General features: G+C 33.8%; 3 protein-coding genes across 4 annotated transcripts; 2 read left to right on the forward strand and 1 right to left on the reverse strand.

Moving 5' to 3' along the window:
* The first annotated feature begins 660 nt into the window (after positions 1-660).
* On the forward strand, positions 661-8,028 carry ERD2B (endoplasmic reticulum retention defective 2B). Its single transcript, XM_020352080.3, has 6 exons — positions 661-917; positions 2,520-2,785; positions 2,924-3,039; positions 5,926-5,999; positions 7,510-7,573; positions 7,666-8,028. The coding sequence occupies exons 1-6, from the start codon at positions 827-829 to the stop codon at positions 7,700-7,702; spliced, it is 648 nt and encodes a 215-aa protein (XP_020207669.1). The 5' UTR covers positions 661-826; the 3' UTR covers positions 7,703-8,028.
* Positions 8,029-70,909: 62,881 nt separating this feature from the next.
* LOC145957370 (uncharacterized) lies at positions 70,910-120,791 on the reverse strand. Its single transcript, XM_083073615.1, has 4 exons — positions 120,677-120,791; positions 89,369-92,808; positions 74,310-75,399; positions 70,910-73,909 (listed from the first exon to the last, which is right to left on the reverse strand). The coding sequence occupies exons 2-3, from the start codon at positions 92,330-92,332 to the stop codon at positions 74,920-74,922; spliced, it is 3,444 nt and encodes a 1,147-aa protein (XP_082929741.1). The 5' UTR covers positions 92,333-92,808; positions 120,677-120,791; the 3' UTR covers positions 70,910-73,909; positions 74,310-74,919.
* On the forward strand, positions 103,082-117,033 carry LOC109805620 (F-box/FBD/LRR-repeat protein At2g04230). Of its 2 annotated transcripts, XM_083072610.1 has the most exons (5): positions 103,082-103,939; positions 107,933-108,079; positions 112,524-112,667; positions 112,747-113,046; positions 116,531-117,033. In XM_083072610.1, exons 1-4 carry the CDS (start codon positions 103,139-103,141, stop codon positions 113,026-113,028), a joined length of 1,374 nt encoding a protein of 457 aa, XP_082928736.1. In that variant the 5' UTR covers positions 103,082-103,138; the 3' UTR covers positions 113,029-113,046; positions 116,531-117,033. The 2 variants fall into 2 exon arrangements, with proteins under 2 accessions (XP_082928736.1, XP_020223370.1); XM_020367781.3 differs by lacking the exon at positions 107,933-108,079 and having other exon boundaries at positions 103,084-103,939.
* Positions 120,792-121,896: the final 1,105 nt, after the last annotated feature.

A 121,896-nucleotide genomic window follows, 5' to 3' on the forward strand; every position in this document is an offset into this window, starting at 1 on the left:
ATCACTCTAATGATCGAAGAGGAAAAAAAATTACCATAATTAGAAGTATAAACAGCTGAATTCGATTGTTATTGAAACCACATTCGTAACTTTTTCTATCTATACTGATATATAAAAGGGATACACTTTTTGGTAACCACCTTGGTCTCCACTTTTTTGGACCATTATACTCTTTTATTTTAAAAAATTAGAAAAAATATTCTTAATCAAATTTAAAATCTTGAAACTAATAAATTTATACTAATATATAAAAGGATTACACTTTCAATAATTATTTTTAATTTTTATTTTTATATAAACCATTTTATCTTTTATTTATTTTTTAATAATTACTTTTTATGAATAATTTCTCATTTTTATTTATTTATTTATTTTTTCAATAGGCACGAAGTGCCTTTTTCTTGCTAGTCTTTATAAAAACAATTAAAAAAAATCAAGGGTTGCACGGCTAATATTTTCCTTAATTTTTTATTATTATTTATCACATGATAGTTATTTTTAATAAATAAATAACATGCATAAGCGTAGGTAAATATTAATTTTTTTTCTTGACACCACTAAATATTAATTAATTATCAAAAACTATCGACATGGATTTTAAGCGTAGCTCCTTAATAACGTTATTTGCACGGAAAATAGAAAAGGAAAAAAAAAAAAAAAAAAAAAGAAAAGCAAAGAGAGTAAGAGTGAAGCCACCCCCAGCCCCAGCCCGACATGTTCTGAAGTCTTCTCTGCTTGTATGCAACGGCCACAGCACTGCGCGTGAAACCGATTGTTGCAGGCTCAAGATCCGGGTCGACCCGTCGCAGATCCGATCCAAGCAAACATGAATATTTTCAGGTTAGCTGCGGACATGACCCATTTGGCCAGCGTCCTCGTCCTCCTCCTCAAGATCCACACCATCAAGTCCTGCGCCGGTTCGTTCCTTTTCTCTCTCTTTTCCTTTCCCATCCCAACGCCTCCTCGATTTCCCATATCATGCTTATTGCTCAATGTTCCCTCTTCTTCTTGTGTCGATTTTGGTTGAACGGAAATGCTCCGAAACCCCGTTGTTTGGGCAAGGAGTGTGGATTTGAGATGATATTTCTAATCCTTTTCAATGACTAGGATTGCGACATTGTGTGTGTGTGAAATTGTTTGGTACTTGCCCTTTTGGTTGTAATGTTGGATATGGATAGTATGCGCTGAGTTTTAGGTTCAAGCTATGATGTCATTGTTATAAAATCAAAAAAGGAGGTTTTTGTTTGTGACCTTAGAGTTGTCACTTTATTGTATGGAGGCTTTGGCTTGTCTTCCACAATGTGGGGAACCAAGGTTCGAATCTCTGTTGAGAGATGTGTTCACGTTTAGTGTCTGATGATTTCTCGAATAGAATTGTCTTCAAATGAAGGTGCCTAAGGGGACCCGAAAAATAATATGGGGATTTGGGCGTTGCTTTCAAAGTCCATTGTTAGGATTTTGGTGTCGGAAGCAGCATTTCTTGTTGATACAATAGGCTTCGATTTACTGGTTCCATGCCTGTTAGATTTTTTTTTTTTTTGGTGTTTTTTATGATTGGAGGAGCCTGTAGTGCCCCTTTTTTATTCTTTATTTATTTTTTTATTTTTTTATCTGGATGATATCTTTCCATTCAATGTGAAGAACTATTATACATGTTCTATTATGAGTGAGGAATCATCTTGGATCTTGACCCCTTTATGTGAAACTAAGGTTGGGAATTAGTGGTAATGATGCTTGTTGCCTTCTTCTAAAATAGATACAATACAACCTATCATTTCTGAATTTTGAGGAAAGAAGTTTGTTTTATGTCTAAACAAATGTCACTTATCAACAGACAGCGATGTGAACCAGTTCGTTAATCTCAAAGTAGGATTCTAAAAGTTTGAGTATCTTTCGGAAATAGGACTTTTTATATATAGTCAGACTAACCTTTTGCTTTGTCAATTACGCCTTGAGAAAGAAATGGCAAGTTTCAGAGTTCTATATTGGTAAAGTTTGTGAAATGAGACCAGTATATAGGTAATAATTATATGTATGTAGTTATAGTCATACACAAATAAAGGGAACTGTAAGAGTTATGCAAGTGATGCAGGATAAAGGTGGTCAAGCATAACTATGTGTTTGGCTGCTGCTTAAGTTATTGTAATTGAGTATTTCTCTTGCTACTGTGACTCAAGTACTGTCTGTGTTTCTGCTGTGCTAATGAACAATTAATAGGCTAAACCGAAGTCTGACATGTAATTATAAAATACAAATTTTGTGCTGCATCAATATGCATGTGTTTTTCCCTCCTATGTTTGTGTCTTTCTACATAAGGGAAGAACAAAGCTATTTTATCCTATGAAGGAAAAGGCAGTAAAGTAAGCAAGACTTATTCATTAAAGCAGTATACACCCACGTAGCTGTGATTTTTCATTTTTCATATTTTGGCCATTGATTGACTGTGGCTTAGTTTTTAAAATACATTTCATATATCTTTTGGACCCTGACTTTGGTTGCATCTTATATTTTGTGTGCAGGTGTCTCATTGAAGACTCAAGAACTTTATGCAGTTGTTTTTGCTGCTCGCTATTTGGATATCTTTACTAATTATGTATCTCTCTATAATACCGTTATGAAGTTGATATTCTTGGGAAGCTCATTTTCTATTGTATGGTACATGAGGTACCACAAGGTTGTTCGTAGATCATACGACAAAGACCAAGATACCTTTCGGCATTACTTTCTTGTATTGCCCTGCTTACTATTGGCCCTATTAATCAATGAGAAATTCACATTTAAGGAGGTTAGTATGCATCAGCTGTTATTTGTGGTATATACTATAGTAACTGTTGTGTAAACATTTACATGTCCTTCTGACTGTTTTTAAAAGTTGATTGTGTAACTTTCACTTACTTTCTGAAAATACTTATGCATGGAATAGGTGATGTGGACATTTTCCCTGTATTTGGAAGCTGTTGCTATACTTCCTCAACTAGTACTTTTACAGAGAACTAGAAATATTGACAATTTGACTGGACAATATGTCTTTCTTCTTGGGTAAGATATTGTTCTTTATCTGATTCTAAAAATTATTATATATTTCCATGATTCCTGTGGTTCATGTTATTGCATTTGTGTTGGAAACGGAATTAGCAGCTGTTATGTTCTAAGGTTATTTCACTTTATGATGAATGACCAAAATACTAGAATTTATTATCTTTGTTGATATCTATTCCTGCATGGTATGAGCTTAGTAGTGGTTTTGTTACGAACCAAGAATTAGGAATGTGAAATAAAAGACAAATATTATTGAATTAGATGCAAAGAACAAGGAATACGGGAGAAATCTCTTCTCCTAGGGTTTTCCCATCACAAAGTGCTAAAGCTCAATTTACAAAAATGATACTCGATAGATGATCCCCTTCCCCCTAGCATCCTCTTATTTATTTAACCCCGTAACTAACTAATCGGGATCCTAATTGTCTAACTCACCCTCCCTTTGCCATAGTCCTAATAATAACACCCCTCCTAAACAACAAACCTTGTCCTCAAGGTTCGAATTTAATAACTAGAATAGAAACAAATGAAAATGTATTTTGCATAGTAGTCAATAGCGGTTGTCGCGGCTGCAATCGCGGCGCGTCGGAGCGGAGCGGCTTCGTGCCGCTTCAAAAAGTTTGTTGCGGAGCGCTTTGAAGGAGCGGAGCGGCCGCGAAAGCGGCAGAGCGTGGCGCGGTTGGGCGACGAATCTTCTCTTCTTTTTCCGGCGGATCTCCGCCGATCTATCTTCTTCTCCGACGAATCTCCGTCGATTTGTCTTCTCTGGCGGATCTCCGTTGATTCGTCTTCTCTGACAGGGGCTCTGTCTTCTCCGATGGTGGCTTTGTCTTCTTCAGCATCTACAGACTTGTCTTCTACTAAGAGGGAAGGGCTGAAGGCTGCGGCGACAGCTTGACTCTCAGGATTAGAAGGGTGGAAAAATAATTAGGGTTGGAAAAGTTGGGCTAAATGGGTAAAAAAATAATTAGGGTTGGAAAAGTTGGGCCAAATGGGCCAAGTTTTATTTTTTCTTCTGATTTGATTAAGGGCCTTTTACTTCACTATTTTTTTTTAGAAAGTAACTTCTCTTTATTATTAATTATTATTATAATTCAGATAATATTTTAAGTAATAAAATATTAAATATAAGACCTTAAATATTTTGTTTTCTTAATTCCTTTTTATTTAGTTTAACTATTATAAATTTTTATTATTAAAAATATTTAATATATAAATTAAGTTATGTTTCTATTTTTATATATATATTATTAATTATTTAATATATATAAATTAATATTAAAATAGCGGCTATCCCACTCCGCGTTATCCCGCTATCCCTTTTTTAGGGTTGACCGCTCCGCTCCGCTATCCGGGATTAACTACTATGGTATTTTGATTGGGACCACAAAAAAGTCAAAGCCACCTACAACTAATAACAAAGGTCCCATTGTATGTCTTCCTCGTTGGTAGTCTCACTCTGCTTCTAGTTGGTTGTCTTGCTCCACACCTGGATCTGCCTTGCCACCACTGGTTACTTTTTCCCCTTACTCATGCAGTAGGCTATGCAATCCAATTGGTGATGAACCCACCCTAGTTATCACACTCAAACCAGAATGTGGATGATAAGCAAAATTGGGCCCTTGGGTATGGATCCATGGTGACCTCCTGAAGGTCGCAACTTCTCATCTTGGGCCAATAATATTGCTTTCGTCTTATCTTTCAGGTCATGGGTTCTGACCCGAGATTTAGTTTCTTGCCTCCAAGCCCCAAGAAGAAACCCAACAATTGCTCTTCCATCACTGACATTGGCCATGCCACCCAAAGTTTGACTTTTTCCACGTGCTCATTTGCCTCAGTCTGGCCAACTGTTAATACACGTTCCCTTAACTTCTCTCACCAAACATCGTATCATAGTGCCACAACAAATTCTTCCCAAGGTAACTCCAATGTCGTTTTCTTTAAAAAACGAAACTAGTGGATTGTGATCCCGTCCAAGCTAATAAAAGCAACCATTCTGTAAAGGTTTGATTCCCTGAGCCTTGAAGGATTTCTCTGCCTTGGCAATCCAGCATAAGGGTCCTTTCCATCAAAGGTGGGCAACTTGATGTTTTTCCTTTCCAAGAATGTGTCAGGTGCCCCCTGCATTGTGACCCTTTGCCTTCCTTCAGAGCAAAAATAATGTGACATATTTGTAATTATTTGTGAAACAAGAAAATAAAAGCAAAAATTATTTCCTCAAACCAAACACACCCTTGGGGGCTGTTTGGTTTGAGAAAATGTTCAGTTTTAGTTACAAAAAGGCCACCTTATTATAACTTTGCTTATTGCTTTCGAAAAAGTTTTTTATAGGAAACAGTGAAAACAAATGAAAACAAAAAACATTTTCTCAAATCAAATGGCCCCTTGGCTTTTCTTGGTTTTCTTCATCTCTTCTCCTTTCTGAACCGTTTTCAACTTTCACTGCCAATTTCTATGAATTCTAATACAGTTCCCCATTTTTTATTCATTCTAGCCACTAAGAGTAAAGCATACGAGGGTTGGGGCTGCTGGGACATCAAATAAACGTAGTCTGTACATTAAATTGTTAACTTTTACAAGCTTTTAATTTGCATTTTGTATGATTCTATATCTAAGAAACTAATTAAGAACTCCATTCAAAATGGTTTTTGTTACTTTCAATTCAACTGTTTGAGGGCTAAACGATTCAGGTTCCACAAATCTTTTGTCATTTGTTTCAGTAGTTCATTTCATTTGTATATAATTTCCCTGTAATTTGCTCATGATGTGATGTATGTGCATTTGAATAAATTCTTATGAGCTTGTTCAACTGATTTGCAATCTTTTTTGCTTGAAGTCTGAGTCATTGAATCAATGTTTATAATATTTTTATCTGGCTAAATGCAGTGGATACAGAGCATTATACATTCTCAACTGGATCTATCGCTACTTTACTGAGCCCCACTTTGTCCATTGGATAAGTATGATTCTCGCTTAGTCTGTTTTATGGTTACTATTATTTTTTGCTTCTACACTTATTATAATTACTAGGAAGAGAGAGACACTCCATATCTCTATATATTTATTTAAAATAAAAAATAAAAATAATAGAAGTTACAAAATAGTGGGTAGTTTGTAATAGGAGAGCGGGTGAACTGATTTGAGAGTAGCTATGAGGAGAAAATTGTCTGAATAAAATGTGTATACAAAATACTATATCGTCTTTATTAATTGTTATAGATTAAGTTACCACACTCTCTGCATTATTCAATACTATGGCATGGATTGTGGTAACTTTTTCATTGCATATTCTCATTTTCATAGTATTTGAAATTATTTGAGATGCATTTATAGTGTTCTAAGATGTTACTTTCCTCGTTCAAACAACCATAGAATAAACCTGGTTGTGCAAGCCTTTTAAAATATTCACCAAATCCATCTTCTATTTACTGCATGGAATTCATTACTGAAGCAGTTTTACTTTGTTCATTTCCATCTAAAAATCATATTTCCTTTATGTGCATGCATGTTTGGTATTATAAATTACAATTTTCATGAAGTGAGTTTCTGTTGCTCCACATCTTTGAAATATTGATTTGGTGCATCCCATTATTGCTTCTGATGTTAAAGTAGCAGCTTCAATGAGAAAGATAATGTTAAATATAGATATTTCTGTTTTCTGATTCATCAAATAGGTATCAATAATAACGTGTCTTGCTGTTCTAATGTGGAGTACTTCCTACTATTTAGCTGGTACTCGTAAGCTAAATTTAGCTGGTACTCGTAAGCTAATATACTCTGATAGAATATCAATCAGCACTGGTTTTGATATTACTATTTCTTTTCTTTTAAAAGAAAAGAAATTGGAAGCTTAGGTTATTGATCATTTACTTGTACCAACCATAAACAAGAAAGTGATAAAGTTAAGGTATTTTTGTTTACTTTTCCCTTGTTGGAAAATGGTAGTGGTTTCTCATTAGACAGCACAATTGTTCAATATTCATTACAAAGGACCTTGGGTCCATTTGTTTAAACTTTTTTTTTTGTTAAAAAAAATGTAATAAAATAAGCAGTTTTTCTTACTTTTTTGATACATTTGTCTAAGCTGCTTATTTTTCTAAAGAAAAACAGTTTTCTTCCTTTTTGTTTTTTTAAGAAACAACTCTTATCTATTTCTTAAAATACTTTTTAAAAAGCATGTTTTTATAATTTGTTATTTAAATTTTAAACAAACTGGTCCCTTTTCACTTGAAATTAAACATGTAAAAGTATTAGTCGCCATAGGCCTAGGTCTAAGCCTAATTGCTTGGCATGACTTGTTGCCACCCAAGACATGAGGAAAACGTTGTCTTTATAACACGTGATTGTTGTTCAGGCAAAGCAATAAACAGCCTCTTCTTTCCCCCACAATAAAAGCACAATAGGTTACTAAAAAATTACACTATATTCTGAAAATGTCTTCCTAAATCCTTTTATTATGTTTTCTTGCAGCATGGATTTCTGGCCTTGTTCAAACACTGCTCTATGCTGATTTCTTCTATTACTATTTCCAAAGGTAAATTGACCCACTTTTTAGTTCCATTTATTTATTATGTTAGCAATCTTTGTTCATCTAAATTTTGAGCATTAAAAAATTGTGCCATGCAGCTGGAAGAACAACCAAAAGCTTCATTTGCCAGCATGATGTAATCCTGCTGTTCCTGAAAAGCAGGACCTATGTGAACATTTAACAGTGAGAGCAGAGAGGATCCACAAAGTTGTCTGGACACAGTGGTTTCTGATTTACAATTGCATATTTGTTCGTTTTGCCACCCCAAATGCTACTGTACTAATTACTAGGAAGATTATAGACAAAAAAAAAAAAACATTGTCTGTGATTGTAATCTGCAATTTCAACTTGAAAAAGTATTGAGATCCAGATTGTGACACAATGCTTATTTCGATCTTTTCCTCTTCCCTCTCTTCATTCAACTTGGGTAGTGTTAATAAAGATTTCTTGCTTAGATCAAATCTTGTCACTCTGCTTTCTTGGTAAAGATAGTATTGGTAATTGTGGTGGAGGATTTTAAACAGGTGCAGCTTTATGTGTAAATAATTGTTTGAAATTATTCGAGAATTTGGCACTTGTTTGAAATTTAGAAACCATAATCATATCGAACAACATTTCCTAAGGACACATCGAACTTGATGGATCATACAGCTAGAAGCTAAAACTAGCACAAAGAGAGTAACATTAATACGACTTAGATATGTTTCTATTTCGTATAATATACCTCATTTATGATTCTAGTCTTTATAATTTTTTTTACGGGATTAATTTTAATAAAATTTTATTTTATGATTTTAGTCCTTAAAGATGCTTTTTTTTAATAAAGATTTTATAAAACATTTTAGCCTTCATCTAAAATTGTAAACTTAATGGCAAAATTTATAAGAAATTTATTTGTTATAATTTAAGAAACATTAAGTTTGTCCTCAAAATAAAAAAAATAAAAACATCAAGTTTGTTCACTGATGTATGGTTGTCACATACATCATTAATGAATAGTGATGGGGACTGAAATAAAATTTTATAGCAATTAAAAGGCCGAAATATATTGTCTTTTATTTTATAATACAAATTTATTTTGTTCTTTTAACTTTAAAATTTGAGTTAATATTAACTTTTGAAAATGGTGAATATTTTTTTTAAGACAATTTTAAAACTTATTCTATTAAATTTACCTACATGAAAATAATGAAACACAGTTAATGTAAGGGAAAAAAAAGTCATAAATATGATGAAACTGAATAACACAAGCAATTGGAAAAAAAATCTTATGTTTAGCTTAATTAAAAGAAAAAAGTTTGTCTTAAATTAGTCAAAAGAGTATTTAAAATAATGTTATATTAAACACAAATAACTATTTCACAAGAAAGTATTTTTGGAAGTTTATTTTTTTACAAGAACGAATTTAAGGATTCTTTTTAATGTCTATTTTAATTTATATTTATTATATTTATTTAAATTAAATTTTAATATTTTAAAATAAATTATAAATATTTAAAAATAATCTTACATCACAAGATAAATTATTTATTATAAATATACAATATGAATTATTTCTTTAAAAATATCTATTTATATAAATTTTAAATATAATATAATTTATATATTTAAATATAATACTTATTTGTATATATACTTCATTATAAATTATAATAATAACTAAATAACTATTAAATAAGTATATTATAGGACTATAAACATTTATTTATTTTTTATATAAAAACATATTTGATTTTGTAAATAACTAAAGAAGAGGGATCCTTTTACTCAAAAAGTAAGTCTACCTAGACTTACTTCGTTCAATAACTCATGTTCTATATCAAATTTCAACGATCCAATTGTTCAATTTAAAGTTTTTAATGCATAGATCAAATTTGAAAATTTTTAGAAAATTTGAAAATTATTTAATACTTCATTTTATTAATTCAAATTGACAGATAATCATAAAATTATTTTATACATTAATGTGAATTAATGAAACGAAGTATCAAATAATTTTCAAATTTTCAAAAAATTTGCAGATTTGATCTATGCATTAAGAACTTTAAATTGAACGGTTGTATTGTTAAAATTTGATGTAAGACATGAGTTATTGAACGAAATAAGTCTAATTAGACTTATTCCTAAAGTAAAATATCCCTCCTCATAACTAAATATTAACAATTTTTTTCCATTTTTCTTTTAAGGGAATGAATGTCTTGTAAAGCCTCACCGGGGTAATTGTGTTATATTTTCTGGAAAAATGAAATGCCCCTTATGATAGTTTCAAATTTCGACAACCAACAAACATATGAATCAACTGAAAAAAAAAATTATAATTTACGACAAAAATTCTGGAATGTATGATGTACTATACTGTTTGGAATACTTTTAGGAGCACAAAAAATTAAAGATCCGGTATTAAATCTTACGAATGTTGAGTTTTGAGTCCAGTATGTACGAATTTGACATGTAAATATAATGATAATAATAATAATAATAATAATAATAATAATAATAATAATAATAATAATAATAATAATAATAATAATAATAATGAAATGTAAGTAAAATAATTCATGATTACTTGACAATCACCGATGAGAAAAAAAAAAAAAAAAGAAGAGGCAGCTTCCATTTCGGCTACTTAAGGTTAAAAGTTATTTTAAAAAAATACTACGAAAAGGTCACCACATCTCATTAATATTTCAACAGTTTGCCAATCTTGGTATTCGAAAATTTAGCATTGATCAGTTCTTTTAATCATAGTGCAAATGAATATATTTTTATCTAAATTAGCCTTAATATAATCCTTTTATCGTAGTGCCAATGAATTTTGTGCAAGCCTTGAATCAGGATAAAAGTTAGAATAAAATACAATGAGTTGGGAAGGATGACTTTCAAGAATTTTTTACTTTTTGTGTGATCTCGATATATTCTGTTTTATAAATATTATAAGATGATTCACAACCCTTAATTATTTAATTAAGATTGATTCTAAAATTCATAATACAATTATTTAGAAAGAATAATAACCGTTGAGATTATTATTCTATATAACAGAGAAAAGAATAATGAAAGATTTCTTATTTAACATTTCCCCTCAAATTGATATAGCTTATCAAGAAGCATCAATTTGCTAAGTAAAAATTGATGACAAGATTGAGAATAAACTTTGATAAAAAAATCAGGAAATTGAAGTTATGAAGTAACATAAGGAAGAGTGATGATATCATTGTCGCAACTCGAAAATTTCCGATCTTGCGATCTATGGTTTAGACATCTTTTTGAAAATCTCGTCAATTTAAGAATGTTTAGAGACCAGACTAATCTTTAATTAATGATTTTGAAAAATGTGTTCATGGAGTCGCCACCAATGTTTTACTCAAAACATTGAAAAAAGAAAAGGTTTTTTAAAAGTTCAATAATGGCCTTGATAACCAGAATTGGGTTCGGGGTCGTTTACGTGTAGGGAAGGTATTAAGCACCCCTACAATGCCCTTAATCAGTACCCTTATGATGAAGTTAGCATAATAAGAATTAATAAGTTAAATATTTAATCCCTTTATTAATGGTTATTTACATGCTTGAAATTTAAATTACGATTGATCCTAAAATGTCTACATGGTTGTTTTTATTATAACGATATTTAAAATGAGGGAATAGAGAAAAGAGAAGAGAATTGACTGAAATACCTCTTAAACGAGCTTTACTGAATCTTCAAATATGGGGATCTATTAGGTGCTTTTTGGCTACCTTTCACACTACAATATGCCTCACAAAAATCTCAAGAAATACAAGAGGGAGGAGAGAAAGAGAATTTTCGAGCTATATGGAGTTCTCAATGAATTTTTCCCTAGCCTTGAGAACAATGCATGAGTCTGCTATTTATAGACATCAGAAGTGACCAGAATGGCCTGTTCCAGAACCGGAACGGCCCATTCTGGACCCCTTCGTTATGTGTTAATTTTATATCTAGAATGGTCCGTTCTCAAACCAGAACGGCCCGTTCCAAAGTTGAGTTTAACACATAACTGCATATGCTGAAATGACCATACTAAACTAGGGGTTTAGGCCTTTTTAATAACTTGGAACGGCCTGTTCCAGTTTAGGAACGACCCGTTTCGATTTTGGAACAGCGCGTTCTGGGCTACTAAAATCAGCTTATTTGGGCTTCAAGCTTCCTTGTTGTCATATGGTGTTGCCTCCATACTTTGGGAGCTTCTCCTCTTTATAGTAGACGTCCATTTCATTGCTTTTGTTGGTTCGGATGAAATTGGGTGTCTACAACTGCCCCTCTTTACTTGTCCTTTACAATAGCTATGTGTTGCTTTTCCAAAGGCAAGTAAAGACGTAGACATTTCGTCCGGGTCTTCTCTTTGTCACTTTGGTGCTAGCACTTCTGCGTTGTTTCCCTTGGATAGGTGTATTTGCTCGTATCCTCGCCCTTTAGAGCAGTTGAGTGTTGGTTGTATACTCTATTAGGTAACATGGCTGAAAAATTGAATACCTGATCTTCAGTCTTCGAGTAGATGCTCCATTGTTTCTCTTGTGATAGTGCGTTCTTTTATTTGTAGCTTGTTAAAGAGGGAGTATTTTCGTAACTCAACCTCTCCAAGCTAGACTAACATTTAGGGCTTCAATCGGCCCAATGCTAGTTTTGGGGTTTAACAACCCTTATCGATCTTGTACTAATTTTGGGGATTTAGCAACCCTTTCTGATCTTGATGTTGAGTATTGTTATGCTTGGCCTCTCTAGGCCACTTGCTGATGTTTTGAGTATTGTTTTGTCGGCCTCTCTAGGCTGGTTGCTGATGTTTTGAGTATTGTTGTGTCGGCCTCTCCAGGTCGGTTGCTGATGTTTTGAGTATTGTTGTGCTGGCCTCTCCAGGCTGGTTGTTGATGTTTTGAGTATTTTTGTGTCGACCTCTCCAGGTTAGTTGCTGATGTTTTGAGTACTGTTGTGTCGGCCTCTCCAGGCCGGTTGTTGATGTTTTGAATACTATTGTGCCGACCTCTCCAGGCCGGTTGCTGATGTTTTGAGTGTTATTGTGCCAGTCTTTCTAGGCCGGTTGCTGATGTTTTGAGTATTGTTGTGTCGGCCTCTCCAGGTTGGTTGTTGATTTTTGAGTATTGTTGTGTCGACCTCTATAGGCTAGTTGCTGATTCTTATGATCTGATTGCCTCTTTTCTTTGGCGAGGATGTCTGATGAAGACAATGATTGCTAGTAGGTGGTGCCCTTGTGATGGTGGTCAAAGGAGTAGATGGGTGACAAGGATTTTGGTGTTGCCCTTGCCAGGTGAGTATTGTGATGCCTCTCCAGGCGTGATGCAGAGTTCTTTCGGTTTGTTGATGACTGATTGTTTGATTGTTTGATTGTTGATGCCCCTAATTTGCACTAGGCTTCTTGACATGATCTTGGCTCTTAAGGCATTGTCTAACTATTGGTCCTTTTTTACGAGTGCTTTAGCCTCTTGATTCCTCTCACAAATGATAGGTAGACACACATAGAGAATGCAAGAATGTACAAGAAAATGCAAGGCAGAAATGGATTAGATTTTTTTAATTTTTTTAAAGTGAAGTTATACCCTTTTGTGCGCACTTGTGCCCTATGCATGCTATGCAATGATGCCTTTGTGCTAATGCTTAAATGCAGATTGATTTTAATTTCAATAAATTAATCTATGCACATTAATTATTGGCGTGGATTGATAGCCTTTAGCCGTGTCGAGTTCATTCCAAGTGTTGCCTCTTGAACCTGAGGTTTGTGTAGTTCGGCCCTCTCGCATGTACCGTATATGATATGTTAGCCCTTAGATCAAGTGTACCTAGACTCTATTCTAGGACACCTCCAACTTCTCCTTGTGAGTTTTTACTGTGCATATTCCGTGTATCTCTCAAATTTATCTTAATGCCATATAGGTCAAGAGGAAAGAGAATAAGGGGATATATACATATATTTTTTGCAGAAGTTTTGTTAGAAAATATTTTTTTCAAAAATGGTTTTTAGAAGAATGGTTGGCCGAGGTAGGCTAGTGGTTTAGGTCGATGAACAAGCACGTTCAAAGTGAGGAAATCATTTTCCGCGTTAGCTCATTATTTCCTTCAAAGTTAAGCGGTGACTTAGGATTGCGTATTGATTAAATGATCTTCCCGAGATGCCTTTCGGTTTTTAGCTCAGGATGCTGCTTTGTCCTAACTTTTGCCTAGGTTAATTGAGATGTGTTCCCTAGCTAGTGGACATTTTTTTTTTGATCCTCACTTTTGCCTAGGCTACCCTTTTTGTTTATGAGTCTCCTAGCGAACCTTGCCCTAATTTTATGTTGCCCTCTCAGCGGGTTTCTTGTCGGGCTTTTGTCTTTGCAGCATTTGTGATCATCTTTCATTCCTTCATTAAAGGGGGATACCCCTTGCACTGATTTCATTTAGACTTTTATCCACAAATCATGCCGAATTTGATTGATCTTTATGTGTTCCTTATCGCGTATTAAGCCATTGTTTCTAATGACGTCCTTATTTCAAATGTACTTGTTCATTTAAGGTTCGTTAACGAGGCTTAGATTAGATAAAATGGAGAAGAGAAATGAAGTAGAAAAAATGTATGACATTAAAATAGAATTTTCAATTTACACCTGCCCATTTAATGTTGCTCGAGGGCCCGGGCATACCCCGAGTTCGTGATTCATACATAGAGAAGTAGAAGGAGGTTGCTCCTTAGAGAAGCCTAGGTGGTCTGACTATAGAGCTAATCCTCCACTTGCTTGGATGTGGCACTTTAGAAGATCTCGTATAGAGGGAAGTCCTTTGGCTTGTTCTCTCATGAAGGCGTTATCAACCCATATATTGAGCCTTTCCTAAGAAGTAAGAATGGGTAGAAGCGATGATAGAGCTTTCCATGGAGTCTTGCTTCTCAAGAGGAACATTCAAGTTGTAACTCGATATTCAGCTCTAACAAACATTGCTTTTTTTTTTTCCTTTAAATTTTTTTTTGCCTAGAACGCCCTTTGCGGGTTTTCATTCTAGTAGCTTCTTAACAAGCAATGCTTCTCTCTTGTTGAAATCATCTTTTAAGAAAGCTCTATTCACTTTGCCTTAGTGTTTGAGGGATTCGTCCTCCTTAGGTTCTCTTTATTAGCTTGCAACTCGTTAGGAGTGTGGATCAGTCCATTCCTAGTCATTTTTCCTATTCCGCTTGGATTTCACGGTTGCACGACACAACTTTATCCTCTTAGGGCAAGAGTTGGCGTCTTGATGATCGTGGAGTTCTTTACCCTAAACTCTTTATGCATGGCTTACTTCCATTACTTCTGACTAATGCACATAGGTTAATTTCCCTTTTTATGCTCATTTATTCTTTTACAAGGATGGATATGTTCTAAATGAATGTAATGCATAATGCAAAGAAAGTTGAGAATAATAAATATTAGTCTCATTGATTTGTTTATCAATGAATGCTCAAATAGATTTTGACAGTATTAAGCGAGAGTCTATATTAGATTCTAAGAAAACCTACTTCAACAAACATATCAAAGCAAGGGCCCAACCATAGTATTTTTAAAGATCGATTTGGGCTTTTCTTTTTAGGCTTTTCTTTAGAGCTCAGATACTGTCGTATATTAGAGCATCCACTTTTCTTAACTTTTTATACATACCGCAACCTAATCCTCCTTAACTAATAAAGTAAAATGAATGGAATTAATGAGCTAATCTAGAATGCATGTCATTTTTTTGCCTAATCTTTATCATGTTTCTAATATCTAAAGGGGAATGATTCATGGTAAAGATGAGATTTCTTTTATTCATTTTTTAAAAAAAAAGGAAACTACCTATATAATATTAATGGAATAATGACCTAAGAATGTACAAAGGGGTATAAAATTTTATTATTTTTTTTACTTCTTTATTATCTGTTTGCTTGTTTTAAAATTTCAATCCACTCTTATTAGAAGAAATAATACAAACAAATGCACACACACATGCTGAATCAACGTACACCAACGAACGATCATGCTTAAATCCTTGGTCTGTGGTCCCTGTCAAGAAAAGTGCGTTGTATAGGACAGTTCTAATTATCCTCACTTTGGTCTTTAAAGGTTCCCAAGGTACCCCCATTATAGGGACTCAGTACCTTTGTCGCCGTCACCTAGCAAAGTCTAAGTGTAACACCCCAATTTTCACAGATTATATGAAGGCCCAAAGCCCATTAAGGGTGATTTAGTAACCCAGAAGAGGTTGTTCCGAAACTGGAACGGGCTGTTCCAAACTACTAAAAAGGCTTATAAAACTCTAGTTGGGAATGGGCTATTCTCAACTGGAATGGGGCGTTCCAAATTATCAAAAAGGCTTGTAATCCTAGTTGGGAACAAGTCGTTCTAGTTTAAGAACGGGTCGTTCCAAACATGGCCGTTGTGGGTTAAAATGCAACCCTAGAATGTGCTGTTCTGGTTTTAGAATGGGTCGTTCTGGATGTAAATTTTACACATGACGAATGAGTCCAGAACGGGCCGTTTCAGATTTGAAAGGGGTCGTTCCGACCACTCTTGATGCCTATAAATAGCACGCTCTGGCACTCCCAAAAGCACACTTTTCACTTATGACTTCTTTTCCTTCTACACTCTTTGAAGACCTAGGGGAACTCAGAAGAGGAGATCAACCAGATCCTACTTTAGTTTCAGTTACTGCTTATCGAGGTACGGGAAAAAAGGGAATTATTTGTATGCAAAGTTACATGAGAGAATTGGGTAGGGAAGGAATCCCATAGGATTATGGGTAATTTTATAATTATTTCTGTTTGAGGAATTGATGATCCCATTGGATTTTGCATGTATTGAGGATTAGGAATATGCAATTAATTTGTAAAAATGATGATTTGGGAGAGAGAACGAAATTGTAGAAAAGTGTCTGTGAGTTAGGTTTTGGAAAAATTGGGGGTTTTACTAATTGAGTTAAAATTCTATTAAATTAGTGATTCAATTGAGTGTTATATTAATTTATAAATGTTATTGTTATATCATATTGTAAAAATTGATGATCTAGAGGTGGATTCATGGTGAATTGCTCTAGAGGTATGTGAACCACTATTTTATGTGGACTTATCTATTTTGTGTATATGATATGGAATTGAGTTATGGAATGCAGTGAGATGTCTTGGCACAAATGTATACATTATATCTACCATTTTAGTATTGAATTGATAACATGATGTTGCGAATGGTATATTATGACTTAATTGTTCAATTAATTATGATGTGAGTATGTTGACATGAAATGAAATATTGTGTGGATTGTGAATGTGATGTGAGTGTGATTCCTTATGCTTATGTCGGGGGTGGCACAACCTTTGGCAAGAGATGCTACAGGTGTGACCTTGGCATAGTGTAGGATGTGTGAATATTCATGCTTATGTCGGGGGTGGCACAATCTTGGGAAAGAGATGCTATAGGCGTGACCTTGACATAGTGTGGGATGTGTGATAACTCATGCTTATGTCGGGGGTGGCACGACCTTGGGCAAGAGATGCTACAAGCGTGACCTTGGCATAATATTAATTGCAAGATTGTTGATGGATTGGTATGATTGTGAATTGTTATGTGAATATGATGCATGATTGTTAGAATTAGGATATATATAGAAACGATTGTGAATATTTCATTAAGTAATGAGGTATGATGAGATTATGTTGTGTTTTTCCTTGTGTGCTTTACATATAGATGTTTTCTTTTCTCACCTTATAATTTGTGGATGTTTTAGGTGAGGAAGATCCGGTTATGAGTGACATCCAGAATGCCAACAATTGAGTTGTGGGTGTGCTCTGATATTATGACATCGGGGCAGAGGATTTCTAGGATATGGACTTACATATGTATTTGGAGTTGTACTTATTATTTTGAAAATATTTTTTAACCTCTTAGGTTTTATTTTCCAAGTTTCATTTTAGACTATTTTGGATATTGAAAAACATTTACGAAAGTTTTTATGTGAACCCTTTTACCAATGTTTAAAAAAAATTATTTCCTTCGTTTATTTACATTATTACAATATATGTGTCGGGGTAGTAAGGGTGTCACATTTAGTGGTATCAGAGCAGGTCGATCCAATCGACCGTGAGTTATGAGTCTACTATGCTTGTTTGGTAGATAAATGATGGAATGAATTGATTGTTGAACTTATTAATATGCTAGTGTGATGATTGATTATGTTTGTTGTTTAATTATGTGTATTGTTTTCTCAAAATTTGGCTGATGGATATGATATAGCTTAGATGATGCTATTTATGATTGCTTATTTGTTTTGATATTTCTTGCTTACGTAAGAAGTAATGGTTGGGTGGTATCGCTCGTGTTGCGAGCATATGTGCAAGTAGTAGTGGACAAAGCATCGTGCTAACCATCTAGAAACTATTAGAAGCTTGGATTGGGTTGAGATATTGATCTGTTGAAAGCATTAAGAGTCTATGGTTAGTGGAGTTTCTGAAATCTATAGCTATAGTGATTGAATCCAAGGATGTTGTATGTTGAGGATTGGAGTTTTGGTATTCTTGATGAGAGATTGAAATGTTGGTAATTCCCTTGAGTGTTGGTGCTTGCATGTTAACCTTTTATTGTTTAGGTAGCATGTAAGTTTTATTTCAGTTTCTAAGTCTTTTGTGCTGAATATGTGAGTTGTTTTGGTGGGAAGCTTGGATATGAGTTTGAGGTGTTAAGGAGTGACTTTGGAAGGGTTGAGGTATTTTCGTGGCCTTAGATGTTGATACACTATTGTTGTCTAGTGTAGAGGTTGTTTTCGCTACAATTTTGTTGTGCCAGTATGAGTACCGTATTAACAAAATTAGATTTTGTAGTTTTCAAGAAAGTTGAAGCCTTGGACGTTATCTTTCCAATGGAACTGGAATCAGGTAAAACAGAAGTCTAGAACTCCTGTTATAGCTGCTTTGGTGATCAGAGCTCTAGTTGTAAGCGTTGAATATATCTATTGTGGTTTTTGAATTTTTAGCTAAGAAGATGATCTTGTTAAAATCTCATGTCTTCATAAGATTTGTAGCTCATTCTCTTAGCTTTCTTTTGAGATGGGTTTGAGATCATTTGGATGAGTATAATTCTTTATGTATCATTTTCTTTGACAATTGTTGAAGGGAGATGTATGCTGCAATAATGTTTTTGGCTTGATTAGGCAATGCAATGATAAAAACTGATTTGGTTATTATGTTTTGGAAAGGTTGTTTAAGGTTGTATGATGCTATGTGGTAAATTTGGTTCATGTACATGCTATATGGAGTAAACGGTGATTGATTCGTACATGCTTAGAGATTGTATATATGAAGATTTAGAGTAGGTATTCTAATATGATTTGATATGCATGTATGTTGAGATGTGGATATATGACCTTAGAGATCAATTAGTGAATGTTTGAGTGTTTAGTGAGATTGACCTTAGGATGTGATATCATCATATCGGAGTTGAGGGTGAAAATATATCCAAGATAACTTTACGCTAAGTTATCTATGTTTGATTCTTTATTGTATGAGGTGAGTTTTCTAGGCCTTTTAATTTCTAGTAGAGGTATAATGTAGATCTACCTAAGGTAGAAGTTGTGCTTAAGTGGGAGATACCAAAAGTCAATTAGTGAGATTAGGAGTTTTCTTGGGATAGTTTATAGGAGATTTATTGAGGAAATTTCTAAGATAGCTTTACCTTTGACTAGGTTGACTAGGAAGAGTGTTGTCTTTGTGTGGCATATAGTACGTGTGAGAGTAGTTTCCAAACTCTTAAGGAAAGATTAGGTAGTGTTAATATTACCGGATTTTAGTAAGTCTTATGTGGTAAATAGTGATGCTTCTAAGATGGGTTTGGATGGAGTGTTGATGCAAGAAGGAAATGTAGTAACTTATGTTTCTAGGCAATTGAAAATTCATTAGAGGAATTACCTTACCCATTGTCGCCACCGGCCCGAAACGGGCTTTCGGCATTCGCGAAGGATGGTTGGACTCTTTTATTTGTTTAAAAATATGGATTGCTAGAATGACTTATTCTCAAACTGAGACCTTGTCAAACGAGCAATTTTATTAAAAGGCTCACCAATCCATGTTAATCCCAAGCGGGACCCTCCATGGATTAGCGGTTTTCATAAAAAGGAAGGGTTCATGGAGTCGCCACCAATGTTTTACTCAAAACATTGGAAAAAGAAGTTTAAGGCAATCGATTCAAAAATCGACTTCGGCCATGACAACCAGAGTCGGGTAAGGGAGTCGGTTACGCGTGGGGAAGGTGTTAGCACCCCACAGCGCCCCTTTCGGGTTCCCTATGACAGATTATTTCTAAAAATAATAGTGCGAAATTACTAAATTACCCCTATTTATTCTAAACAATTATAACTTAACTATCTACATGATGACAGTTAAATATACACACAGAAAGCAGTAAAAGGAAGGACTTAAGAAGAAACCTTTGAAGCGTGCTTTTATATTCAAGTAAAACTGGGAAGCTTTTTGGCGTTCCCTCGCTCTACAAGCCCGCTCGCTCCCTCCTAGAAAATTTTAACTATGGAAATCCGGAGGATTTCCCTTCGACTCAGTTCGAGACTCAAGCAAAAGCTCAGAACTCGAGAACTTTGTCGGATCAACTCTCCCAGTGATTTCTAGGCAGAGCACTGCTCAAAAAAACCCAGAATACTCAAGAAGAGGGTTAAAACTCAGTGTCAAAGTGTCAAATGACGTCCAATTGACGTCATATTTATAGGGATGAGGCGCAGTACGGCCTCTGGGGGTCAATACGGCTCGTATTGAGTTTTTGAACTACAATACGGCCGTATTGAATTCAGTATGGCCGTATTGAAGTTCAAAAAACCTCAATACGACCGTATTGAGTTCAGTGCGGCCGTAGTGAAGTTCAGAAACTTCAATCCGGCCGTATTGAGTTCAGTGCGACCGTATTGTAGTTCAAAATGTTCAATACGGCCGTACTGAACTTTTGGGAGGCCGTATTGGGCTTCATTCCCTCCACTTCCTTATTTTGAGCTTATTACAAGACCTCTAGACCTACAGAGAATCCTCCTAGGGCCTTCCATGAGTCCTTCTGGCTGACTTTCCTTCAGTCCTCAAGAGTCTTCAAGCTTTATTTCCGACCCGGACAATTTTAGGGGTCTACAGCTGCCCCCCCTTTACTTAGTCGGACGGCCTTTTGGTGTACCGGCTGACAAGTAAAGGAGTTGACCCAATTGTCCAGGTGATGTGCCAACCTTCTGACTTGTAGCGTCTTCCGGTGGAAAATTGTTGAGTAGCCTCTCCAGGTTGTTGCATACCTCGGCGCTTCTGACAACCTCGGTAGCTAAGTTTACCCTCTCCAGGGTCAACTTCACTCGACGCCCGAGCCGGAAGTTGAACACCAACGTGCCTCTGACGACGCTGATGGTTGAGTACTGTCTCTCCAGACCTTGAGTACCGTCTCTCCAGACTTTGAGTACCGTCTCTCCAGACCTTGAGTACCGTCTCTCCAGACTCTGAGTACCGTCTCTCCAGACTCTGAGTACCGTCTCTCCAGACTCTGAGTACCGTCTCTCCAGACTCTGAGTACCGTCTCTCCAGACTCTGAGTACCGTCTCTCCAGACTCTGAGTACCGTCTCTCCAGACTTTGAGTACCGTCTCTCCAGACTCTGAGTACCGTCTCTCTAGACTCTGAGTACCGTCTCTCCAGACTTTGAGTACCGTCTCTCCAGACTTTCAGTACCGTCTCTCCAGACTTTGAGTACCGCCTCTCCAGACTCTGAGTACCGTCTCTCCAGACTCTGAGTACCGTCTCTCCAGACTCTGAGTACCGTCTCTCCAGACTCTGAGTACCGTCTCTCCAGACTCTGAGTACCGTCTCTCCAGACTCTGAGTACCGTCTCTCCAGACTCTGAGTACCGTCTCTCCAGACTCTGAGTACCGTCTCTCCAGACTCTGAGTACCGTCTCTCCAGACTCTGAGTACCGTCTCTCCAGACTCTGAGTATCGTCTCTCCAGACTCTGAGTACCGTCTCTCCAGACTCTGAGTACCGTCTCTCCAGACTCTGAGTACCGTCTCTCCAGACTCTGAGTACCGTCTCTCCAGACTCTGAGTACCGTCTCTCCAGACTCTGAGTACCGTCTCTCCAGACTCTGAGTACCGTCTCTCCAGACTCTGAGTACCGTCTCTCCAGACTCTGAGTACCGTCTCTCCAGACTCTGAGTACCGTCTCTCCAGACTTTGAGTACCGTCTCTCCAGACTTTGAGTACCGTCTCTCCAGGCTTTGAGTACCGTCTCTCCAGGCTTTGAGTACCGTCTCTCCAGACTTTGAGTACCGTCTCTCCAGACTTTGCTTCGGTTGTCTCTGACGACCTAGGCAACTGAGTTTGCCCTTTCCAGGGTCTGCGTCCGTGTCTTCTGATCACTTCGGCAATGCGAGTTTACCCTCTCCAGGGATCTGAGATGATTTTTTGTCTCCACAGTCCACTATGCTGCTTCGATGGTTTTTCTGATTTTGTGCCACTGAGGGCTGGATAACGCAGGGATCCATCTAGGGGATGTGCAGTCATTCATAGGTTCTTGTGCCCCAACTTGCATTTGCATAGTTGGTACCCATGGGGAATTTCTGACTCCTTGGGGTGTAGACACAGATGCTCTTCTTGAATTGAGCGATGCCTTATGTTTGGCTGACGTCCTTTGACGTTGGTGGAGTATCCCGGTTATCCTTATTCGGGTATCTCTTTTGGATTTTCTGATTTTTGCTGCCTCTGTGTAGGCTGTTATCCGCTGGGGATTCTGGATGTTGATTTTGATTGGCCTCTTCTGTTAGGTAGATCATCTTGATGCTTGACGTTTGGCTGAGAGCCGAATTCCACTTGGGGAATGTTTTATTGATCTTTTGTGATTTTGCTTTTTTGAAAGGGTGCCTCTTGGTAGGCGACAGGGGATTTGAAGTTCTTATGTATCCCAGAGTATTATTTAGAAAGCCTCTTCAGGCTTAGCTTCACTGCTTGAGTTGGAAAGCTATCTCCCACTGAGGAAGTTTAAATCCTTTCGACTTGGATATTCTGTTTGGATGATCAGACCTCCTTTGGGGAATCTTGCTGATCGTATTCTGATAGCTTTCACTGGGGAATTTGGCCCGTGAGTGCAAGCTTGAAATATCTCTGGGGAGTATTATTTCGGCGAGCCTCTCCAGGCTCAATTATTTTGATGAGGGAGTATTATTTCGGCAAGCCTCTCCAGGCTCAGTTATTTTGAGAGAGAGTATTATTTCGGCAAGCCTCTCCAGGCTCGGTTATTCTGTGAGAGAGTATTATTTCGGCAAGCCTCTCCAGGCTCAATTATTCTGTATGATGCGGAATCTTTGTCTTTTTTGTCGAATTTTGACTTTTTCTGTATTTTTGCCTTTTTTGTCGTTTTTCGGCTTTTGTTGACTGCTGTCATACACAAGCAATTTTTCTATTTTTTTATTTTATGCGATTGCCTCATGATAAGGTCTTTGAATGTGCAACTAATGTGTGTGTGATGCACAAATGCAAGTTTTATTATTTAATGTTTTTTAGAAAAATGAATGGCTCTCCCTATCCTCCTTTTCTTGGAGGAATTTCTGTCATCGACGAGAGGGAATATTTTTGTGAGCCTTTTATGCAGGAGATTATGGATTTTATAGGAACCCCTCCAATTTTCTTTATTGACTGATTATTAAAGGAATTTCGTACAATTTTTATGAAATACCAATTTTAGAGGCATAATCACATGGTCAAGAGAGAAGAGAAAATGAATAGATATTTTATTGATATTCACAAGTGTTTTTACAGAAAGATATACAGAAGGAATTTCTGAAGAATGGCTGGCCAGGGTAGGCTATATACATTGGGCTTAACAATTATATCTGTAATTGTTGCTCTTTACATTCCCCTAGTTGCTTCGGGTGAGATGCCTGAGCCAGGAGTGTAGATGCTGCAAGACGCTTGCTTCTAGAAGATAATCACTTGAGCCGCCTTTCGGTTTTCGATTCAAGTGATCGTTGCTTGCTTTGTTTTTGCATCTTATTCTTTTGCCCCTAATTTTTGTCTAGGACGTATCCTAGCGGGGATAAATTCGCCTTTGTTTTGCCTAGTACCCTTGTACTGGCGGGCTTTTTATTTTGCCCTAACTTTTGCCTAGGACGCCCTTTTTGGGTTTTCATCCTAGCGGGCCTATGCAAGCAACGTCTTCAAGCATAGTACTTCTTTACCACGTCAGCGTTGACTGGGTATCGAAGTTCTTCTCCATCCATGTCTGCGAGGATCAATGCTCCTCTTGAGAAGGCTCGTTTTACCACGTATGGTCCTCCGTGATTTGGGGCACACTTTCCGATTTTGTCCTTTTGAGTTGGTAGCAATTTCTTCATTACCAACTCTCCCTCATGGTAGACTCGAGGGTGGACTTTCTTGTCAAAAACCTTTTTGGTCTTCCTCTGATAGGCTTGACCATGGCATATGGCGTTCAGCCGTTTTTCTTCAATGAGGTTCAACTGGTCATACCGGCTTTGAACCCATTCTGCTTCGGAAAGTTTTGCTTCCATGATTACCCTTAGGGAAGGTATTTCGACTTCGACGGGTAGAACTGCCTCCATCCCATAGACGAGGGAGAATGGAGTAGCTCCTGTAGATGTGCGTACAGAAGTCCTATAACCATGGAGAGCGAAGGGTAACATCTCGTGCCAGTCTTTAAATGAGACAACCATCTTTTGCACTATTTTCTTGATGTTCTTATTGGTTGCCTTGACTGCCCCATTCATCTTTGGCCGATATGGGGAAGAGTTATGGTGTTGGATCTTGAATTCTTGGCACAGTTCTTCCACCATTTTGTTGTTCAGATTAGATCCATTATCAGTGATGATTTATTTCTCCATGCTTCCACTAGATTATTCTAAAATCATTTGGGACAAGAGAGAAAAGAAGGGAAAGATATTTTTGTTCTGAAGTTTGTGTTTTAGAGGGGATTTATTTTTTCAAAAATGGTTTTTGTAAGAATGGATGGCCAAGGTAGGCTTATGTGTTTAGGCTTGTTTGATTAAACACTTATGAAGTTAAGAAAATCTTTGTTTATTGACGTTGTGATTTGACAACTTAGATAGCTTCCCTTGAACCTTTCTTGAATTCGGCTCGGGGTACCATCATGGATTTCTTTTGTTTTTTGATTGTCCTTATTTTTGCCTAAAACACCCTTTTGTGGCGTTTTAGCGGACTTTTGTTTTTATTCATTTTTGCAACCCTAACTTTTGCCTAGGTCACCCTTTCGTGGGATTCCTAGCGGGTCTTTTGCTCTTATTTTTGCGCAGCCCCCTTTTTGGGTTTCCTGCCGAGCTTCTTTTATTTTAAAGGATTTCTTTTTATCCATGATGGCACTTGTCGAGGCCAAGGGAAGGTGCTCCAAGTTGTCACACACACTTCCACATAAAAAATGATGTGGGTTTATTATTATTAAGATGATTTTAACCTCATTCATGTTTATTCAAACAGGTTTAAAAATAATATGGTTTAGAATTTTATTATAAGCAAGAAAAGAAGCAAAAAGAATGATTTCATTATAATCATAGCGGAAACATGTGTCCTTATTTCATCACTGATATGGGTCCCAATGTTGACCTTTTTTATCTCTCGGCCTGGCCCCAAATTCACAGTCTCTAATTTCTCTTGACACGGTCGGAGTAGACGAGCTTCTTGATCTAGCAGTCTTTGCAGATCCGGAGAGATGGTCTCCTCATCACTGTCCAACTCAACCCATTCACTTTCGGATCCCGGTCAGAGCGAACAATTACAGACATAATTATTTTATTGGTTCTGTTTAGGTTTAGAATTATTAATGTTAATGAGGAAAGAGAGAAAAGAACAAAAGAGAGAATAATGTGTGAAAAATGCCTCTTTATTGATATGTATTAAAACTGTACAAAAACCCTTATTTACATGAAAAGGTTATCATGATCTCGGGTACTGATCATGAGTCCCTAAAAGAGAAATATGAAGGGGCCCTATCGTGGCTTGTTCTTCTCTCTAATCCTGCTTTGGCCGAGGATTCTTGCTCACGTCGGGCGCTGTTGAATCAAAAGTGATCCACCCAGCATCGATAAGGTTTTGGACCTTATATTTGAGAGCTCTACAGTTCTCCGTTGAATGCCCCGATGCCCCCGAATGGTATAGACATTTGTCTTGCGGTTTGTACCAATAGGGATGAGGTGGATCAATCTTCTTTAGTGGAACGTAAGCTAGGAGACGTGCTTCCACTAGCTTCGGCAGGAGGTCGCTATATGTGGTCGGAAGTTTATCAAACTTCTTCACAGAGTTGTATTGCGACTTTCCTGACTTCGAAGTGGAGGAAGACGAGGAAATGGTTATGGCGCTGACTCCTCTCTCCTTCTTCTTCCCAAAGGTCTTCTTAGCTTTAAATGATTGGGAAGGTTTAGCTAGCTTCCCACTTTTCAGCTCTTGTTCCACTTTTCCTCCAACATGATGGGACTCATGGTCACTGTGGTGAGACCCATGTACATTATGATGACGCATGAGCTCCATCATTTGCGCCATTTGTTCTTTGAGCTGCGAGAGCTCGGCTGTAAGCTTCTCATTTTGGTCCTCCAGCGCTTCCATCTTCTTGATTTTCTGCGCGCGTGTGAGGACAGAGAGATGACCAGCCACTTTCTAAAAATGAATATTTAATCTAATTAATTTATGGAATGAATACGCTCTTGACATGAGCTTGATAACCCTCCATTTTTAAGGCGCTGCCTTTTTAAAACGGAGTGTTACCACCCTCCTTGACTTATGATCTCTCCTCAACGGAGAATCTCGATAATTATGGGTCTCTTTTACTCATGTCAAGAGGTATTGGTGAACCTAAAATGCATGGTTTATGAGGATGCATGATGTCTTATTGGTAATGATGCACATGCTCCTCACTTTTATTATATTTTCACACATGGTCTTTCTTCTCATGTCATGGTATTTTCATGCATGGGGATTATTCTTTAGACCTTATCACGAGGTTTATTATTAATGCACAAACAATATCACATAAACCTATACACAAACAATTCACTCATCCACGAACAGTCACGAGCGAATCACGAGGTAGGGGTATCCTGCAAAAAAGTGCATATTCAAGGTGGTTCTAACTGTTCTCACCGGTCTGAGGCCCCCAAGGTGCCCCCATTATAGGGACCCAATTCCTCTTGTCGTAAGTCGATGGAAAGTTCCAACGCACTGTCGGACTCGAGTTCATGGTTATCACCTTGAGTGATGTTTTCCTACAACGGTCTACGGGCACCTATAGACCCATTCGACAACCGGCCGTACTAACATCCACTCCCTATGGCTTACCACTCATGCCCCCGGGTATAGAGGGAACTGTTGTGTGCAAAGGTTCGTGTGCAGTTTGTATTTCAAACAATTGCGGAAAATTAAACAAACAACAGTTATTAAAGCCAAATAGATAAACATGTTATCATACAAGTGAAGGGTAACGAAGTAATTTTAAACTATTATTTTAAAATAATCCATCACTAAATGGGACTGACTCTCGAGGCTTCCCCAGTGAAGTCGCCATCTGTCGCCACCGGCCCGAAACGGGCTTTCGGCATTCGCGAAGGATGGTTGGACTCTTTTATTTGTTTAAAAATATGGATTGCTAGAATGACTTATTCTCAAACTGAGACCTTGTCAAACGAGCAATTTTATTAAAAGGCTCACCAATCCATGTTAATCCCAAGCGGGACCCTCCATGGATTAGCGGTTTTCATAAAAAGGAAGGGTTCATGGAGTCGCCACCAATGTTTTACTCAAAACATTGGAAAAAGAAGTTTAAGGCAATCGATTCAAAAATTGACTTCGGCCATGACAACCAGAGTCGGGTAAGGGAGTCGGTTACGCGTGGGGAAGGTGTTAGCACCCCACAGCGCCCCTTTCGAGTTCCCTATGACAGATTATTTCTAAAAATAATAGTGCGAAATTACTAAATTACCCCTATTTATTCTAAACAATTATAACTTAACTATCTACATGATGACAGTTAAATATACACACAGAAAGCAGTAAAAGGAAGGACTTAAGAAGAAACCTTTGAAGCGTGCTTTTATATTCAAGTAAAACTGGGAAGCTTTTTGGCGTTCCCTCGCTCTACAAGCCCGCTCGCTCCCTCCTAGAAAATTTTAACTATGGAAATCCGGAGGATTTCCCTTCGACTCAGTTCGAGACTCAAGCAAAAGCTCAGAACTCGAGAACTTTGTCGGATCAACTCTCCGAGTGATTTCTAGGCAGAGCACTGCTCAAAAAAACCCAGAATACTCAAGAAGAGGGTTAAAACTCAGTGTCAAAGTGTCAAATGACGTCCAATTGACGTCATATTTATAGGGATGAGGCGCAGTACGGCCTCTGGGGGTCAATACGGCCCGTATTGAGTTTTTGAACTACAATACGGCCGTATTGAATTCAGTACGGCCGTATTGAAGTTCAAAAAACCTCAATACGGCCGTATTGAGTTCAGTGCGGCCGTAGTGAAGTTCAGAAACTTCAATCCGGCCGTATTGAGTTCAGTGCGGCCGTATTGTAGTTCAAAATGTTCAATACGGCCGTACTGAACTTTTGGGAGGCCGTATTGGGCTTCATTCCCTCCACTTCCTTATTTTGAGCTTATTACAAGACCTCTAGACCTACAGAGAATCCTCCTAGGGCCTTCCATGAGTCCTTCTGGCAGACTTTCCTTCAGTCCTCAAGAGTCTTCAAGCTTTATTTCCGACCCGGACAATTTTAGGGGTCTACACCCATGACTTTAAGTTAGCAGTTATAATATTTATACTAAGATTTGGAGACACTACCTATATGATTCTAAGCTTGAGGTATTTAGTGATCATAAGAGCCTTAAATATCTTTTAACCAAAGGAGTTGAATAAGAGACAAAGGAGATAGTTGGAATTCCTTAAGGACTAGGATTTTAATTTTAGTTGTTATCCGAGTAAAGCCAATGTGGTGGTGTATGTTTTAAGTAAGAAACCTCTACATTTATCTTCCCTTATGATTAGAGAAATGAATCTTTCGGCTTAAATTAGGGATTTAAGTTTGAATGTGAGATTACTCCTAGTAGTGTGAAACTAGGTATGACTCGAGTAACGAGTGGATTGTTGAAGGAAAATGGAGAAACATAATTAGTTGATTCATTTTGGTGACAAGACATGAGGCTATAGGACAAGGTAATGGATAGAAACTTACCTTGGGTGTAGATGGAATGGTGAAATTAGAGATCTGGTATGTGTACCTAGTGAGCTTACACTTAGGTGCTTGATCTTTGGAGAGGGTCATAGAAGTAAAGCTAATATTGTGGCAGATGCCTTGATTAGGATGACCATTCACCTATCATCTTTGGTGATTTAAAGGTTGGATTTGATTGAAGAGTTTAGAGGCTTAAGCTTGGTGTGTGAGCTCACCCTTAAGAGCATTGTATTGAGTATGTTGAAAGTGACTAGTGAATTAATGGATGAGATTAGCCTAGGAGTTAGATCTTTTCTTAGTGAACCAAGTGCAAAGGATTGGTAGGGGTATAAATAACCCTTTACGAGTGGAAGTTGATGGTATTTTGGGGTTCAAGGATAGAATCTATGTGCCTAATAATCCTGAATTAAGGAAGATGATCTTAGAAGAAGGACATAAGAGTACTCTTAGCATTCATTTAGGAGCTACTAAGATGTATCAGAGTGGCCTAAGGTGAAGAGAGGAGTAAAGGAATTTGTGTACTCATGTGTAGTATGCCAGAAGTCTAAGGTAGAACACTAGAAGTCTTTAAGATCTTTACAGCCTTTAGACGTCCCATTTTGGAAGTGAGATAGTGTTTAGATAGACTTTGGTTGTAGGTTTGCCTATAGATACTTAAGAAATTTGATTCTTTTTGGGTTTTAGTAGATAGACTCATCAAGTTTGCTTATCTTATCCTTATTGATATTAGATATTCCTTGGAAAATTGATAGAGTTGTACATCAATAAGGTAGTGAGGTTACATGGGAATTAGAAAGCAAGATGCGAGGAGCCTACCCATGTCTGTTTTCAGGAAAATTTCGGGGATGAAATTTCAAAAAGGAGGGGAGAATTGTAATACCCCGATTTTCACAGATTATATGAAGACCCAAAGCCCATTAAAGGTGATTTAGTAGCCCAGAATGGGCCGTTTCCAAACTGGAACGAGCCGTTCCAAACTACTAAAAAGGCTTATAAAACTCTAGTTGGGAACGGGTCGTTCCCAACTGGAATGGAGCGTTCCAAATTATCAAAAAGGCCTGTAACCCTAGTTGGAAACGGGTTGTTCTGGTTTAAAAATAGGTCGTTCCAAACATGGCCGTTTTAGGTTAAAGTGCAACCCCAGAACGGTCCGTTCTGGCTTTAGAAAGGGTTGTTCTGGATGCGAATTTTACACATGATGAATGAGTCCAGAACGGGCCGTTCTGGATTCGAAACGAGCCGTTCCGGCCACTCTTGATGCCTATAAATAGCACGCTCTGCACTCTCAAAAACACATTTTTTACTTCTGATTTCTTTTCCTTCTACACTCTTTAAAGACCAAGGGGAACCTAGAGGAGAAGATCAACCAGATCCTGCTTAAGTTTCAGCTACTGCTTATCGAGGTATGAGGGAAAAGAGAATTATTTGTATGCAAAGTTACATGAGGGAATTGGGTAGGGGAGAAATCCCGTAGGATTATGGGTAATTTTATAATTATTTCTGTTTGAGGAATTGATGATCCCATTAAATTTTGCATGTATTGAGGATTAAGAATATGCAATTAATTTGTAAAAATGATGATCTGGGAGAGAAAACAAAATTATAGAAAAGTGCTTGTGAGTTAGGTTTTGAAAAATTGGGGGTTTTACTAATTGAGTTAAAATTCTATTAAATTGGTGATTCAATTGAGTGTTATATTAATTTGTAAATGTTATTGTTATATCATATGGTAAAAATTGATGATCTAGAGGTGGACTCATGGTGAATTGCTCGAGAGGTATGTGAACCACTATTTTGTGTGGAGTTATCTATTTTGTGTATATGATATGGAATTGAGTTACGGAACACGGTGAGATGTCTTTGTTAAGTCAAACGAAAACAAAGCACTTCCCAACGAGGTTTTGAATGAGACAAATATAATACATATTGTTGTTACTAACAAAAAGTGTTGTAGTGTTTCAGATATGTATAAGAGCAGGAAAAGCCAAAATATGAAGCAAGGTCAAGCAAAACAAGGATCCGACAAAACAAACATATGCATCAGACGACACAAAATGACAGGTGAAAGCGTCACATATATAGACAAGTCAAGAAGCATCAAACGGAAGTCAACAAGACTCAAGCGAAAGTTGGTCAATACTCAGGAGAAAGTCAAGACTTGAGATGCACAAAGACTACTAGACACAAACGAAGACTACCATGAAAGCATATGAATAATCAAGTCTCAAAGGACAAATCAAGGCATCGTCTACAACCACACAAAAACAAGGACTCTAAATTGAATGCACGAAAATAGAAGAAGAAAGAAACGAGAAAATCAAGCGTAGAAGTAAAAACATGTGTGTGTCAGAAAAACTACATCACTTTTTCAGTTAAGGACAACATTCTACAGGCTACGTGACTAGGAAAGGACAAAATGGTTCCTAGGTCTCTACTATATTCAGACATAGCTGCTAACATGACAAGAAGACTTCACGCAGGATCTATCACAAGAAGCAACATTTAATGCAATAACTCAAGCATTAAATAAGCAGAATGAATTGATCATGCACGACTATGTTTGCCTCAACGGACACTTGCAAAAGGGAGCTCCGCCTCAATGGATATATTCAAAGATTAAGCAACGGGCAGATTCTACAAGACTATATATATCACTGTCTCAAACCTTGAAGGGTTGGCTTTTTTTTTGCATTAACAAAAAGTAATATCAAGCCCAAGAAGATTTCAAACCAGAGATAGAGCTTGTAGAGTCAAATTTACCTTAATGTAATCCTCTCTGTAAAATAAGGAGTTCCAAATGTGTACATCTTAGGAACAAAACCTTAGTGAATGTAGAAATCTACGCATCCTCTCCTTGTGAGTAACCCATACACTGAAACCAAACATGTCTATCATATGTAAAGCCTGAAGAGGCTAGGAAAAGAATACTTGTAAAGCCTGGAAGGGCTTGTCAAAGAATACTCACTAAGAGCTAGAAGTGGCTAAACAAAGAATACTAGCGCTGGTGAGTGAAGCTAGCCAACCAGGAGTGGTCGATAATACTTGGACTAGGAGTGGTTCTGACCTGGACGGTCCATAATACTCATTGCTAGCCTGAAAAGGCTGATAAGAAAATACTAGCGTTGGTAAGGGAAGCCAACGGGATAGGAGTGGTCGACAATACTTCTGTATTGAATTGCATATTTAGTGGAACCTTTCAGTTGAAGGAGACTGGACATAGCTCAATTTGAGTGAACCGGTATAAAATCATCTGTACTATTTATCTGTATTTTGGACGTGAACTAATTAACGAATCACTTATAAAATTTCATCCAACATTTTTTTTAAAACCAATTTTTAGACGCAGGCGCAAATTTTGTTCAGCTTATTTATCAAACTGAAAGTTTCGTCTATTGCATATTTTCAAAATGCAACTATCTTTAAATGGAAGATATGCACTGTTAATTTATCACTTTAAGAAACATCTTCCTAAAGCAGACAACAAAACTTGCAGATGCAAACATCTTGAGCTAAGAAAACCTTGTATAGTCGTCCAACATTTTTAAAACCTTGATCAGACGAATCAAGTTATCTTTGCGAAAAGTTTATAAAACTTCTCCTTGTTCACACAAACACATATTCAACCCCCCCTTCTATGTGTTTTTCATGTCTAACTTCAATTGGTATTAAAGCTTAACCCCTTGGATTTAGCATCTAATAATGAAGGGGTACAGAACGATCCATGGAAGAACAAGGATAGAGAAAAGCTGAAGAGTGAGAAAAATGAACAACTGGTATAGGTAAAAAAGGTATCATTTTATTTAATTAAATGAAGCAATTTCTATGCTACATTAGAATGGATAACGTCTGATATACTAGAATATTCATATGCATTTACCGTTCAATGCAGTAAAAACAAACATAGTAAATAATTGCATCTGAATATCCCTAAGGATGCTGCAAGAAATTATAGTGTCTGAGACTCCTCGTTAGATGAAGTACGAAAACTACTTCTCTTATGTCTAAAAATTTAGTTCGTCACATTGTCATTAATGAACGCAGATCAGTCAGAGAAAAACATTCTTCGCATTTAAAAGATAAAATACTTAAATTGATAAATGACAAAACCATCATTTGAGGGTTCGGGTTGAAAAGACAGACCTTTTACCCTAAAATTAAATGCGAGCCTCACGACACTCTGCACAAAAAAAGGGAGGCGCCACGTCATATAAACAATAATAGATAATTAAAATAAAAAAACTGTGTCAAGAGACTACATCTCTCTTGCGCTCATTATCGTATCATCTACGCTTTAAATTTTTGAAACCCTGAACTCTCGAGCTCTCTCTCTCCTTCTCAAAACCTAACCCTCTTCTTGGAAATCCTTCCCACACACTACAATGGACACTCAAGCTGAAGGAGTCGCAGCTGTCATCATTCTTGATGAAATGCGTGAAGCCACCACCTGCACCCATACCTTCTCTATGGAGGAAAAACCAGTCATTTACCTGGAACACCACTTCAACATTAAGCAGATAAAGGAATGGGGAATACCCATTTATGAAAACTTGGCTGACTATGGGATCCTTGACTACTTCAACATTAAGGAGGTCGTATACCTCGGTCTGATAAAACTATTCTATGAATCCTTGAGGGCATCTACAAGAATTGTTGAGGGAACCATGCTTGGAGTAAAGGTCAGAGTCTGTCCCGCTTCTATCGTACAAGCCATTGGGTGTGAAAGAACGAGTCTTCTCTATCACAAGGAATGGATGTCTGATGCCGGTGGACTAACCAACATCACTAAGATCATTCACAAGGAGGGAGAATAGGGACCCATTATTTACAGCAAACTCGACGACAAAGCCAAAATCTTTCAGCAAATTTTAAGCAAATCAATTCTTCATAAAGTGGGAGCCAAGGATAGCATCTCTGACATGCATAAATTCTACCTATTTCAAATGATGACTGGGGGAGGCTTCAATCTACGACAAATTCTTTATCATCATTAGAGAGGGTGCTTGAAGGATTGCAAGGACTTTGTGGTTCATACCATGCTCCTCAACAAAATCCTCTAGGACCACAATGTCTATCACACACTCTTCTCTCTTGAAGACGGTGAGAAGCAGAAGATATTGGCGATGGGACGAGACAAGAGACTACAACCCATTGTCTTTGGAAAGGATAACCCGGGGAGGATGCCTATTAGCTACAAAATTACTGAGCCCTCAGTAACCTTAAAAGTCAAGGAGGAGATCGGAGAAGGACAAGTTGTGACGCGCTCAACAAGAAAGCGCCATCACCCTTCATCTCTAAAAGAAAATGAAACTCTGGTGTTTGCTACACAACCAGCAAAGAGGAGGATAATCCTGCGATCAGACGAAAAATCTAGTCTGATGCTGAAGACAACTAACCCATTTGGAAGGCTTTGAAAAGAACGGCTCCTCCACCACTTGTCGCACCACCTCAGCCTAAAAGAAAAAGGATTATAAGGCTTGCATCAAAGATGGTCGTACCTGAAAGTTTAGCATGCACCCCTCCACCTGTGGCTGAAAAGGTGGTCATTGCTAAACTAGCAACTGAAGTGACCTTCTCTTCAGCTCAAACAAGAACTCAAAAGGACGCTTCTTCCTCCCCCATCATCCCCTAATTATAATCTCATTACAGACCTCTCCTGTAAATACCTTGGCCCTAAGGAAAGGAAGTTTTCTATCAGGATCGATTATAGGATCTTGCCTCCATGGCCCCTCTCCTCTTCATCATTCTCCCTCAAAGAACCAACTAATCCACTACTTCTAGAAGGGATGCCTCCAAATACTAATGAATATTCACTTATTTATCTTGGTGCATCAAACCCTGAAGGAAAAGCGGAGTTGCTTCAATCTACCCGTCTCACCACCAACAGGAACGTCATGAAGAGGAACAGAATTGGTCTGCTCTCAAAGCCACGATCATACATCATTGACAAAATGATCATTGTTATTTGTGCTCGGTATCCCGTCAACTGGGCCGGATGCTATGTTTTGCAAACACCCACTACGCACGCCCTAGGATACTACAGACCAGTGTACTCTTGGCTTGAGGAAGCCTCAATCATACTAGACGCCTCAAGGAACCCTCTGCCCGATTCACAAAGAAACACTCACAAGTATGAACCCATCTTGTCCAACAAGCCAACATATGGACCAGAGTACTATTACATGGAGCAGCCTCCCCCTCCAGCTCCATTCTCTATTCTTGTTCGTCCACCTACTTTTGGACTTAAGCAAGAATCTCACTCATCCTCTCTGTCCTCTTCCCAGCCTGCAGAAGATCTACCTAAACATCCTCCGTCTATGTATTTTCTGTTGAAGCACTTCCCTCCACTTACTGTCACTGGCCCTTACAGTCAAATAGTTAAAGACTCATCTCCGCCATGCCTAAATGCTCTTCCTATGCCAGAATATGAGTATGAGGAAGGAGTGTACGAGTGCACACCATACTGCCCAGATGTACCCTTCTCTCGTTTGAGGCCTATCTAGCTCTTTCGCTCGGTGCCATAACTACTCTTCCTCCACCAACCTTCAAGAGGAAAATCTATCTAGGAGGGGTGATCAAGTCCAAACTCGCATGGATTCCACCACAAGGGACTCCTCAACTCATCCGTCCTCTCCATCAACAATCCTCATCCTCCACCCAACCAAGAATGCCTCCATCCCGTCTACCAAAGCTAGAATTATTTAATTCTCCTGATAAATTTTTTCCTATACATATAGGTCACTATCGCTCCCTCTCTATGCCGGACCTTGCAACAATTGGCCATCTGCGCCTATGTATAGATAGACCCTTACATTTGTACATACCTCCCTCTCTATACACTCTAGCAGAAACACAAATTTATATCTATCCTGACTGTATCTGCCTTCGTCTTCCTCCAATTGATCAAAATAAGATGAAGGAACCTGCACTACATCTGGGACCAATGCCCAAGCCATCAAAGGTTGAGGTTCACCACTATAAAGGAGTAAACTTGGACTAGCAACAAGACTCGATCGGAGCACTACAATACACTAAAGATGACGCTGAAAAGTTCTATCAGAACTTCATGCACAAGTTCGATCAAGAGGCAAGTTCGTCTAGTTTCTCAGACGAAGAAAAGGCCAAGAATCTCATGGTGCGTGGGTATCGCTGGATGACCCCATGCAAACTGATGCACTTCAACGACACATTTACTGCCTTTATTCATAGATGACATGGGCCTGATCTTGACGCTCTCAGCAAAAGATACCTCATTCATTATGCGCTATTCAATCTCGATTTATATAAGAATGAATGGAAGGCGGTCACAGACACATGGCATAAGGTAGAGTATAAATGGTGCACGAACATTCCACCCTGGAAACTAGGTATGCCTATGCCTTGAGATGCTCCCTCCGAAGTTGCACAATCTGGATCCCAAACGACTAAGCCTACCGCTATTGAACCAATCTCTGCGTCTACTCCTCTGGAGGTACTTCCATCTACTTCTGAACCAGCACAACAATACATCTCAATTGAGGATTTCAACAAGTTCAGAACAGACCTGGAAAACAAATTTGACAGCCTGTTCAACTTGATTACCTCCAAGCTTTCCAAAGATCCACCTCCTTCTAGATGATCATATTGAGGAAGATACGACAGCCCATGCAAGATTTGTCATATTAGGAAGAGAAAAACAATATGTACTTCTGTTTGAACATTCATTTTGTACACACTTATCATTCCATTCAATACACAATTCCTTTTTCTTCACATTTCAAATTTCTTGTCCTAAGTATCTTATTGTTTTATTAAATTGGTTTTTCACATTTTATTTTGTCCATTCTTTTTGATTATGACAAAGGGGGAGAAATAAAAAAAAATTAATCAAATATGAATCAAATACACTTCTAAGGAATAATCAAGTAAAGGGGAGAGCATATACTAAGGGGGAGAGTTGTAATACATTGAATAATATGCAGCTTGCGAATTGCTTTGATTTAGAAGATTTAATTTTATCTGAAATAATTAATTTGATCAATTATATTTGTCATCATCAAAAAGGAAAAGATTGTTAAGTCAAATGAAAATAAAGCACTTCCCAGCAAGGTTTTGAATGAGACAAATATAATATATATTGTTATTACTAACAAAAAAGTGTAGTAGTGTTTCAGATATGTATAAGAGCAGGAAAAACCAAAATATGAAGCAAGGTCAAGCAAAACAAGGATCCGAGAAAACAAACATATGCATCAGACGACACAAGATGATAGACAGAAGCATCACATATGCATCAAACAAAAGTCAACAAGAATCAGACGAAAGTTGATCAATACTCAGGAGAAAGTTAAGACTTGAGATGCACAAAGACTACCAGACACAGACAAAGATTACCATGAAATCATATGAAGAATCAAGTCTCAAAGGACAAATCAAGGCATTGTCTACAACCACACAAAAATAAGGACTCTAAATTGAATGCACGAAAATAGAAGAAGAAAGAAACGAGAAAATCAAGCACAGAAGTAATTAAAAGCATGCGTGTTTCAGAAAAAGTACATCACTTTTTCAGTTAAGGACAACATTCTACAAGCTACATGACCAGGAAAGGACAAAAAGGTTCCTAGGTCTATGCTATATTTAGACACAACTGCTAACAAGACAAGAAGACTTCACGCAGGATCTATCACAGGAAACAACATTTAATGCAATAACTCAAGCATTAAATAAGAAGAATGAATTGATCATGCACGACTACGTTTGCCTCAACGAACACCTACAAAAGGGAGCTCCGCTTCAACGGATATATTCAAAGATCAAGCAACGGGACGATTCTACAAGACTATATATATCACTGCCTCAAACCTTGAAGTGTTGGCTTTTTTTTACATTAACAAAAAGTAATATCAAGCCTAAGCAGATGTCAAACCAGAGTTAGAGCTTGTAGAGTCAAATGTACCTTAGTGTAATCCTCTCTATAAACTAAGGAGTTCCAAATGTGTACATCTTAGGAACAAAACCTTAGTGAGTGTAGAAATCTATGTATCCTCTCCTTTAGAGTCACACATACACTCAAACCAAACACGTCTATCATATGTAAAGCCTGAAGAGGCTAGGAAAAGAATACTTGTAAAGCCCGGAGGGACTTGTCAAAGAATACTCACTAAGAGCCAGAAGTTGTTGAACCAAGAATACTAGCGCTGGTGAGTGAAGCTGGCGGGCCAAGAATTGGTCGAGAATACTCACTAAGATCCATAAGTGGCTGAACAAAGAATACTAGCGCTGGTGAGTGAAGTTAGTTGGCCAGGAGTGGTCGAGAATACTTGGGGAACCAAAAGTGGTTTAAGAATACTAGAGTTGGTGAGTGAAGCTAGCCAACCAGGAGTGGTTGAGAATACTCGTGACCAGGAGTGGTCGATAATACTTGGACCAGGAGTGGTTTGGACCTGGACAGTCCATAATACTTATTGCTAGGATGAAGAGGCTGATAAGAAAATACTAGTGTTGGTAAGGGAAGCCAACGGGTCAGGAGTGGTCGACAATACTTCTGTATTGAATTGCATATCTAGTGAAACCCTTCAGTTGAAGGAGACTGGACGTAGTTCAATTTGAGTGAACCAATATAAAAACATATGCACTATTTATTTGTATTTTGGACGTGAATTAACTGAAGAATCACTTATAAAATTTCATCCAACATTTTTATTAAAACTAACTTTTAGACGCACACACAAATTTTGTTCAACTTATTTATCAAACTGGAAGTTTCGTCTATTGCTTATTTTCAAAACGTAACTATCTTTAAATGGAAGATACACACTGTTAATTTATCACTTTAAGAAACATCTTCCTGAAGCAGATGACAAAACTTGCAGGTGCAAACATCTTGAGCTAAGCAAACCTTGCATAGTCATCCAACATTTTTCAAACCTTGATTAGACGAATCAAGTTATCTTTGCAAAAAGTTTATAAAACATCTCCTTGTTCACACAAACACATATTCAACCCCACATTCTATGTGTTTTTCATGTCTAACTTCAGTCTTGGCACAAATGTATACATTATATCTACCGTTTTAGTATTGAATTGATAACATGATGTTGCGAGTGGTATATTATGACTTAATTGTTTAATTAATTATGATGTGAGTTTGTTGACATGAAATGAGATGTTGTGTGGATTGTGAATGTGATGTGAGTGTGATTCCTTATACTTATGTCGGGGGTGGCACAACCTTGGCCAAGAGATGACCTTGGAATAGTGTGGGGTGTGTGATTCCTCATGCTTATGTCGGGGGTGGCACGACCTTGGGCAAGAGATGCTACAGGCATGACCTTGGCATAGTGTGGGATGTGTGAGGTAATTAACACTTATGTCGGGGGTGGCACGACCTTGGGCAAGAGATGCTACAAGCGTGACCTTGGCATAGTGTGGGATGTGTGATTCCTCACACTTATGTCGGGGGTGGCACGACCTTGGGCAAGAGATGCTACAGGCGTGACCTTGGCATAATGTTAATTGCAAGATTTGTTATGGATTGGTATGGTTGTGAATTGTGATGTGAATATGATGCATGATTGATAAAATTAGGGTATATATATATATATAGAGAGAGAGAGATAGAGAGAAACGGTTGTGAATATTTCATTAAGTAATGAGGTATGATGAGATTATGTTGTGTTTTTCCTTGTGTGTTTTACATATAGATGTTTTCTTTTCTCACCGTACAATTTATGGATGTTTTAGGTGAGGATGATCCAGTTATGAGTGGCATCCAGAATGCCAACAGTTGAGTTGTGGGTGTGCTCTGATATTGTGATATCGGGGCAGAGGATTTCTAGGAGATGGACTTACATATGTATTTGTAGTTGTACTTATTATTTTGAAAACATTTTGTAACCTCTTAGGTTTTTATTTTCCAAGTTTCATTTTCAACTATTTTGGATATTGAAGAACATTTATGAAGGTTTTTATGTGAACACTTTTACCAATGTTGAAAAAAAAAATTTATTTCCTTCATTTATTTACATTGTTACAATATATGTGATGGGGTAGTAAGGGTGTCACACTAAGGTGTGTCGTAGTATTTCAGGCTAGAGTAACCGGTTATTACCTTGAGTGTGATTTTCGACAAGGCTCGCAGGCTCCAAGGCCAAACTTGGGTCAGTCGTACATCAACCACTCCCTATGTTTAATACCCTCATGCCCTCGAGTGTAAGGGGACTATTGTGTGCTAAGCTTTGTGTACAATTGTTATTCAAACAGGTGCAGAATGTAAACAAACAAATAGATATTAAAGCCAAATAAATAAAACAAACAAAGTAAGGGGAGAACATATTAAAATTATTATTCTTATTTTATTAACTTCATCATTTATATGGGCCTGGCCCTCTTTAAACGTCCTCAGTTGAGTCGCCATCTGTCGCAACCCGAAAATTTCTGATCTTGCGACCTATGGTTTAGACATCCTTTTGAAAATATCATCAATTAAAGAATGCTCGGAGACCAGACTAATCCTTAATTAATGGTTTTGAAAAATGAGTTCATGGAATCGCCACCAATGTTTTACTCAAAACATTAGAAAAAGAAAAGGTTTTCTAAAAGTTCAATAATGGCCTTGATAACCAGAATTGGGTTCGGGGGTCGGTTACGTGTAGGGAAGGCCCAAAGCCCATTAAGGCCCAAAGCCCATTAAGGGTGATTTAGTTGCCCAGAACGGGCCGTTCCAACGTACTAAAAAGGCTTATAAACTCTAGTTGGGAATGGGGCGTTCCAAATTACAAAAAAGGCTTGTAACCCTAGTTGGGAACGACCTGTTCTGGTTTAAGAACGGACCGTTCCAAACATGGCCGTTATGGGTTAAATTGTAACCCTAGAATGGGTCGTTCTAGATCCGAAATTTTACACATGATGAATGAGTCCAAAACGGGCAGTTTTGAATTTAAAACGGGTCATTCCAACCACTCTTGATGCTTATAAATAGCATGCTCTGGCATTCCCAAATGCACACTTTTCAGTTCTGACTTATTTTCCTTCTACATTCTCTGAAGACCGAGGGGAACCTAGAGGAGGAGACCAACCAGATTGTGCCTTAGTTTCAGCTACTACTTATCAAGGTGCGGGGGAAAAGAGAATTATTTGTATGCAAAGTTACATGAGGGAATTGGGTAGAGGATGAAGCCCGTAGGATTATGGGTAATTTTATAATTATTTTTGTTTGAGGAATTGATGATCCCATTAGATTTTGCATGTATTGAGGATTAGGAATATGTAATTAATTTGTAAAAATGATGATCTGAGAGAGAGAACGAAATTGTAGAAAAGTGCCTAAGTTAAGTTTTGGAAAAATTGGAAGTTTTACTTATTGAGTTAAGATTCTATTAAATTGGTAATTTGATTGAGTGTTATATTAATTTATAAATGTTATTGTTATATTATATGGTAAAAATTGATGATCTAGAGGTGGATTCATGGTAAACTGCTTAAGAGGTATGTGAACCACTATTTTGTGTGGACTTGTACATTTTGTGTATGTGATGTGGAATTGAGTTATGGAATACGGTGTGATGTCTTGGCACAAATGCATATATTATATCTACCGTTTTAAGTATTAAATTGATAATATGATGTGGCGAATGGGATATTATGACTTAATTGTTCAATTAATTGACATGAAATGAGATGTTGAGTTGAATGTGAATATGATTGTGGTTCCTCACACTAATGACCAGGGTAGCACGACCCTTGGGTAAGTGATGCTACAAGGATGGCGTGACCTTGGCATAGAGTGGGATGTGTGAGGCAATTAACACATCACTTAAGTCAGATGTTGTGTAGCCTTGGCATAGTGTTAATTGTAAGATTTGTGTGGATTATGAATGTGAATATGATTATGGTTCCTCACACTAATGACCAGGGATGGCACGATCCTTAGGTAAGTGATGCTACAAGGACGACGTGACCTTGGCATAGTGTGGGATGTCTGAGGCAATTAACACGTATCACTTATGTTAGATGTGGTGTAGCCTTGGCATAGTGTTAATTGCAAGATTTGTGATGGATTGGTGTAATTGTGAATTGTTATGTGAAGTTGATGCATGATTGATAGAATTAGGACATATACAGAGGGTTGTAAATATTTCATTAAGTGATGAGTTATGATGAGATTATGTTGTAAATATTATCCAATAAACCATACAAACCAAAAGTTGGGTGCTTTATGAAGAGAACTAAAGTAGAAAGAGTCTTAAAGAAAGAAGGCTTATCTACCTTGGACACCACCAAGGAAGTAGCACAAGAAGTGGGACTAAGTGAAGTCCAATTCTTCTTCACTAATTCTTGAAAGTTGAGATTCTTTTTCCTGAAAAGGGATTTGTTTTTGAATCTCCACTTCATGACTAGTGGTAACATGAGATAAAGAGTTAAGGTCTTGATGAATAAAGAGAGTCTTTTTTAAATCATTTTCAATGGTAAAATGGCTTTCTTTAAGCATAAGCCTTTTGGAAGAAATATTATCCTCCTTACTCTTCTCTAAGAGTATTGTTTGCTGTTTTTCTTTTTCTAACCACTCTTCAACTCTCTCTATACTTTTCTTCTTTTTTTCTTTCTTTATTTGTATTTTCTTTTCTTTTTCCTCTCTTCTAAGTTCTTCCTCTCTTTTTGTATTTTCTTCCTCATGCATACTCTTAGGGATTCTAACCCCTTTGCCTATTTGAGACCTAGTTGGAACAACCCTAGGTTTGGATCCACTAGTTTCTACATTGTAAGTAAATTTCTTATTTCCTTATCATTCTTTGCATTTTCTTTTTCTCTTTTTCTAATTTTTTCTTCTCTTTTTATATTTTCCTCTTCTTTTATTCTTATGTACTCTTTCAACTCTCTAAGTTCATCTCTAACGCTAGGCCTAGTACTGCAAGAATTATGACCATGTACACTAGAATGATCACTCATCTTTGATCAAAAAACGTTTTCACAAATATGTTTTAAAAAGGTTGGCAAAAAGGTTTTCACAAAGAGTGAGTGATGAAAAGATTTTCACAAAAAGTTTTTAAGGTGTAAGATTGGTGTAAAAAGGCTTAAGTTTACAAAGTGAACTATCAAAGGAGGTGGACTACTAAGAATCACTTAAAAATCAAGCCTCTTCAAGTAGAAATCACTAAACCCTTTGACACTTTTCTTTCAAAACAATTTTTGCACAAGAATTAGGTGTGTGTGTGCATGGCCCCCTAGTAGGCAACTTGTAGCCTTCTAAAAAAAACAAGTAAGAATAAAGAACCTAAGCAATTATACTACCAAAGCTTTAAAACATGCAAAGAAAATAACTTAAAGCATGTGCTAGTCGGATTCCCTATGGTGGGAGCTTGAAGTAACCTTGGTGGTATTCAAGCCACTCCCACAAGCACTACTTCGAGTTACCCTAAAACTAAGAGGTTTAAAAATGACCAATTACAAACCAAAATGAATGAAAAACAAAGGCCAGAACATAAGAGGCCGAAAATTGACTAAGAAGAAACAATTGGAAAAGGAAAAATTTCAAGTCTTCAAGTCTTCAATTCTCCACCCCTTCACTATGAACACCCAAGGTTAGCCTTTCAATGGTATATGCACTCTTTGATTTGGTGTAATCCTCCAAAGCACCTTGAACACAATTCGGACAGCCCCTCCTCTCAATCGACCAAGAGAGTGTGTGGTGTTTAGAAGCTTTCCTCACCTAGGTGAAGAAACAAAAACCCAAGAGTACAAGAGGCCAAGGAAGAAAAACTAAAAAGGCACAATTAAAAAGGCTAAACTTAAGTGGAGATTGATGAGACAAACTTAAGAATAGAAGGAAGACTCAAAAACTAAAATTAAGGCACATTAAGAAAGGCAAGCACACAAAAGAATAACTCCTAGAGTGGCACTAGAATAGAATTTATCAAGTATGCTTAAAAGAAAGTAATGCACTGAACATGTTTGATTAAATGTCTCATTTGGCCATTAAGCTTGTCCAATAGTCCAAGAATAACTCCAAGTGTCAAGGTATGAAAATTGGTCCAAAAATCCACAAGTCTAGCAAAGGTTCCCTTTTTCTTTTGTATTTGATTCTTTTGTTCCTTTCTAAGCTTGGATTTGCCTCGGTTTTAGGGTCAAGGGTCCAGCCACAATCTTTTTTTTTAATGTTTATACTCTTCCTTTGCTTGGGTTTTACACTTGTGTCTGTTGGTTTGGTTAGCAACTTTTTGGAGTATTCTCTTAGTAACTTACAATAGCTCAATGAGACAAGATTTGAGTGTTTTTCTTAGGTTTTTAATAGCTCACGTCCAGCAGCAAAAATAGGCATGTAGAAGTCATTTTCACACTCAAATCATCAAACAACATGTAGGCATACAAGTGCACTAGGAATTACTCAAAGATGGCCGAAAATTTCAAAGCAAAAATGTGCAAAAAATGTAATCACACATGATATTTTAGTGATATGGAACATGCTAGAACTAATTAGCATGCATGATTGACTCTCTAAAGCACATTAAAGTTCACGGCCATTATATCAAACATGTGGCATGCATGTCATATTTTACTCATTTCAAGGATGAAGCATGAATGTTTTGCATGCTTTTCAAGGTAGTGCAAAAGAAACAAGCTTATGACAAAACCGGATGGATTATAAAATAAAAAAACATCAGTATACCATGCAGCCCAAAATTTTCCAGCAACTCAAATTTAAAGAAAAAATGATAGAAACTTAATCAAAGAAGCCTAAAGCACCAAGATGATTCACAAGAACTTATGGCATGAATCAATACACAAGACAAGACACATGGACCATGAGAATATAACATGAATATGATCTATTTAGCACAACTTCAAGACAAGCAAGAAGACACCATGACATGACCAAATTTTTAAGAAACAAAACTAGACTAGAAATTACCCTTGAAGAACCATTGGCTCTAGATACCACATGATGGCATCCCTCCTTGCATGGATTGAGTTAGGAGCATCAAAGAGGGAAGACCAGACTCCTTGGATCATGGAACTCAAGGTTTCTAACCTTGGTGATGGAGATGGGCGAATGGTGTTTATGGAGGCTAGGTGTTTGATGAAATGCTAAGGTGGTACTCTAGGGTTTTGGCTCACTTCATTGATGGATGAAGGCCACTCCTAAAGGTGAGAACACTCATGGTGAAGATGAGAAGGATAGGTTGCCGAAATGACCAAGGGGACTAAGGAAAGAATATTAAAGCTCAAAGGTTCTCTTAATATCATAAATTCCAAAGTATTTACAAGGAGGCTAGCCTATGGTATTTATAGAAGGGAGGATGCATTTAGGATTACATTTGAGAGTGCATGGCCAAGTAATGCAATCTGAATGCACGTCAAATGAAACTTAAATTAACCCTAGATGCTACTTGGTGGCCAAGGATGGAATCTTTGGGTTTGGTTAAGCTACATCTAGGTGCATGATAATGTGACACCCTTACTACCCCCAACACATATATAAATAAATCTTGTAAATAAACTAAAGAATAAAATATTCAACGTTGGTAAAAGGATTCACATAAAACCTTCATAAATAACCAAAATAATTAAAAATGAAATTTAGAAAGTAAAACTTGAGAGTTTACAAATTGCTTTCAAAAGAGAAGTTATAACTCTAAATACATATAAAAATTTATCCTAGAATTCTCTGCCCCGATGTCACAATATCAGAGCACACCCACAACTCAACGGTTAACATTCTAGATGCCACTCATAGCTGGATCTTCCTCACCTAAAACATCCACAAATTGTACGGTGAGAAAAGAAAACATTTATATATAAAGCACACAAAGAAATTCACATCATTTCATCATAACCTGGAATGTTATTTACAAGCATTTCTATAGATATATCATCATTCTATCAATCATTCATCTTCACATCTCAATTCACAATTACACCAATCCATCACAATCCACACAAATCTTACAATTAACCCTATGTCAAGGTCACGCCTGTAGCATCTCTTGCTCGAGGTCGTGCCACCCCCGACATAAGCATTAATTGCCTCACACATCCCACCCTATGCCAAGGTCACACCTGTAGCATCTCTTGCCCAAGGTCGTGCCACCCCCGACATAAGCATGAGAAATCACACATCCTACATTGTGCCAAGGTCACGCCTGCAACATCTCTTGCTCGAGGTCGTGCCACCCCCGACATAAGCATGAGGAATCACCCATCCCATACTATGCCAAGGTCATGCCTGTAGCATTTCTTGCCTAAGGTCGTGCCACCCCTGGTCACAAGTGTGAGGAACCACAATCACATTCTCATTCACATCCATATCCATATCCACATCCACATCCACATCCACATCTCAATTCCACAATACATACACAATCCACACAAAATAGTGGTTCACATACCCCTCAAGTAATTCACCATGAATCCTCATCTAGATCATCAATTTTATCAAATAATATAACAATAACATTCATAAATTAGTATAATAATCAATAGAATTAGAAATTTATTATAATCTTAACCCAAACAATAAAACCCCCAATTTTTCCAAAACCTCACTCATAAGTGTAGACACCCAATTTCGTCCGGGAGCATACAAACAAGAGAATGAACCTCTGTTACGAAGGGAAAGAGCTCCCGAAGCATGCAAACATCAAGATAGGACATCAAAAGGCCCAAAGGCCCAAATTAATTATTTTTAGAGGCCCAGAACGGGCCGTTCCAAAAACGGAACGGGCCGTTCCCAAGTCCAGAACGGGTCGTTCTCGAATTGGAACGGGCCGTTCCAAGGATCCTAAAAAGCCTATAATTTGTAGGCTGGAACGGGCCGTTCCAACTGGAATGGGCCGTTCCAATCTCCTAAAAAAGGGCTTTTAACCTTAACTGGAACGGGTCGTTCCGAAACTGGAACGGGCAGTTCCAAGTTATAAAAATGGCTAAAAACTCTTTATTGGAACGGGCCGTTCTGGTATATGAAAAGGGGCCCAAAATTTGTACCCAGAACGGGCCGTTCTCATTTCAGAACGGGTCGTTCTGGGGTACAAAAATAAGGCTCAACGGCCAGATCCAGAACGGGCCGTTCCGATTTTGGAACGGGCCGTTCTGGACCCTTTCTGAAGTCTATAAATAGACTGCTGGGGCTCATTTCTCAGGACCTCAAAAATTTCGTCCAGACTCTTTAGAGCACGAAATTTCTCTCTTTTTCTCTCTCTCTCTCTTTTGTATTTCTTGAGATTTTGTGAGGCATTGTAGTGTGAAAGGTTGCCACAAAGCACCTAAAACCTCCATAGTTGAAGATCTAATAAAGCTTGTTACGAGGTATTACTCATCAATCTCTTGTTCTATCTTTCTCTTCTTTTATTTTATTTATTACTATAATAAAAGCAATTATGTAGATATCTTAGGGGTTCACCGTGTAATTTAATTTTCATGTAAATAATCATTAATAAAGGGGATTAAATATTTAAAATATTAATTTTTATTATGTTATCTTCATTGTAGGGTACCAATTTAGGGCGTTGTAGAGGTGCTTAATACCTTTCCTACACGTAACCGGCTCTCGAACCCAATTCTGGTTATCAAGGCCATTATTGGACTTTTAAAAATCTTTTCTTTTTCCAATGTTTTGAGTAAAACATTGGTGGCAACTCCATGAACTTATTTTCAAAACCATTGATTAAGGATTAGTCTGGCGTCCGGGCATTTCTTAATCGATGATATTTTCAAAAGGATGTCTAAACCATAGGTCGCGAGATCGAAAACATCTGGGTTGCGACAACAGGCACTTTTCTACAATTTCGTTCTCTCTTCCAGATCATCATTTGTACAAATTATTAGCATATTTCTAATCCTTAATACATATACAGTCTAATGGAATCATTAATTCCTTAAACATAAATAATCCAATTTTTTCCAAAACCTAACTTACAGGCACTTTTCTATAATTTCGTTCTCGCATCATTTTTACAAATAAATCATATATTCGTAGTCTTAAATATATACAGAATCACATAAGACCAATAATTCTCCAAACAGAAATAATTATAAAATTACTCATAATCTTAAGGGCTCTTCCTCTACCCAATTCCCTCATGTAACTCTACATATAAATAATTCCTTTTTCTCCCGTACTTAGATAAATAGTAGCTGAAACTAAGGATCTGGTTGATCTCCTCCGTTGGGTTCCTCTCGGTCTTCAGAGAGTGCAGAAGAAGAGAAGAGAGAAAATAAGAAAAGAAATCAGAAAATGAGAGGTGTGCCTTTTAGGAGTGGCAGAGAGCGCAATTTATAGGCATCAGGCTTCGCCGGAACGGCCCGTTCCAAATTCGGAATGGCCCGTTGTGGACCCTTAAATCATGGGTAAAAATCACATCCAGAACGGCCCGTTCTCAAACCAGAACGGCCTGTTCTGGGGTGCATTTAATACTCACAACAGTCATATTTTGGAACGGCCCGTTCTCAACTAAGAATCGTAGGCAAATTTAATGGTTTGGAACGGCCTGTTCCAAATCCGGAACGGCCCGTTCCGGGCTACCAAAAGTAGGTCTATTTATTAATTTGGAACGGCCCGTTCCGAGCTACTAAACCACCTTAATTGGCTCTTGGCCCAGTGAAAATTAGGTTGTTATATAAATAAGACCATGCAACCTAGGTGTCCTCCACTTGGGCCTAAGCATTGCCAAGTCCAAAAATAAATCCAATGCCACCAAAAAACATGTCTAGGCCTAGTTTCCAACCTTAATAAAATACCCTAGCTGTAAAATAAAATCTTATAATCTAAGACACCCCATAATACAAGGGTAAAATGGGAAATACAAGTAAAAAAATAAATCTTATGATTAAGACACCCCAAAATACAAGAGTAAAATAGGAAATACAAGAAAAATAAATCCTATGTCTAAGGTACCCAAAATACAAGGGTAAAATAAGATATTAAAGACAAGGGAAAAAATAGGAATAAATCCTATATTAATAAAAATTTAGGAGCTAAGGCCTAAAAGTAGTATCACTCCTCTTATGATTTTCAAAACTAACTCATTCCTCTTGCCTCCTTCAATATATCACCTCTTGGTCTTTTTGGCCTTAGTGTGATTCCATCAGATAGGCCCACATATCCTTTGCAGTAGAGAAGGAGAACACATAATATTGACCATGAACGGATTAATGGAAGCAAGAATCCAAGTGATAATTTGGGGATCTTTCGTTTGCCAAGAAGCAATGGCATCGACCTCAATGGGTACAACGGAGGTTCCATCCATATGACCCCATAGGCCCTTTCCTTTGACAAACATCTTGAATTGAAATTCCCAAGTAGCATAATTTTTGTCAGTGAAGCGGATGCAAAAATTATATGTTGCTAGTGGACAACGAAACCCCAAACCATGAACAAGGAGGAGTCTAACACGAAACCTCAAACCATAATGGTACACAATCAACTCCAGAAACAATAAACCCAAACCAGAAAGCAAGTTGAGAGCCAAAAATTAAAAAAAAAAAAAAAAAGTTGATTGAAAGATATCTCAAGTTAAGAGACTCGTGATACCATATCAAGAACTTTTGGCTTGTTTCCTGATCTCGATATATTTTGTTCTATAAATATTACAAGATGATTCACAACTCTTAATTGCTAATCAAGGTTGATTCCTAAATTAATGATACAAATATTTTGAAAGAATAATAATTTTTGATATTATTTATAATATTCAACCCATATGATAGAAAATAGAATAATGAAAGATTCTATGTTCAACAATGATTAGTCTACACTCTCTAACTTTTGGATTGAAATGCCTCTTTTTGTTTCTTATTTATAGGAGCACATTCTATATTATTTGGTAAAATTTAGTATTTGGCCATTATCAATTTATGGAAAATTCTATTATGTATTTGCTTCATTTCAATAATTTCAAAAGGTAAATGATTATTTTGCGTGTGGAAATAGGAGTTGAAGATAGAAACATAGAGTATTGAACAAACAAATATATAATTCAATAGTATTTTTGGAAGTTTTTATTTAATAAGAATATTTTTAGGGACTTTTTTTAATGAGAGTTTATAGGTAGTCATTTAACTTATCTAATTTAGTTTTTATCTGTCATATTTACTTATAAATTAAATTTTAGTATTTTTAAAATAAATCAATAATTGAAAAAATAAAAATTATTTATCATAAATCTAAAATATAATTTATTTTTTTAAAATACTTATTTATATAAATATTAAATATAATTTATATATTCAAATATAATATTAATTTTATATATAATTTATTTTAAGTTTTAGTTATATATATTAATCATTCAACTTTTGTATAACAAAGGCTAAAATATTAGTTCATCAATTAATTTGATGCAAACTTATTAAACAAGTTGAAAAATTGATAACCAAACAAACTAAGGAAAATAAAATTTAAGAAACTCTTTTTTTTCATTGGATAGGATTAGATTTCAATTTATACATTAAAAATTAATTCAATCCAAACTAAATCAGAATCGTGGCACTTAAAATTGTTCAATAATTAGCAATGTTTAAAAATTGGATTGTCATCGAACTAGTCAAGGAATTAATTTAAAGTTCAATGATTTAATTGTGGTTAAACCGTGTTCAAATTAAAATTAATAAAATAATAATAATATTTAAATAATAAATAAAATAATATTATGTAAACAAAATATCAATAATTTATAATATTAATATTAATATAAAATACCATTTTATATATTTTTTATTTTTAAAGTGCATGTAACAGTTTAAATATAATATTTAAATTTAAATTTAAATAAAATATAACAATATATATTAACAGTGTTACATTTAGAGTAGAAAATTCTCAAATTAATATGATACAAAATATAAAATATAAAATATCATGATATAAAATATAAATTAATATAAATGACTAAATTATATCTTTATAAGAAATTATTAAAAATAATAAATAATGTAATTTATTCTAATTTATAACTTTTATTAAATATATTTATTGATTTATCATAAAAAAAAATATTTTAAATAATTATAGAAAAATATTCTTTTGGAAAAGTCTAGTTCAACTCGATTATTTATACCAATTCTTGACCGGTTTTTGACATATTCTTTTAAACCTCGGTTTTTTGGTCTTCCGAATTAGTAGACTGACCGGTTCTCGATTCGACTGTCAAATTTTGACAACATAGATAATTAGTTACATGTTCATATAAAAAAAACTATGAACTAGAAATTTATTATTTGTTGTATATTTTATTTTGTTGAGAGATTGTACAATTATTCTCAACTTATAACATGTTAAATTACTCTTTTGATCTCTTATTTTATGTAATTTATTTATTTGGTCCCTTTATTATTAAAAGGTTCAATTTAATCTTTTAATTTTCTAAAATGATGCAATGTGGTCTTTTACATTCAATTGAGGCTAATGGCATTAACTTATTGTACATGTTATGCAATAAAATAAATGACACATATCATAACATGGGTAACATCTTGATTTTCATAATAAAAGTAATAATAAGGTTGTTTAATTATCCTATTTATTTTATTGGATTGGTTAATTTAATTAATTGGACTTGTAAAATAAATAAAGATTGTCTTCGAATAATGAAAAGAGATAGGCAAAGGGTTGTATTATGTGTTGATGGGCTAAGTTGCGGTTAGACTCTAGAAGCCCAACTTAATAACCTAAGTAAGTTACAATATAAGTAAAGGGTTGAGGTTACCTACCAATTTTGTGTTTTTGGTTTCTTACACTCAAAAAGAACTTATAGAGGGAACATTAAAAGATAACATTGAGGAATAGTGCTCAGAGGCATAAGACAACACATTTTGCATCAAATATCATCGTGTGAGGTAAGAGGGAGAGTGAGATTATTTCCTTATATGCCATGTATATTGTGGGTAGTGAAGTGATACTTAAACTTCTTTAGAATTTCTATTGTATGATTAGATGGGTTAAAAATACACCAAAATGAGTGTTGATAACATGATTTTTGCATTTAGTTTTATAATTGTGTTTATTGATTGATTGATTGTGTTAATATGAGTTTTTGCCACTTTTTTGTTTTTTAGGGTTCATATAAGTTGAATTGGGAATTTTGTACAATTTGTTTGGTTTAAGAGTTATTGCAAATGAGTTTGATGTTCGGAAGTGTTTGAAACCTTTTAGTAGGCCTTTTTGGTGTTGAATAAATGGTGATTGGGCAGTTGGTGGCCATAGGATGCCTCCAATTTGCAAAAATTGAGTTTTTGCAGAATTGTAGATTTCATAAATCACATTAGAGACAAAATCATGGAGTTGGGCAAGATAATTCCCAAGAGTATTCCCTACACTATGTTCTCTAGGCATCAGGTGTCAAAAATGTCTTGTCGAGCACAATAATGACAAAATTAGGTTGAATGACCTTCATAAAAATTGTAGCTTTGTATGCTATCTAACCAATGGCTGTGGAATCACTAAAAAAATGTCTCAAAAATATATATAAATTAGTGTGTAAAGGTCAAGTTGTTAGAGTTAAGTGACAATGTTACGATTTTTGTAATTTCTAAGTGTAGTAGATTATAAAATCAATACTTGAGGTCAACATAGAAGTTATAAATAATTTTCTTAGATTTCTAATGAAAATAAAGTTATGTAATTGATATCTAACAACATTAACTTAGCCCATCTACAATAACTTATTGTACATGTGGTACAATAAAAAAAATGACATGTATCACTATGTGTAACAAAAGTTTAATGGTGTGAGTCTTGATTCTCGATTTGACATAAAATACCACATTGTCTTGCTTTAAAAAACTAAGAGACCAAATTGGACATTTTAATAATATAACCAATAAATTAAATAAATTGAGGGATAAAAAAGTAATTTAGCTTTTGAATTTATATTTTTCAATTGCGTTGAGAGTTATATATAGAATGTGATCTATAGTATACGAACAAAATATGTATTTTATACCATAAAATCTATTTATTTTTTCAATTTATATTATTTTTAAAAGGGTGTTCATCAATCTAGATAACTTGCACCTAACCCAACTCAACCTTATTCTTTTGGTTCATATTTTTTTAGTATTTAGGTCAAACTTGTTTTTGTATGGATTTTAATTTTTAAACTCAACTCAACCTATTCATATAACACATTTTTAAATTTAAATTTATTATTATTATTATTATTATTATTATTATATGTACATACATATAATAATATATTTTAAATTAAAAAAAAATACAAAAGTGATTAATGTCTTAATCCCACCTTAGACCACCTCTTCGTCCCACATAACAAACATATAAAGGGAAAAAAAACTTATTCTATTTCTCTTTCCAATCTCAAATTGGGTTCACGAAAATTTCATTCTCTATTTTGCCACCTCCCACTGTAGTTGAGAAAAACATTCACATACAATAATCAACACCAACCAAGCTAACAATTTTATCACCCTATGCTCTTTACAACACCCTTCTTTCTTTTTTCTAGGTACAACTTAATTTTTCTATTAAGTCAATTATACAACTAGTGTAATATGTTATTTCATTGATAAAAGAATTCACAATTTTCTATTGTTGAGCTCTATCCTAATTTTTTTATTATTAATTCAATAGTGCAATTGTGTGCAATCTATTGTTGTTCATTTGATAAAAAAAAACCGTATGCAATTTTCCATTATTGAGATTTACCCTAATATTGACATCTTTATTTAGTACAAGGGTAACTTATCATTGATAAATCAATATCTAAACAAAAGCTAAATCAATTTAGAGCAAACTTCTTTTTCGGGTTTTTATAATTATATACTACTAATAATAATTATAATTTAAAATAGACCTTTCATTGCAACAAGTAGAATCTCTCATTGTTTTAAGCAACTATGTGTTATAGTGTGACAATTATAGTGATATTTTTTTTACCAAAAGAATGTTATATATTTGTTGAGGTTATTTGCAATTCACATATAATTTGGCCATGTTGATTTATATATATTTTTGTTTTCATTATTCTTACATTTTTCTTTTTATATTGTTGTATAGGTTTAAAAGACTACAAATGGAAATAAAAGTGGAGTTGGGAGTGTCAATGCCTCAACTCCAATTCCTACTCAACCTATTCCAACTCAAGTTTCATCACAACAAAAGCAACAACAAGAAACTCCATTTGGACAAGCATAGGTAAAAGAAAAGAAAACTTGCGAGACCTTTATCTAATGTTTTGCACATTTTGATAAGGTAGAAAATAATGTTTTTTTTCATAAGTATTGTGACAAATCATAAAAGACAAATATGAAAAATCTAACTCTAACATACATATGAATACATATATGAAAAAGGCCAAATAAAAAGACTGATAAGAAACAAAAGATAATTTTTATTGGAAAGGAATATGAGGGTGAACTTAATACTACCAGTATGAAACTTGTTAAATATTCAATCAAGAGTGGACTCAAATAAAACTTGCTAGGATGATAATTATAGATGAACTTCTTTTAAAAAAAATTTAAAGTGAAGGATTTAGGAAGTTGTTGGAAGAGATTCAACCTAAATTTAAAGTTTCTTGTGTTACTATTCCTATATATTATATACAAGTGTTTAATGATGAAAAAGATAAGTCAAGGTGACAAACAAATGATTTCACTTACCATTGATACATGGACATCGATCTAAAATGTGAAATACATGTGAGTGACAACTTGTTATATTTATAAGGGTTGGTATTTGAGTAAGAAAATATTGAAATTTTGTTTGGTTGATAATCACAAAGGTAAAACCAAAAGGATAACATTAGAGAATTGGTTAAAATAATTAGAGATTTAAAAAAATTTGTACTGTAACAATGGATAAAACAAGTGCTAACAACTTGTCCATTTAATATTTAACTAGAGACTAAGTGTTTGGAATGATCATATTTTATTCAATGGATATTATTTATATTGTTTAATATGTTTGACGTGACACCCTTACTACCCCAACACATATATTGTAACAATGTAAATAAGCTAAAGAATAAAATTTTCAACGTTGGTAAAAGGGTTCACATAAAACCTTCATAATTGTTCTTCAATATCCAAAATAATTGAAAATAAAAATTGGAAAATAAACATAAGAGTTTACAAATTTTCAAAAGAAAAGGGACACCTCTAAATACATAAAAATTCATATCCTAGACTTCTCTGCCCTGATGTCACAATATCAGAGCACACCCACAATTCAATTGTTGGCATTCTAGATGCCACTCAAAGCTGGGTCTTACTCACCTAAAACATCCACAAATTGTACAATGAGAAAAGAAAATATTTATATGTAAAGTACACAAGGAAAATCCAACACATCATTTCATCATAACTCATTTCTTTACAACCATCTCTATATATTCTAATTCTAACAATCATGCATCAACTTCACATCACAAATTCACAGTCATATAAATCCATTACAATTTTTGCAATTAACACTATCATTTTCACATTCATAATCCACACAAATCTTACAATTAACACTATGCCAAGGCCACGCCACAACTAACATAAGTGATACAGGTTAATTGCCTCACTCATCCCACACTATGTCAGGGGCACGCCGTCCTTGTAGCATCACTTACCCAAGTGATGGAATAACACTAAGGCCAAGAAGTCCAAGAGGTGATGTATTGAAGGAAGCAAAAGGAATGGGTTAGTGTTGAAAAACCATAGGAGGAGTGAGGCCACTTTTGGACCTTAGCTCCTAAGTTCTTATTAGCATAGCATTTATTTTTATTCCTATTTTGCCCTTATCTTGTATTTCCAATTTTACCCTTGTATTTTGGGGTGTTTAGGACTTATAATTTATTTTCCCTTGTATTTCCCATTTTACCCTTGTATTATGGGGTGCTCTAGATAATTAGGGTTTTTAATTTTGGGTTAGGGTGTTAATTAGAGGGTGACGCATGTTTTTGGTGTTATTAGGTCTATTTTTGGTGTTAGAAAGGCTTAGGCCCAAGTGGAGGGCAAAGGTTGCATGGTTTTATCATGCACCTAGATATAGCCAATCTAAACCCAAAGATTCCATCCTTGGCCACCAAGTTGCATCTAGGGTTCATTTGCATTTCATTTGGAGTGCATTTGCCTACTCCAAATGCAACCCTAGATGCTTCCCCTCCTATAAATACCCAATGCTCCACACCTTGTAAATACTTTGGAATTTATGATATTAAGAGAGCCTTTGTGCCTTAATATTCTTCCTTAGTCCCCTTGGTCATTTCGGCCACCTATCCTTCTCATCTTCACCGTGAGTGTTCTCACCTTTAGGAGTGGCCTTCATCCATCAATGAAGTGAGCTAAAACCCTAGAGTACCACCTTAGCATTTCATCAAACACCTAGCCTCCATAAACACCATTCACCCATCTCCATCTCCAAGGCTAGAAACCTTGAGTTCCATGATCCAAGGAGTCCGGTCATCCCTCTTTCATGCTCTTTACTCAATCCATGCAAGGAGGGTTGCCATCACCAAGGGTCGTCTCATCCCTGGTCATATGTGTGAGGAACCACAATCACATTCACAATCCACACAAATCTTACAATTAACCCTATGCCAAGGCCACGCCACATCTGACATAAGTGATACGTGTTAATTGCCTCACTCATCCCACACTATGTCAGGGGCACGCCATCCCTGTAACATCACTTACCCAAGGGTCATCTCATTCCTGGTCATATGTGTGAGGAACCACAATCATATCACATCAACGTCTCATTTCATGTCAACATACTCATGTCATTTTATCAATTCAATATTAAAATAGTATATATAATGTATGCATTTGTACGAAGGCAGAACACCACATTTCATATCTAGATCATCAATTTTACCAAATAATGTAACAATAATATTTATAAATTAATATAAAACCTAATAGAATTATCAATTTAGTATAATATTAACTCAAATAGTAAAATCCCCCAATTTTTCCAAAACCTAACTCACAAATACTTTTCTACAATTTCGTTATCTCTCCCAGATCATCATTTTTGCAAATTAAATATATATTTCTGATCCTCAATACATACAGAATCTAATGGGATCATCAATTCCTCGAAAAGAAAATTATAAAATTACCCATAATTCTAAGAGACTCTTTCTCTACCCAATTCCCTTATGTCACTCTACATACAAATAATCCCCTTTTCCCCCGTACCTCGATAAGCAGTAGCTGAAACTAGAGCAAGATCTGGTTGGTCTCCTCCTCTGGGTTCCCCTCAGTCTTCAGAGAATGTACAAGGAAAAGGAGTCAGAACTGAAAGGTGTTCTTTTTGAGAGTGCCAGAGCGCTCTATTTATAGGCATCAGGAGTGGCCGGAACGACCCGTTTCATATCCAGAATGGTCCGTTCTGGACACTTCTTCATGTGTAAAATTTCACATCCAGAACGGTCCATTCTCAAACCAAAACGGCCCGTTCTAGGGTTGCATTTAACCCATAACGTCCATATTTGGAACGACCCGTTCTTAAACCAGAATGACTCGCTTCCAACTAGGGTTACAAGCCTTTTTTGGTAATTTGGAACGACCCGTTCTAAGATATTAAATCACCCTTGTTTTAGTAGTTTGGAACGGCCCGTTCTAGGCTACTAAATCACCCCTATTAGGCTTTGGGCCCTCGTACAATCTGTGAAAATCGAGTTGTTACATTTGATGGAAATATAAAAATAGAGTTTGTATATAAGAAGCAATTAGCATTTAAAAAGAAAAAAATCTAACTTAAAAAAGTTTAATACAATTTTAAAAGGTCCAAAACAATTGATCCAATCTAATCCAACACATTCATGATCAAGTTAGTTCAAGTTTAATTTGAATTTGACAAAAAAATTATACAAACTCAATCTAACTTATAAAATTTTGATATAACTGGATAACGAGTTTAGTCAAACCCAACCTACCCAACCTAAACTAATTTGTGAATATCCCTAATTTGTAAACCCTTGATTTAGGGACAAATTCAACTTTTGACCCTATTGACAAATTAGCAACCATGTTAGATACTAATTTATGCGGTTGTGAAGTCATTTATTACTAACTTTATTGTTAAGTGATAACTTAAGCTTTCACTGTACTACACAAAAAACTAGATTTTGGCTATAGGTTTTGTTAAACAATAATGGACGTTTAAACTAGTACTAAACCATCTATTGATGGTTCACAAACTAATATAAAATATGTCACTACAAATCCATATAATGTCGTTTCTAAGTAACTTACAAAATAAAAACCAACATATAAGCAATAAAATCCTTACGATTTTTGAATTGCTACTACATGATAAAATACTTGTAATTTTAGAATCACCATTAAGTAATAGAATACCATTCGATCAAAAAAACTTGTAAAAATTAATAAAATTTTCATATGTGATTAAATATAAAGCTAAACTTCCACTACAAGGAAAATGACTTATGCCTACACACAAAAAATGTCACTAAAAATCTAAATTCCATAGGTAAAGGTATCATGGACTTTGACCTACAGACATTGCAATTGTCAACTTTGAGGGGGCATATAGCTACAACTAATAGCCTATCACTATAAGTTTTACCTACAGACATAATTTTACCTACAACTACATTTAACTGTCACTATAAGAGCTACCTACAATTTACAATATGCGTGGGTAAAAGTCATTGACTTAAATTTACACTCCCTACTATAGGTAAACACCATTAAATTGTACTTACATGTATGACTGTAGGTAAAAGTCATTAACTTTCATTGATCTTTCTTTACAAGCACACATCACATAATTTAGTAATACAAACATTGAATCTAACAAATCATAAACAAAAATAAAATTCTTTGACCATGGTATATAAATATTAATAAATTTTAAGAATCATGAAATTACATGACAGTATAATCAGTTACAAGACCTATAAAATTCACATCTTCATACAACAATACATTTAGTTATGAAAGAAAAAGATGTTAAAGTTCAATTAAATATGTCAACACCACTGATAATAAATTGGTATAGGTAACAATTCTTCATTGCGGTAGCCATGGCCATGAATGTATCTTCCACATTTGTAGCATTTTCATATTGTGTCCATGAGAGATATGTCATTTTGATTTATGAATATTTATAATGGTAAAAAAAAACATGTCAAACTCTTATCTTTAGAAAATTTATGGAACCACTATGATGTACATTTATGGACTCATCTCCCATATTCAACTACTCTAATATCATTTGATGAAATTTCTAGTAGCAACACACAATAAAAGAATTTCATATCTTTAGAGAAAAAGGATTAAACCCTTACCATACCATATATTTATTAAACTTGATTCCTGATAGAGATAAAATCTATCACAGCTGTCAACTTAATGGCATGATATCAATACCAAGTTCTACAACAATATACACAACACAAGTACATTATAAGCCCTTAATTTAGAAAAAAAACATGTAAAATGTGTAACGCCTAGTCGTATTAATATTAATCTCAATAATATACATATATATATATATAATATTTATAGATAGAAAACACATGTATAGTAATAATATTATACATAATAACATACTAAAAACATATTTACCACTACGTGCGTAGTTACTTACTTTTATATATATTACATATTATTAAAAATATTTACAATACGTGCCTATTTACATACCATAGTTTCTTTTTTTACTTCTATTATAATATTTACATGGGTGGTTGAAACAAATTTACAATTGGATTCACATGGTTAGCGGGCAGTAAAAATAAAGTGACTATTATTAGGCCGTCGATCACTTAAAAATATTTACAATACGTGCCTATTTACATACCATAGTTTCTTTTTTTACTTCTATTATAATATTTACATGGGTGGTTGAAACAAATTTACAATTGGATTCACATGGTTAGCGGGCGGTAAAAATAAAGTGACTATTATTAGGCCGTCGATCACTGAGGAAAAAGCTCCTGGAATGTTGGGCGCATCCATCTATATATATATATATATATATATATATATATATATATATATATATATATATATATATATATATATATATATATATATATATATATTTTTTATATATATAAATTAATACAAATTTTAAACAAGAAATATAAGGAGTGAGAACAATTTTCAAAGAAATATTTATAATCACTTAACATGCGTAGCAATAGTTAATACTAGAAAATATACATATATAAAAATTTGAATTACACTTGCAGTGACTAGTCAGGATAAATGAACATTATAATATCAACCAACAAAAAGATTTTTAATCTTAACTCCTTACTTATTTAAATCCCCAAGGTCAAATCTCCAGCTACAAATAATTCAAATTTTATCTTCTATGACTATAGAATAATATTTATCTTTAAATACTTGAAGAAATAACAACAAAACGAGTCAAAGATATTTTAACAAAATTATATTATAGTTGATCATAAAAACAATCACACTAAATAAATTTGAGTATTTATCATTATTTAAGCTTTAAATAAATAACATTCACGTAAATGAAATACATTAAAGAGCACCAATCAAGTAAATGACAATGATAATCATTATGAAATAATTAAACAATATAAAATATGAACATCTTAATAATTATTATGAATAAAAATAATCATAGGTTAAGCAAATAAATGAGGTTAGAGACACCTCACTAGATAAATACACATAGAAAATAACATAAATAAATAAATATAGTAGTAGATAAAATTTTAAAGAGATAAAGTTCTCTTCCCCCTTATCTTAAGAGAAGTAAAATTACTATGTTTTCCACTGGTTCTTCCTTCACGTTTTGTTCTCGTTCAATTCTTTTTCCTCGTTCTTTTTGTAAGTGATTGTGTTATTTTTAGGTGGCTTCATGTGCTATTTATAGATAGCACCATGCGTAATCTGCTGTACTACACCACGTAATACCACCACGTAATCCACTTCCGTGCTTTTTATCTCTGATATTCATCAGCCACGTAACCTACTCTAGTATCTCTAGCATTTATTCATCTACTGCACATGCTTAATCTTGCACCACGTAATCTTATTGTACCACGTAATTTTGTACTACGAAATCACGTAATCAAAAGCTTGCACCTTACATCACATGGTCTTATCCATTTATTTATTAATTTCTTTCATACAATATCTACTACTACATACTCCTCCACTTATTATATATTGTGTACGTGTAGTGAGTTGCAGTATGAGAAGTTTTATATAAAAAATTTATTTAATTACTTATTAAAATGTAGATGTTATTATATACATTATAATAGATGGTTTTATATATAATTATAATGTTATAAATATTTATAATATTATTGGATATCATATATATATATATATGTGTGTGTGTATTTAAATATGATTACTTACATTAAAATTTATATATATTTATTTATATATACATGGTGATTAAAAATTATTCTAAAAATGTGAATTATAACTATTTCTATAAAAAAAATACAACCAATTTTATTTATTTTAAATAAGGTAACTAAAATTTAAAAGAAATATTATTTTAAGAATATATATATATATAATATAAAATTGAGAATGTTGTATCACAAATTTAGAATATTACAATTCTCCCTTACTTACAGGAATTTTGTCCTCGAAATTTTTATTGCTTAAAAATAAATAAGGATAATTTTCCCTAATTTTTTCTTCCAATTCCCACGTAGCATCTCCAGTAACATCATTCCAGATGATCTTTACCAGTGAAATCTGTTTGCCTGTCAACTGCTTGATCCTCCTGTCTGCGATCTGTACAGGCATTGTTTCAAATGCAAGATTATCCTTTAATTGTACTGTATCAGGCATTATTACATGAGATGGATCAGAAATATATTTTCTTAACTGAGACACATGAAAAATATTGTGAAGATTAGAAAGAAAAGGGGGTAAAGAAATTTGGTACGTAACAGAACCTATTTTTCTGAGGATTTGGTAAGGACCAATAAATCGAGGTGTGAGTTTCTTTGATTTCATTATCCTACCAATACCGTTATTGGTGTAACTTTCAAAAATACATGATCACCTTCCTGAAATTCAAGAGGTCGTCTTCTTTTATCAGCATAACTTTTCTGTCTGCTTTGAGTCGTTCTCAATTTTTCCTGAATCACTTTGATCTTTTCCGTGGTTTGTTGCACCAATTCAGGACCCAAGATTAAATTTTCTCTTGTCTCAAACCAACACAAAGGAGTTTTTCACCTTCTCCTATATAAAGCTTCATAAGGTGCCATACCTATGCTAGAATGAAAACTGTTGTTATACGTGAATTTAATCAAAGGCAAATATTGATCCCAACTACCCGAATCCTCTAGCACACAAGCTCTCAATAAATCTTCTAAGGATTGTATGGTCCTTTCTGATTGTCCATCTGTTTGAGGATGATATGCAGAGCTAAGGCAAAGCTTAGTTCCCAATGCCTGATATAAACTTCCCCAAAATTTAGAAGTAAATCTAGGATCTCTATCAGATATTATGCTAGATGGTACACCATGCAGCCATACGATCTCTCTTATATACAGTTCAGTCAATTTTTCTAGTGAATACCTAATGTTGATGGGTAAGAAATGAGCAGATTTTGTTAGTCTATCCACAATATCCCATATGGAATCAAACTTATGTGTTGTTCGTGTGGTAAACCAACTACAAAATCCATTGCTATACTGTCCCATTTCCATTCAGGTATATCTAAGGGTTGCAACATCCCTGCTGGCTTTTGATATTCTATCTTGGCCTTTTGACAAATCAAACATGTAGCTACATATTGTGCTACCTCCTTCTTCATTTTAGGCCACTAAAACATTCTTTTGAGATCCTGATGCATTTTTGTTGCCCTAGGGTGTATGCTCAACTTGCTCTTATGTGCCTCACCTAAAATTATTTTCTTAATTTCATAATCATTAGGCACACATATCCTATCATTAAATCTCAAACCTCCCTTTTGATCTATATTAAACTTTTCACCACCCTTTTGTCCCAACAATCTCTTTTTCTTCTGAATAAATTTATCAACTACCTGAGCCTCACTGATTTATCCATGTAAGTCACTAGTAATCTGAACTGCATACAATTGTATTCTATCTTGACTTATTATAGTTGATAAACTCATATCTCTAAATTTTTCTATCAAATTCATCTCATGAATCATTAATGAAGAGATATGTAAAGATTTTCTACTCAGTGCATCAGCCACAACATTGGCTTTCCCTGGATGGTAATGTAATTCAAAATCATAATCTTTCAAAAATTTCATCCACCTTCTTTGTCTCATATTCAGTTCCTTTTGATCAAACAAATATTTTAAACTCTTATGATCACTAAAAACTTCAAACTTACCACCATACACATAATGTCTCCATATCTTGAGTGCAAAAACAATGGCAGCTAGTTCTAGATCATGGGTTGGGTAATTTTTTTCATGAGCTCTCAGTTGTCTAGAAGCATATGCTACTACCCTCATATCTTGCATAAAAACACACCCTAATCCCATTTTTGAGGCATCACAAAATATGACAAATTGTCCATTAGGATTGGGTAAGGCTAAGACTAGTGCAGTGGTTAATCTTTTCTTAAGCTCTTGAAAACTATTCTCACATTTTTCTGTCCACTCAAAGAGTTGCCCTTTCTTAGTGAGTTGAGTTAAAGGCATGGTTATCTTAGAAAATCCCTCAATGAATCTCCTATAATATCCTGCCAAATCCAAAAAACTACGGATTTCTGTCACTATTTTTGGAGGTTCCCATAACAGAACTGCTTCTACTTTAGACGGATCCACAAACACTCCGTCTTTGGAAATCACATGTCCTAAAAATTTAACCTCCTCTAACCAAAATTCACAGTTAGAAAGTTTGGCATACAATTGTTTATCTTTCAGGATTTGAAGAATAGTTTGAAGGTGTTCTTCATGCTCCTCATGAGTTCGAGAATATATGAGGATATCATCTATAAAGACCACCACAAAATGGTCTAAATACGGACAAAAAATCCTATTCATATAATCCATGAACACTGTAGGTGCATTGGTTACTCCAAAAGGCATCACTTGATATTCATAATGACCATACCTCGTTCTAAATGCAGTTTTCTGTATGTCTTCTACTTTCACTTTGATTTGATGGTATCCTGATCTTAAATCTATCTTAAAAAACACAGTGGCTCCTCTCAATTGATCCATCAAATCATCTATCCTAGGAAGAGGGTATTTATTCTTTATGGTAAACTTATTTAATTGACGATAGTCTACACACAACCTAAAACTTCCATCTTTCTTTTTAACTAACAAAACAGGAGCCCCCTAAGGTGATACACTAGGGCGTATGAATTGTTTTTCAAGCAACTCCTCTAATTGTTTCTTCAACTCAACTAATTCAAAAGGTGACATCCTATAAGGTGCCATTGAAATTGGTCCAGTTCCAAGCATTAAATCAATCAAAAATTCAATCTCTCTGTCAGGTGGCAAACCAGGAAAATCATCAGGGAAAACTTCAGGAAAATTTTGAACAACAACTATGTTTTTCAAGTCGACTTCCTCTTTAGCTTCCATAGAGGACAAGATTAAATATCCTTGAACTTTACCCCCATAAAACTTGCTTATTGGTTTAGATAATGAAATCAATAGGTCCTTAGAATCAAAAAACCTTACAGACTTTTTGGCACAATTGAAAAAGACATGGTTGGAAGATAACCAGTCCATACCTAAGATCACATCCAGCTGTGATAAAGGTAGGCGGATCAAATTTACAAGAAATTTTTAATCACCAATAAAAATAGGGCAATCTAAACAAACTTTATTGGCAATTATAGATTCATTTGTAGGGGTTGAAACAATTAGGTTAGTCTCTAAAGAAGAAACTGACAATTGAAGGTGTTGAACGCAATCACTGGAGATAAAAGAATGAGTTGCGCTTGAATCATACAATACATTTAAAGTTTTTCCTTTAATGAAACATTTACCTTGTATTAGATCGTTGTTTTGAGCCGCTTCAGTTCGGTCATGGTATAAACTCTCCCAGTTGTAGGAGGTCTCGGTTTGGGTCCAGAAGTATTCGTGTGCGCCTTTGGTTGTCCACACTCAGAAAACACATGACCAGGCTTTCCACACTTGAAACAAACAGGTCCTTTGAGATGACAGTCTTTAGTATAATGACCCTGTCCACACTTAAGACACTTAGCTTGACTATTCAGGGGTCTACTGGAATTTCCTGCAAATTGAGAAGATTGGGGTTTTCATTGTGGTATATCATAAGGTTTTCCTTCATTATTCCTTTTCTTATTAAATTGAGGGCCAAAAGATTTTGGTCTATTATCCTTATTATGATCAAAACCTTCCAGAAATCGGCACTTGTGTATTAATGTGGAAAAATTAGAGATTTCTAATATCCCTACTGCCTTTCTTAATTCTAGTCTAAGTCCATCCTCAAATTTAGTACATTTTATCCTCTCATCAGGGTGATAAAAGAAAGAAGAATATTTTCCCAATTCCTCAAACTTAGAAGCATACTCTCCTACTGTCATATTACCCTATTTTAATTGCATAAATTTTATTTCTTTAGCCCTCCTAACATCATTAGGAAAATATTTTTCAAAAAATTTTGCTTTAAACACTTCCCATGTAATAATTATTTCTCCTCCTTCTAATAACCTTCTAGTACTATCCCACCAATATTCTGCTTCTCCTACTAACATAAACACTGCATAGTTTACTTTTTGGTTATCAGGATAGTTCATGGCTCGAAATATCTTTTCTATTTCTTTAATCCATAATTTAGCTTTTTCAGGATTATATCCTCCGTCAAAATGGGAAGGTTTGTTTCTTCTAAATTCAACCAATCCTTGCGACTCTCTCATTCCTTCTGGTCGTTGATTCCTTAACAAGGCTGCACCCATGTCCTTAACAGCTTGCATAGCCTCAGTCAGTTCTGTATTTCTTCTTCCTGCCATCTGAAATTTTTACAAGTTAGTTTATCATCCTAGAAACATGGTTAACACATTTCCCAAGTTACATGGAACGTTGCTATGATACCATTAAATTGTAACGCCTAGTCGTATTAATATTAATCTCAATAATATACGCGTATATATATATAATATTTATAGATAGAAAACACATGTAAAGTAATAATATTATACATAATAACATACTAAAAACATATTTACCACTACGTGCATAGTTACTTACTTTTATATATATTACATATTATTAAAACTATTTACAATACGTGCTTATTTACATACCATAGTTTCTTTTTCTACTTCTATTATAATATTTACATGGGTGGTTGAAACAAATTTACAATTGGACTTACATGGTTAGCGGGCGGTAAAAAGAAAGTGACTATTATTGGGCCGTTGATCACCGTAGGGACTTCTTGGTTTGAAGAGAAGGTAAAAGTCGACACCGCCACTCCATTAAATGTAACTGCATTTGCTTCTGCATCTACACTCCATGTAGTTCCAGAAAATACTGCAGATATCACTGAGGGAAAAGGTCCTGGAATGTTGGGCGCATCCATCTATATATATATATATATATATATATATATATATATATATATATATATATATATATATATATATATATATATATATATATATATATATATATATATATATATATATAAATAATACAAATTTTAAACAAGAAATATAAGGAGTGAGAATAATTTTCAAAGAAATATTTATAATCACTTAACATGCGTAGCAATAGTTAATACTAGAAAATATACATATATAAAAATTTGAATTACATTTGCAGTGACTAGTCAGGATAAATGAGCATTATAATATCAACCAGCAAAAAGATTTTTAATCTTAACTCCTTACTCATTTAAATCCCCAAGGTCAAACCTCCAGCTACAAATAATTCAAATTTTATCTTCTATGACCATAGAATAATATTTATCTTTAAATACTTGAAGAAATAACAACAAAACAAGTCAAAGATATTTTAACAAAATTATATTATAGTTGATCATAAAAACAATCACACTAAATAAATTTGAGTATTTATCATTATTTAAGCTTTAAATAAATAACATTCATGTAAATGAAATATATTAAAGAGCACCAATCAAGTAAATGACAATGATAATCATTATGAAATAATTAAACAATATAAAATATGAACATCTTAATAATTATTATGGATAAAAATAATCATAGGTTAAGCAAATAAATGAGGTTAGAGACACCTCACTAGATAAATACACATAAAAAATAACATAAATAAATAAACATAGTAGTAGATAAAATTTTAAAGAGATAAAGTTCTCTTCCCCCTTACCTTAAGAGAAGTAAAATTACTACGTTTTCCACTCGTTCTTCCTTCATGTTTTGTTCTCGTTCAATTCTTTTTCCCGTTCTTTTTGTAAGTGATTGTGTTATTTTTAGGTGGCTTCATGTGCTATTTATAGATAGCACCATGCGTAATCTTCTGTACTACACCACGTAATACCACCACATAATACGACCACGTAATCCACTTCTGTGCTTTTTATCTCTAATATTCATCAGCCACGTAACCTACTCTAGTATCTCTAGCATTTATTCATCTACTACACATGCTTAATCTTGCACCACGTAATCTTATTGTACCACGTAATTTTGTACTACGAAATCACGTAATCAAAAGCTTGCACCTTACATCACATGGTCTTATCCATTTATTTAGTAATTTCTTTCATACAATATCTACTGCTACACACTCCTCCACTTATTATATATTGTGTACGTGTAGTGAGTTGCAGTATGAGAAGTTTTATATAAAAAATTTATTTAATTACTTATTAAAATATAGATGTTATTATATACATTATAATAGATGGTTTTATATATAATTATAATGTTATAAATATTTATAATATTATTGGATATCATATATATATCTGTGTGTGTGTGTGTAGTGGGGCCGAGGCACTTCGTGCTCTATATGTGTATTATCTTAAAATTTAAAATAACTCATATATGGAATGAATTCATTTGTTGGCATATAATTATATAAATAATTACACAATATGATGTTTTACTATCATAAAATTTTCTTAATAGGAAGACCAAATAAAGATTTTACTTTAGGATGATTTTTAGGTTCCTTGCAATTTATGATAGAAATTAAATGTCATTCTGCTATTACTTTTAGTTAACATTAATATAACTAAAACATATATCAGAATTAATAAATAATTAAATTGAATAATGTCATACCTTTCAATAATAAATTTCAATTCTTTATATAATACATCATCCATAATTTCTTTGACTTTAAAATGCTACAAAAATAAATAATACAATGTCATGTATCAATATGAGATATTTAAAATTTCATGTAATTTATTTTATTTTATGAAAGAAATAACCATAACCTAAAAAATAGAGATATTTTGTTTTGCATGAAAGTTGTCAATATAATAGGTATTACTCAATCTTGCATTTTCAAGTGTCTTAATATTAAGAAAAATATGAGTTAGAATTGATTTAAATGAAGAAATATTAAAATTATATTTTTATATCTATTAAATTGACACATAAAAAATATTTTCACAACCATATTATTATATTACCTTTCTAATTTTTTAGATAACAATTATTTTTTCACCATTTTCCAAATTTTTGTTAATACAACAGAGTTAGACACTACAAAATAAATATGTGATATTAAAAACATAACTTTTGAAACTAACATAATTTCATGAAAAAAAAATGATTAAAGTTGAGAAACATATTTAATTTAGTAAACCCAATTTTATTGAGAAAAAAAAAAAGAATAAATTTAAGATACACATTTAAGTTCAATCAAACATAGTGATATATTATTTGGGTAACATAAATCAAATTTTATGATTCATGGTTGAATTGTAACATTTTTTAATTTATAATATCTACTGAAATTATATTAGATATTTATAAATATATTTGTTTTTAAATATATTAAAATAATAAGTTTTCAAATAAAATTTTATAATATTAAATCTATAACTTAGAAAATAAAAATCAAAATAAGAAACAAACATATTTTAAATATGGACATTTAAAAAATTGATTAAACATAAAATGAAAGAAAAATACATTTAAATTTACTATTGACAAAACTTGTAATGAATTCAATGCAAAGGATGTCCTCCAAATATAGTTAAATTTATTTATGTCTTTGTAAATTTTAAAACTTTTAAAAGTAATTTTTACTATTACTTTTAAATCGAATAACTTGTAGACATGTTACATGTCAATTTTGTGTAACTAATAGCATTGATGTGATGTCATCATTGAGAAAAGAAAAATAAAATTACACTCCTTTTATTCTAATTTTTAGCATATCTAATTGTAGATGATGTAAAAAAAAAATAGAACATACTTTTTGTTTGATGGACTTGTGAGTCTTAAGTCATTTCTTCATCCTCATGTAAGTCATGATCATCAAGGGTGTACTAATCGTCATAACCACAGTCATGCTTCTTAATGGTGTCCTTATCGGGGTCAGAGTATTATTCTTCTACACCATGTGTCACTATATCCAACATTAAAGAAGATGACTTAAAATATAATACAACTTGTTTGCAAATGTGATTCATACCAGGATAGAGTGGGGATGAGTTTGGAATAAAGCGGAAGTTGAGAATTGATTGGGATGAGAAAAATGTAGAGAGAGAGAATGGAAAAAATTGTACAAAAGAGGTAGAGAAAATTTCTAAGAGCGAGAATATAAAAATGGATAAAATTATAGATATATTGTGTAGTTATTATTTTAAAAGAAAGTAATCATTAATAAGGGTAAAATCTTAAGTTATAGAAGTTATAAGAGAATACTAACCTAGAAACTGTGAATGGGAAAGCATAAGATCAAAGGTACTAATGGCCTTCATCGATCAAAACACAATATGGAAGACATTGATGTATATCATTGGCAATGAGTCATGGAACCAGGATTCAAGCGGGTAAGTCAATTTCAACAACGCGTTTTAACTTTTTTTAGGACAAAAAATGTTTTATTTCTTGCTTGAAAGTATAGGGAGTGATGTTGTCAGAAGAATCATGTGCAACCTAGTTAGATACGATAATTGTGTGATTTGGTGATAGCGTTGAATGAAATTTTGGTGAGAGAAAAAAAAACACTATCTTACAAAATGTTGGATTGGGACTCATAATAGAGTGATAATGGATTTGGTTTATAATTTTTTTGAAAAAAACATACTTAACAACGACTATTTGTGTCATTATTATTTTGAAAAAAAGTAACACCATATCGTTATTATTTTGAAAGAAAGTAACCATCATATGGTTATTATTTTGAAAGAAAGTAACCACCTTACGGTTATTATTTTGAAAGAAAGTAACCATCAACATCTATAATAATAAGGGGTAAAATTGGATAAAACAAAGTGGAGACCAAATATTTATAAGTTTTAAAATATTTTTTTTTAATTTTAAAACTATTAAAAATTAAATAAAATTCAAAATTCAAAATTAGGCATATTTTAAATTCAAATTTTTAATAAAATACGATTATATATTTAAAATTTTAAATCTATTAAGATAATAAGTTTAAAAATGAATTTTTATAATTTAAAAGGAAAAAAATGAATTTGGAAAATAGAGATATCTTAAATTTGAATTTTTAAAAAGTTGAATAAATTTAAATTTACTGTAAAAATAATGCAAAAAAATCATGGTAAAAAATGACTAAATTTACATAATTTAATGTAGAATTTTTTTTAATGAGCGTGAGAAAATAAAATTGAGAAAAGAGAATCAACCTGAAAAAACGTGGCTGAGGAATCTGAGCGAAAGTGAGAAAGTCTCAATCCTTAGACGCAATTGCGAAACTGCCAATCCTTGAAATCCTTCCCATGCTGTTAGCCCATCTATTCGTTCTCATTCTATGTCTAAACCAACGAACAATGATGGTCATAATGTATACAATTGGTGAAATGTTTATTGTGAGTAATTTAAGTGGATTGAAAAATGAAAAAAAAAAAGTAGAAAGGTTTGAAGGAAATGGGTCTAAGAGGATTGAAGGGAAAACAGATAGACAAAGACGATAACAGGATATGATAGAGAGAATAAGAAGAAGAAGAAGAAAGGTGTGAGGGGTTTGTTGCGAGAAGAAAATAATGAAATAAAGTGGCTGGTGGGAGAGGAAAAATTTCCTTTCTCTCGAATCTCGACTGCCATGAGAAAGGATGTACCATGAAATGGAGGATATATTATGATATGAAGTCACTTTAACAAAAAAGAGAGGAAGCAAGAAAGAGAGGAATGTGAAAGTGCGAACAATGAGTGCAATTACTTAGATAATATGTGGTTAAAAGAAATAAGAGTGAGTAGTTACTTAAATAAAATGACATAATTACTTGTATTAATTATTTAATATGTAATATTATTAAGGATAAAAAGGTCATAGTAAAAGTGGAGACCAAATGGTAGTTATAAACGTTTGTATCCCCTTTATATAATGTTATAGATATATATTTATTTATATATACATGGTGATTAAAATATTATTCTAAAAATGTGAATTATAACTATTTCTATAAAAAAAATGCAACCAATTTTATTTATTTTAAATAAGGTAACTAAAATTTAAAAGAAATATTATTTTAAGAATATATATATATATATAATATAAAATTGAGAATGTTGTATCACAAATTTAGAATATTACAAAATGAGTCCATAGAGTTACCTTTTCAATGCATGAGAAATTGAGTTAGATCTGATTGTTTATCCAAGTCAACATTTTTTCCCTGCCATCAACATCATATATATAAGTTTACAAATAATAATCATATAAGTTTACACAAAAAAAAATTATTATTATTTTTCTCATTTATGGTAGTTAATTATGAGATTTTGTCCATTGCACTCATAACCTACCAAAATTTTTTAGCAAATAAAAATATACAATACCACATCTAATATTAAAAAATTAGACAAATTTATCTAACTTAAGCACTAAAGTAAGTTCAATTTCACATGAATTGGGTATTATTATTACTACATTCCTTGAACTCTACAATAACTATAACCACTTCAAATATTAGTTTCTTTTTCAATATAGAATATAACTACAAAGACTCCATGCCACTGAAAAAAAAATAAGTATAATCTACAAAAAGAAAAATTGAAAATGAGCATAATTAAAATATATTACAAAAAACTTGAAATTTGCAAAGTTGCAAAGGCCTTAATCAAATAATAGGACAAATAAACCAAAATAAAATGCATAAAAAATGTATAAATGAAACAATAACCAAAGCTGATACATGCACAATTATTTCCATCCAACTTAACACATAATTAAATTATGTAATCACCTTATGACGGACAATGGATAAAGGACATGAGCGACATGCCAATGACCACGACGGTGGTGACTGCATATAGGGTTGTAATTGTAGTAGGATTTATGTGGTGTGTAATGGCTTCCAAGTGCAAAGAAGAAGAAGAAAAATTGTTAGGGTTTAAGCAATCAAAAGTGTCAATTTTTACAAGGAGAGTAGACACTCAAAGTTACAAGTCATTATAAACTATAAAAAAATCAAAAGTACAAAACTTGCATCGAAAACGTGCTATTGGTGATAAAGGAAAAAAGTGGAAGTATTTTACTTTAAGAGTCGGTTACGGAAAATGAAAGCACATGATGGAAAAATAAGAAGATCAATGCAAAATGGACTAAGAAACTAATGAAATATTACTAATATCATATAGATTAATATTAAACCACCTTTAAACTACCAACAATTGTAAAACTGTGTTAAAACTTTAAACCCAATGTCATTTATAAAATCGACGACAATATTACAACTTAGGGACGATTTCTAATATTCGCCATTATTCAACCGCCCCTAAATTCCACTATTATTATAGTGCCAGTATTGTTGTTGCCCCTCAAGTTTAGAGGATGTTGGGGGCTTAGGCTTTTGCTTGGTAGGAACAATTGACATTGTATTGACTTAGCTACAAGGAAAAGACATAGGTTAACATTCATATCTACATACTTTTGTTGGCTAATATCAATCATTCTTTCATCACATTGTTTTGCATCATGTTCCAAAACATGACACATTTGGAAGTATTAGGAGCATAAAAATTATGTCATTTACAACACTTTTTGTTTCTTTATGCCTCTAAAGGTGGTGTCTTCTACCCATCAAGTAGTTTGGTTTGTTAAACCTTCAAGAGGTAATCAAAGATTTACTTAACCTTAGAAATGTTGAACATGTGTTGTTTTTTACTTTCTACCTTCTTCTGTGACACACTACCTTGAGTTTAATTATTTATAAAGCATTGCAAAAATTATTAACAAAAATGGTATTTTCTTAAAACCAAAAATATGTCACAAGTAGAAAATGTCACATAACAAAACATCATAATATTAGTCTTATAAAACTTAATTGAATCAAAATATATTTTGGCACTCAAAGGCCATTCCAAAATACACTACAAAAAAACGCGTTAATAATGGCAGTTGTAATTGTAAATAATGACATTTATGACCGTCAATATATACATGTGTGGCGGTTCCGTGTAGCGCCATAATTTATGCCGCCACAGAGTAAAAAACGACGGTTACAAGGATTCGAGCGCCATTAATAATGCAACGGTTTATACGTGTAAATAATGACAGTCTAAAATGTCGTAAATTACACAATAAAAATAATTATATAGGTTAATAATGACAATTTCGAGCGCCATTATTTCCATAATAATATGGCGTGATCAAACTGCCATTATTATAACAATTTGTACATAAAAGTATGACACTTCTAACTGTCGTAATTTTCAAATAAATATTTTTTTTCATCATAATTATTTATAAAAATTGAATTTTTAATTAAATATTTTAAATATTAAAAACACCTGTATATTTAAAATGTCATAATTGTGTGAAATCGAAGTAATCAACAACTCTTAAAAAATTCAACCAACCAAGTTCATCCAATATATTTCAACTTGTAATAACAAAATACAAAACATAAAGTTGATTCATTCATTACTTGTACTAGGGAAAATATAAATAGTTATATCAAACAGAGTCAAAGTACTTCATAAGTTTTAGATTCATTACATAAACTAAAGTAGCATTTTCTAATATACTAATGTGCCTAACTAGCCTTTCTTTGGCTACCCTCATTATCACCATTGCTTCCTCTTGATGATCCTCTTATGTTGTTTGGTGATGGAGCACCACTTCCAACATCTGATGCCTGAAATAAATAAAAATAATTTTATATCAATTAATTTCAATCCATTAGGCAAGTTATGAACATCCTTAACCTTCACCTTTAATTTCTTAGAAACTCCATGCTCATCTACAAAATACTAGGATTCGTATCCTTACATGAGATGGCAGAATTTAGCTATAAATGACCATGAGGCTCTTATTAAGGCCTAGTTTAGACAAAATGAATCAAACTTCTCTTGCAAGCTCAAACCAACTTATACATCTAAGCTTCTAAGAAGTTAGATGAGGGTATACAAATTGAATTGCATAAGTTGATTTTAACTTGCGAGAGAATTTTACCTTCTTATTTTTTGTCGCCTACAAGTACTTACTGAGAAGTTTAACCAAACAAATATATACAAGGTAACTAATGGTTTTAGAACCTGTCAATTTCAAGAAGGCATCACTAGCATAAACAATAGGCATGTCCGGTAACCGCAGATTAGTTCTGCAAAGAAACTCAACTCAATAACAAACAGCCAACAAATTAAGCCTCTCCAAAAAGCAGAAAGCATGAGATAAGAAAAGAAATAACAAAAACCAGACATTTCCAAAAACTCACAATACAAAGCTTTGTTTGATTCTACCAAGAGAAATAATCAAGGAAGTGCTTAAAAGACCCACGTCAGGAGTGTTGCACCTCTTACTGCACACCAATCTACCCGTGACCTCACTGTAATGGGTCAGCACAGAAAAGACATTGTCCATGGCAGTAGCCGCACTCCGCTTCTCCTCCTCATTCGCCTCACACGACTTTTCTCTCTCCACCTCTGCATCTCACAAATAAAGCCATCCAATATAAAATGCATTCAACATTTAACCCTTTTCTTTTTTAATTCATTTATCTCCAGTCCCGAATAAGATAAGCTTCTTCACAAACACTTACGAAAGAAAAAAAATTAAAGAAGTTAATAAAGAGCTTTTTGAAATTAACTTGTATAAAATAATTTCAATTTGTGAAGATGTTTCATTTATAATTGAAAGATTGTTTATTTATGGTGCACCTCTGACATCACGTTCTTCGAGCACTTGGTCGAAGGAAGAAAGGCGATTGAGTTCGGATAAGGAGTCGGCGCAGACTTCCTTGCGGCAGCAGCGGAAGGCGAAGTCGCGGACGGGGGAGGAGGCGTGGTGGCAGAGGAGGGGGACCTGGACGGCGAGGAAGTGGACGACGGCGCCGGAGAGGTGGCCGAAGACGGGGGAGACGCGGAAGAGCATCCAAAAGGGCGTGCCGTCTTTGCGGTAATTGAGCAAAACGAGTTGCACGATTCGTTCGGCTCTGACGGCTTCGCGGATTTGGAGGAGGGAGGCGCGGGAGGTGTGGGGGCCCTGGAAAAGGGCGACGGTGCGGCCGAGGACCTCGCGGTGCGTGTAGCCGGTGAGCTTGAGGAAGTCAGGGCTGGCGAAGACGATGGGGTGGCCGGGAGAGATAAACGAAGGGTTTTGAGATTTTTGTAGGGCCGGGAGAGAGAACTCAAGCAATTAGGTTTCTTTTTGGAAATGTACCAGAGACAGAAAGGGAAGTGAATGATTTTCAGATTTTTTTGGGTAGAAATTTGAGAGGGAAAAAATTAATTTACTCTAATTTTTTCTATTTTAAAGAGGAAAAAAAAAGAATTTAAGCGGGAAAATAAAAATTTTAATTAGAAGAGGTCATAAACCTCTATAGATTAAGTAGATAAAATTGCACTTTTCAACACATTTTGCAATGTTAAACCAAATTGTTAAATTTTTAATAATTTATAGAAATTTTTAAAAATCTCTACAAAATAACCTCCCTTATTTAGCATTTTTTTAGTGCAATCAGCTATTATTTGCGAGGAATATTAATATTCTTCCAACAAAGTATTAATACTTCTAATTAATTAAGATTCAATTTAATTTATAGTTTTAAGTTTTTAAAATTTCTTAATGAATTTTTTAAATAATTAATAAAATGAATATCTACTTAATAAATAATAATAGACAAAAAATGGGAATTCAAATTTCGAAATTCATTAAGTTAAATCTGAGAGAAAATAAAGTTTAGTTTAGAGGCAAATAATAATGACATCTTTAAAAATAGAACAATGTCATATTTTACATACATTTTTGTCGTTAAAATACTGACAGTTATAAATGCCATATTTTGAATGAAAATAATGGCAGTTTTATAACTGTCGTATTATAAAGTAAATAATGGCAGTTTCTTGAAACTGCCATATTAAAACCGCCATATTTAATTAGTTTTTTTGTAGTGATAATATGAATTCTAAATATTCTATAAATCATATAAAGAAAGAACCAAATTCTTTAGACTTCTCACAATTTATTAGAGCATACCAAATTAAAGGAGAAACATAACATTAATTAAGACTTTGAGTCATAAGTATCATCTTCCGAGACATTAAATGTATGTCACATTTAACTAAAAAAAGACATAAAATAGAAAGGAATAGATATATTGTACATTATGCTCGAGTATAGGAGAAAAATAACTAGAACTCACTGACGCAAAAGAAATAAAACATTCATATGTATCATTTATCAATTCCAAGCACATGCAAATGATGTGATGCTTTTTTCTTAGTCTTTTATCTCTTGTGCACGAGGTACCAAGTCAAAACATTTGAAAGGTAGACTAAGAATACATGCAGTCAATGACCCATTCTCACAAAGTATACAACTACCACTGACACACTTAACTAGTAAGATATCCTCTAGTGACTTTTCAAGGTCACCCAACTATAGTAGTATGTTTTGGCTTATATGGGATCAACATGGACCTTTAGAAATTCCTCGCTAATTTAATTTAACCAATTTTAGGTTTAACAACCCTATATGTCATCCATTAACTATGTTCCTTAAGCATTTTCTTAAAAACAACATTTCATCATGAATGGTTGCATGATCACATATGGATGTACATGGTATCATAAAGTCTCACATCGAGGATCCTACCTTTATAGGCTAGACCAACATTTAAAACATTTCATAATATACCATAACATTCTTATACTCTTGTTTATCAATATACTTAACATACTTATACATATCATTTAACATCAATTCAAATTGTACATACAACACTATTAACAAGTCACATGTTTGTTAGGTCAAAACATAAACTAGAGAATCATGCTTAGCGTCAAATAAATAAAGGGCATGGTTTGGTCTTTAATAATTCCATGCTTAGCTCCAAACACCTCTCACTTAGCTTTAAGAGAATAGAGAGCAAGGGTTTCTCTCTATAGCTCCCACACTTAGTGCACAACACATCTCACATAGTGTAAACTCACCATGACACTTTGGAACTATCAAGCTTAGCGAGGCCTTAGTCTTACTTAGTGTCAAACTTGATGTGATTCTTGTCCTTGGCAAAATATCATTCTTACTTAGAAATGAAATCATTGTGACTCTATATATGGCTTTCACGCTTAGCACCAAAGGAACAAAGAACAAGTATTACTCGCTAAAGCTCTCACTCTTAGCACCAAAGGGACTCGCAAATTAGTTTTTTCCTAATCTAGCAATTTTCATTTATTTGGGGTCTTCCAAACCCTTAACTCATCCAAACATTTATGAATAAATACTAATGACCAAAAATCAATTACTTAATGTTTCTACTCAATTGAATAAGAAAAATACAATTATATGAAGAAATTTAAGAGTCAAACACATACCCTTATAACTTTAATTTAACACACATCTCAAAATCGGTCTAAGAGCATGCAACATAATAAGTAACCTTCATACCAAATTATCAAATTACAAATAATGACAACCAATACCTTTTGGGTATTCTCAACCCTTCCAACCATACAAAAAGCAAGTAAGAAGAAATTTATGGTACAAAATAACAAAAAAAAACGTGATCAAAGTCACAATTGCATAAGGTTTAAGGTATAAGTATCAAAATGGGTTCAACCCAACAAGTTGACCTATATAACCCACTCAAATGAGTAGGGTTGGGTTGGCCTATTGGCTTGACTTATATTTTCCTTGATCTTTTACCTATTGACATTGATTTATAGTATTTTATTTGTCGTTTATTTGTTTATTAAAACTTATTTATGATTGTATATTTATTTTATTGTTGATGACAAAATTATTTCTGATTATATTGTGGACTTATTCTAATGTTGTTGTTGATAGACTTATCAAATAAATTAAATAAAAATAATTTATATCTATTTTAAAGCTTAGTGGGTCAACCTAATCCAACCCACAAGTCTGTCACAATTTGGATTGAAATTTTCAACCCAATGAAAAAGGGTTCAACCCAACTTAAACCCATTTTTCAACGGGTAAATGGAAGGTTAGGTTGATTTGAGTTGGGTTAGTTTGTTTGACATCTTTAGTTTAAGGTCAAACTTTCTACCCGCATCCCTTATTAAGCTCATAAGTGAGACAATTCACCTCCTCTTTATCTAGAAATAATTAATTATATAATAACAATACAAACAAGCAATAACAATAATGTTTTTCAACGTTCTTCACTCCTTAGGTTACAATTCTACTAAAAGGGTTTTCAATATAGCATGCAAAAATGAAAAGAAACTAGGTTTAGACTTATGAGGTTTCTTTAAATAATGTTTCTTGGACATATAAGGACCAAAACTAAAAAGCTTCTTAAAATAAATTGGATTATGAAAACTCTTTATTTTTTCAAAAGCATTTTAATTATAAAAACCTATTTATTATTATAGCCCCAATATTCCCAAATATTTATTTATTTTAAAACCTATTTATTTATTAACTTATTTTAGAAAAATTGGAACATTACACCTTCTACTTTGAAGGTTTTAAGGTTGGGCATGTGTACAACTTTTCTTTCAATAGTATAGCTATCATATCTTCATTAGAGGAGTTTCCCTACTTCTCAATTATCATGGACACGACTTATGTTCCTCTTGTGCCATTTTTGGATGTATTCCTTCTCTCAAATGAATTGCTCCACCTTAATTGCTTTAGCTAATAAGTGGGAGAGATTAACATAGTTATATATGATTAATTTTTTCTTCAACCATTGGTGTATGTTTTGCCTAACTATATTAGCATACTCAACTATTGGAAACTAAACACTGCATTTTCTTCTTATACACTTGAATTTCCCCAAGTATTAAGTGATAGACTTATTCACCTATCCGAGGTTCACCAAAACAACAATTGTTACATTTGGTTAAGGATAGTAAAATCAATTGTGGAAACATCTCTTCATATAAGCTTAAATCTTGATTGAATTAGATGGTAAGGACGAATACTAAGTAAAAGTCGTTCAATGTAAGTAAAAGGAAATAACTATTGTCGATAAAAAATCAATTTGGTTACATTGAATAATGAAATAATTGATGAATTTTGCAGTAAATTTCACATCTCCATCTAAAAAGTTGGCAAAGTATGGTACTTTATAAAACAAATAAGTCACCGTATCTACTCATTTAGTACAGTAGGTATCCATTGGCTTCAATTGGACCCAAAAATGTTTTATTTTATAGCATCCTTTATCATATTCGTGCCAAATAACTAGGATGTAAAATGACTAGACTTTGCCCATGTCAATGGTGGATGATTGTATGTTAGAGTCATACACGATAATTTGAATCCTTTGAGGATCATATGTAGACAAATAATTTGGTTGCCTTCCAACTATTTGTTAGGCATATCAATATCACTATCTTGGGTCGACCTCACGAATTGTTTTGGCATTCTTAATTAGTCATAGGGTGAATTTAGGGGAAATGGCTTGATGTTTTAAATTTACAAGAGGTAGGTAATGACTTATAGAGCATTCACGGTAATCTAACAATCTATAACATTCCAAATTAGAACTAAGGTAATTAGGTGAACTTCCTTGTGAGCTAGGCAATAATTAGAATGTTTTCTATTAATTCAACTGATTCCTCTATATAAAGTTAAAATCTTTTGCCGTAGGACTTGTTGTTGATTATATTTTTTTTTATCTATCTTTAAATCTTATTTTGTACCACATACTTCAAAATGTTCCAAAGTTGCTAGGAAATGTAGTACATGATATCTTGAACTCCCATCTCCATTTGTTTATGGATGTAAAATGGAATGATATATATTTTCAATACTCAAGTTTTTATACCATCTCATTTTCCCATTCTTTATATTACATCAATTTAACTTTTCTCCCTCCACCTCCTCTTCCCCTTTTCCTCTATTGTCTCATCCATGCCTCCCTTTCCTTTATAGTAGGGATGTCTTACAACATGACAAAATCAATTTAAGCACTCATCACACCATTCTCTTTGTAAATAAAAATCAAATTAAATTAAAAGTTACCAATAACATCCATACTTAAATGTGGTGAGAGAAAACAAATATCGACTATCTCCATGATAAATTGTACAAGAACTTGTGAAAAATAAAATGAAAATTAAAAACTCTTTGACCAAGGGTTTTCATACTAGCCTTAGTAAAAGAATATCAAAAAATATTTTTCACAAGAAAGTGAAATTAATGTGTGTCATAGGCGAATGAATTAAAAAGTGTTAGAAGGAAAGAAAGGAAAAGAAATGACTAAGAAAATGATTGAAAATGTGTAAGTCGAGAGTGTGAAAGAGAAAGAAGAAGGAAGGGGATGAGGTGACAAATAAAGGTATCAAAGTAAGCCAAATTAGCTCACATGGGTTGGCTCACCATGGGTTGAGGCTTTAAATAAATTTGCCCAACATGACTCACTTTTGGTGAGTCAAAAAATTTCCAACTTGGCTCAACCAACCACTGGTTGGTGGGTTAGGTGAGTTAGCTCACCAGATTTTTTAAAATAAAAAATTATTAAAAATTAAAAATTTATATCTGTTTACATTTTTGAAAAAAGAGACACAATTTATCTATTAAATCGTTCATTGATTCAAATACAAATATAAAATAAAATATCATTCAAATGACATTTTTATTTTTAATTATATTTTAATTCTTGGTGGGATAAGTGAGTTAATTCAGCTGGAACTTATTTGGTTCATGGGTTAAGTGAGTAGAGTTGAAAGTGAGCTAAAATCAATGTAAATTTTTTATTTCTATCATGGCTTGACTTGAACTTGTGGTGACTTGGGTTAGCCCACTGAGGTATGTCTCACTTTTACACCTCTAGTGAAATAGAAAGGGGTAGGTGAGAAGGAAAAGGTAGTAGATGAAGAAGGAGGTGAGACAAGGAGGGGGGGGGAGGAGAGACAACATTCCAAGTTGATACTACAAGAAAAATGATAAATTGCGACGGACAAATTGCGACGGTTATCTAGAAACCGTCGTCGCTTTGATATTGCGACCCTTCATACGACAGTTTTTCAAAACCGTCGCAAAATTGTTCAACATTGCGACGGTTTATCGTAAACCGTCGCAAATTTTGTTTAACATTGCGACAGTTTATCATAAACTGTCGCAAAATTTGTTTAACATTGCGACGGTTTATGATAAACCGTCGCAAGTTTAACATTGCGACAGTTAATCATAAACCGTCGCAAATTTAACATTGCGACAGTTAGTCATAAACTGTCGCAAAATTTTCAGCATTTTTTTTATTAGAATTTAAAAGTTTTTTTTTTTGAAGTATTATGTATATTATCTTAATGAACTTATATTTTATTAACAATTTTATATATACTTTCTTTAACATGAGGTACACGATTTTTTTTTCTTTATATAATTTCAAAATCGTGACTAGAATATAAATTTATCTTTCAACAAACTTATGAATTTATCTTGTATGTAAGATGTGTTAGAGTATATAAATAAGTATAATTATCATTTTATAACTTAATTTTTGAGTTATCACATCACATATTATTGAATAATTTACAATGTTAAATTTTATAAATTTTATTTTAAATGTCCATCTTTTTAACACTATTAAAAATATAAAAATAAATATGTTAAATTTTATAAAAATCCAGTTTAATTTATTTATGATATAAATATGTTTTTAATATCTAATATATATTTTTAGATGATAATTTATTTTAAAATATATCTTATAATAACAATTCTAAATGGAACATAAATCTTCTGATTTTTCTTATTTTGATTTTTTTAATCAATATATACAATTTTACTATTTTGATTTTTTCAATCAACGTATACAATAAATAAAAAACACAAAAGATAAACATGCATGGTAAAAATTTTATTTTATCAAAAAACTTTTTATTTTAATATATTACATTATATATGTGAATATTAAGACATATATATATATATATACATATATATATTATAATTAAACTTTTTTAAAAAATTAATTCATTATTAAGAAATTTTTTTATTACATGAGAATTAATTTCTTTCAAAAATTTGATAGATATAAAATAAATAAACATTTTTTCTGAATCTATATTTTTATTTTATTAGAATATAATTTTTATTTTTTAAAATATATTATTTTTTTAGATAAAAAATTATGTATATGTCAAATAGTAGTGGGGCAAGTGCCCACTATTCCAAACGTACATCCGTCCCTGTATATATATATATATATATATGAGGGGGTTTATAATTACATCAGTGTAAATTTTACTAAGTGTTACACCACTCAATAACTTTATATTAAATGTGAATTTTGTAAATTTAACCGTTAAATTGAAAATCTTTTACTGTTATATCATATATACAAAATGTTATATTAATCGAAGATGATTTCTTATAAAAACAAATTTAAATCTGTCGAAAAATTTATATTTTCGATGAGAAAATTTTTGTAGGAAAAGCTATATTATTGATGGAATATTTCAGAAAAATTTATATTTGTCGAAAATGTAAGAACTGGTTTTAAATTTGATATGAAAATATTATGATATAATTAGATAAGATTTTAAGTTAGTATTTTATTAATGGTTGATAATTAAAAAATAAAACAAGGATAAATACATTTTTTGAATTTTATATGTTTGATTTAAGATAACTTACAAAATAACTCTTGGTAAAGTTATTCCGCTCAATAACTCATCGTGTGTGTTGAATTTCATCGATCCAATTAATTGTTAATTTAAAAATTATTAAATTTTACTAATAATTAATATAAAAAAATTAATTAGTTTTGGAATAAATTATTTTCTAATTAACAATATAATTGAAACATTAATTATTTTAAATTATTTAACTAAAATCTTATTGAAAATTTACTATATGATCTTAATATTTTGTATAACTAATATCTGGTTTTAAATTTGATATGAGAATATTATATATAATTAGATAAGATTTTAAGTTAGTATTTTATTAATAGTTGATAATTAGAAAATAAAATAAGGATAAATACATTTTTTTTAATTTTATATGTTTGATTTAAGTAAATAAATATATTAAATTAATTAATAATTTATTTAAAATATTAAAATTTAATTTATAAGTATGTAATAAATAAATACTTATTATTTTATAAATTATATTATCATTATAAATTAAAAAATTTAAATAATTTAAATTATAATTTTAAATCGAAATAAGTAGATTTTAATTATAAAAGTAAGTACATATAAATAAAGAATAACTAAATATATTATTATTATTATTATTATTATTATTTGTAATATAAAATTATTATATATTATTATTATAGTACAAATATGAGATTGTATATTTGAGGATGACTTAAATGAATTAATTTGTACAAGTTATACTGACAACATACATATACATTTCGGTAACTTACTCATCAGAACTTCACAGTTAAGCGTGCTTGACCTGGAGTAGTACAGGGATGGGTGACCTTCTGGGAAGTTTCCCAGAAATTGCACAAGTAAGGATAAAACATGCTAAACAGTGAAATATCATGAAATAAAATCCTTGAAAGGCCAAATATGAGGATTGTTACATTAATAAATTTATTAAAATAAAAAAAAATTATAATTTCTGACGGGTAAAAAAAGGGTTGTAATATTAATTTAGAGGCAGTTGGTGCGACAGTTGATGAAAGGGTCGCAATGTTAATATAGAGGCACTTGGTGCGACAGTTGATGAAACGGTCGCAATTCCAATTTTGCGACGGTTTGTGCAACGGTTCTGATAACCGTCGCAAAATTGCCTGGTGACGGACGATTCTGCGACGGTTCCCAAACCGTCGCAATGTTGTCTTTGCGGCAGTTCTAACCGTCGCAATGTAGGCCATATAACCGTCGCAAAATCGTCATTTTCTTGTATATCATTAGGAGAATAGAAAGAAAATTTTGATATCGAAGATAAGACATATTTATATAGGAACTAGATGAATCTAATGATTAATAAAAAGTCGTGCACTTTAAATTACCTATAAAAGTTGTTCATAGTAGAATCCTTTTAATTTTATTATATGTATAAATAAATAAATGAATATATCTATATTGTTAATAAAGAAAATTAACTCATTTGGTGTCCACATTTTTTGGAACAATTTTGTCCCTAAAATTACTTTTTTTTTTTAAAAAAAAACATTTTCTTTTCAAAAACTGCCCTTATAATTACAATTACCTGAGGGATGCTCGAGGGAAGGGAAGGAATTGAAGGGAATAGGTAAGAATTAATTTCCTAGAAAATATGTAAGAAATAAAGTGAATTTATAGTTAACTGATAAAGTGGGATTAATTCAATAAGAAATAAAGAAAAATTGATATTTTATAATTATTTTTTATATATAATTAGATGTTTATGCATAAATAAATAATATATACAATTAAAATTTTGTCTCCTTCTTTATATTCACATATAAAAATTGATTATAATATATATATATATAATAGCATATAATTGGTTATGATAATTAACATAATTGATAATTTTTGTTTTTTTTTTGTTCGTTCCTGGAGTATCCACCGCCGGTAGCAGTGACTAATCTCCTCGCTACGTTGGAGGCACCTCAAAGGGTGGGATAGCTGGCCCCAAGATTTAACGCGGCTGCATACACAAGGCAGGATTCGAACCCCTGACCTTGCTTAAGCGTGGATCGATCAACCCCTACCGCTGAACCACACGCTTGGGATTTGTAAACCCTAAATTCTTTTGTCTATGATTCTTAAATTTATTAAGTTGACATAATTGATTATGCTACCTTATAAAAGAGAGATTGTATATTATTTAATATAATATAGTAGCATATTCAAATATGATTAGTAATATAATGCATTACCTACCTAACATAATGCATTATGTTGAGGGTTATACTTGTCTTTCAAGTTAGTTCCAAGACAATCCCCATCATAGAAGGTAAATTTTAATTACCCATTTCCAATTATACACAAATTCACTCTCCTAAGCATGAATTATTTTTTTAAAATACCCTTTAATCCACCTCTCTCCCCTCAAAAACCTCTAAATCAACCTTCCTATACAAGGTGTAAAAGTTGTTTACACTCTCTTATTATTAATTGTTATTTTATTTTATTTTATTTTAAAAATGCATGAAGAGTCTTTAATATACTAATTATTATAATATTTTATGTATTTATGTCAAAATCATAAAAGAAGTATAATATTTATAAAAGATAATCAATGAGATTTATTAAATTAATCTATTAAGTTAATGTTCAATGTATTTACCTCAAAATTATAATAATATAAAAATAACTTTATATCAACAATATTTATTGAAGTTTAATTTTGTATACATGTATTTAGAGTGTGTTTGAAAATTGATGCTTGTAAAACTTCAAAGAAAATTATCTTTGTTTCTTTCACTGAATTATTTTTTACACATATAAATTTATGATAAATAATTTATATTATGAGAAAAAATATTTTAATTATTGATAATTTATTTTATAATATTAAAATTTAATTTATAAATTATATGATAAATAAAAAGTATATTAAATAAGTAGTTAAATGAATGTCCCACGAAGGTGGTACAACTGATAAGTTCCTATACTCTTATTAATTAGGGCATGTAATTAAATGTGACTTCACTTGTCTTTTATGTTCTTCATGCGAACTTGAGTTAAAAATGTGGTAAGCGATCTGTAGTCTCACTAAAAATCTTCAAAAAGAGTGATAGTTACCTTAAGCCTTATATGTAACGACCCATCCTAGGCCGTCACATCAATAACCAACCAAAATAAAATAATATAAAATAAAGAAAATAGAGCAAAAGCCAGCTACGCTAGAGTGTAAATATACAATAACATATAAATTGTTTCCAAAATATATAATATAATCTTCTATAGCAGAGTCATCATCCTTAGTAAAGTTATACAGTAATCCAAAAAGATAATATAATTACAATGTCATGAAAACATCAAAATAAGACACCCTAGGTGCTGGTCAAGCTCTAAACCTAGCCACTTCTCAAAGCAGCTATCCAAAAGACTCCTTGTTATCCCAAAGCCTCATACCTGATTTGCTCCCCCACATAGTGAGATCATCACAGTCCACATCATGGAAATATAAGGGTTAGCACATATAAAACCAATCATAGTACATCATAATAAAATATCATTAAACAAATATTTATCCACAGTATTTATCCAGACCAACAAGTCATTTTCAAGCTAAATATAGACCAACCCAAAATATAATGTATACACGTCCATGCCAATGTATACATATTTTATGATAATAAAATAATCCATAACCAATGTATACAATCCATACCATATGTATACATATTCCATATCCAAAACAAAGTCACACCACTGTATAATCCATGATGTAACCAACACATCCAAACCAAATGTTGGCCTCAACACCATCCAAACCAAGTGTTGATACGGTGAAACATGTCAGCAACCCATGTCCCACGCCTAACCTCTCATGGAAAATATACAGTTGGATTACGTCGTCACGTAACCCTGGTGGGGCCACCTCATCCATCGGTATGACTCGGCCTAGACCCATACTGGTAGCAAATAGAATACTTAGAGGAGTACTTCAGAATCCACCTAACATCTGAAGTGGTTTATTATATAACCTTTGGAAAAGTTCCACATTGGAATCCTCACCATGGGATTCCCAAATTCCATATTTTTCCAAAGATTATATCCTAATCTCACCAAGAGATCTAATCCATACCATAATCTTACTCCTTTAAGTCCTATTTACTTTTCCAAACCACATACACATAGCATATTCCATAATTAAACATAACCATAACCATGCCAATTTGTCAATATAATAATAATATAAATAATTAAATATCCAAAACAACCATCAATTGATCCAAATTATATTATGTGAAATGAAAATCTCCACATAAAATAGCATATTAAAATTATATTATTCCTATCATGCTCATATGCACTAGATTAATTTTATAAGCACTACCCTTACTTGGATAAACCTGAACTGAAACTCGGGCAGAACCTTCTCCTCTTTCTTGCTTAAACAAGAACCAAACTCGGGCAGAATCTCCACCTCTCTCCTTAAACAAGGATCGAAACTCGGGCAGAATCTCCACCTCTCCCTCCTCTTTTCTCTCCCCTGGCAGAACCTCCTCTACTGGATTCCTCTTTCTCTCTCCTCTTTTCTTTTCTCCTCCCCTCTTTTTCTTTCTCTCTCTCTCCTCTTTCTCTCTCTAGGATTCTCTTCTCTCCAGTTATATTTTTTTTCACCCCCCTGCCTCCTATTTATAGGCAACCAGAGTCACCCGGAACGGCCCGTATTGAATTCGGAACGGCCCGTTCCGAATCTTTCAAATGTACGCAAATTTTTAAACTGGAACGGCCCATTCCAAAATCGGAACGGCCGTTCCCAAAAAGCAGAACGGCCCGTTCTAAAATCAGAACGGCCCGTTCCGAAACTCATCCAGAACGGCCCGTTCTCCTTCCGGAACGGCCCGTTCTCCCTCCAGAATGGCCCGTTCCAAAGTCAGAACGGCCCGTTCTCCCAGTTGGAACGGCCCGTTCTGGACCCGTTCCCAACCTAAAATTTAGTGTCTTTTTATTGCTTGGAACGGCCCGTTCCAATTTTGGAACAGCCCGTTCCAAGTTACCCATTTACCCCTCAAACTTTAATAAATTTTGCGAAAATGCCATTAATAGAAATTACAAAAATACCCCCTTTAGAAAAATGAATATTACAATTCTCCCCAACAACAAAAATTTTCGTCCTCGAAAATTCACTTACTTAAAAAGAGATATGGGTATTGATCCTTCATCTTGTCTTCCAATTCCCAAGTGGCTTCATTAGTAAACTCATCCCAAATAACCTTCACCAAATTGATAGTTTTACCTCGCAATTGTTTAACTTTCTTATCTGCCACTGAAACTGGCTGTTTCTCAAAAGTTAGATTCTCTTTAATTTGCACTGCCTCTGATTCCAAGACATGACTCGGATCGTGAATATACTTCCTCAGTTGTGAAACATGGAACACATCATGCAGATTAGAAAGGAATAGAGGTAATGCAATCTGATATGCCATTGGTCCAATCCTCTTGAGAATTTGATACGGCCCCATAAACTTAGGGTTCAACTTCTTAGCTTTGATAGCTCTTCCCACACCTGTGGTAGGAGTTACCTTCAAAAATACATGTTCTCCCTCTGGAAACTCCAAAGGTTTCCTCCTCTTGTCTGCATAAGACTTTTGCCGACTCTGAGCAGCTTTCATTCTTTCCTGAATTTGTTTCACCTTTTCAGTAGTCTGTAAGATGATCTCTGGTCCCACCATCACTGATTCTCCCTCTTTAAACCAACACAAAGGTGTTCGACATTTTCTCCCATACAGAGCCTCAAAAGGTGCCATTCCTATACTTGCGTGGAAACTGTTATTATAAGTAAACTCAACCAAAGGCAACATCTCTTCCCAATTCCCTAGATGATCCAAAATACAAGCCCTCAACAAGTCTTCCAAAGATTGGATAGTCCTCTCAGACTGCCCATCAGTCTGTGGATGATAAGAAGAACTGAGTCTTAACTTAGTCCCTAACGCCTGATGCAAACTTTGCCAAAATCGAGAAGTAAAACGAGGATCCCTATCAGATATGATACTGAAGGGCACACCATGTAATCTAACAATCTTCTTAATATACAATTGAGTTAACTTTTCCAAGGACCACTTTATATTCACTGGAAGGAAATGAGCACACTTAGTTAATCTATCCACGATCACCCAAATAGAATCACAATTCTTAGCAGATCTTGGTAATCCAACAACAAAATCCACGGTTATACTATCCCATTTCCATTCTGGCACTTCCATCATTTGTAACAAACCTCCTGGTTTTTGATGTTCTACTTTAGCTTTCTGACACACAATGCAAGATGCAACATACTCGACTATCACCCTCTTCATACCATTCCACCAGAACATTTTCTTCAAATCTTGATACATTTTTGTCATACCCGGATGTACACTCAACTTACTTTTATGACCTTTCTCAAGTATCAACTTCTTTAACTCCTCATCTTGTGGAATACAAATTCTACCCTTGTACCTCAAGATTCCATCCATATCTTGTTCAAATCCTTCAGCTTTCTCAGAACCCAACAACTCTCTAACCTTATTCAATCTCGTATCCTGAACTTGTTTTTGTTTCACCATTTCCAAGAATTCACTAGTTATGGTAGTCATACCACAACTAATAAAATCTGGGGCAATCACAACATTAAGATTCATATCCCTGAATTTCTCTACCAACTCCATCTTTCTAACCATCATATAAGACATATGAAGAGATTTTCTACTCAAAGCATCTGCTACCACATTTGCTTTACCTGGATGGTACATTAACTGAAAGTCATAATCTTTCAAAAACTCAATCCACCTCCTTTGCCTCATATTTAACTCTTTCTGATCAAACAAATATTTTAGACTCTTATGGTCACTGAACACATCAAATTTTGCTCCATAGAGATAATGTCTCCAAATTTTTAAAGCAAAAACCACCGCAGCCAACTCTAGATCATGCGTAGGATAATTCCGTTCATGAGTCTTTAACTGCCTAGATGCATGCTGTCTATCTTGCATAAGAACACATCCTAAACCTTGATGAGATGCATCACAATAAACCTCAAAAGATTTATTAGGATCTGGCAGAATCAATACTGGAGACGACGTTAACTTTTCTTTTAACTCTTGAAAACTCCTTTCACACTCCTTCGTCCATATAAAAGGATGATCCTTCCTGGTCAGTTGTGTCAAAGGCATAACTATTTTAGAAAATCCTTCTATAAATCTTCTATAATAGCCAGCCAATCCCACAAAACCTCTAACTTCAGTAACTGATTTCGGATGCTCCCACCTCAAAACCGCTTCCACCTTAGTAGGATCAACTACAATTCCTTGTGCAGAAATCACATGACCCAAGAACTTAACTTCAGATAACCAAAACTCACATTTTGACAACTTTGCAAATAATTGTTTCTCCTTCAATACTTGCAAAACTATCCTCAGATGTTCTCTATGTTCCTCCATAGATCTAGAATAAACCAGAATATCATCAATAAACACCACCACAAACTTATCCAGAAAGGGTCTGAAAATCCTGTTCATATAATCCATGAAAATAGCTAGAGCATTCGTCACTCCAAAAGGCATGACAACATACTCATAATGGCCATACCGAGTCCTGAAAGCAGTCTTTGGTATGTCCTCCTCCTTTACCCGAATCTGGTGATACCCAGATCTCAAATCAATCTTGGAGAAAATAGTAGCTCCCCTTAACTGATCCATCAAATCATCTATTCTTGGCAATGGATATTTATTTTTGATTGTCAATTTATTTAACTGCCTGTAATCCACACATAACCTCACGCCACCATCCTTCTTCTTTACCAATAACACGGGTGCTCCCCACGGAGAGACACTAGGTCTGATCATCTGTTTCTCGAAAAGTTCTTCAACCTGCTTCTTCAATTCAGATAGCTCTGCTGGTTCCATTCTATAAGGAGAAATAGACACTGGTCCCGCCCCTGGTATAAGATCAATACTAAATTCCAACTCTCGCTTTGGTGGTAATCCCGGAACATCATCCGGAAAAATCTCTGGAAATTCTCTAACAACATCAATACTATTCAACAAATTTTCATTCTCTATACTAATAAAAGATAAGATCATAAACCCAAGAGCTCCACCCTTTAACAACCCATCCACTTGTCCACTAGAAATAAATCTCTCCTGTTCAACAGTAGGAAAGATTAATCTCTTTTCTGAACAATCTATCAAAATCCTATTGGCAGAAAGCCAATACATCCCTAAAATCACATCCAACTCAGATAGAGATAAACAAAACAAATTCACTTTATAACAACGCCCTTCCACCTCCACTGGACATTTCAAACAAACCTCAGAAGTCAAAACAGACCCTGAAGCTGGGGTAGAAACAACTAGATCCACACACAAAGAATTCACAACCAAATTTAACCTTGCCACGCACTCATAAGAAATAAAAGAATGTGAAGCACCAGAATCAAATAAAATAGAAATATCATTACCATCAGCTTTGCCCTTTCCCTTTACCAGATCGGATGACGTTTCAGCTTCAGCACCTGTCAAAGCAAAAACACGACCTGCTGTAGTAGGCCGATCCACTTTCTGGTTCTCTCTAGCTGGAATATTTTTGACATTGAAATCTTCAGCCATGTGACCCACCTTGCCACATTTAAAACACGTATAGTTCTTTGTAGGACAATCCTTCATCATATGTGGGCCTCCACAGATATAACATCTAATACTCTGAACATCTCTTGTGGTAGTAGTCCCCATCGGTTTCTTATTAGCATTTCCAATTTGAAACTGAGATGGTCTCTTTTGAGGATGTTTCCCCCTCCCAAATCCAGATGATCCCTCTAGACCCTTTGCCACTCTATTTCCTCCTTCAAATCTCTCAACTGTTTTTGCCTTTTCAACTAGAACTGGGAACTCCATAATTTCCATAGGGACAATAGTCTTTTTCAGCTCAAATCTTAGACCCTCACTAAACTTCCTGCATCTCCAGGCTTCAGTGATAGCTTGAGAATAATACCTAGCCAAGTGTTCAAACTTGACCACATACTCTTGTACTGACATATTTCCTTGTTGCAGTCTCAAAAATTCAGCTTCCTTAGCATATCTGGCACTATCTGGAAAATATTTCTCTAGGAATACCTTTTTGAAATTTTCCCAATTTATCGACTCCCCTCTAGCTTCCATCATAGCTTGAGCACCTTTCCACCAGAAACTAGCCTCACCCACCAACATATAAACAACATAAACTAGCTTCCTCTCCTCGGGGCATTGCATCACCATGAAGATTTTCTCCATCTCTTCAATCCATTGATCAGCAATTTCAGGTCCATCAACACCTGTAAATTGAGGAGGATTCCCTTTTCTGAACTCTGACAAGCCCCTATATTCATTAGGTACTTCAGTCCTAGCTGCTTCAGCTGCAGCCCGGTTGGTCTCCATCTGAGCCAACAAAGTATTCTGTTGTCCAATAGCAGCAGCAATTAGCTCCATAGCCTGAGCAATCTGCCGCTCATCTACACCTGAAGAAGGATGAGAATGGTTTCCCCTACCAACCATCCTAATAAAGATAAAAGATCAAGGAACCCATGAGTTTACACTAAAACACATAAGAAATTCTTTCAAAAAAATCTATTTCCACTCAACAGAAACATAATAAGACCATTTCCCACAAACCCTAAAGAGACTCGACCAGCTCTGATACCAAAATTGTAACGACCCACCCTAGGTCGTCACATCAATAACCAACCAAAATAAAATAATATAAAATAAAGAAAATAGAGCAAAAGCCAGCTACGCTAGAGTGTAAATATACAATAACATATAAATTGTTTCCAAAATATATAATATAATCTTCTATAGCAGAGTCATCATCCTTAGTAAAGTTATACAGTAATCCAAAAAGATAATATAATTACAATGTCATGAAAACATCAAAATAAGACACCCTAGGTGCTGGTCAAGCTCTAAACCTAGCCACTTCTCAAAGCAGCTATCCAAAAGACTCCTTGTTATCCCAAAGCCTCATACCTGATCTGCTCCCCCACATAGTGAGATCATCACAGTCCACATCATGGAAATATAAAGGTTAGCACATATAAAACCAATCATAGTACATCATAATAAAATATCATTAAACAAATATTTATCCACAGTATTTATCCAGACCAACAAGTCATTTTCAAGCTAAATATAGACCAACCCAAAATATAATGTATACACGTCCATGCCAATGTATACATACTTTATGATAATAAAATAATCCATAACCAATGTATACAATCCATACCATATGTATACATATTCCATATCCAAAACAAAGTCACACCACTGTATAATCCATGATGTAACCAACACATCCAAACCAAATGTTGGCCTCAACACCATCCAAACCAAGTGTTGATACGGTGAAACATGTCAGCAACCCATGTCCCACGCCTAACCTCTCATGGAAAATATACAGTTGGATTACGTCGTCACGTAACCCTAGTGGGGCCACCTCATCCATCGGTATGACTCGGCCTAGACCCATACCGGTAGCAAATAGAATACTTAGAGGAGTACTTCAGAATCCACCTAACATCTGAAGTGATTTATTATATAACCTTTGGAAAAGTTCCACATTGGAATCCTCACCATGGGATTCCCAAATTCCATATTTTTCCAAAGATTATATCCTAATCTCACCAAGAGATCTAATCCATACCATAACCTTACTCCTTTAAGTCCTATTTACTTTTCCAAACCACATACACATAGCATATTCCATAATTAAACATAACCATAACCATGCCAATTTGTCAATATAATAATAATATAAATAATTAAATATCCAAAACAACCATCAATTGATCCAAATTATATTATGTGAAATGAAAATCTCCACATAAAATAGCATATTAAAATTATACTATTCCTATCATGCTCATATGCACTAGATTAATTTTATAAGCACTACCCTTACTTGGATAAACCTGAACTGAAACTCGGGCAGAACCTTCTCCTCTTTCTTGCTTAAACAAGAACTGAACTCGGGCAGAATCTCCACCTCTCTCCTTAAACAAGGATCGAAACTTGGGCAGAATCTCCACCTCTCCCTCCTCTTTTCTCTCCCCTGGCAGAGCCTCCTCTACTGGATTCCTCTTTCTCTCTCCTCTTTTCTTTTCTCCTCCCCTCTTTTTCTTTCTCTCTCTCTCCTCTTTCTCTCTCTAGGATTCTCTTCTCTCCAGTTATATTTTTTTTCACCCCCCTGCCTCCTATTTATAGGCAACCAGAGTCACCCGGAACGGCCCGTATTGAATTCGGAACGGCCCGTTTCGAATCTTTCAAATGTACGCAAATTTTTAAACTGGAACGGCCCGTTCCAAAATCGGAACGGACGTTCCCAAAAAGCAGAACGACCCGTTCTAAAATCAGAACGGCCCGTTCCGAGACTCATCCAGAACGACCCGTTCTCCTTCCGGAACGGCCCGTTCTCCCTCCAGAATGGCCCGTTCCAAAGTCAGAACGACCCGTTCTCCCAGTTGGAACGGCCCGTTCTGGACCCGTTCCCAACTTAAAATTTAGTGTCTTTTTATTGCTTGGAACGGCCCGTTCCAATTTTGGAACAGCCCGTTCCAAGTTACCCATTTACCCCTCAAACTTTAATAAAATTTACGAAAATGCCATTAATAGAAATTACAAAAATACCCCCTTTAAAAAAATGAATATTACATTATAAGCCTTATATAGGATTGTCTCTTGTCCTCTAAACTTTTATGTACAAAAGAAAAGTAGCTAAATGAAATCCTAAAAATACTATTGAAAATAATTGTTCATATTTAATATATATGAGTGAATATCCAATGAACTCAACTTAAATTATTGAAAATCATAAGTTATTTAAAGCATTATTAATAGTTAGTGAGAAAGAGGTACCTTGTATCTCGATATATAAAAAATGGAAAGAATAAAAAAAATGATTAATAAAAAGTGTGCAATTAACTTTAAAAATAATAAAAAAAATATTGAGAAAATTAGTTAAAGAATAAAAAAGTCTAAAAGAATGTGGACATAGCACATGATATCCATTTATTAATGTTATTAATAATTAGTGAAAAAGAAACACTTTGTATCTGGATGTATAAAATGAAAAAAATAAAATGTACAATTAATTTTAAAATAATAAAAATGTTAAACAAATTAATTAAAAAATAAAAAAATCAAAAGAATATAAACACAACACACACGATGTCTCTTTTGTTAATGTTATAAATTATATATATATATATATATATATATATATATATATATATATATTGTATAAACTTCACTTTAAATTAATTAAAATAAATTATTATATAGAACGGTTATGTGCAATAAAATTATATTTTTAAAGTTTTAATTTAGTTGTATTTTTATGGACTTTGACTCTGATACCTTGAGCAAACTAAAACAGTCAATGTAAGAATATCTATATTATATTATTACTAGAAGGAAAGAGACACCTTGTCTCTTTAAATATTTTTAAAATAAAATAAAAAAATATAATAGTTTAAGAATTTATTTAAAATTAATTGATAGTAATTATTACATTTATTTATTTTTTAATAAAATAAGTGTATAATTTGTTCACAAATTGTGAAATTATATAAATATAAATTACATCGGTATAATTTAAATATTATATACATGTTTAAATTGTATTTATACTTTTAATTAACTATTATATGAGTTCTTTCATGTTCATGTTAACTAAAATTAATAACAAAATGACATTTATTTTTTTTATAAATTGTAAGGAAGCTAAAAATCGTTCTAAAGTAGAATTATTATTTAATTTTTTTATTAAGAAAATTTTATAATTGCAAACCATCATGTTCTACATAAAATATATATATATATATATATATATATATATATATATATATATTACTTTAATCCATACTTACAAATATAATTATGTAGAGTGTAAACTTTTTAATATATTTTAAACATTATTATATATAAAATAAAATAATATAAAGTAAAAAAAATGACAAATATTTTTAGTTTTACGATATTACAATGCAATTAATATGCACTTCATCAATGAATAATTATCAAAATAATTATATAAATAGTGTAAAATTATTTATACCAATATATATCAATTAATGAATTAGTTTCATGGATAAGTTATTTTAAATCTTAAGATAAAATACATATAGAGGCACGAAGTGCCCCGGCCTCGCTAGTATTATTAAGGGTAAAATGATCATAGTAAAAGTGAAAACCAAATGGTAGTTATAAGCGTTTGTATCGCCTTTATATAATGTTATAGATTATGCCTAAATATATTAATAATAAAATGAACAATAATTAATGAAATAAAAGATTATTGATTTTTAAAATAAAAAATATTAATGTCTATTCTTAAGATTAATTTTAAATAATTAAATATTTTCTATTAAACTAAAATCATATAATTTTAAATATTAAAAATTATTTAATCTATATCTATTCTATAAAAAGGGAATAAATTGATATATACATTTTTAAATCATTTTAATTTTATAATTATTTCTAAATTTTCTTCTACTATTTTTTATTTTATTTTTTAAATCTCTACTTTTATCTTTTTATTTTTATAAAAAAAATAAAGAAGCACAAAATATTTTTTTTCTTTTAATAATAATATTTTTCCATCTTTACATTTCACTAAACAGTTATATCCTTAATGATCTATCTATTTTATGAATGTTTTTATCTTTATATTTAATGAGACTATTATATTCTTAATAATTACTTTTAATATTTAAACACACTTTTTCTACATGCACAAAAAAATTGTGGCTATGTTAAGTCTCAATTTTACCTCTTTTTGGATGAGACTTATTGAACAAATTCCACTCATCCTTTGAACCATTGCAATATAATTGTTCTCTTTTTGGTTCATTTTGTGTGCAGATATAACTAACCCAAATTCAGCTAACAATACCTTAATACACCTCATTTTTTGTGCAGGTATTGAGCTAGTGACTTGAGGATTGAAGACTCTTAGGATTGGAAACTTAAGAAGCTAAGGAGCAGAGAAGAGGTTCTACGCCGGGCTCAATATAACCTGCGCTGGGCGTGACAAAAACAGAGTATTTCATCTCTGCCAGTTATATTGCGCTGGGCGCAAAAGGAATTAAGCCGGGCGCAAAAGGAATTAAGCCGGGCGCAAAAGGAATTGCGCCGGGCTTGTGTTGAGACAGAGAGTGCTTGACTTCTCTGGAAGAACTTGCGCCGGGCGCGAAGAATTGTGCGCCGGGCGCGGAACCCTAATCTGATCTCCCAGGCTCGTATTTGAAGCTATTTTCGGGGATCTTTCTCTCCATTCTCACATTGGGCGTCTCCAGGAGCTGCGGAAGGGATTCCCAGGGCTTGGGATCGTCCGTGTGCGGATCTTTCCTTCGGTTCTTCATCCTCCTTTCATCTCTATTTTGTATTTGCCCTCTTTGTTGAGTGGTTTCACCCATTTTGTGGGGTTAGATGTAACCAACGTACTCTATTGTAATCTTTACGATTTTAATGATATATATACATGTTGTTTTATTCTTTGTTGTGTTTGTTTCTATTCTTAATGCTTGCTTTGGATTGATCACCCTTTGCATGATTTAAGGTTCCATGGGTATTGGAAAATAACCTTTGAAACTAGTTCTGAAACATATGCCTAGTGGTGATTGTATCTAGGGATAGAGCTTGACCCATTAGTAGTCTTAAACCCTAGCCCGTAATGCGGGTGTAGATATTGGGTACTCAAGGGATTGATATTCAATATCCGCACCTAGGCTCTTTCTCTAAGGGATTAGGTTTGAGTAAACTTATGGGTTGACTAAGCAATGAATTCAACAAGAGATTAAGGATACATTAGTGTTACGTTTGGTGAAATCTGACCCCCACAACCTCACAATACCACAATACCATTCCTTACCTTTTCCACTCAAAAAACAATATTTATTTACAGCTTTCATTCCAATAGTCACAACTTTGCATTCACTGCACAAACTATGAAATTGGAATTATTCTTTAGTCACGAATAGTCAATAAATGCTTATATTACCTTCTAATCCCTGTGGATACGATATTTTTACTACTTGAACGGCCGGTATACTTGCCGTGTTTGAGACCGTTGATAGAATTAAACGAATTTACAAATATTAACAAAAGTGTTTCAACGGAAATCTCAACAAGTTTTTGGTGCCGTTGCCGGGGATTAGAATGGCGATTTAGTATTTATAGCTATTTGTGACTTATTCTTTTACTTTTATTTTCATTTTATGGTAGCAATGAATTGTTGAAGCTGACCTGGGCGCTCTAGTCCTCTACTTTCTCTTGTATGCTAGGTACTATGAACAAGATTGACCAATCCCTCTGAGCAATTGTTGAGCAATCATGAGATTGAGCACAAAGCAAGGAGGAACAAGAGCAACAGGAGGAGAAGGAGAGTAGAGCACTTCAAGTTGGCCACCGTCAGGCTCGGGACAGTAAACAAGCGCTTCCTGGGAGGCAACCCAGAGATCTGAACTGTGTTTTAGATTTTTGTTGCATGTTGTTCTGTGTTATAAGTGTTGTTTTGTATTATGTGTTGTGTTTTGTGTTATATGTTTTGTGGTATATGTTGTTTGTGTTATGTGTTAGTTGTTAGAATCATGTTTGAATGGGTAAATATAGGGTACATTTTGTTTGGAATGTGAGGAATGAGGCAATTCTGTGTCTAGGTGGAAATAAGGCCTGATCCTAATTTAAAACCTGGGCAAATTGACCTTTTAAAGTGACTACGCGCCGGGCGTGACTCTTTTGCGCCCGGCCTAATACTCAATTTTTGGTCTCTGGAACCACCACGCCGGGCGCGTTTAACGCACGCCCGGCGCGATATCAGATTTTGAAACCTCGTTGATTTTTACTGATATTAAGCCCGGCGCATCTGTGTTAAGCCCGGCGCACCACATTCCTGACAGCCCATATTTATCTGTTTTCAATCATATTTCTTTATGTTCTGTTGTATGTTGTATGTTTGTGTGCTTTATGTTGCATTGTTATAGTTCATTTCCGTGTGCATGCATGTTGTGCTTAATTTTGGTCTAAGGATATTCTCCATTTTTGCTATATTTGCTTGGTCATCACTGTGTATAATTTTTGTGCTCACCATGTTCTTTCATGAGTACACTCTGCAATCACTTCTGGTTACCAGGACTTTCAGGCGTATACTGGTTGGCCTGGGGACCAGGCTCCTAAGTTTGGGGGAGTGGAGCTGCTGAGGTTGATGGAGTTGATGATGGTGGAGCAGCTCTTGGAGATGATGATGACCAGACCCCATAGATGGAAGCAGATGGAGCCTACCTTAGTTTACCTTTGTCTATTGCAATTTATTCTTCTGTCTTTTATTTTCAGTATTTAACTGTTTTTATATATAGTCTTTTTGACGATTACTTTGTTGGTTCTTTTGTGAATAGTCTGCCTTAGCATGGTTTTTAATCTTGTTGATACTTGTTTTGCTTGTGGTCGATTCTGGATTATAGTTTGCTTGATGTCTATGTTGTGTGTACCTTAGACATTTTCAAGTCACATTAGATCTTTAGTTCATGACTAGTTGCATACGGGTTTCAATGTTGATCATAGAACTGAGCTGAGTTCGATAATTTATGGATGCATAGCCGGGTGAGGTTTGAGCCTAAAACACTTATGAGTGAACTACGCTTAAGTTGCATGATAGACTTTGCTTGAGTTTCCCTGGTGGTTTGCTTATGTTGTGCACTTATATGATCAAGGCATTCATACTCCTCTATTTTGTAACCATCTAAGCCAAAAGGCCATCTCCACTCTTCACTTGACCCATACCTTTCTAAGCCTAAACACCACACCTTCCACTTGTCCCAAACCATGAAAAATTAACCATAACCCTTGCTTTGGTTAAGAGAGCAAACTGATGACATCAAATAAGTTTGGGGGAGTTGAAGAATGGGGAATTTTGGGAAGAAGAAAGTATGTGGTCAGCCATTACAAAACAAAAAAAAAAAAAAAAGAAGAGAAAAACAAAGCAAAACAAAAACAAAAATATTAAGATGCAAAAATATAAATATGCATCTCATAAAGGCTAATGGCTTGGATCAGGTAAAGGGCATGTGCCAAATTGTTGTAATGGGGTATGGAGAGGGACATCATTGTAAAATCTTATTTGCTCTCTTAAGCTATAGCACCTTCAATCCTTGAAAAACCATAAAACTGCTACCGCTTGACCCTGCTTGACCCAGATTGCCCTAATAAAGACCTTGTGATAAGTGTCTGCATTTGTTTTACCACTGGTTTCATTTGGAAACGAAGAGCAAAGTTGAATTATGTGGCGTGAGTAGTAGATTAGAGAGAAACACTCATCCTGATACACTAGTGTGCATAGAGAGAAACATTTTCCTAGTGAGGATGCATACACAGATAGTCATTACTCTTCTTAGCTCTTTGATCTCTTTTGAAACCTTTGTTTGCACCTTGTCATGTTCTATTGCAATAATTGTGATTGGAAATTCATCTGAGGTTCATGCTTGCGAAAAGAAGATACAAGTAAACTAAGATGTAGAAATTGACTCACTTGCATTGCTTGTTATCTGCTAGATTAATTACCTTTTGCTTGAGGACAAGCAAGGTTCTAAGTTTGGGGGAGTTGTTAAGTCTCAATTTTACCTCTTTTTGGATGAGACTTATTGAACAAATTCCACTCATCCTTTGAACCATTGCAATATAATTGTTCTCTTTTTGGTTCATTTTGTGTGCAGATATAACTAACCCAAATTCAGCTAACAATACCTTAATACACCTCATTTTTTGTGCAGGTATTGAGCTAGTGACTTGAGGATTGAAGACTCTTAGGATTGGAAACCTAAGAAGCTAAGGAGCAGAGAAGAGGTTCTGCGCCGGGCTCAATATAACCTGCGCTGGGCGTGACAAAAACAGAGTATTTCATCTCTGCCAGTTATATTGCGCCGGGCGCAAAAGGAATTAAGCCGGGCGCAAAAGGAATTAAGCCGGGCGCAAAAGGAATTGCGCCGGGCTTGTGTTGAGACAGAGAGTGCTTGACTTCTCTGGAAGAACTTGCGCCGGGCGCGAAGAATTGTGCGCCGGGCGCGGAACCCTAATCTGATCTCCCAGGCTCGTATTTGAAGCCATTTTCGGGGATCTTTCTCTCCATTCTCACATTGGGCGTCTCCAGGAGCTGCGGAAGGGATTCCCAGGGCTTGGGATCGTCCGTGTGCGGATCTTTCCTTCGGTTCTTCATCCTCCTTTCATCTCTATTTTGTATTTGCCCTCTTTGTTGAGTGGTTTCACCCATTTTGTGGGGTTAGATGTAACCAACATACTCTATTGTAATCTTTACGATTTTAATGATATATATACATGTTGTTTTATTCTTTGTTGTGTTTGTTTCTATTCTTAATGCTTGCTTTGGATTGATCACCCTTTGCATGATTTAAGGTTCCATGGGTATTGGAAAATAACCTTTGAAACTAGTTCTGAAACATATGCCTAGTGGTGATTGTATCTAGGGATAGAGCTTGACCCATTAGTAGTCTTAAACCCTAGCCCGTAATGCGGGTGTAGATATTGGGTACTCAAGGGATTGATATTCAATATCCGCACCTAGGCTCTTTCTCTAAGGGATTAGATTTGAGTAAACTTATGGGTTGACTAAGCAATGAATTCAACAAGAGATTAAGGATACATTAGTGTTACGTTTGGTGAAATCTGACCCCCACAACCTCACAATACCACAATACCATTCCTTACCTTTTCCACTCACAAAACAATATTTATTTACAGCTTTCATTCCAATAGTCACAACTTTGCATTCACTGCACAAACTATGAAATTGGAATTATTCTTTAGTCACGAATAGTCAATAAATGCTTATATTACCTTCTAATCCCTGTGGATACGATATTTTTACTACTTGAACGGGCGGTATACTTGCCGTGTTTGAGACCGTTGATAGAATTAAACGAATTTACAAATATTAACAAAAGTGTTTCAACGGAAATCTCAACAGGCTACACACAATTTTTTTATTTATATAAATGTAAACCCTAAATTCTTTTGTCTATGATTCTTAAATTTATTAAGTTAATAATTATTAGATTTAGTACAATAAAATTATCTTAGTATTAATAAAAAAATATTTTTTAATATAAATTTTGAACTAATTTATCTTATAATTATTTCTAAGTTACTCTCTCTTTTATTTATTAATTATATATTCTAATGTTATTCGGTTTATAAATCTTTCACTATTTATATAATTATTTATTATTTTTATTTTTAAGGTTAAAATATTTTTTTATTTCCTATAATTTTATTTAATTTTTAGTTTTTATTTTAAAATAAATATTTTTTGTTTCAATATTTATCATTTTTAATCTTTTTTAGTCTTTATAATTTAAGAAATATCTTTTTAGTTCATATACTTGCAACATTTTAATTTCCTATTATTAATGTTTTTTTTTATAATATTATCTCGTTTGTCTTTGACATGATAAAGGTATTATATGTTGATTTATTTTGTTAAGTTACTTAAACTCAAGTCCCTTAACATTATCGTGTGTTTTTGTACTCTCATTTAAGATGCCTATTATTGACACACAATTCTTTTACTCTCACAAGATTGAAAATTATATCATGTCAACAAAAAATAAATAATGTTACAAAAATAAATTAGTGATAGAAACTAAATACATTAAAAAATTGTAAATACCAATATTAAGAAAACTTATCTTAAACTATAAAGACTAAATTCATAGGTTGTGGAATAATCTTCAAATCTTTGTAAATTATTTTTAAAATTAATAATAAATAATAAAATTTATACAATAATAAGTGATAATTAAAAATATATAACATTATTTATGATGCGAAAGAATTCTGAAGAGAAAAATCTATACAAATGAATTAAAAGTGATTATAATAGAGTAAAACAGTAAAAAAAATACATATAAAAAAGTCTATCACAGTTATAGATTTTTTAAACAAAATATCAACATGCACGAATTGCCTAAGAGAAGAAAGTAACATTGAAAATGAAAATTACCAAATTGTATAGTGTTTGAATCAAATTTTGGTATTTTATACAAAATAAATTATGTTAAGATTAGTCGTTACTTCTTGTAATAAATATTTTGTAGTTATATTATAATTTAAAAAAAAATAAGAGTAACGACAGAGCCTCGAGATTTCGGAAATGTAAAAAGAAAAACGCGAAATAAGCAAAGAAAGCTGACATCACAATTCACACCGCTCGAGTGTCACTATAAGTACCCAAACCAACCCTTCAGAGTTAAGACACAAAAACAAGATAGATAATTACCGTGACCACCTTCCATGGCGGAATCTTCTGAACCACCCTTGCCGCGGCGCAGACCACCACCCTCCGACGAAGACAGAATCAGCCACCTCCCCGATGTGCTCCTCCTCCAAATCCTCTCCCTGCTCCCCACCAAGCAGGCCGTCATCACCGGCATTCTCTCCAAGCGGTGGCGCCCGCTGTGGCCTGCCGTCTCGCTCCTCGACTTCGACGACGAGTGCTCGCCGGAGCCCCGCCACGGTGACGCCGGTTTCGCGGAGTTCGTCTACTCGGTGCTGCTCCTCCAGGACGCGCCCACGATCGAGCGGTTCCGCCTCCGGTGCCGCAGCCCGAACAGCTGCGTGGGCCACATCCCCACGTGGCTGTGTCACGTGACCCGGCGCAGGGTGGAGCACGTGGAGCTCTCGCTCTCGCTCTCGCGCTACGTGGCGCTCCCGCGGCAGCTCTTCAACTGCGACACCATTTCGGTGATGAAGCTGAACGGCGTGTACTTCAACGTGTTGGCTTTGTTTTCGGTGCGTTTGCCTCTGCTGAGGGTTTTGCACGTGGGGGATAGGGTTCTGTTTGGGTGCCATGACTACGTGGTGAAGCTTCTCGCAGGGTGCCCCATGCTTGAGGACTTGGTGCTTGAATCCACCTATGTAGACGCTTGTGGAACTGATCTTTGCTTTGACGGGAATTTCTTGCTTAATTTGAACCACTTGTCGCGCGCTAAAATTGGGTTTTCTTGGAAGGAGGGGTGCCTCAAGTCCATGCTTCTTGTTTTTCAAGCGCTATGTAATGTTAGGTGCCTCTCGCTTTCACATAACACTGTTGAGGTACTGCACTTCTTTGTCCTACCTTTAATTAAATACCAAGGAGTGGTGTTTATATATGTGGGTGTTTATGGTTTGAATTGAATTCAATATTGATGTTAATTGTTTCTTGCCTGAAAGAACATGATGTTGCATTGAATTTGGTGTTTCTTCTTTTATGAGATGTGTTGTGAAAATTATGAACTAGTTACTGGAGCTCTGGAAAAATTGTTATGTGTGGCAATAGGAATTGCTGTTTCTTGCTCGAAATAACATGGTAGTTTGTTTTGGATGTGGTATGTAATTTAGTTTTAATAGTGAAAAAAAGGGCATGATGTTATGAAGCAGAACACATGAACTAGGAGAGAGAGAAATCACAAGAAGGAGGAGGATAAGTACACACAACTGTTTTGTAGAGTTGCAGGGGACTACACATAGAAAGATAAGGATGTATGGATGTACATGCTAAAAAAACTCAGAGTTACATGTTATACTGATTTGAGGGTTGAAAAATCAGACAGGGAAAGGACAAACAGGAATTGAAGTGATGCAAAACAATGTTACAATGCAAGCTGTGCTCTTTCAAAATGAATTCTAATTCTTAAGTTAGTTTTTGGATACCTAAAAGTCCCTATATTGGTGCTGTTGAGGATGAAGTTATGTTTCAAAGAAGTTAAAATGAGAAAAAATATGGCTCCCTATACAATCATTTGGATGTAGCCATTTATCGAGGTTCTCCATGTCTCAATAGTGAAGTTGATAAGAACCTTGAGATAACTATACCAGAAAAGGTAGCCATCGTAGTTGGAGAGTCCAAGACCTCATAAACCTGCCACTATAATCCCATACTTCCAATGTGAGACTTGAGTTCCATATTTTGCAATTGGAACCTAACATTTCACCATGCTCTGCAGTTCTGGTGCCATGTGGGTTGGTTAGCAGCAGTCCTGGGTAAACATTTCAATTCTAGTGCCTTCACATGGGCTGGTTGTTTGTGTTGAAAATCTATTTTGAATATTTTGTATTTATTGTATAGCAATTTTACAGGGAAGTCATATCTGATTTATCAGAACAAAATCTCTTATTATTATTATTGTATTTATTGTAAATAGCCTATATAAATAAGCTCTGGAGTCATTCAAACACATGGTTTCAGCATCTTATGCCTATGTTTCTCCCTTTCGCTATGGTATCAAAGCCAGATAGAGGAACCTCTAGAAACTGTGCCAACCTGGTGGACCCATTGTCCCCAATGGCAAATATTTTTTTTGCAACCGTGCTTTAATCTGGTTTGCTACGTAAAAAGGTCTGTTCTGTTGACTTTTTGTGTCCTCTTATTTCTGATCCTGGCTTGCTCTAAGTCTACTGATATTTCTAAGAAAGAAGCCCTTCTCTCCAATTTGGTCCTCTCTATTGAGAATTGGATGATTCCAATTATGCCACTTGGGCCTATGACATCATGCTATGGATCAGTGATCAAGGGTATAAGGATCACCTCACCGATACCATTGATTTTGAGGCAACAGTTGATTGTGGAAAATGGGAGAAAATTAATGCCCAGCTACGTAGTATCATGAAGTCTACCCTCCATCTGTCTATCAAACCAATTTTCTGACCTCATGTCAACTGCGAATTTGTTTGATCCAAGGGTTAAGTGCTCTACACCAATTACACAGTCCTCTAACTCTAAGGCAAGTGTCACAACTTGATGACTCTCATAGCCGCATAGAAGTTTGATGGCACTATGTCATCCTATCTTGGTAGAGTTCATGCTTACCCTTCATGACTTAATGAGCTGTTACCCTTCGCCATCTCTAATCTAGCTAAAACTAAGAAGGAACTTGAAAATCACAACACCTTCTTCATGCTCTTTGTGCTTAATGGCTTGCCTCTAGAGTATTCTGCTACCCGTGAGTGACCATATTTTGCACGACCAATTCTGGGGTCACCCATGGTCAGTGACGGACCTTGAGAAATTTTTTTTGGAGGGACCAAATCAAAATCATATACCATGTAATTTAACTCTAATAATTTTGATAATATAATTTCTTAATATGTTATTTAATATTATTATGAAAATAATAATTACCGTATTAATTTATTTTTATGATATTAAAATATATTTTTTACTTTATTAATATTTTTTAAAACAAATTTTAGAGCCTTATCTATTACTTAATCAAAACAATTGAAAATAAATAATTTTTTGTAAAAAAAATCTGTAGTTACTTTGTAAAAAAAATTAACAAGAAAACATGAAATTTTATTATACAAAACAAAAATTGTATCAAACAAATTGAGAAAAATATCTATAATTTTTTTTTTGTAAAAAAATAACCAGAAATCATTATGTTTATTATACAAAACAAAAAGTTGTATGAGAATACGAAGAAATTTTTTATGAATTTTTCGACAAATTTAAGGAAACGGTCACATTTTTTCAAAGTTACATAATTTACCAAAAAATTCTGTAGAAAAGTAGTAAGAAAATATATATAATAAATTAAAAAATCTGTTTGAGACACCAACAAGAAAAAAAAGTGGGTTCAAATCTTATAGCCTATATACCAGAATAGAGATCTAAAAGTTATAGAAAATTTTGTTTGAAAATGCAAAATAAAAGTTTTATTTTATAAAGTTAGTTAATTAATGAAATAAATATTAAATAACGTATAAAAAGTGTTATTAAATCAGTCTTAAGAACTTAGAATGCAATATCAACATAAAATTGTCTATATAAATAATAATTATGATAAAGAAAATGACTAATGATTATCCTTTTTATGCTCTTTCCATGATTGAAAAATTGCAAATTAAATTTCTCTGCATCTTGACTTGGTGACACCTATGCTCGTGCCTCCTAGAGCAATAATCTGGGTTGCTCTCAGGGAGGCACTGCTCAGTGCTCACTCCAAGAATTGTCCCAAGTGTGATCATTGCCATCGTCTATGGCATACCATTGATAATTTCTGGAAATTACTTCCCTCTATGCCTTGCCAACATCCCTTAAATGACTCCAACTGACATACTTCATCCAGCTAATCAACCTCGTGCCACTATAAGTTGATTTTCTCCAATGGTGTGAGAATTGTCAGAATCCAAGTTCTACTGCATCAATTGCACACACTAGTAATTCAGTTATTTACATATTTTAGTCTCCTTCTTTGTCCCTAGGTTCTTGACTTTGGTGCCTCTAGCCCATATTTGGTAGTATATATTTTTTCTCTCCCCTATTTATCTAGTATTACATCAGCTAATGGTTCCCATATCAAATCTAAAGGGATTGACACTACCCATCCCCTCCCTTTCTTGACGTACTTGGTTGTCCTTTTAATTTACTCTCTAACAATCGCTTAACTTAATCTGATAACTGTTTGATTACTTTTATTAAAGACATTGTAAAATTGTGGGATTGGATGATTGGCATTGGATGTGAGTCTCATGGCCTTTATTATCTCTCCGCCACACCTTAAGCATGCTATGCTTTGGATTCCCCTCTTACCATATCTGTTCAGTTGGAATGTCCTTGTAATTTGTGAATTCATTTGGTTGATGTAGCTTCTCAAGGAGCTTCAGTTACGAGACTATGCAGATGGAACTAATATGTGATAATCAAGTAGCTTTGCATATTGCTTTTTACCTGATCTTTCATTTGAGAACCAAGCACTGAGGTAGATTGTCATTTCACCAAGGAATACATTTCATTCAAAAATGACACCACAAATTACTCTCTCTGAGTTTCCCCACATTCTACAATTCTAACATGGTATCATAGAGCTTCTCTCAATCCTCACCAATTGTCATGGATTATTTGCAAAGTTCATTTTCTCTCGATCCTCAACAGTCCACTATTCTCTGCAAAATTCAATCTCTACATCCACACCAATTAACTAAAAGGAATGCTTATTTCTATGCATATTGCTTGAAGCACATCTACAATCAAACAATATTGTCAAATGCTTTCAATCGAACCTTGATATTGCCAATTACAGTCTGGGTAATTTATCCATATTATAGGACTATTACTCTGGATTGGTTAACATGTGGGTCAGACACTCAACCATTCTATATGCTGATGTTCCTAAGGACTTGCTGCCATTCAAAATGTCTTTGAGGTTGGTAAGTCGGATCAATTCCTTGTGGAACTCAGATCAGAGTTTGAAGGTACACAAGCTACTCTATTGAGTTTGAAGTTACACAAACTGAATATCAGGGAATAATCAGCCTTAGTATCAGGAAATAAACTTTCTTATAAATGCTGTCTTTAAACAGAAAGTAGGAAAATACAAAAGATTCTAATGATGAAATTGCGAAATTCTGAGTGATTCCCATACATCAAATTCCATGATCCTGATTGCTTTCCTTAAATATTAACATGATTGGAGGGACAAAGTCAGCATTTAGCTAGGTAGTCTGAAATCCTTTTTGGGAATCTATGAAGCCCGGATACTTAGTACAACATGGGTACAATACGACACATACAGAGATACAACAATTTTTTGAAATTTAGGAGACGATACATCCTATATACGTTACTAAAAAATTATAGGAAATTTTATTTAGATGCGGAATATTGGTAAAGAAATACACATTTTTCATTTCTCATTAATTCATAATTGTGATGATCACAATTCACGAAAGATATTTATGATCATAACAAAAGAAACATATAGAATACAGTTTCTTCTCATACCATAACCAATTTTACTTCACTATATAATAAAAGCTTCTTTGGTAGAACTTAAAACAAATATTACTCAAAATCATCATTACTAAATTATTGTCTAATGATATTTGTATCACTCTCCTCTCCCCCTTACCATCTTTTAGAAGCATAGCTTCTAAGTCTAGTTTATCCAAAGACAATTGTGTCAATTCAAGAAGTCTAGCACCATTAGCAAGTGGATGATGCATATCTCTACTAATGTGCCACAATCTTGCCTCTCCTTTATATACCCTTCATCATAGACAAAAGTTGAAGGTTCAAATACACAAACCAAATATTCTACCCATTTTGGATCTATTTTGTTTTTCTTCAAAGAATGAATAGGCGAGTGTGTACTCTAACTCCTTTCAAGCATGAGAAAGAATATGGTTGCACAAGAAGCTTAAGACAAGCTTTTTGGATACTTCTCAGATACGTATCCAAGAAGTATCTAAGAAAAAAGTTTAAAAAATAAATGAAAAAGGATTGGATACTTTTTGGATACGTATCCAGAAGTATCTGTGGAGTATTGGTATCTGACACGAGTACGACATCGATACTTTTCCATTTTTGAAGTATTTGGGCTTCATAGTTGGGAATAGAGGTGGCTCACTCCAGGCAAAATGCTAGGTCGAAATATCGAATATAGAACACTCACAACATATTTTATGTCTAATGTTAGGTTGTTACCCAAAAGTAACACGCTTTAGGCTTGAGTACATGAGTTGAATGGCACAAGGTTGTTAAAATCTATATTCTACCTACGATTGGGAGGAGGTGGGGATGAAAGATTGCAACTCATGGTCACTTGGATAGTTGGATCGTAAGATCCTTTATCCTTACCTAATACTAATATATAATAGATATAGTTAAAAAACTACATAGATAAAGAAAATAACCTATAAATCACAACATTAAACAACTTCATAATCATAATAATAAGTCATAACAACACAAGATCCAAATTTTAAATAGGCAAATACTCAAATACATAAAATAATGATAATAATGACTCATAATCGAAAATAAAAAGTTCATGAATCTTAGGACTTGTAACTCATAACATAAAACAACATAAATTCATATGAAATCTTTCACTCTAGTCATTTAGGAGAGCAAAGGCAAAGGCAAGCACTGCATGAATTTGGAAACAAGAAACAAAGGTCATATTAGAGGAAGAAAATAACAATAAATAAAGGTCGGAGGAAGAGAAGTTGAGATTTGAAAACAAAACTAACAACAAAATCGAATGAGGAAGAGAATGTACCTGCAAAAGAGGCAAAGATGTTGAGATAGGTTGTCTTGGGTCGCACTTTCAACCAAACAACAGATTGGACAGAGGTGTTCACAAAATCTCGATTTTACTACGATCTCACTGGAGGTAATGACACACATTCTAGCATGGAAATAAGTTTTGGATAGTATAATTGCAGGATCTTATGATTAAGATAACGATTTAAACAACACTAGAATGACATTGTGTGATCCATGTTGTCAACCTTACCTAGTGGGATAAGGCTTTTGTTGTTGTTGTTGAGGAGATTCAATCTAGGAAAGGTATTTTCATATCTCAACAAAAAAAATCTCAAATTTGCTCCATGAGACAGGTAGGACAGTTTTTGAACTTGGTAATACTCCTATAGATTTGGGCCAAAACTTGGGTATTGAAGATGAAGGTGCAATGGTAGATAAGGATATGTATTAGCATTTGGTTGGGAGATTAACTTTCCCAACAGTAGACCCGACATTACATGTGTTGCAAGTTTGGGTAGTCAATTTATGCATAACCTAAGAGGTGTTCATTTATAGGCAGCTCATAGAATTTTGCAGTACCTCAAGGGAACTCCTAAAAGGAATTTTATTTGAAAGGAATGGGAATGTAGCTCTTGAGGATTAGACTGATGCTTATTATGTAGGGTCAATTATTAACTTGAGATTCACTAGATGGCAGTCTACTTTTCTCACAGGAAATCTTGTTATTTGGAGGGGTTAAAAACATAATGTAGTGGCTTGTTCTAGTGTTGAAACTGAGTTTTGGACTTATGAGGCTCTATTTGTGATAATAAGTCAGCAACTTAGTCAGATTCATGTTCAACAAGATCAAACTAAACACATCGAGGTGGACATACATTTTATCATAGAAAGCTCAATTGTGGCATGATATTTACTCCATATGTACCCTCACAAGGACTTGCGTACATTTTCTATGAAAGGACTGAGTTATCTTAATTTTTCTCTCGTTAATTGAATTTGTCATTTATTATTAATGTATTGCTCTTGCCTATAGATTGAAGCATACTATTGGGTGAAACTCTTGCTAGGGGTGGCTTTTTGTGGGCTGGGCTTAGAGAACTTAACCCCTGCTAGCCCACGGGTTAATGATGAGTTGGGTTGGCTAGCCCATCAGGTTCTTTTTTTTGGTTAAACCTAAAAAGTAAAAAAAATAATACCATACATTTTGTTTAGAAATATTATATAAGATTCTTGATAACAGTTTTGTTAAATGGCGGTTATGGCGACGGCAGCCGCATTTCTTATGGCCGTTTGGCCTCTGTATGGCGTGGGTCTGCCATTTTGCATATGGCGGCCATTATGGCGGTAACGGCATGTCGGTTTATAGCGGTCATGGCGCCTATTTTGGACTTTTTTTTTTTTCATTTTTCCGGGTTTGGGCCCGGTTTTTTTTCCGGGTTTGGGCTTTCCATTTTTTCCATTTTCTTGAATAGGTTCGCAGCGAAACCCTAACCCTAATATTTTGAAACATTGCCTCCTCCGTGCAATGTCAATGACGAGCCTCCTCCGATGAGTTTTGCTGCTATCGCTGCCTACGATGCGGCCACCACCGCGCGTGCGATTCTGTTCTGCTTCTTCTCCCTCCGCGTGTGATTCTCTCCTCCCTCCGCAAGCGATTATGCTCTGCTCCTTCTCCCTCTGTGCGCAATTTTGTGCCTTCTCCCTTTGTGTTTTGCTATTTTTTTTACATTGTTTTTTTTTATGGCTATTTAATCCTTTTGTTGGTTAGGAATTTATGTTTTTTTATGATGACTATCACTAGATTATGAATGCCATGAATTTTAGATTGTTATATTGTTGGTTTTAATATATGTGTTTGTTATTTTTTTGTTTTTGCATCATATTTTATATATATATATATATATATATATATATATATATATATATATATATATTATTTTTTTGTTCACCATGATGTCCGCCATAGACTGCTATGGCAGTATGCCATTTAAAGGTCCTTGCCGCCATCCGCCATATAACCTTACTGACAACCTTGCTTGATAATATTATGTGCTATTTTTTTGGTTAAACCTAAAAGGTAAAAAAATAAAAACCTGGACATTTTGTTTAGAAATATTATATAAGATTCATGATAATATTATGTGCTACAAGTTGCAAAGGTAATCATTGAGGCTTTAAAGTTGTGATAATAAATAAGACTGATTTTTTTTTCTCTGAATCAAGTTTTTGTTATTATAAAAAAAAAAATCTATTTTCCATTTTTATTATTTATTTGGTGACCAGCCAACTCTGGCCTGCTTTGGGCAGATTGATGGCATAAAAACAGGCCTGCATTGCCGCCCCTAACTCTCACTCAAGCTAATTCAGAAAAATTCTCCTCATTTCTCATTTCTCTCAGTGTTGCTAAATTTTCTATTGATTTTGAGAAATTGAAACAGAAGTTATGCTTTGTTCAGTTAAAATTCTACACGAGCCAAATATAAGAAGACCTGTGCCAACTATTATTGATTTCCTTATTCAAGTTACTTGTCAGTTTAATTTTGGTTTTAACTTCCTAACTGAATGTAATGATTTTTAGGGAAGAGTGCAGTTTTATTTTTTAACTTTCTTTGTTTTTGATTATTTTCCTCCCATAACTTCTTCATGCAGTGTCTGAAGGATACTTCTGCCAGTGATATTCCAGTGTTTGACAATTTAATCCAGCTGGAAATTTCATTTGGAAACTATTCATGGGATTTGTTAGCAAACTTGCTTCAACGTTCCCACAAGCTTGAAGTTCTTAGGATTTATAAGGTTTGCTTAGTTGAAAAGTGAATATTATTTTGTCTGTTATTGACTTGGAGTTGAGAAGATTTGGTATATGTAATTGCAGGAACCACAAAAATATGCAAAGGGACAAGAGTTCAGATGGAACCATCCACCACTTGTTCCTGAATGCCTTTTGTTACATCTCAAAACGTTCTGCTTTAAAGAATATCAAGGAATGGAAACTGAGCTGGATTTTGTAGGTTATATTATGCAAAATGCCAGAGTGTTAGAGGCAATCACAATCCACATATCAATTTCCCTACGTTCAGAGGAAAAACTCCAAATTCGCAGACATTTATCCATACTTCAAAGGAACTATGAAACTTGTCAAATTGTATTCCATTGAATCTCATGTCTTAAAAAGGTATATTTTTCTTTCTTTCTTGCTTTCTTGCTTTCTTTTATATGTGCAGATGATAAAGTTTGAAAATTTTATGAATTTGAAAGCTTTTGTTTTGATCTTTGTTTAGTAGGCCATGCGAGTTATTTCAGAAAAAATTATATTTAAGTTGAAAGCTTTATTCAATTGTATCTGTTTTTATCTCCTTAATTCGGAATCAAGTGATAAAAGTGTCACCACCTTGTGCTCGAATCCAACTTTCTTTTAGAAAAATTGGGTAGCAAAAATTAAACTCGTGACCACTTGGTTGTTGAGGCTCTAATACTTTGTATCGGACTAACTCCCCTGAAAGCTTAAATTATCATGTCAAGGCCTGATTTATTTATATTTAAATTAGAATATTATTTATAATATCTAGATTATCTTATAATATCTCTGGGTATGCTGTGGAGTTAGTTGATCATCTGGTTGATGAGGCAATAATAGGGTCGTCTTTTGAATTCATTATATTTTTTTGAATCTTATCTAACTTGGGTTAGTAGTTGTATTGTATTAGTGGGCTTAGATTGGAAAGTGTAGTTACTCACCTTTGATGGAAGCAAAAGGGGAACTGGTTCAAAGGATAGTAGTTTGAGGGTAATGGTCAATTATTGAAATTAGAAAGCAGATGTAAAAAAGGTTCAATAATCAAGAACCACACCCTTTGTGGTGGAGAAGAAATAAGAATGATGAAGCAAAATTAACAAGAGAAGCCAAGATTGAAAAAGTTAAATTAACAAGAGAAGCCAAGATTGAAAAAGTTACTATGGACGAAGAAGTTGATCCATCAATAAAATGGGAGAAATGTTAGGAAAACAAAGTGAAGAATGTTGGATGTTGCAAGGAAAACAAAGTGAAGATTGTTTTCTAAATAACCCAATAAGAAAGAAGTCAAAGATTCGATCATAGTGTGTGTAGCACTGAAGGCATCGGAATATTGGGATTTGAACTTGCGGGATGCCTTTATCATTAACATGGTTCCACCTATGGATGACAACATGATAATGGGGCATAGGCAAAAGGAATGTACAAAAGGAAAATATTAGGGGTGTAAACAAGACGGGTTGGGTTTAGACTATTTTAATACCCAATCCAATTAAATTTAATCGGGTTGAGCTGGGGTTTGTGAACATTTTTGAATTGACCCAACCCAACCCTATTTGACTATAATCAGGTTAAGTCAAGTCAAGTTATCAAGTTGAGCAATTAAAAAGTAAATATATTTTAAAAAATTAGAACAAATAAAAATAAAAACAAAAGAAAAGATACTTAATTCAAATTTTTAGTTCAAGAAATTATGAATATCCCGAACAAGCAAATATTATGTTACTAATTTTTTTTTTGAATTACATAACAAGTGTAATTTAATTATTCTTCTTGCTCTGTCTTCAATTTTGTCAATTAACTCATTCTTACAATATTTGGTGGAAAAAAGTATAATTGAATATATGCAAATGAGTGTATTATGTGTTATGTGTATTATTTTTAATTCAATTTAATAATTTATTATATGTTGGGTTGGTTTGGATTCACTAGGTAGCAAACTCTTGTCTTATTACCCAACCCAGTTATAATCAGGTAACGTAAAAATTACCCAATCCAACCCGATGACCCAACCCAAGTCACAAAAATGTAATTGGGTTGGTTTAGGTAGGTCATGTTCGTAGATGAGTCATTACCTGCTTACACCCCTAACAGATATTAGGGTCTAAAGTAAATGGTGAGGCAACACATTTGTTGACACAAGGACTATATGTATGATGAATGTGTTTGCCTAACTAACAAGACTCACTAAAGAGATGTAACAATAGAAAGACTAGGCACCAAAAGGCGTGACTTCTCCACACTAGGGTGTTCAAGACACTATTGTGCTAGAGTTGGGGAGGAATGTGAGACACCGGCAATGGAAGTTAGTACAATCCTCCAAACTCATGTCTTGTTTCAGTCTTCCATCTAGTACGTTGGTGCTGAATAAGAATAGAGTTATTTAAAAACAAAACAAAATAGTTAAGGGTGTGGATGAGTTTACTAATCATAATTAAATTAATAGGACAATGAAAGACAAATAAGATAAAATTTAGGGAAAGGCTAGGAAGTAGATTTGTTTGTCTGAGACTGCAGATGGGGATCTGAGAGCCATTTGCAAGAGTTAGAGAATTTGAAAAAGACAATGAAAGAAAATTGTTTGGTTACCAATCATATGATCAAAGACACCAAAGTCAATGATTTATGGTCCAAGAGAAGATTGGGAAATAAAGGCTATAGAAGTATCAGGCCGAGCCACATTAGTAATAGGTGATGTATGTGGGTTGGATGCTCGAAGTTGAAGAAATTCATTATACTCACTAGTGGAGATAGTAACGTATGCGGTTAGGGCAAGAGAGGTAACTTGGGCCACAATCACTAACTTTGATTAGTCTTAAACCTTGGTGCAACATTCAACTTAATGAAAGTGGTTTCAATAATAGCAATGAGGACGACAGTGGCCACCACAACCCTTACTTAGAGTGGAAGAATTGCCAAGAGAAATGGAGTGCACAAAAACATGTGAAGTGAAGAGACGTAACAATTGTTCATGGACCATGTCATAGGTAGGCACCTTTGGAATTGATAAAATCTATTTGTTGACAACAATATCAGGTGAGAGATCGACAAGAGCCAACACCATAAAGAACTGGGTGCATTGTTTGTGAAACATCTTTGCATCACTGGTAAAGGTTATCATTGTGGCATAATCAACAATTAAATGGTCGAGCTTACAAAGATAGGTCTACTTTTTCTAACTTTGTTTTCATTGAAGTGGTGACATCACTGAAGAGACGATGGACATTGTTGAATACATTTTTTTGGGTTTGGTTCACTCCTCATAATAGGTAGGGAAGACCTAATAATGGGGTTGAAGATTCATTAGAGAACCATAAGACATTGCATAAGGAGGCATTTACTTGTTGCCAACAAAATGATCTTGGAGGGGAATATCATTGGCTTGGGTGGTCGACACGTCCTTTGCCTTGGAACCACAACTGAGCAACGGTGGCCCAAGTGTTGTAGTTGGCTGTATTGATTAATTTTTCACAAGGAATTAGTGAGACAATGGTAAAGGTCATGACGTAGCTGGAATTGAATAAGGTACTGTTAGCAGCCATGGAAAACTACGACAACCCATGGAGCTCTGCAGTGGTTTGCAATACTGTTCATGCGAAAAAATAAGATGTTGCTGAGAGAAAAACCTAAATTTTTTATACCATAAAGGATTTATAGAAACTGTGTTAATTGATCATACATGTCAAGTTTATTTATATTCAATAGTGCTAAAATTAAGGAAACAAATTAACTGTTGTAGTCCCTAATTTTCAGCTATACAAGTTTTCATATCTTCCTATTTACATATGATAAAATCATAAAAATTCATCTCTTTAGCATAATCATTTATATAATTAACTGACTTATTCTTATAAATACTTTACAGAGAAGGAAAACAAAGTCCCAGCAATTTCAAGTGTAAAAATCATTATCTTTTAGAGATGTTGTGCAACAATTTGTAGTCATCAAGATTGACAGAGCCTATTTTGATATGAAGAACATTTTGTTTCAAGGGCTTCAGCTTTTGTTTTGGTTTTTAATACTTTTTGGTCTCTTTCTTATTTATTGACTTATTGTGATTACCTCTAGTTGGTTTAGTAGGAGGTGAACACATGGCAGGCTAAAACTCACCATTATATGTTGTAACATGAAATACTTGTCCCATCTGAAGCAGTCATCTAACACGCTGCTTTGAGTGAAAAATCTATAACCAGATGCTATTTTGTTTGTGTATATACTTAAAAAGTTCATAGCAGCTTTCTATCGTGAAAGTATTTGATTACTTTGCAATATTGTGTAAAAGCCTGCACAACAGTTGATCATGTTACAATAAGTTTTGTGGTTAAGTTCTGACATTTTAATATCGTAACGGTAACGATATTGTTCAAATTTGTTTGAGAAATATTTGATGTTTTTTCCTTATTTCTTAGATTATTTTAGAGTATTCTAGATGATCTATTAGGATTTTTTTCTTTTATGATTTGTTTCTTTATTTAATTAGGATATTTTTAATTATAGATCTATCTTATCATGTAAATAAGAATATTATCTTCTATATTTATTCGTATCTATTGTATTAAGCTTATATAAAACGGATTCTGGCCTGTAGTCAAGACACTGTAGGAGAGTATATGGGTCGATGTCCGCAAATCTGCCTGCATAGCTTGCTACTACCCGCACATATTAAAGCTCATTCGCATGATTGTAACAAATTTTTTGGTACCCTAATTTTTGGACTCTCCTTTTGTGTGTCTACTTTTCTTCCTTTATGATTGTGGTACTACCTCATGTCACATTCTTTCGGCTAGATTCCTTCCTCGTCCAGTTTTCCACTTCGATCTTTTTTTTTTTTTATAAGCAAGAGAGATTAAAATTAAAAGGGAGTACAAGGGGTACTCCAACCCGTTACAAGAAAAACAAAAATAAAATATTAAAAAATCAAAGTCGAAACTATGAGAAACATAAATTTGGGATATGATACCAGTTAAAGTAACTAAACGAACATCCAGGGACAGAACTAGTGATCCACTTCTATGAACGCAGTTTAATGTTGTCTAACACTTGCTTGCAATCCGAAACACCTTGCTAAAATGTGATCACATTTCGATGCATAGTGACCAGATAACAGAAACCCAAACTACTAGAAAACACTGAGAACGTTTTTTTATAAAAACCAAGATTTGTCCAATATAAATAAAAAGAAGTTCAAGAATTAGGAATGACCACCGCCACCTCCAACCAATTGGTCACAGCTAACCAGGTATTAAACGCTATAGGGCACATTAGAAAAAGATGAATTTATGTAAAAAAAATGTTTGAATTTCTGTTTAATTCAAAACAAGACACAAACTTAACCCAGAGGAGACACGATGCAGAGGACTAGTGGTGGATCCAAAAATTTTAAATAATGAAGATAATATTTATTCATATATTTGTAGTACTAAAAATTTTAGATATAATTTTTAAAAGTATAAATATATATATTATAATTTAGTAGGTTTGAATCTAACTTTCTTTAAAAATATATATTTTAAGTATAATTTATTTATCTATCATGGACATTTTTTTAAATATTTGGTTAGAACTATAATATCAAAGACTTACTTTAAAATAATTTAACACTATTAAAAGTATAAAAATAAATATTTTAAATTTTATAAAAATTAAGTTTAATTTATTTATGATATAAACATGTTTTTAATATCTAATATATATTTTTATATGATATTTTATTTTAAAATATATTTTATAATAATAATTCTAAATGGAGTATAAATCTTCAGATCTTTTTTATTTTAATTTTTTTTAATCAATGTATATAAATTTACTATTTTAATTTTTTTAATCAACTATACAATAAATTTAAAATATAAAAAGTAAATATGCATATTGTAAATCTTATTTTATCAAAAATTAATTTTTTTTTATATTACATTATATATGTAAGTATTAATATATATATATGTAATAATAATAATAATAATAATAATTAAACTTTTTAAAAAAAATTAATTCGTTATTAATGAACATTTTTTATCATATAAGAGAATTAATCTCTTTCATAAATTTAACAAATATCAAATAAATGAACATTTTCTCCGAATCTATATTTTTTATATATAATAATTTAAACATTTATATTTATTTTATTAGAATTTAATTTTTATTTTTTTAAATATATTATTTTTGGATAAAAAATATGTATGTGTCAAATAATAGTACCCACTAACAATATAGATCCGTTCCTGCATAGGAGTCTCGAAAGTTGTGATGATTACAAATCTAACACACATTGCCACCTTTCACTAATCTCATTTTTATCATTGAGTTTTGTTGAAAAAGCACATATTTTAAAACACCAAATCGAAAAGTAATTATTTCAATTTTTTCGTTGGATGTGATCCTGTAGATTTTTAACGAAAAATGAAACAATTATTTTTTCGGAAAAATCTTTACTGTTGTTTGCTACTACATACATTTTCGATTTACTTTTTTGGCAGGGCCAGGGAAAACTTAATTTGCTACTTTTCAACTTAATTTTCTCTTTCCTCCTATTCCTTACAAGTCTTTAAAGGCCTTTCTTGTTCCATTCAACAACTTTATTCTATTGTTTGTTTATTCTTTGGTGTTGTTAGCAAACTTGGTTGAAATTTAAATATTTTGGATATTCAACTATGTTTGATTGGAGCTTCTAGTTGTGGTTTTGACTTGTTTTGCTTGCTAAGAAAATTCTATCGACCTGATAGTTTTCAGCTTAGCTTGATAGTCATTTAAGTTATTTGGTGTAATTCTTAATTACCAGGTTATCAAGCATCCTTGAGTTGATTCTCAAAGCTTAATTTTTATGTTTTCTATTTATTTACGAAGAAATGAATTATTTCCTTGTAACAAGCTAAAATAGCTTTGACGTAGTGATGGAAATATGAGAAATGTATGATAACATTTCTTTAAAATGATTTTAGGTTTTTAAAAATCAACATGTTTTGATTTTGGTTTATGTAAAAGCATTTATTGTTTTATCCTTCTACAGTTTGAAATTATTATTCTTGGTTCCTACTATGACATAATATTTATTAACTACTTTTGCATTAATTATATGATTAAATGACTATCCTTGGTGACACAAGCACATGTTTGCAAATATTATGTTAGCATGAGACACTTTAAAATTTTTATAGATCTTAACATTTCCATACTTTCATGCTATATCTATAATCTCCATAACACTCACCTCATCACACAATAATTTAAGTTCATTTTCAAAGTCATTACAACCAACAAAATATCATATCAACTCTACTATATTAGATATCTCAATTCCTTTAATATATTCAAAATTTGAAAGTAACTCAATCTATTTGAGTCACATATCCATGTGGAATCATAACCCAAATAGTATAACTTGTCTTTATTCACAAAATGCTCTCCATGATGCATACCAATCTCCTAGTAATCATCTATGTCAAACAAGTCTTATACAAATCCAAATACAGAAATATTTTTAAATATCCTATAGTTATGTATATTTAAATTAAAGGATGTACAATAACATACTATTTTAGGTTAAACACATAAAAAGAATAAGAAAAAAGAATATAAGTATTGCATCAATGGACCAACATAAGAAAAAAAAATATAAACAAATGTAAATACATGGTTGTCTAACAAAAATTGAACCACAAATGTACAAACCAAATAAGACAAAAATTGAACCACAAGTGTACAAACCAAATAAGACCACAAAATAAAAATACACACACAATGGACCACATTATAAACCCCATACTATGACCTTTTACGAACAAAATTTACCTATAAAATAAATTGAAGTAAAAAGGACAAACAAATAAACTATATTACACATAGAGAAGATAGAACAAACAACTCGTTAACAAACCCTAACCTTTCTAGGACACAACAAACCCATCAAACAAATGAAAAATGAAAGGACAACAAGGATAATAGATGCAATTATCACACACACACAATCAAATCTCAAATAAAAATGTAACAAAAAAACCTTAACACTTACCAAATGTGACAATGCAACCTTTCAAGATAATGCTTGAACAAACGCAAACAAATGTGATCCTCTTGTCACATCCACCAAACATGAACAAATGCGATCCCTTTCTCCAATTGATCGAATGAATTGCCAGCCTCCCATGTTTGCTAACAATTTTTGCACCTAGGAAATTTGTCCAATTATAGGAATGAAGAACATGTTGACCTCCGATAGAAGAAGCAAACGTTTTCACCTAATTTGAAAATGTCAAAATTTAGAATTAAGCTTTGAAACTAAAAGTCATATAAAAGAAATAAAATAAATCCATGTCATATCCTCATAGGCATCTATCATTAATTATTTAAATGATATTAACAAAAATCAAACAATGAAACTAATTAAATAGAACTGAGACTAAATTGAACCTAAATAAATAAAGGGACCAAACAAATAATTTAGCCTTATAAAAATAGTTTACTCTATTATTATTAAAATTTAAAGTAACTTAAGATGGATAACTCATGCACACTCATGTACATTAACATATCCTCACACACAGACTCTAATGAAAGAAGATAGTTTTATCAACAAAAAAAAAATCTAAATATTTCCTATGTCCATTGAAGTATTCTAAATAACCAACAACAAAGATGAAGGAAAGAAATAAGCAAAGATGTAGCTGCTATAGTTTCTATTTTTGATTTTGTATAAACAAGGAATGTAAAATGTTTAAATATAGTAGAAATGTCAAAAATATTGATAATTTGATTTATTATATTACAATTTTATTTATTTAATTATATTGTTAATAATGTAAAATGTATATTATTTTTATTATATCATATAGATAAATATGCTAGTCTATTAGGTTTGACAAACAATTTTTTTTTTAATTCTAAACTTAATCTTTTTAAACAAATAGGTTTTTTTTTATAAAAAAAAAATCTAAATCTAACCTTTTTATTACATAGGTTAGATCGAACTTTAAATAGATCAAACTAAAAGTCGTTATTTAAGATTTATCTATTTCTATTCCTAATAACTATTATTGTGGAAGAACATATGCATAAAGTTTTGATGATGCCAAAGCGTTGAAAAAAATAAAAGGTCAAGTTAAAGCAAGTTGATCAAGAAGCAAAATCTCAAGAAATAACTAGATAAGTCTTGACTACTTTTAGCTTGATATGTAAAATGAACTTTTAGAAATTGCAAATTTCACTTGGCCATTAAGATAAGGATTTCAAAAA

Source organism: Cajanus cajan, chromosome 4 (genome assembly GCF_000230855.2).
Source record: "Cajanus cajan strain Asha chromosome 4, NIPB_CcT2T_4, whole genome shotgun sequence".
Taxonomy (NCBI): domain Eukaryota; kingdom Viridiplantae; phylum Streptophyta; class Magnoliopsida; order Fabales; family Fabaceae; genus Cajanus; species Cajanus cajan.

Excerpts from the sequence above, each read along its gene's own strand:
- LOC109805620 (XM_083072610.1), top strand. The coding sequence starts at position 103,139 with ATGGCGGAATCTTCTGAACCACCCTTGCCGCGGCGCAGACCACCACCC. Across the intron at positions 103,940-107,932 it reads TTTCACATAACACTGTTGAG|GACTATTACTCTGGATTGGT; the intron begins GTACTGCACTTC and ends TCCATATTATAG. Across the intron at positions 108,080-112,523 it reads ACTCAGATCAGAGTTTGAAG|TGTCTGAAGGATACTTCTGC; the intron begins GTACACAAGCTA and ends TTCTTCATGCAG.
- ERD2B (XM_020352080.3), top strand. The coding sequence starts at position 827 with ATGAATATTTTCAGGTTAGCTGCGGACATGACCCATTTGGCCAGCGTC. Across the intron at positions 918-2,519 it reads CACCATCAAGTCCTGCGCCG|GTGTCTCATTGAAGACTCAA; the intron begins GTTCGTTCCTTT and ends TTTTGTGTGCAG. Across the intron at positions 3,040-5,925 it reads CAATATGTCTTTCTTCTTGG|TGGATACAGAGCATTATACA; the intron begins GTAAGATATTGT and ends GGCTAAATGCAG.
- LOC145957370 (XM_083073615.1), bottom strand. The coding sequence starts at position 92,332 with ATGGTTGGTAGGGGAAACCATTCTCATCCTTCTTCAGGTGTAGATGAG. Across the intron at positions 75,400-89,368 it reads CTAGTGAATTCTTGGAAATG|TTCTCTCTCCCGGCCCTACA; the intron begins GTGAAACAAAAA and ends TAATTGCTTGAG.